Below are 142,140 nucleotides of genomic sequence, written 5' to 3'. Positions count from 1 at the left end.
AAGGGTACCAGTCTTGTCGGGGATTGGGAACCCTTCGCCAGAATGTCCAAAGTTTCAGCGGGATTTCCAAAATGTTGAAAGGAACTCGAAACATGTCAACCTCGGTTTTGAGAATCTCTCCCGAAGTTTGAGAGATTTGGACGTGAAAGGGTACCAGTCTTGTCGGGGATTGGGAACCCTTCGCCAGAATGTCCAAAGTTTCAGCGGGATTTCCAAAATGTTGAGAGGAACTCGAAACATGTCAACCTTGGTTTTGAGAATCTCTCCCGGAGTTTGAGAGATTTGGACGTGAAAGGGTACCAGTCTTGTCGGGGATTGGGAACCCTTCGCCAGAATGACCAAAGTTTCAGCGGGATTTCCAAAATGTTGAAAGGAACTCAAAACATGTCAACCTTGGTTTTGAGAATCTCTTTCGGAGTTTGAGAGATTTGGACGTGAAAGGGTACCAGTCTTGTCGGGGATTGGGAACCCTTCGCGAGAATGTCCAAAGTTTCAGCGGGATTTCCAAAATGTTGAAAGGAACTCGAAACATGTCAGCCTTGGTTTTGAGAATCTCTCCCGGAGTTTGAGAGATTTGGACGTGAAAGGGTACCAGTCTTGTCGGGGATTGGGAACCCTTCGCGAGAATGTCCAAGGTTTCAGCGGGATTTCCAAAATGTTGAGAGGAACTCGAAACATGTCAACCTTGGTTTTGAGAATCTCTCCCGGAGTTTGAGATATTTGGACGTGAAAGGGTACCAGTCTTGTCGGGGATTGGGAACCCTTCGCGAGAATGTCCAAAGTTACAGTGGGATTTCCAAAATGTTGAAAGGAAGTCGAAACATGTCAACCTTGGTTTTGAGAATCTCTCCCGGAGTTTGAGAGATTTGGATGTGAAAGGGTACCAGTCTTGTCGGGGATTGGGAACCCTTCGCGAGAATGTCCAAAGTTTCAGCGGGATTTCCAAAATGTTGAGAGGAACTCGAAACATGTCAACCTCGGTTTTGAGAATCTCTCCCGAAGTTTGATAGATTTGGACGTGAAAGGGTACCAGTCTTGTCGGGGATTGGGAACTCCTCGCGAGAATGACCAAAGTTTCAGCGGGATTTCCGAAATGTTGAGAGGGACTCGAAACATGTCAACCTTGGTTTTGAGAATCTCTCCCGGAGTTTGAGAGATTTGGACGTGAAAGGGTACCAGTCTTGTCGGGGATTGGCAACCCTTCTCCAGAATGTCCAAAGTTTCAGCGGGATTTCTAAAATGTTGAAAGGAACTCGAAACATGTCAACCTCGGTTTTGAGAATCTCTCCCGAAGTTTGAGAGATTTGGACGTGAAAGGGTACCAGTCTTGTCGGGGATTGGGAACCCTTCGCGAGAATGTCCAAAGTTTCAGCGGGATTTCCAAAATGTTGAGAGGAACTCGAAACATGTCAACCTCGGTTTTGAGAATCTCTCCCGGAGTTTGAGAGATTTGGACGTGAAAGGGTACCAGTCTTGTCGGGGATTGGGAACCCTTCGCGAGAATGTCCAAAGTTACAGCGGGATTTCCAAAATGTTGAGAGGAACTCGAAACATGTCAACCTCGGTTTTGAGAATCTCTCCCGGATTTTGAGAGATTTGGACGTGAAAGGGTACCAGTCTTGTCGGGGATTGGGAACCCTTCGCCAGAATGTCCAAAGTTTCAGCGGGATTTCCAAAATGTTGAGAGGAACTCGAAACATGTCAACCTTGGTTTTGAGAATCTCTCCCGGAGTTTGAGAGATTTGGACGTGAAAGGGTACCAGTCTTGTCAGGGATTGGGAACCCTTCGTGAGAATGTCCAAAGTTTCAGCGGGATTTCCAAAGTGTTGAAAGGAACTCGAAACATGTCAACCTTGGTTTTGAGAATCTCTCCCGGAGTTTGAGAGATTTGGACGTGAAAGGGTACCAGTCTTGTCGGGGATTTGGAACCCTTCACGAGAATGTCCAAAGTTTCAGCGGGATTTCCAAAATGTTGAGAGGAACTCGAAACATGTCAACCTTGGTTTTGAGCATCTCTCCCGGAGTTTGAGAGATTTGGACGTGAAAGGGTACCAGTCTTGTCGGGGATTGGCAACCCTTCGCCAGAATGTCCAAAGTTTCAGCGGGATTTCCAAAATGTTGAGAGGAACTTGAAACATGTCAACCTCGGTTTTGAGAATCTCTCCCGGAGTTTGAGAGATTTGGACGTGAAAGGGTACCAGTCTTGTCGGGGATTGGGAACCCTTCGCCAGAATGTCCAAAGTTTCAGCGGGATTTCCAAACTGTTGAGAGGAACTCGAAACATGTCAACCTCGGTTTTGAGAATCTCTCCCGGAGTTTGAGAGATTTGGACGTGAAAGGGTACCAGTCTTGTCGGGGATTGGGAACCCTTCGCCAGAATGTCCAAAGTTTCAGCGGGATTTCCAAAATGTTGAAAGGAACTCGAAACATGTCAACCTCGGTTTTGAGAATCTCTCCCGGAGTTTGAGAGATTTGGACGTGAAAGGGTACCAGTCTTGTCGGGGATTGGGAACCCTTCGCGAGAATGTCCAAAGTTTCAGCGGGATTTCCAAAGTGTTGAAAGGAACTCGAAACATGTCAACCTCGGTTTTGAGAATCTCTCCCGGAGTTTGAGAGATTTGGACGTGAAAGGGTACCAGTCTTGTCGGGGATTGGGAACCCTTCGCCAGAATGTCCAAAGTTTCAGCGGGATTTCCAAAATGTTGAAAGGAACTCGAAACATGTCAACCTCGGTTTTGAGAATCTCTCCCGAAGTTTGAGAGATTTGGACGTGAAAGGGTACCAGTCTTGTCGGGGATTGGGAACCCTTCGCCAGAATGTCCAAAGTTTCAGCGGGATTTCCAAAATGTTGAGAGGAACTTGAAACATGTCAACCTTGGTTTTGAGAATCTCTCCCGGAGTTTGAGATATTTGGACGTGAAAGGGTACCAGTCTTGTCGGGGATTGGGAACCCTTCGCGAGAATGTCCAAAGTTACAGTGGGATTTCCAAAATGTTGAAAGGAACTCGAAACATGTCAACCTTGGTTTTGAGAATCTCTCCCGGAGTTTGAGAGATTTGGATGTGAAAGGGTACCAGTCTTGTCGGGGATTGGGAACCCTTCGCGAGAATGTCCAAAGTTTCAGCGGGATTTCCAAAATGTTGAGAGGAACTCGAAACATGTCAACCTCGGTTTTGAGAATCTCTCCCGAAGTTTGAGAGATTTGGACGTGAAAGGGTACCAGTCTTGTCGGGGATTGGGAACTCCTCGCGAGAATGACCAAAGTTTCAGCGGGATTTCCGAAATGTTGAGAGGGACTCGAAACATGTCAACCTTGGTTTTGAGAATCTCTCCCGGAGTTTGAGAGATTTGGACGTGAAAGGGTACCAGTCTTGTCGGGGATTGGCAACCCTTCTCCAGAATGTCCAAAGTTTCAGCGGGATTTCTAAAATGTTGAAAGGAACTCGAAACATGTCAACCTCGGTTTTGAGAATCTCTCCCGAAGTTTGAGAGATTTGGACGTGAAAGGGTACCAGTCTTGTCGGGGATTGGGAACCCTTCGCGAGAATGTCCAAAGTTTCAGCGGGATTTCCAAAATGTTGAGAGGAACTCGAAACATGTCAACCTCGGTTTTGAGAATCTCTCCCGGAGTTTGAGAGATTTGGACGTGAAAGGGTACCAGTCTTGTCGGGGATTGGGAACCCTTCGCGAGAATGTCCAAAGTTACAGCGGGATTTCCAAAATGTTGAGAGGAACTCGAAACATGTCAACCTCGGTTTTGAGAATCTCTCCCGGAGTTTGAGAGATTTGGACGTGAAAGGGTACCAGTCTTGTCGGGGATTGGGAACCCTTCGCCAGAATGTCCAAAGTTTCAGCGGGATTTCCAAAATGTTGAAAGGAACTCGAAACATGTCAACCTCGGTTTTGAGAATCTCTCCCGGAGTTTGAGAGATTTGGACGTGAAAGGGTACCAGTCTTGTCGGGGATTGGGAACCCTTCGCGAGAATGTCCAAAGTTTCAGCGGGATTTCCAAACTGTTGAGAGGAACTCGAAACATGTCAACCTCGGTTTTGAGAATCTCTCCCGAAGTTTGATAGATTTGGACGTGAAAGGGTACCAGTTTTCTCGGGGATTGGGAACCCTTCGCGAGAATGTCCAAAGTTTCAGCGGGATTTCCAAAGTGTTGAAAGGAACTCGAAACATGTCAACCTTGGTTTTGAGAATCTCTCCCGGAGTTTGAGAGATTTGGACGTGAAAGGGTACCAGTCTTGTCGGGGATTGGGAACCCTTCGCCAGAATGTCCAAAGTTTCAGCGGGATTTCCAAAATGTTGAGAGGAACTTGAAACATGTCAACCTCGGTTTTGAGAATCTCTCCCGGAGTTTGAGAGATTTGGACGTGAAAGGGTACCAGTCTTGTCGGGGATTGGGAACCCTTCGCGAGAATGTCCAAAGTTTCAGCGGGATTTCCAAAATGTTGAGAGGAACTCGAAACATGTCAACCTCGGTTTTGAGAATCTCTCCCAGAGTTTGAGATATTTGGACGTGAAAGGGTACCAGTCTTGTCGGGGATTGGGAACCCTTCGCGAGAATGTCCAAAGTTACAGCGGGATTTCCAAAATGTTGAGAGGAACTCGAAACATGTCAACCTTGGTTTTGAGCATCTCTCCCGGAGTTTGAGAGATTTGGACGTGAAAGGGTACCAGTCTTGTCGGGGATTGGGAATCCTTCGCCAGAATGTCCAAAGTTTCAGCGGGATTTCCAAAATGTTGAAAGGAACTCGAAACATGTCAACCTCGGTTTTGAGAATCTCTCCCGGAGTTTGAGAGATTTGGACGTGAAAGGGTACCAGTCTTGTTGGGGATTGGGAACCCTTCGCGAGAATGTCCAAAGTTTCAGCGGGATTTCCAAACTGTTGAGAGGAACTCGAAACATGTCAACCTCGGTTTTGAGAATCTCTCCCGGAGTTTGAGAGATTTGGACGTGAAAGGGTACCAGTCTTGTCGGGGATTGGGAACCCTTCGCGAGAATGAACAAAGTTTCAGCGGGATTTCAAAAATGTTGAGAGGAACTCGAAGTATGTCAGCCTTGGTTTTGGGAATCTCTCCCGGAGTTTGAGAGATTTGGACGTGAAAGGGTACCAGTCTTGTCGGGGATTGGGAACCCTTCGCGAGAAGGTCCAAAGTTTCAGCGGGATTTCCAAAATGTTGAAAGGAACTCGAAACATGTCAACCTCGGTTTTGAAAATCTCTCCCGGAGTTTGAGAGATTTGGACGTGAAAGGGTACCAGTCTTGTCGGGGATTGGGAACCCTTCGCGAGAATGAACAAAGTTTCAGCGGGATTTCAAAAATGTTGAGAGGAACTCGAAGTATGTCAGCCTTGGTTTTGGGAATCTCTCCCGGAGTTTGAGAGATTTGGACGTGAAAGGGTACCAGTCTTGTCGGGGATTGGGAACCCTTCGCGAGAAGGTCCAAAGTTTCAGCGGGATTTCCAAAATGTTGAAAGGAACTCGAAACATGTCAACCTTGGTTTTGAGAATCTCTCCCGGAGTTTGAGAGATTTGGACGTGAAAGGGAACCAGTCTTGTCGGGGATTGGGAACCCTTCGCCAGAATGTCCAAAGTTTCAGCGGGATTTCCAAAATGCTGAGAGGAACTCGAAACATGTCAACCTTGGTTTTGAGAATCTCTCCCGGAGTTTGAGAGATTTGGACGTGAAAGGGTACCAGTCTTGTCGGGGATTGGGAACCCTTCGCCAGAATGTCCAAAGTTTCAGCGGGATTTCTAAAATGTTGAAAGGAACTCGAAACATGTCAACCTCGGTTTTGAGAATCTCTCCCGGAGTTTGAGAGATTTGGACGTGAAAGGGTACCAGTCTTGTCGGGGATTGGGAACCCTTCGCCAGAATGTCCAAAGTTTCAGCGGGATTTCCAAAATGTTGAAAGGAACTCGAAACATGTCAACCTCGGTTTTGAAAATCTCTCCCGGAGTTTGAGAGATTTGGACGTGAAAGGGTACCAGTCTTGTCGGGGATTGGGAACCCTTCGCCAGAATGTCCAAAGTTTCAGCGGGATTTCCAAAATATTAAGAGGAACTCGAAACATGTCAACCTTGGTTTTGAGAATCTCTCCCGGAGTTTGAGAGATTTGGACGTGAAAGGGTACCAGTCTTGTCGGGGATTGGGAACCCTTCGCGAGAATGAACAAAGTTTCAGCATGATTTCCAAAATGTTGAGAGGAACTCGAAACATGTCAACCTTGGTTTTGAGAATCTCTCCCGGAGTTTGAGAGATTTGGACGTGAAAGGGTACCAGTCTTGTCGGGGATTGGGAACCCTTTGCGAGAATGTCCAAAGTTTCAGAGGGATTTCCAAAATGTTGAAAGGAACTCGAAACATGTCAACCTCGGTTTTGAGAATCTCTCCCAGAGTTTGAGAGATTTGGACGTGAAAGGGTACCAGTCTTGTCGGGGATTGGGAACCCTTCGCGAGAATGAACAAAGTTTCAGCGGGATTTCAAAAATGTTGAGAGGAACTCGAAACATGTCAACCTCGGTTTTGAGAATCTCTCCCGGAGTTTGAGAGATTTGGACGTGAAAGGGTACCAGTCTTGTCAGGGATTGGGAACCCTTCGCGAGAATGTCCAAAGTTTCAGCGGGATTTCCAAAATGTTGAAAGGAACTCGAAACATGTCAACCTTGGTTTTGAGAATCTCTCCCGGAGTTTGAGAGATTTGGACGTGAAAGGGTACCAGTCTTGTCGGGGATTGGGAACCCTTCGCCAGAATGTCCAAAGTTTCAGCGGGATTTCCAAACTGTTGACAGAAACTCGAAACATGTCAACCTTGGTTTTGAGAATCTCTCCCGGAGTTTGAGAGATTTGGACGTGAAAGGGTACCAGTCTTGTCGGGGATTGGGAACCCTTCGCCAGAATGTCCAAAGTTTCAGCGGGATTTCCAAACTGTTGAGAGGAACTCGAAACATGTCAACCTTGGTTTTGAGAATCTCTCCCGGAGTTTGAGAGATTTGGACGTGAAAGGGTACCAGTCTTGTTGGGGATTGGGAACCCTTCGCGAGAATATCCAAAGTTTCAGCGGGATTTCCAAAATGTTGAAAGGAACTCGAAAAATATCAACCTCGGTTTTGAGAATCTCTCCCGGAGTTTGAGAGATTTGGACGTGAAAGGCTACCAGTCTTGTTGGGGATTGGGAACCCTTCGCAAGACTGACCAAAGTTTCAGCGGGATTTCCAAAATGTTGAAAGGAACACGAAACATGTCAACCTCGGTTTTGAGAATCTCTCCCGGAGTTTGAGAGATTTGGACGTGAAAGGGTACCAGTCTTGTCGGGGATTGGGAACCCTTCGCCAGAATGTCCAAAGTTTCAGCGGGATTTCCAAAATGTTGAGAGGAACTCGAAACATGTCAACCTCGGTTTTGAGAATCTCTCCCGGAGTTTGAGAGATTTGGACGTGAAAGGGTACCAGTCTTCTCGGGGATTGGGAACCCTTCGCGAGAATGTCCAAAGTTTCAGCGGGATTTCCAAAATGTTGAAAGGAACTCGAAACATGTCAACCTTGGTTTTGAGAATCTCTCCCGGAGTTTGAGAGATTTGGACGTGAAAGGGTACCAGTCTTGTCGGGGATTGGGAACCCTTCGCCAGAATGTCCAAAGTTTCAGCGGGATTTCCAAAATGTTGAAAGGAACTCGAAACATGTCAACCTCGGTTTTGAAAATCTCTCCCGGAGTTTGAGAGATTTGGACGTGAAAGGGTCCCAGTCTTGTCGGGGATTGGGAACCCTTCGCCAGAATGTCCAAAGTTTCAGCGGGATTTCCAAAATGTTGAGAGGAACTCGAAACATGTCAACCTTGGTTTTGAGAATCTCTCCCGGAGTTTGAGAGATTTGGACGTGAAAGGGTACCAGTCATGTCGGGGATTTGGAACCCTTCGCCAGAATGTCCAGAGTTTCAGCGGGATTTCCAAAATGTTGAGAGGAACTCGAAACATGTCAGCCTTGGTTTTGAGAATCTCTCCCGGAGTTTGAGAGATTTGGACGTGAAAGGGTACCAGTCTTGTCGGGGATTGGCAACCCTTCGCCAGAATGTCCAAAGTTTCAGCGGGATTTCCAAAATGTTGAAAGGAACTTGAAACATGTCAACCTCGGTTTTGAGAATCTCTCCCAGAGTTTGAGAGATTTGGACGTGAAAGGGTACCAGTCTTGTCGGGGATTGGGAACCCTTCGCGAGAATGAAAAAAGTTTCAGTGGGATTTCAAAAATGCTGAGAGGAACTCGAAACATGTCAACCTCGGTTTTGAGAATCTCTCCCGGAGTTTGAGAGATTTGGACGTGAAAGGGTACCAGTTTTGTCGGGGATTGGGAACCCTTCGCTAGAATGTCCAAAGTTTCAGCGGGATTTCCAAAATGTTGAAAGGAACTCGAAACATGTCAACCTCGGTTTTGAGAATCTCTCCCAGAGTCTGAGAGATTTGGACGTGAAAGGGTACCAGTCTTGTCGGGGATTGGGAACCCTTCGCCAGAATGTCCAAAGTTTCAGCAAGATTTCCAAACTGTTGACAGGAACTCGAAACATGTCAACTTTGCTTTTGAGAATCTCTCCCGGAGTTTGAGAGATTTGGACATGAAAGGGTACCAGTCTTGTCGGGGATCGGGAACCCTTCGCGAGAATGTCCAAAGTTTCAGCGGGATTTCCAAAATGTTGAGAGGAACTCGAAACATGTCAACCTTGGTTTTGAGAATCTCTCCCGGAGTTTGAGAGATTTGGACGTGAAAGGGTACCAGTCTTGTTGGGGATTGGGAACCCTTCGCGAGAATGTCCAAAGTTTCAGCGGGATTTCCAAAATGTTGAAAGGAACTCGAAACATATCAACCTCGGTTTTGAGAATCTCTCCCGGAGTTTGAGAGATTTGGACGTGAAAGGCTACCAGTCTTGTTGGGGATTGGGAACCCTTCGCGAGACTGACCAAAGTTTCAGCGGGATTTCCAAAATGTTGAAAGGAACTCGAAACATGTCAACCTCGGTTTTGAGAATCTCTCCCGGAGTTTGAGAGATTTGGACGTGAAAGGGTACCAGTCTTGTCGGGAATTGGCAACCCTTCGCCAGAATGTCCAAAGTTTCAGCGGGATTTCCAAAATGTTGAAAGTAACTCGAAACATGTCAACCTCGCTTTTGAGAATCTCTCCCGGAGTTTGAGAGATTTGGACGTGAAAGGCTACCAGTCTTGTCGGGGATTTGGAACGCTTCGCAATAATGTCCAAAGTTTCAGCGGGATTTCCAAAATGTTGAGAGGAACTCGAAACATGTCAACCTTGGTTTTGAGAATCTCTCCCGGAGTTTGAGAGATTTGGACGTGAAAGGGTACCAGTCTTGTCGGGGATTGGGAACCCTTCGCGAGAATGTCCAAAGTTTCAGTGCGATTTCCAAAATGTTGAGAGGAACTCGAAACATGTCAGCCTTGGTTTTGAGAATCTCTCCCGGAGTTTGAGAGATTTGGACGTGAAAGGGTACCAGTCTTGTCGGGGATTGGGAACCCTTCGCGAGAATGTCCAATGTTTCAGCGGGATTTCCAAAATGTTGAAAGGAACTCAAAACATGTCAACCTCGGTTTTGAGAATCTCTCAGAGTTTGAGAGATTTGGACGTGAAAGGGTACCAGTCTTGTCGGGGATTGGGAACCCTTCGCGAGAATGTCCAAAGTTTCAGCGGGATTTCCAAAATGTTGAGAGGAACTCGAAACATGTCAGCCTTGGTTTTGAGAATCTCTCCCGGAGTTTGAGAGATTTGGACGTGAAAGGGTACCAGTCTTGTCGGGGTTTGGGAACCCTTCGCCAGAATGTCCAAAGTTTCAGCGGGATTTCCAAAATGTTGAGAGGAACTCGAAACATGTCAACCTTGGTTTTGAGAATCTCTCCCGGAGTTTGAGAGATTTGGACGTGAAAGGGTACCAGTCTTGTCGGGGATTGGGAACCCTTCGCCAGAATGTCCAAAGTTTCAGCGGGATTTCCAAAATGTTGAGAGGAACTCGAATCATGTCAACCTTGGTTTTGAGAATCTCTCCCGGAGTTTGAGAGATTTGGACGTGAAAGGGTACCAGTCTTGTCGGGGATTGGGAACCCTTCGCGAGAATGTCCAAAGTTTCAGCGGGATTTCCAAAATGTTGAAAGGAACTCGAAACATATCAACCTCGGTTTTGAGAATCTCTCCCGGAGTTTGAGAGATTTGGACGTGAAAGGGTACCAGTCTTGTCGGGGATTGGGAACCCTTCGCCAGAATGTCCAAAGTTTCAGCGGGATTTCCAAAATGTTGAAAGGAACTCGAAACATGTCAACCTCGGTTTTGAGAATCTCTCCCGGAGTTTGAGAGATTTGGACGTGAAAGGGTACCAGTCTTGTCGGGGATTGGGAACCCTTCGCGAGAATGTCCAAAGTTTCAGCGGGATTTCCAAAATGTTGAAAGGAACTCGAAACATGTCAACCTTGGTTTTGAGAATCTCTCCCGGAGTTTGAGAGATTTCTACGTGAAAGGGTACCAGTCTTGTCGGGGATTGGGAACCCTTCACGAGAATGTCCAAAGTTTCAGCGGGATTTCCAAAATGTTGAGAGGAACTCGAAACATGTCAGCCTTGGTTTTGAGAATCTCTCCCGGAGTTTGAGAGATTTGGACGTGAAAGGGTACCAGTCTTGTCGGGGATTGGGAACCCTTCGCCAGAATGTCCAAAGTTTCAGCGGGATTTCCAAACTGTTGAGAGGAACTCGAAACATGTCAACCTTGGTTTTGAGAATCTCTCCCGGAGTTTGAGAGATTTGGACGTGAAAGGGAACCAGTCTTGTCGGGGATTGGCAACCCTTCGCGAGAATGTCCAAAGTTTCAGCGGGATTTCCAAAATGTTGAGAGGATCTCGAAACATGTCAATCTTGGTTTTGAGAATCTCTCCCGGAGTTTGAGAGATTTGGACGTGAAAGGGTACCAGTCTTGTCGGGGATTGGGAACCCTTCGCGAGAATGTCCAAAGTTTCAGCGGGATTTCCAAAATGTTGAAAGGAACTCGAAACATATCAACCTCGGTTTTGAGAATCTCTCCCAGAGTTTGAGAGATTTGGACGTGAAAGGGTACCAGTCTTGTCGGGGATTGGGAACCCTTCGCGAGAATGTCCAAAGTTTCAGCGGGATTTCCAAAATGTTGAAAGGAACTCGAAACATGTCAACCTTGGTTTTGAGAATCTCTCCCGGAGTTTGAGAGATTTGGACGTGAAAGGGTACCAGTCTTGTCGGGGATTGGGAACCCTTCACGAGAATGTCCAAAGTTTCAGCAGGATTTCCAAAATGTTGAAAGGAACTCGAAACATGTCAACCTTGGTTTTGAGAATCTCTCCCGGATTTTGAGAGATTTGGACGTGAAAGGGTACCAGTCTTGTCGGGGATTGGGAACCGTTCGCCAGAATGTCCAAAGTTTCAGCGGGATTTCCAAAATGTTGAAAGGAACTCGAAACATGTCAACCTTGGTTTTGAGAATCTCTCCCGGAGTTTGAGAGATTTGGACGTGAAAGGCTACCAGTCTTGTCGGGGATTGGGAACCCTTCGCGAGACTGACCAAAGTTTCAGCGGGATTTCCAAAATGTTGAAAGGAACTCGAAACATATCAACCTCGGTTTTGAGAATCTCTCCCGGAGTTTGAGAGATTTGGACGTGAAAGGGTACCAGTCTTGTCGGGGATTGGGAACCCTTCGCCAGAATGTCCAAAGTTTCAGCGGGATTTCCAAAATGCTGAAAGGAACTCGAAACATGTCAATCTCGGTTTTGAGAATCTCTCCCGGAGTTTGAGAGATTTGGACGTGAAAGGGTACCAGTCTTGTCGGGGATTGGGAACCCTTCGCGAGAATGTCCAAAGTTTCAGCGGGATTTCCAAAATGTTGAGAGGAACTCGAAACATGTCAACCTTGGTTTTGAGAATCTCTCCCGGAGTTTGAGAGATTTGGACGTGAAAGGGTACCAGTCTTGTCGGGGATTGGGAACCGTTCGCCAGAATGTCCAAAGTTTCAGCGGGATTTCCAAAATGTTGAAAGGAACTCGAAACATGTCAACCTCGGTTTTGAGAATCTCTCCCGGAGTTTGAGAGATTTGGACGTGAAAGGGTACCAGTCTTGTCGGGGATTGGGAACCCTTCGCGAGAATGTCCAAAGTTTCAGCGGGATTTCCAAAATGTTGAAAGGAACTCGAAACATATCAACCTCGGTTTTGAGAATCTCTCCCGGAGTTTGAGAGATTTGGACGTGAAAGGCTACCAGTCTTGTCGGGGATTGGGAACCCTTCACCAGAATGTCCAAAGTTTCAGCAGGATTTCCAAAATGTTGAGAGGAACTCGAAACATGTCAGCCTTGGTTTTGAGAATCTCTCCCGGAGTTTGAGAGATTTGGACGTGAAAGGGTACCAGTCTTGTCGGGGATTGGGAACCCTTCGCGAGAATGTCCAAAGTTTCAGCGGGATTTCCAAAATGTTGAAAGGAACTCGAAACATGTCAACCTTGGTTTTGAGAATCTCTCCCGGAGTTTGAGAGATTTGGACGTGAAAGGGTACCAGTCTTGTCGGGGATTGGGAACCCTTCGCGAGAATGTCCAAAGTTTCAGCGGGATTTCCAAAATGTTGAGAGGAACTCGAAACATGTCAACCTTGGTTTTGAGAATCTCTCCCGGAGTTTGAGAGATTTGGACGTGAAAGGGTACCAGTCTTGTCGGGGATTGGGAACCCTTCGCGAGAATGTCCAAAGTTTCAGTGGGATTTCCAAAATGTCGAAAGGAACTCGAAACATATCAACCTCGGTTTTGAGAATCTCTTCCGGAGTTTGAGAGATTTGGACGTGAAAGGCTACCAGTCTTGTCGGGGATTGGGAACCCTTCGCGATACTGACCAAATTTTCAGCGGGATTTCCAAAATGTTGAAAGGAACTCGAAACATGTCAACCTCGGTTTTGAGAATCTCTCCCGGAGTTTGAGAGATTTGGACGTGAAAGGGTACCAGTCTTGTCGGGGATTGGGAACCCTTCGCGAGAATGTCCAAAGTTTCAGCGGGATTTCCAAAATGTTGAAAGGAACTCGAAACATATCAACCTCGGTTTTGAGAATCTCTCCCAGAGTTTGAGAGATTTGGACGTGAAAGGGTACCAGTCTTGTCGGGGATTGGGAACCCTTCGCGAGAATGTCCAAAATTTCAGCGGGATTTCCAAAATGTTGAAAGGAACTCGAAACATGTCAACCTCGGTTTTGAGAATCTCTCCCGGAGTATGAGAGATTTGGACGTGAAAGGGTACCAGTCTTGTCGGGGATTGGGAACCCTTCGCGAGAATGTCCAAAGTTTCAGCGGGATTTCCAAAATTTTGAGAGGAACTCGAAACATGTCAACCTTGGTTTTGAGAATCTCTCCCGGAGTTTGAGAGATTTGGACGTGAAAGGGTACCAGTCTTGTCGGGGATTGGGAACCCTTCGCGAGAATGTCCAATGTTTCAGCGGGATTTCCAAAATGTTGAGAGGAACTCGAAACATGTCAACCATTATTTTGAGAATCTCTCCCGGAGTTTGAGAGATTTGGACGTGAAAGGGTAGCAGTCTTGTCGGGGATTGGGAACCCTTCGCGAGAATGTCCAAAGTTTCAGCGGGATTTCCAAAATGTTGAAAGGAACTCGAAACATGTCGAACCTCGGTTTTGAGAATCTCTCCCGGAGTTTGAGAGATTTGGACGTGAAAGGGTACCAGTCTTGTCGGGGATTGGGAACCCTTCGCGAGAATGTCCAAAGTTTCAGCAGGATTTCCAAAATGTCGAAAGGAACTTGAAACATGTCAACCTTGGTTTTGAGAATCTCTCCCGGAGTTTGAGAGATTTGGACGTGAAAGGGTACCAGTCTTGTCGGGGATTGGGAACCCTTCGCGAGAATGTCCAAAGTTTCAGCGGGATTTCCAAAATGTCGAAAGGAACTCGAAACATATCAACCTCGGTTTTGAGAATCTCTTCCGGAGTTTGAGAGATTTGGACGTGAAAGGCTACCAGTCTTGTCGGGGATTGGGAACCCTTCGCGATACTGACCAAATTTTCAGCGGGATTTCCAAAATGTTGAAAGGAACTCGAAACATGTCAACCTTGGTTTTGAGAATCTCTCCCGGAGTTTGAGAGATTTGGACGTGAAAGGGTACCAGTCTTGTCGGGGATTGGGAACCCTTCGCGAGAATGTCCAAAGTTTCAGCGGGATTTCCAAAATGTTGAAAGGAACTCGAAACATATCAACCTCGGTTTTGAGAATCTCTCTCGGAGTTTGAGAGATTTGGACGTGAAAGGGTACCAGTCTTGTCGGGGATTGGGAACCCTTCGCGAGAATGTCCAAAATTTCAGCGGGATTTCCAAAATGTTGAAAGGAACTCGAAACATGTCAACCTCGGTTTTGAGAATCTCTCCCGGAGTTTGAGAGATTTGGACGTGAAAGGGTACCGGTCTTGTCGGGGATTGGGAACCCTTCGCCAGAATGTCCAAAGTTTCAGCGGGATTTCCAAAATGTTGAAAGGAACTCGAAACATGTCAACCTTGGTTTTGAGAATCACTCCCGGATTTTGAGAGATTTGGACGTGAAAGGGTACCAGTCTTGTCGGGGATTGGGAACCCTTTGCGAGAATGTCCAAAGTTTCAGCGGGATTTCCAAAATGTTGAGAGGAACTCGAAACATGTCAACCTTGGTTTTGAGAATCTCTCCCGGAGTTTGAGAGATTTGGACGTGAAAGGGAACCAGTCTTGTCGGGGATTGGGAACCCTTCGCGAGAATGTCCAATGTTTCAGCGGGATTTCCAAAATGTTGAGAGGAACTCGAAACATGTCAACCATGGTTTTGAGAATCTCTCCCGGAGTTTGAGAGATTTGGACGTGAAAGGGTAGCAGTCTTGTCGGGGATTGGGAACCCTTCACGAGAATGTCCAAAGTTTCAGCGTGATTTCCAAAATGTTGAAAGGAACTCGAAACATGTCAACCTTGGTTTTGCGAATCTCTCCCGGAGTTTGAGAGATTTGGACGTGAAAGGGTACCAGTCTTGTCGGGGATTGGGAACCCTTCGCGAGAATGTCCAAAGTTTCAGCGGGATTTCCAAAATGTTGAGAGGAACTCGAAACATGTCAACCTCGGTTTTGAGAATCTCTCCCGGAGTTTGAGAGATTTGGACGTGAAAGGGTACCAGTCTTGTCGGGGATTGGGAACCCTTCGCGAGAATGTCCAAAGTTTCAGCGGGATTTCCAAAATGTTGAGAGGAACTCGAAACATGTCAACCTTGGTTTTGAGAATCTCTCCCGGAGTTTGAGAGATTTGGACGTGAAAGGGAACCAGTCTTGTCGGGGATTGGGAACCCTTCGCGAGAATGTCCAAAGTTTCAGCGGGATTTCCAAAATGTTGAGAGGAACTCGAAACATGTCAACCTCGGTTTTGAGAATCTCTCCCGGAGTTTGAGAGATTTGGACGTGAAAGGGTACCAGTCTTGTCGGGGATTGGGAACCCTTCGCGAGAATGTCCAAAGTTTCAGCGGGATTTCCAAAATGTTGAAAGGAACTCGAAACATGTAAACCTTGGTTTTGCGAATCTCTCCCGGAGTTTGAGAGATTTGGACGTGAAAGGGTACCAGTCTTGTCGGGGATTGGGAACCCTTCGCGAGAATGTCCAAAGTTTCAGCGGGATTTCCAAAATGTTGAGAGGAACTCGGAACATGTCAGCCTTGGTTTTGAGAATCTCTCCCGTAGTTTGAGAGATTTGGACGTGAAAGGGTACCAGTCTTGTCGGGGATTGGGAACCCTTCGCCAGAATGTCCAAATTTTCAGCGGGATTTCCAAAATGTTGAAAGGAACTCGAGACATGTCAACCTTGGTTTTGAGAATCTCTCCCGGAGTTTGAGAGATTTGGACGTGAAAGGGTACCAGTCTTGTCGGGGATTGGGAACCCTTCGCCAGAATGTCCAAAGTTTCAGCGGGATTTCCAAAATGTTGAAAGGAACTCGAAACATATCAACCTCGGTTTAGAGAATCTCTCCCGGAGTTTGAGAGATTTGGACGTGAAAGGGTACCAGTCTTGTCGGGGATTGGGAACCCTTCACGAGAATGTCCAAAGTTTCAGCGGGATTTCCAAAATGTTGAAAGGAACTCGAAACATGTCAACCTCGGTTTTGAGAATCTCTCCCGGAGTTTGAGAGATTTGGACGTGAAAGGGTACCAGTCTTGTCGGGGATTGGGAACCCTTCGCGAGAATGTCCAAAGTTTCAGCGTGATTTCCAAATTTTGAAAGGAACTCGAAAAATGTCAACCTCGGTTTTGAGAATCTCTCCCGGAGTTTGAGAGATTTGGACGTGAAAGGGTACCAGTCTTCTCGGGGATTGGGAACCCTTCGCGAGAATGTCCAAAGTTTCAGCGGGATTTCCAAAATGTTGAAAGGAACTCGAAACATGTCAACCTCGGTTTTGAGAATCTCTCCCGTAGTTTGAGAGATTTGGACGTGAAAGGGTACCAGTCTTGTCGGGGATTGGGAACCCTTCGCCAGAATGTCCAAAGTTTCAGCGGGATTTCCAAAATGTTGAAAGGAACTCGAAACATGTCAGCGTCGGTTTTGAGCATCTCTCCGGGAGTTTGAGAGATTTGGACGTGAAAGGGTACCAGTCTTGTCGGGGATTGGGAACCCTTCGCGAGAATGTCCAAAGTTTCAGCGGGATTTCCAAAATGTTGAGAGGAACTCGAAACATGTCAACCTTGGTTTTGAGAATCTCTCCCGGAGTTTGAGAGATTTGGACGTGAAAGGGTACCAGTCTTGTCGGGGATTGGGAACCCTTCGCCAGAATGTCCAGAGTTTCAGCGGGATTTCCAAAATGTTGAGAGGAACTCGAAACATGTCGAACCTCGGTTTTGAGAATCTCTCCCGGAGTTTGAGAGATTTGGACGTGAAAGGGTACCAGTCTTGTCGGGGATTGGGAACCCTTCGCGAGAATGACCAAAGTTTCAGCGGGATTTCCAAAATGTCGAAAGGAACTCGAAACATATCAACCTCGGTTTTGAGAATCTCTTCCGGAGTTTGAGAGATTTGGACGTGAAAGGCTACCAGTCTTGTCGGGGATTGGGAACCCTTCGCGATACTGACCAAATTTTCAGCGGGATTTCCAAAATGTTGAAAGGAACTCGAAACATGTCAACCTCGGTTTTGAGAATCTCTCCCGGAGTTTGAGAGATTTGGACGTGAAAGGGTACCAGTCTTGTCGGGGATTGGGAACCCTTCGCGAGAATGTCCAAAGTTTCAGCGGGATTTCCAAAATGTTGAAAGGAACTCGAAACATATCAACCTCAGTTTTGAGAATCTCTCCCAGAGTTTGAGAGATTTGGACGTGAAAGGGTACCAGTCTTGTCGGGGATTGGGAACCCTTCGCGAGAATGTCCAAAATTTCAGCGGGATTTCCAAAATGTTGAAAGGAACTCGAAACATGTCAACCTCGGTTTTGAGAATCTCTCCCGGAGTATGAGAGATTTGGACGTGAAAGGGTACCAGTCTTGTCGGGGATTGGGAACCCTTCGCCAGAATGTCCAAAGTTTCAGCGGGATTTCCAAAATGTTGAAAGGAACTCAAAACATGTCAACCTTGGTTTTGAGAATCACTCCCGGATTTTGAGAGATTTGGACGTGAAAGGGTACCAGTCTTGTCGGGGATTGGGAACCCTTCGCGAGAATGTCCAAAGTTTCAGCGGGATTTCCAAAATGTTGAGAGGAACTCGAAACATGTCAACCTTGGTTTTGAGAATCTCTCCCGGAGTTTGAGAGATTTGGACGTGAAAGGGTACCAGTCTTGTCGGGGATTGGGAACCCTTCGCGAGAATGTCCAATGTTTCAGCGGGATTTCCAAAATGTTGAGAGGAACTCGAAACATGTCAACCATGGTTTTGAGAATCTCTCCCGGAGTTTGAGAGATTTGGACGTGAAAGGGTACCAGTCTTGTCGGGGATTGGCAACCCTTCGCCAGAATGTCCAAAGTTTCAGCGGGATTTCCAAAATGTTGAGAGGAACTCGAAACATGTCGAACCTCGGTTTTGAGAATCTCTCCCGGAGTTTGAGAGATTTGGACGTGAAAGGGTACCAGTCTTGTCGGGGATTGGGAACCCTTCGCGAGAATGTCCAAAGTTTCAGCAGGATTTCCAAAATGTCGAAAGGAACTTGAAACATGTCAACCTTGGTTTTGAGAATCTCTCCCGGAGTTTGAGAGATTTGGACGTGAAAGGGTACCAGTCTTGTCGGGGATTGGGAACCCTTCGCCAGAATGTCCAAAGTTTCAGCGGGATTTCCAAAATGCTGAGAGGAACTCGAAACATGTCAACCTTGGTTTTGAGAATCTCTCCCGGAGTTTGAGAGATTTGGACGTGAAAGGGTACCAGTCTTGTCGGGGATTGGGAACCCTTCGCGAGAATGTCCAAAGTTTCAGCGTGATTTCCAAAATGTTGAAAGGAACTCGAAACATGTCAACCTTGGTTTTGAGAATCTGTCCCGGAGTTTGAGAGATTTGGACGTGAAAGGGTACCAGTCTTGTCGGGGATTGGGAACCCTTCGCCAGAATGTCCAAAGTTTCAGCGGGATTTCCAAAATGTTGAAAGGAACTCGAAACATGTCAACCTTGGTTTTGAGAATCTCTCCCGGAGTCTGAGAGATTTGGACGTGAAAGGGTACCAGTCTTGTCGGGGATTGGGAACCCTTCGCGAGAATGTCCAAAGTTTCAGCGGGATTTCCAAAATGTTGAAAGGAACTCGAAACATGTCAGCCTTGGTTTTGAGAATCTCTCCCGGAGTTTGAGAGATTTGGACGTGAAAGGGTACCAGTCTTGTCGGGGATTGGGAACCCTTCGCCAGAATGTCCAAAGTTTCAGCGGGATTTCCAAAATGTTGAGAGGAACTCGAAACATGTCAATCTTGGTTTTGAGAATCTCTCCCGGAGTTTGAGTGATTTGGACGTGAAAGGGTACCAGTCTTGTCGGGGATTGGGAACCCTTCGCCAGAATGTCCAAAGTTTCAGCGGGATTTCCAAAATGTTGAGAGGAACTCGAAACATGTCAACCTTGGTTTTGAGAATCTCTCCCGGAGTTTGAGAGATTTGGACGTGAAAGGGTACCAGTCTTGTCGGGGATTGGGAACCCTTCGCCAGAATGTCCAAAGTTTCAGCGGGATTTCCAAAATGTTGAGAGGAACTCGAAACATGTCAACCTTGGTTTTGAGAATCTCTCCCGGAGTTTGAGAGATTTGGACGTGAAAGGGTACCAGTCTTGTCGGGGATTGGGAACCCTTCGCCAGAATGTCCAAAGTTTCAGCGGGATTTCCAAAATGTTGAAAGGAACTCGAAACATGTCAACCTTGGTTTTGAGAATCTCTCCCGGAGTTTGAGAGATTTGGACGTGAAAGGGTACCAGTCTTGTCGGGGATTGGGAACCCTTCGCGAGAATGTCCAAAGTTTCAGCGGGATTTCCAAAATTTTGAAAGGAACTCGAAACATGTCAGCCTTGGTTTTGAGAATCTCTCCCGGAGTTTGAGAGATTTGGACGTGAAAGGGTACCAGTCTTGTCGGGGATTGGCAACCCTTCGCCAGAATGTCCAAAGTTTCAGCGGGATTTCCAAAATGTTGAGAGGAACTCGAAACATGTCAACCTCGGTTTTGAGAATCTCTCCCGGAGTTTGAGAGATTTGGACGTGAAAGGGTACCAGTCTTGTCGGGGATTGGCAACCCTTCGCCAGAATGTCCAAAGTTTCAGCGGGATTTCCAAAATGTTGAGAGGAACTCGAAACATGTCAGCCTTGGTTTTGAGAATCTCTCCCGGAGTTTGAGAGATTTGGACGTGAAAGGGTACCAGTCTTGTCGGGGATTGGGAACCCTTCGCGAGCATGTCCAAAGTTTCAGCGGGATTTCCAAAATGTTGAGAGGAACTCGAAACATGTCAATCTTGGTTTTGAGAATCTCTCCCGGAGTTTGAGTGATTTGGACGTGAAAGGGTACCAGTCTTGTCGGGGATTGGGAACCCTTCGCCAGAATGTCCAAAGTTTCAGCGGGATTTCCAAAATGTTGAGAGGAACTCGAAACATGTCAACCTTGGTTTTGAGAATCTCTCCCGGAGTTTGAGAGATTTGGACGTGAAAGGGTACCAGTCTTGTCGGGGATTGGGAACCCTTCGCGAGAATGTCCAAAGTTTCAGCGGGATTTCCAAAATGTTGAAAGGAACTCGAAACATGTCAACCTTGGTTTTGAGAATCTCTCCCGGAGTTTGAGAGATTTGGACGTGAAAGGGTACCAGTCTTGTCGGGGATTGGGAACCCTTCGCCAGAATGTCCAAAGTTTCAGCGGGATTTCCAAAATGTTGAGAGGAACTCGAAACATGTCAACCTTGGTTTTGAGAATCTCTCCCGGAGTTTGAGAGATTTGGACGTGAAAGGGTACCAGTCTTGTCGGGGATTGGGAACCCTTCGCGAGAATGTCCAAAGTTTCAGCGGGATTTCCAAAATGTTGAGAGGAACTCGAAACATGTCAACCTTGGTTTTGAGAATCTCTCCCGGAGTTTGAGAGATTTGGACGTGAAAGGGTACCAGTCTTGTCGGGGATTGGGAACCCTTCGCCAGAATGTCCAAAGTTTCAGCGGGATTTCCAAAATGTTGAGAGGAACTCGAAACATGTCAACCTTGGTTTTGAGAATCTCTCCCGGAGTTTGAGAGATTTGGACGTGAAAGGGTACCAGTCTTGTCGGGGATTGGGAACCCTTCGCGAGAATGTCCAAAGTTTCAGCGTGATTTCCAAAATGTTGAAAGGAACTCGAAACATGTCAACCTTGGTTTTGAGAATCTCTCCCGGAGTTTGAGAGATTTGGACGTGAAAGGGTACCAGTCTTGTCGGGGATTGGGAACCCTTCGCGAGAATGTCCAGAGTTTCAGCGGGATTTCCAAAATGTTGAGAGGAACTCGAAACATGTCAACCTTGGTTTTGAGAATCTCTCCCGGAGTTTGAGAGATTTGGACGTGAAAGGCAACCAGTCTTGTCGGGGATTGGGAACCCTTCGCGAGAATGTCCAAAGTTTCAGCGGGATTTCCAAAATGTTGAAAGGAACTCGAAACATGTCAACCTTGGTTTTGAGAATCTCTCCCGGAGTTTGAGAGATTTGGACGTGAAAGGGTACCAGTCTTGTCGGGGATTGGGAACCCTTCGCGAGAATGTCCAAAGTTTCAGCGGGATTTCCAAAATGTTGAGAGGAACTCGAAACATGTCAATCTTGGTTTTGAGAATCTCTCCCGGAGTTTGAGAGATTTGGACGTGAAAGTGTACCAGTCTTGTCGGGGATTGGGAACCCTTCGCGAGAATGTCCAGAGTTTCAGCGGGATTTCCAAAATGTTGAGAGGAACTCGAAACATGTCAACCTTGGTTTTGAGAATCTCTCCCGGAGTTTGAGAGATTTGGACGTGAAAGGGTACCAGTCTTGTCGGGGATTGGGAACCCTTCGCGAGAATGTCCAAAGTTTCAGCGGGATTTCCAAAATGTTGAGAGGAACTCGAAACATGTCAACCTCGGTTTTGAGAATCTCTCCCGGAGTTTGAGAGATTTGGACGTGAAAGAGTACCAGTCTTGTCAGGGATTGGGAACCCTTCGCGAGAATGTCCAAAGTTTCAGCAGGATTTCCAAAATGTCGAAAGGAACTTGAAACATGTCAACCTTGGTTTTGAGAATCTCTCCCGGAGTTTGAGAGATTTGGACGTGAAAGGGTACCAGTCTTGTCGGGGATTGGGAACCCTTCGCCAGAATGTCCAAAGTTTCAGCGGGATTTCCAAAATGTTGAGAGGAACTCGAAACATGTCAACCTTGGTTTTGAGAATCTCTCCCGGAGTTTGAGAGATTTGGACGTGAAAGGGTACCAGTCTTGTCGGGGATTGGGAACCCTTCGCGAGAATGTCCAAAGTTTCAGCGTGATTTCCAAAATGTTGAAAGGAACTCGAAACATGTCAACCTTGGTTTTGAGAATCTCTCCCGGAGTTTGAGAGATTTGGACGTGAAAGGGTACCAGTCTTGTCGGGGATTGGGAACCCTTCGCGAGAATGTCCAAAGTTTCAGCGGGATTTCCAAAATGTTGAAAGGAACTCGAAACATGTCAACCTCGGTTTTGAGAATCTCTCCCGGAGTTTGAGAGATTTGGACGTGAAAGGGTACCAGTCTTGTCGGGGATTGGGAACCCTTCACCAGAATGTCCAAAGTTTCAGCAGGATTTCCAAAATGTTGAAAGGAACTCGAAACATGTCAGCCTTGGTTTTGAGAATCTCTCCCGGAGTTTGAGAGATTTGGACGTGAAAGGGTACCAGTCTTGTCGGGGATTGGGAACCCTTCGCGAGAATGTCCAAAGTTTCAGCGGGATTTCCAAAATGTTGAAAGGAACTCGAAACATGTCAACCTTGGTTTTGAGAATCTCTCCCGGAGTTTGAGAGATTTGGACGTGAAAGGGTACCAGTCTTGTCGGGGATTGGGAACCCTTCGCCAGAATGTCCAAAGTTTCAGCGGGATTTCCAAAATGTTGAAAGGAACTCGAAACATGTCAACCTTGGTTTTGAGAATCTCTCCCGGAGTTTGAGAGATTTGGACGTGAAAGGGTACCAGTCTTGTCGGGGATTGGGAACCCTTCGCGAGAATGTCCAAAGTTTCAGCGGGATTTCCAAAATGTTGAAAGGAACTCGAAACATGTCAGCCTTGGTTTTGAGAATCTCTCCCGGAGTTTGAGAGATTTGGACGTGAAAGGGTACCAGTCTTGTCGGGGATTGGGAACCCTTCGCGAGAATGTCCAAAGTTTCAGCGGGATTTCCAAAATATTGAGAGGAACTCGAAACATGTCAACTTTGGTTTTGAGAATCTCTCCCGGAGTTTGAGTGATTTGGACGTGAAAGGGTACCAGTCTTGTCGGGGATTGGGAACCCTTCGCCAGAATGTCCAAAGTTTCAGCGGGATTTCCAAAATGTTGAGAGGAACTCGAAACATGTCAACCTTGGTTTTGAGAATCTCTCCCGGAGTTTGAGAGATTTGGACGTGAAAGGGTACCAGTCTTGTCGGGGATTGGGAACCCTTCGCCAGAATGTCCAAAGTTTCAGCGGGATTTCCAAAATGTTGAGAGGAACTCGAAACATGTCAACCTTGGTTTTGAGAATCTCTCCCGGAGTTTGAGAGATTTGGACGTGAAAGGGTACCAGTCTTGTCGGGGATTGGGAACCCTTCGCCAGAATGTCCAAAGTTTCAGCGGGATTTCCAAAATGTTGAAAGGAACTCGAAACATGTCAACCTTGGTTTTGAGAATCTCTCCCGGAGTTTGAGAGATTTGGACGTGAAAGGGTACCAGTCTTGTCGGGGATTGGGAACCCTTCGCGAGAATGTCCAAAGTTTCAGCGGGATTTCCAAAATGTTGAGAGGAACTCGAAACATGTCAACCTTGGTTTTGAGAATCTCTCCCGGAGTTTGAGAGATTTGGACGTGAAAGGGTACCAGTCTTGTCGGGGATTGGGAACCCTTCGCGAGAATGTCCAAAGTTTCAGCGGGATTTCCAAAATGTTGAAAGGAACTCGAAACATGTCAGCCTTGGTTTCGAGAATCTCTCCCGGAGTTTGAGAGATTTGGACGTGAAAGGGTACCAGTCTTGTCGGGGATTGGCAACCCTTCGCCAGAATGTCCAAAGTTTCAGCGGGATTTCCAAAATGTTGAGAGGAACTCGAAACATGTCAACCTCGGTTTTGAGAATCTCTCCCGGAGTTTGAGAGATTTGGACGTGAAAGGGTACCAGTCTTGTCGGGGATTGGCAACCCTTCGCCAGAATGTCCAAAGTTTCAGCGGGATTTCCAAAATGTTGAGAGGAACTCGAAACATGTCAGCCTTGGTTTTGAGAATCTCTCCCGGAGTTTGAGAGATTTGGATGTGAAAGGGTACCAGTCTTGTCGGGGATTGGGAACCCTTCGCGAGAATGTCCAAAGTTTCAGCGGGATTTCCAAAATGTTGAGAGGAACTCGAAACATGTCAATCTTGGTTTTGAGAATCTCTCCCGGAGTTTGAGTGATTTGGACGTGAAAGGGTACCAGTCTTGTCGGGGATTGGGAACCCTTCGCCAGAATGTCCAAAGTTTCAGCGGGATTTCCAAAATGTTGAGAGGAACTCGAAACATGTCAACCTTGGTTTTGAGAATCTCTCCCGGAGTTTGAGAGATTTGGACGTGAAAGGGTACCAGTCTTGTCGGGGATTGGGAACCCTTCGCCAGAATGTCCAAAGTTTCAGCGGGATTTCCAAAATGTTGAAAGGAACTCGAAACATGTCAACCTTGGTTTTGAGAATCTCTCCCGGAGTTTGAGAGATTTGGACGTGAAAGGGTACCAGTCTTGTCGGGGATTGGGAACCCTTCGCGAGAATGTCCAAAGTTTCAGCGGGATTTCCAAAATGTTGAGAGGAACTCGAAACATGTCAACCTTGGTTTTGAGAATCTCTCCCGGAGTTTGAGAGATTTGGACGTGAAAGGGTACCAGTCTTGTCGGGGATTGGGAACCCTTCGCGAGAATGTCCAAAGTTTCAGCGGGATTTCCAAAATGTTGAGAGGAACTCGAAACATGTCAACCTTGGTTTTGAGAATCTCTCCCGGAGTTTGAGAGATTTGGACGTGAAAGGGTACCAGTCTTGTCGGGGATTGGGAACCCTTCGCCAGAATGTCCAAAGTTTCAGCGGGATTTCCAAAATGTTGAGAGGAACTCGAAACATGTCAACCTTGGTTTTGAGAATCTCTCCCGGAGTTTGAGAGATTTGGACGTGAAAGGGTACCAGTCTTGTCGGGGATTGGGAACCCTTCGCGAGAATGTCCAAAGTTTCAGCGGGATTTCCAAAATGTTGAAAGGAACTCGAAACATGTCAACCTTGGTTTTGAGAATCTCTCCCGGAGTTTGAGAGATTTGGACGTGAAAGGGTACCAGTCTTGTCGGGGATTGGGAACCCTTCGCGAGAATGTCCAGAGTTTCAGCGGGATTTCCAAAATGTTGAGAGGAACTCGAAACATGTCAACCTTGGTTTTGAGAATCTCTCCCGGAGTTTGAGAGATTTGGACGTGAAAGGCAACCAGTCTTGTCGGGGATTGGGAACCCTTCGCGAGAATGTCCAAAGTTTCAGCGGGATTTCCAAAATGTTGAAAGGAACTCGAAACATGTCAAACTTGGTTTTGAGAATCTCTCCCGGAGTTTGAGAGATTTGGACGTGAAAGGGTACCAGTCTTGTCGGGGATTGGGAACCCTTCGCGAGAATGTCCAAAGTTTCAGCGGGATTTCCAAAATGTTGAGAGGAACTCGAAACATGTCAATCTTGGTTTTGAGAATCTCTCCCGGAGTTTGAGAGATTTGGACGTGAAAGGGTACCAGTCTTGTCGGGGATTGGGAACCCTTCGCGAGAATGTCCAGAGTTTCAGCGGGATTTCCAAAATGTTGAGAGGAACTCGAAACATGTCAACCTTGGTTTTGAGAATCTCTCCCGGAGTTTGAGAGATTTGGACGTGAAAGGGTACCAGTCTTGTCGGGGATTGGGAACCCTTCGCGAGAATGTCCAAAGTTTCAGCGGGATTTCCAAAATGTTGAGAGGAACTCGAAACATGTCAACCTCAGTTTTGAGAATCTCTCCCGGAGTTTGAGAGATTTGGACGTGAAAGAGTACCAGTCTTGTCAGGGATTGGGAACCCTTCGCGAGAATGTCCAAAGTTTCAGCAGGATTTCTAAAATGTTGAGAGGAACTCGAAACATGTCAACCTTGGTTTTGAGAATCTCTCCCGGAGTTTGAGAGATTTGGACGTGAAAGGGTACCAGTCTTGTCGGGGATTGGGAACCCTTCGCCAGAATGTTTAAAGTTTCAGCGGGATTTCCAAAATGTTGAGAGGAACTCGAAACATGTCAACCTCGGTTTTGAGAATCTCTCCCGGAGTTTGAGAGATTTGGACGTGAAAGGGTACCAGTCTTGTCGGGGATTGGGAACCCTTCGCCAGAATGTCCAAAGTTTCAGCGGGATTTCCAAAATGTTGAGAGGAACTCGAAACATGTCAACCTTGGTTTTGAGAATCTCTCCCGGAGTTTGAGAGATTTGGACATGAAAGGGTACCAGTCTTGTTGGGGATTGGGAACCCTTCGCCAGAATGTCCAAAGTTTCAGCGGGATTTCCAAAATGTTGAAAGGAACTCGAAACATGTCAACCTCGGTTTTGAGAATCTCTCCCGGAGTTTGAGAGATTTGGACGTGAAAGGGTACCAGTCTTGTCGGGGATTGGGAACCCTTGGCGAGAATGTCCAAAGTTTCAGCGGGATTTCCAAAATGTTTAGAGGAACTCAAAACATGTCAACCTCGGTTTTGAGAATCTCTCCCGGAGTTTGAGAGATTTGGACGTGAAAGGGTACCAGTCTTGTCGGGGATTGGGAACCCTTCGCGAGAATGAACAAAGTTTCAGCGGGATTTCCAAAATGTTGAGAGGAACTCGAAACATGTCAACCTTGGTTTTGAGAATCTCTCCCGGAGTTTGAGAGATTTGGACGTGAAAGGGTACCAGTCTTTTCGGGGATTGGGAACCCTTCGCGAGAATGTCCAAAGTTTCAGCGGGATTTCCAAAATTTTGAAAGGAACTCGAAACATGTCAACCTTGGTTTTGAGAATCTCTCCCGGAGTTTGAGAGATTTGGACGTGAAAGGGTACCAGTCTTGTCGGGGATTGGGAACCCTTCGCGAGAATGTCCAAAGTTTCAGCGGGATTTCCAAAATGTTGAGAGGAACTCGAAACATGTCAACCTTGGTTTTGAGAATCTCTCCCGGAGTTTGAGAGATTTGGACGTGAAAGGGTACCAGTCTTGTCGGGGATTGGGAACCCTTCGCGAGAATGTCCAAATTTCAGCGGGATTTCCAAAATGTTGAAAGGAACTCGAAACATGTCAACCTCGGTTTTGAGAATCTCTCCCGGAGTTTGAGAGATTTGGACGTGAAAGGGTACCAGTCTTGTCGGGGATTGGGAACCCTTCGCGAGAATGTCCAAAGTTTCAGCGGGATTTCCAAAATGTTGAGAGGAACTCGAAACATGTCATCCTCGGTTTTGAGAATCTCTCCCGGAGTTTGAGAGATTTGGACGTGAAAGGGTACCAGTCTTGTCGGGGATTGGGAACCCTTCGCGAGAATGTCCAAAGTTTCAGCGGGATTTCCAAAATGTTGAGAGGAACTCGAAACATGTCAACCTTGGTTTTGAGAATCTCTCCCGGAGTTTGAGAGATTTGGACGTGAAAGGGTACCAGTCTTGTCGGGGATTGGGAACCCTTCGCGAGAATGTCCAAAGTTTCAGCGGGATTTCCAAAATGTTGAAAGGAACTCGAAACATGTCAACCTCGGTTTTGAGAATCTCTCCCGGAGTTTGAGAGATTTGGACGTGAAAGGGTACCAGTCTTGTCGGGGATTGGGAACCCTTCACCAGAATGTCCAAAGTTTCAGCGGGATTTCTAAAATTTTGAGAGGAACTCGAAACATGTCAGCCTTGGTTTTGAGAATCTCTCCCGGAGTTTGAGAGATTTGGACGTGAAAGGGTACCAGTCTTGTCGGGGATAGGGAACCTTTCGCGAGAATGTCCAAAGTTTCAGCGGGATTTCCAAAATGTTGAAAGGAACTCGAAACATGTCAACCTTGGTTTTGAGAATCTCTCCCGGAGTTTGAGAGATTTGGACGTGAAAGGGTACCAGTCTTGTCGGGGATTGGGAACCCTTCGCGAGAATGTCCAAAGTTTCAGCGGGATTTCCAAAATGTTGAAAGGAACTCGAAACATGTCAACCTCGGTTTTGAGAATCTCTCCCGGAGTTTGAGAGATTTGGACGTGAAAGGGTACCAGTCTTGTCGGGGATTGGGAACCCTTCGCGAGAATGTCCAAAGTTTCAGCGGGATTTCCAAAATGTTGAAAGGAACTCGAAACATATCAACCTCGGTTTTGAGAATCTCTCCCGGAGTTTGAGAGATTTGGACGTGAAAGGGTACCAGTCTTGTCGGGGATTGGGAACCCTTCGCGAGAATGTCCAAAGTTTCAGCGGGATTTCCAAAATGTTGAAAGGAACTCGAAACATGTCAACCTCGGTTTTGAGAATCTCTCCCGGAGTTTGAGAGATTTGGACGTGAAAGGCAACCAGTCTTGTCGGGGATTGGGAACCCTTCGCGAGAATGTCCAAAGTTTCAGCGGGATTTCCAAAATGTTGAAAGGAACTCGAAACATGTCAACCTCGGTTTTGAGAATCTCTCCCGGAGTTTGAGAGATTTGGACGTGAAAGGGTACCAGTCTTGTCGGGGATTGGGAACCCTTCGCGAGAATGTCCAAATTTCAGCGGGATTTCCAAAATGTTGAAAGGAACTCGAAACATGTCAACCTCGGTTTTGAGAATCTCTCCCGGAGTTTGAGAGATTTGGACGTGAAAGGGTACCAGTCTTGTCGGGGATTGGGAACCCTTCGCGAGAATGTCCAAAGTTTCAGCGGGATTTCTAAAATGTTGAAAGGAACTCGAAACATGTCAACCTTGGTTTTGAGAATCTCTCCCGGAGTTTGAGAGATTTGGACGTGAAAGGGTACCAGTCTTGTCGGGGATTGGGAACCGTTCGCCAGAATGTCCAAAGTTTCAGCGGGATTTCCAAAATGTTGAGAGGAACTCGAAACATGTCAACCTTGGTTTTGAGAATCTCTCCCGGAGTTTGAGAGATTTGGACGTGAAAGGGTACCAGTCTTGTCGGGGATTGGGAACCCTTCACGAGAATGTCCAAAGTTTCAGCGGGATTTCCAAAATGTTGAGAGGAACTCGAAACATGTCAACCTTGGTTTTGAGAATCTCTCCCAGAGTTTGAGAGATTTGGACGTGAAAGGGTACCAGTCTTGTCGGGGATTGGGAACCCTTCGCCAGAATGTCCAAAGTTTCAGCGGGATTTCCAAAATGTTGAGAGGAACTCGAAACATGTCAACCTCGGTTTTGAGAATCTCTCCCGGAGTTTGAGAGATTTGGACGTGAAAGGGTACCAGTCTTGTCGGGGATTGGGAACCCTTCGCCAGAATGTCCAAAGTTTCAGCGGGATTTCCAAAATGTTGAAAGGAACTCGAAACATGTCAACCTCGGTTTTGAGAATCTCTCCCGGAGTTTGAGAGATTTGGACGTGAAAGGGTACCAGTCTTGTCGGGGATTGGGAAGCCTTTGCGAGAATGTCCAAAGTTTCAGCGGGATTTCCAAAATGTTGAAAGGAACTCGAAACATGTCAACCTCGGTTTTGAGAATCTCTCCCGGAGTTTGAGAGATTTGGACGTGAAAGGGTACCAGTCTTGTCGGGGATTGGGAACCCTTCGCGAGAATGTCCAAAGTTTCAGCGGGATTTCCAAAATGTTGAGAGGAAATCGAAACATGTCAACCTCGGTTTTGAGAATCTCTCCCGGAGTTTGAGAGATTTGGACGTGAAAGGGTACCAGTCTTGTCGGGGATTGGGAACCCTTCGCGAGAATGTCCAAAGTTTCAGCGGGATTTCCAAAATGTTGAAAGGAACTCGAAACATGTCAACCTCGGTTTTGAGAATCTCTCCCGGAGTTTGAGAGATTTGGACGTGAAAGGGTACCAGTCTTGTCGGGGATTGGGAACCCTTCGCCAGAATGTCCAAAGTTTCAGCGGGATTTCCAAAATGTTGAGAGGAACTCGAAACATGTCAACCTTGGTTTTGAGAATCTCTCCCGGAGTTTGAGAGATTTGGACGTGAAAGGGTACCAGTCTTGTCGGGGATTGGGAACCCTTCGCGAGAATGTCCAAAGTTTCAGCGGGATTTCCAAAATGTTGAAAGGAACTCGAAGCATGTCAACCTTGGTTTTGAGAATCTCTCCCGGAGTTTGAGAGATTTGGACGTGAAAGGGTACCAATATTTCGGGGATTGGGAACCCTTCGCCACAATGTCCAAAGTTTCAGCGGGATTTCCAAAATGTTGAGAGGAACTCGAAACATGTCAACCTTGGTTTTGAGAATCTCTCCCGGAGTTTGAGAGATTTGGACGTGAAAGGGTACCAGTCTTGTCGGGGATTGGGAACCCTTCGCGAGAATGTCCAAAGTTTCAGCGGGATTTCCAAAATGTTGAAAGGAACTCGAAACATATCAACCTCGGTTTTGAGAATCTCTCCCGGAGTTTGAGAGATTTGGACGTGAAAGGGTACCAGTCTTGTCGGGGATTGGGAAGCCTTTGCGAGAATGTCCAAAGTTTCAGCGGGATTTCCAAAATGTTCAAAGGAACTCGAAACATGTCAACCTCGGTTTTGAGAATCTCTCCCGGAGTTTGAGAGATTTGGACGTGAAAGGGTACCAGTCTTGTCGGGGATTGGGAACCCTTCGCCAGAATGTCCAAAGTTTCAGCGGGATTTCCAAAATGTTCAAAGGAACTCGAAACATGTCAACCTCGGTTTTGAGAATCTCTCCCGGAGTTTGAGAGATTTGGACGTGAAAGGGTACCAGTCTTGTCGGGGATTGGGAACCCTTCGCCAGAATGTCCAAAGTTTCAGCGGGATTTCCAAAATGTTCAAAGGAACTCGAAACATGTCAACCTCGGTTTTGAGAATCTCTCCCGGAGTTTGAGAGATTTGGACGTGAAAGGGTACCAGTCTTGTCGGGGATTGGGAACCCTTCGCCAGAATGTCCAAAGTTTCAGCGGGATTTCCAAAATGTTGAGAGGAACTCGAAACATGTCAACCTTGGTTTTGAGAATCTCTCCCGGAGTTTGAGAGATTTGGACGTGAAAGGGTACCAGTCTTGTCGGGGATTGGGAACCCTTCGCCAGAATGTCCAAAGTTTCAGCGGGATTTCCAAAATGTTGAAAGGAACTCGAAGCTTGTCAACCTTGGTTTTGAGAATCTCTCCCGGAGTTTGAGAGATTTGGACGTGAAAGGGTACCAATATTGTCGGGGATTGGGAACCCTTCGCCACAATGTCCAAAGTTTCAGCCGGATTTCCAAAATGTTGAGAGGAACTCGAAACATGTCAACCTTGGTTTTGAGAATCTCTCCCGGAGTTTGAGAGATTTGGACGTGAAAGGGTACCAGTCTTGTCGGGGATTGGGAACCCTTCGCCAGAATGTCCAAAGTTTCAGCGGGATTTCCAAAATGTTGAAAGGAACTCGAAACATATCAACCTCGGTTTTGAGAATCTCTCCCGGAGTTTGAGAGATTTGGACGTGAAAGGGTACCAGTCTTGTCGGGGATTGGGAACCCTTCGCGAGAATGACCAAAGTTTCAGCCGGATTTCCATAATGTTGAAAGGAACTCGTAACATGTCAACCATGGTTTTGAGAATCTCTCCCGGAGTTTGAGAGATTTGGACGTGAAAGGGTACCAGTCTTGTCGGGGATTGGGAACCCTTCGCGAGAATGTCCAAAGTTTCAGCGGGATTTCCAAAATGTTGAAAGGAACTCGAAACATGTCAACCTCGGTTTTGAGAATCTCTCCCGGAGTTTGAGAGATTTGGACGTGAAAGGGTACCAGTCTTGTCGGGGATTGGGAACCCTTCGCGAGAATGTCCAAAGTTTCAGCGGGATTTCCAAAATGTTGAAGGGAACTCGAAACATGTCAACCTTGGTTTTTAGAATCTCTCCCGGAGTTTGAGAGATTTGGACGTGAAAGGGTACCAGTCTTGTCGGGGATTGGGAACCCTTCGCCAGAATGTCCAAAGTTTCAGCGGGATTTCCAATATGTTGAAAGGAACTCGAAACATGTCAACCTTGGTTTTGAGAATCTCTCCCGGAGTTTGAGAGATTTGGACGTGAAAGGGTACCAGTCTTGTCGGGGATTGGGAACCCTTCGCCAGAATGTCCAAAGTTTCAGCGGGATTTCCAAAATGTTGAAAGGAACTCGAAACATGTCAACCTCGGTTTTGAGAATCTCTCCCGGAGTTTGAGAGATTTGGACGTGAAAGGCAACCAGTCTTGTCGGGGATTGGGAACCCTTCGCCAGAATGTCCAAAGTTTCAGCGGGATTTCCAAAATGTTGAGAGGAACTCGAAACATGTCAACCTTGGTTTTGAGAATCTCTCCCGGAGTTTGAGAGATTTGGACGTGAAAGGGTACCAGTCTTGTCGGGGATTGGGAACCCTTCGCCAGAATGTCCAAAGTTTCAGCGGGATTTCCAAAATGTTGAGAGGAACTCGAAACATGTCAACCTTGGTTTTGAGAATCTCTCCCGGAGTTTGAGAGATTTGGACGTGAAAGGGTACCAGTCTTGTCGGGGATTGGGAACCCTTCGCGAGAATGTCCAAAGTTTCAGCGGGATTTCCAAAATGTTGAGAGGAACTCGAAACATGTCAACCTTGGTTTTGAGAATCTCTCCCGGAGTTTGAGAGATTTGGACGTGAAAGGGTACCAGTCTTGTCGGGGATTGGGAACCCTTCGCCAGAATGTCCAAAGTTTCAGCGGGATTTCCAAAATGTTGAAAGGAACTCGAAACATGTCAACCTCGGTTTTGAGAATCTCTCCCGGAGTTTGAGAGATTTGGACGTGAAAGGGTCCCAGTCTTGTCGGGGATTGGGAACCCTTCGCCAGAATGTCCAAAGTTTCAGCGGGATTTCCAAAATGTTGAGAGGAACTCGAAACATGTCAACCTCGGTTTTGAGAATCTCTCCCGGAGTTTGAGAGATTTGGACGTGAAAGGGTACCAGTCTTGTCGGGGATTGGGAACCCTTCGCCAGAATGTCCAAAGTTTCAGCGGGATTTCCAAAATGTTGAGAGGAAATCGAAACATGTCAACCTCGGTTTTGAGAATCTCTCCCGGAGTTTGAGAGATTTGGACGTGAAAGGGTACCAGTCTTGTCGGGGATTGGGAACCCTTCGCGAGAATGTCCAAAGTTTCAGCGGGATTTCCAAAATGTTGAAAGGAACTCGAAACATGTCAACCTCGGTTTTGAGAATCTCTCCCGGAGTTTGAGAGATTTGGACATGAAAGGGTACCAGTCTTGTCGGGGATTGGGAACCCTTTGCGAGAATGTCCAAAGTTTCAGCGGGATTTCCAAAATGTTGAGAGGAACTCGAAACATGTCAACCTTGGTTTTGAGAATCTCTCCCGGAGTTTGAGAGATTTGGACGTGAAAGGGTACCAGTCTTGTCGGGGATTGGGAACCCTTCGCGAGAATGTCCAAAGTTTCAGCGGGATTTCCAAAATGTTGAAAGGAACTCGAAACATGTCAACCTTGGTTTTGAGAATCTCTCCCGGAGTTTGAGAGATTTGGACGTGAAAGGGTACCAATCTTGTCGGGGATTGGGAACCCTTCGCCAGAATGTCCAAAGTTTCAGCGGGATTTCCAAAATGTTGAGAGGAACTCGAAACATGTCAACCTTGGTTTTGAGAATCTCTCCCGGAGTTTGAGAGATTTGGACGTGAAAGGGTACCAGTCTTGTCGGGGATTGGGAACCCTTCGCCAGAATGTCCAAAGTTTCAGCGGGATTTCCAAAATGTTGAAAGGAACTCGAAACATATCACCCTCGGTTTTGAGAATCTCTCCCGGAGTTTGAGAGATTTGGACGTGAAAGGGTACCAGTCTTGTCGGGGATTGGGAACCCTTCGCCAGAATGTCCAAAGTTTCAGCGGGATTTCCAAAATGTTGAAGGGAACTCGAAACATGTCAACCTTGGTTTTGAGAATCTCTCCCGGAGTTTGAGAGATTTGGACGTGAAAGGGTACCAGTCTTGTCGGGGATTGGGAACCCTTCGCCAGAATGTCCAAAGTTTCAGCGGGATTTCCAAAATGTTGAGAGGAACTCGAAACATGTCAACCTTGGTTTTGAAGAATCTCTCCCGGAGTTTGAGAGATTTGGACGTGAAAGGGTACCAGTCTTGTCGGGGATTGGGAACCCTTCGCCAGAATGTCCAAAGTTTCAGCGGGATTTCCAAAATGTTGAGAGGAACTCGAAACATGTCAACCTCGGTTTTGAGAATCTCTCCCGGAGTTTGAGAGATTTGGACGTGAAAGGGTACCAGTCTTGTCGGGGATTGGGAACCCTTCGCCAGAATGTCCAAAGTTTCAGCGGGATTTCCAAAATGTTGAGAGGAACTCGAATCATGTCAACCTTGGTTTTGAGAATCTCTCCCGGAGTTTGAGAGATTTGGACGTGAAAGGGTACCAGTCTTGTCGGGGATTGGGAACCCTTCGCCAGAATGTCCAAATCTTCAGTGGGATTTCCAAAATGTTGAAAGGAACTCGAAACATGTCAACCTCGGTTTTGAGAATCTCTCCCGGAGTTTGAGAGATTTGGACGTGAAAGGGTCCCAGTCTTGTCGGGGATTGGGAACCCTTCGCCAGAATGTCCAAAGTTTCAGCGGGATTTCCAAAATGTTGAGAGGAACTCGAAACATGTCAACCTCGGTTTTGAGAATCTCTCCCGGAGTTTGAGAGATTTGGACGTGAAAGGGTACCAGTCTTGTCGGGGATTGGGAACCCTTCGCCAGAATGTCCAAAGTTTCAGCGGGATTTCCAAAATGTTGAGAGGAAATCGAAACATGTCAACCTCGGTTTTGAGAATCTCTCCCGGAGTTTGAGAGATTTGGACGTGAAAGGGTACCAGTCTTGTCGGGGATTGGGAACCCTTCGCGAGAATGTCCAAAGTTTCAGCGGGATTTCCAAAATGTTGAAAGGAACTCGAAACATGTCAACCTCGGTTTTGAGAATCTCTCCCGGAGTTTGAGAGATTTGGACATGAAAGGGTACCAGTCTTGTCGGGGATTGGGAACCCTTTGCGAGAATGTCCAAAGTTTCAGCGGGATTTCCAAAATGTTGAGAGGAACTCGAAACATGTCAACCTTGGTTTTGAGAATCTCTCCCGGAGTTTGAGAGATTTGGACGTGAAAGGGTACCAGTCTTGTCGGGGATTGGGAACCCTTCGCGAGAATGTCCAAAGTTTCAGCGGGATTTCCAAAATGTTGAAAGGAACTCGAAACATGTCAACCTTGGTTTTGAGAATCTCTCCCGGAGTTTGAGAGATTTGGACGTGAAAGGGTACCAATCTTGTCGGGGATTGGGAACCCTTCGCGAGAATGTCCAAAGTTTCAGCGGGATTTCCAAAATGTTGAGAGGAACTCGAAACATGTCAACCTTGGTTTTGAGAATCTCTCCCGGAGTTTGAGAGATTTGGACGTGAAAGGGTACCAGTCTTGTCGGGGATTGGGAACCCTTCGCCAGAATATCCAAAGTTTCAGCGGGATTTCCAAAATGTTGAAAGGAACTCGAAACATATCAACCTCGGTTTTGAGAATCTCTCCCGGAGTTTGAGAGATTTGGACGTGAAAGGGTACCAGTCTTGTCGGGGATTGGGAACCCTTCGCCAGAATGTCCAAAGTTTCAGCGGGATTTCCAAAATGTTGAAGGGAACTCGAAACATGTCAACCTTGGTTTTGAGAATCTCTCCCGGAGTTTGAGAGATTTGGACGTGAAAGGGTACCAGTCTTGTCGGGGATTGGGAACCCTTCGCCAGAATGTCCAAAGTTTCAGCGGGATTTCCAAAATGTTGAGAGGAACTCGAAACATGTCAACCTTGGTTTTGAAGAATCTCTCCCGGAGTTTGAGAGATTTGGACGTGAAAGGGTACCAGTCTTGTCGGGGATTGGGAACCCTTCGCCAGAATGTCCAAAGTTTCAGCGGGATTTCCAAAATGTTGAGAGGAACTCGAAACATGTCAACCTCGGTTTTGAGAATCTCTCCCGGAGTTTGAGAGATTTGGACGTGAAAGGGTACCAGTCTTGTCGGGGATTGGGAACCCTTCGCCAGAATGTCCAAAGTTTCAGCGGGATTTCCAAAATGTTGAAAGGAACTCGAAACATGTCAACCTTGGTTTTGAGAATCTCTCCCGGAGTTTGAGAGATTTGGACGTGAAAGGGTACCAGTCTTGTCGGGGATTGGGAACCCTTTGCGAGAATGTCCAAAGTTTCAGCGGGATTTCCAAAATGTTGAGAGGAACTCGAAACATGTCAACCTCGGTTTTGAGAATCTCTCCCGGAGTTTGAGAGATTTGGACGTGAAAGGGTACCAGTCTTTTCGGGGATTGGGAACCCTTCGCCAGAATGTCCAAAGTTTCAGCGGGATTTCCAAAATGTTGAGAGGAAATCGAAACATGTCAACCTCGGTTTTGAGAATCTCTCCCGGAGTTTGAGAGATTTGGACATGAAAGGGTTCCAGTCTTGTCGGGGATTGGGAACCCTTCGCGAGAATGTCCAAAGTTTCAGCGGGATTTCCATAATGTTGAGAGGAACTCGAAACATGTCAACCTTGGTTTTGAGAATCTCTCCCGGAGTTTGAGAGATTTGGACGTGAAAGGGTACCAGTCTTGTCGGGGATTGGGAACCCTTCGCGAGAATGTCCAAAGTTTCAGCGGGATTTCCAAAATGTTGAAAGGAACTCGAAACATGTCAACCTTGGTTTTGAGAATCTCTCCCGGAGTTTGAGAGATTTGGACGTGAAAGGGTACCAATCTTGTCGGGGATTGGGAACCCTTCGCCAGAATGTCCAAAGTTTCAGCGGGATTTCCAAAATGTTGAGAGGAACTCGAAACATGTCAACCTTGGTTTTGAGAATCTCTCCCGGAGTTTGAGAGATTTGGACGTGAAAGGGTACCAGTCTTGTCGGGGATTGGGAACCCTTCGCCAGAATGTCCAAAGTTTCAGCGGGATTTCCAAAATGTTGAAAGGAACTCGAAACATATCAACCTCGGTTTTGAGAATCTCTCCCGGAGTTTGAGAGATTTGGACGTGAAAGGGTACCAGTCTTGTCGGGGATTGGGAACCCTTCGCCAGAATGTCCAAAGTTTCAGCGGGATTTCCAAAATGTTGAAGGGAACTCGAAACATGTCAACCTTGGTTTTGAGAATCTCTCCCGGAGTTTGAGAGATTTGGACGTGAAAGGGTACCAGTCTTGTCGGGGATTGGGAACCCTTCGCCAGAATGTCCAAAGTTTCAGCGGGATTTCCAAAATGTTGAGAGGAACTCGAAACATGTCAACCTTGGTTTTGAAGAATCTCTCCCGGAGTTTGAGAGATTTGGACGTGAAAGGGTACCAGTCTTGTCGGGGATTGGGAACCCTTCGCGAGAATGTCCAAAGTTTCAGCGGGATTTCCAAAATGTTGAGAGGAACTCGAAACATGTCAACCTCGGTTTTGAGAATCTCTCCCGGAGTTTGAGAGATTTGGACGTGAAAGGGTACCAGTCTTGTCGGGGATTGGGAACCCTTCGCCAGAATGTCCAAAGTTTCAGCGGGATTTCCAAAATGTTGAAAGGAACTCGAAACATGTACACCTTGGTTTTGAGAATCTCTCCCGGAGTTTGAGAGATTTGGACGTGAAAGGGTACCAGTCTTGTCGGGGATTGGGAACCCTTTGCGAGAATGTCCAAAGTTTCAGCGGGATTTCCAAAATGTTGAGAGGAACTCGAAACATGTCAACCTCGGTTTTGAGAATCTCTCCCGGAGTTTGAGAGATTTGGACGTGAAAGGGTACCAGTCTTGTCGGGGATTGGGAACCCTTCGCCAGAATGTCCAAAGTTTCAGCGGGATTTCCAAAATGTTGAGAGGAAATCGAAACATGTCAACCTCGGTTTTGAGAATCTCTCCCGGAGTTTGAGAGATTTGGACGTGAAAGGGTACCAGTCTTGTCGGGGATTGGGAACCCTTCGCGAGAATGTCCAAAGTTTCAGCGGGATTTCCAAAATGTTGAGAGGAACTCGAAACATGTCAACCTCGGTTTTGAGAATCTCTCCCGGAGTTTGAGAGATTTGGACGTGAAAGGGTACCAGTCTTGTCGGGCATTGGGAACCCTTCGCGAGAATGTCCAAAGTTTCAGTAAGATTTCCAATATGTTGAAAGGAACTCGAAACATGTCAACCTCGGTTTTGAAGAATCTCTCCCGGAGTTTGAGAGATTTGGACGTGAAAGGGTACCAGTCTTGTCGGGGATTGGGAAGCCTTTGCGAGAATGTCCAAAGTTTCAGCGGGATTTCCAAAATGTTGAGAGGAAATCGAAACATGTCAACCTCGGTTTTGAGAATCTCTCCCGGAGTTTGAGAGATTTGGACGTGAAAGGGTACCAGTCTTGTCGGGGATTGGGAACCCTTCGCCAGAATGTCCAAAGTTTCAGCGGGATTTCCAAAATGTTGAAGGGAACTCGAAACATGTCAACCTTGGTTTTGAGAATCTCTCCCGGAGTTTGAGAGATTTGGACGTGAAAGGGTACCAGTCTTGTCGGGGATTGGGAACCCTTCGCCAGAATGTCCAAAGTTTCAGCGGGATTTCCAAAATGTTGAGAGGAACTTGAAACATGTCAACCTTGGTTTTGAAGAATCTCTCCCGGAGTTTGAGAGATTTGGACGTGAAAGGGTACCAGTCTTGTCGGGGATTGGGAACCCTTCGCCAGAATGTCCAAAGTTTCAGCGGGATTTCCAAAATGTTGAGAGGAACTCGAAACATGTCAACCTCGGTTTTGAGAATCTCTCCCGGAGTTTGAGAGATTTGGACGTGAAAGGGTACCAGTCTTGTCGGGGATTGGGAACCCTTCGCCAGAATGTCCAAAGTTTCAGCGGGATTTCCAAAATGTTGAAAGGAACTCGAAACATGTCAACCTTGGTTTTGAGAATCTCTCCCGGAGTTTGAGAGATTTGGACGTGAAAGGGTACCAGTCTTGTCGGGGATTGGGAACCCTTTGCGAGAATGTCCAAAGTTTCAGCGGGATTTCCAAAATGTTGAGAGGAACTCGAAACATGTCAACCTCGGTTTTGAGAATCTCTCCCGGAGTTTGAGAGATTTGGACGTGAAAGGGTACCAGTCTTGTCGGGGATTGGGAACCCTTCGCCAGAATGTCCAAAGTTTCAGCGGGATTTCCAAAATGTTGAAAGGAACTCGAAACATATCAACCTTGGTTTTGAGAATCTCTCCCGGAGTTTGAGAGATTTGGACGTGAAAGGGTACCAGTCTTGTCGGGGATTGGGAACCCTTCGCCAGAATGTCCAAAGTTTCAGCGGGATTTCCAAACTGTTGAAAGGAACTCGAAACATGTCAACCTTGGTTTTGAGAATCTCTCCCGGAGTTTGCAAGATTTGGACGTGAAAGGGTACCAGTCTTGTCGGGGATTGGGAACCCTTCGCCAGAATGTCCAAAGTTTCAGCGGGATTTCCAAAATGTTGAGAGGAACTCGAAACATGTCAACCTTGGTTTTGAAGAATCTCTCCCGGAGTTTGAGAGATTTGGACGTGAAAGGGTACCAGTCTTGTCGGGGATTGGGAACCCTTCGCGAGAATGTCCAAAGTTTCAGCGGGATTTCCAAAATGTTGAGAGGAACTCGAAACATGTCAACCTCGGTTTTGAGAATCTCTCCCGGAGTTTGAGAGATTCGGACGTGAAAGGGTACCAGTCTTGTCGGGGATTGGGAACCCTTCGCGAGAATGTCCAAAGTTTCAGCGGGATTTCCAAAATGTTGAGAGGAACTCGAAACATGTCAACCTTGGTTTTGAGAATCTCTCCCGGAGTTTGAGAGATTTGGACGTGAAAGGGTACCAGTCTTGTCGGGGATTGGGAACCCTTCGCCAGAATGTCCAAAGTTTCAGCGGGATTTCCAAAATGTTGAAAGGAACTCGAAACATGTCAACCTCGGTTTTGAGAATCTCTCCCGGAGTTTGAGAGATTTGGACGTGAAAGGGTCCCAGTCTTGTCGGGGATTGGGAACCCTTCGCCAGAATGTCCAAAGTTTCAGCGGGATTTCCAAAATGTTGAGAGGAACTCGAAACATGTCAACCTCGGTTTTGAGAATCTCTCCCGGAGTTTGAGAGATTTGGACGTGAAAGGGTACCAGTCTTGTCGGGGATTGGGAACCCTTCGCGAGAATGTCCAAAGTTTCAGCGGGATTTCCAAAATGTTGAGAGGAACTCGAAACATGTCAACCTCGGTTTTGAGAATCTCTCCCGGAGTTTGAGAGATTTGGACGTGAAAGGGTACCAGTCTTGTCGGGGATTGGGAACCCTTCGCCAGAATGTCCAAAGTTTCAGCGGGATTTCCAAAATGTTGAAAGGAACTCGAAACATATCAACCTCGGTTTTGAGAATCTCTCCCGGAGTTTGAGAGATTTGGACGTGAAAGGGTACCAGTCTTGTCGGGGATTGGGAACCCTTCGCCAGAATGTCCAAAGTTTCAGCGGGATTTCCAAAATGTTGAAGGGAACTCGAAACATGTCAACCTTGGTTTTGAGAATCTCTCCCGGAGTTTGAGAGATTTGGACGTGAAAGGGTACCAGTCTTGTCGGGGATTGGGAACCCTTCGCCAGAATGTCCAAAGTTTCAGCGGGATTTCCAAAATGTTGAGAGGAACTCGAAACATGTCAACCTTGGTTTTGAAGAATCTCTCCCGGAGTTTGAGAGATTTGGACGTGAAAGGGTACCAGTCTTGTCGGGGATTGGGAACCCTTCGCGAGAATGTCCAAAGTTTCAGCGGGATTTCCAAAATGTTGAGAGGAACTCGAAACATGTCAACCTCGGTTTTGAGAATCTCTCCCGGAGTTTGAGAGATTTGGACGTGAAAGGGTACCAGTCTTGTCGGGGATTGGGAACCCTTCGCCAGAATGTCCAAAGTTTCAGCGGGATTTCCAAAATGTTGAGAGGAACTCGAAACATGTCAACCTTGGTTTTGAGAATCTCTCCCGGAGTTTGAGAGATTTGGACGTGAAAGGGTACCAGTCTTGTCGGGGATTGGGAACCCTTCGCCAGAATGTCCAAAGTTTCAGCGGGATTTCCAAAATGTTGAAAGGAACTCGAAACATGTCAACCTCGGTTTTGAGAATCTCTCCCGGAGTTTGAGAGATTTGGACGTGAAAGGGTCCCAGTCTTGTCGGAGATTGGGAACCCTTCGCCAGAATGTCCAAAGTTTCAGCGGGATTTCCAAAATGTTGAGAGGAACTCGAAACATGTCAACCTCGGTTTTGAGAATCTCTCCCGGAGTTTGAGAGATTTGGACGTGAAAGGGTACCAGTCTTGTCGGGGATTGGGAACCCTTCGCCAGAATGTCCAAAGTTTCAGCGGGATTTCCAAAATGTTGAAAGGAACTCGAAACATGTCAACCTCGGTTTTGAGAATCTCTCCCGGAGTTTGAGAGATTTGGACGTGAAAGGGTCCCAGTCTTGTCGGGGATTGGGAACCCTTCGCCAGAATGTCCAAAGTTTCAGCGGGATTTCCAAAATGTTGAGAGGAACTCGAAACATGTCAACCTCGGTTTTGAGAATCTCTCCCGGAGTTTGAGAGATTTGGACGTGAAAGGGTACCAGTCTTGTCGGGGATTGGGAACCCTTTGCGAGAATGTCCAAAGTTTCAGCGGGATTTCCAAAATGTTGAGAGGAACTCGAAACATGTCAACCTCGGTTTTGAGAATCTCTCCCGGAGTTTGAGAGATTTGGACGTGAAAGGGTACCAGTCTTGTCGGGGATTGGGAACCCTTCGCCAGAATGTCCAAAGTTTCAGCGGGATTTCCAAAATGTTGAAAGGAACTCGAAACATATCAACCTCGGTTTTGAGAATCTCTCCCGGAGTTTGAGAGATTTGGACGTGAAAGGGTACCAGTCTTGTCGGGGATTGGGAACCCTTCGCCAGAATGTCCAAAGTTTCAGCGGGATTTCCAAAATGTTGAAGGGAACTCGAAACATGTCAACCTTGGTTTTGAGAATCTCTCCCGGAGTTTGAGAGATTTGGACGTGAAAGGGTACCAGTCTTGTCGGGGATTGGGAACCCTTCGCCAGAATGTCCAAAGTTTCAGCGGGATTTCCAAAATGTTGAGAGGAACTCGAAACATGTCAACCTTGGTTTTGAAGAATCTCTCCCGGAGTTTGAGAGATTTGGACGTGAAAGGGTACCAGTCTTGTCGGGGATTGGGAACCCTTCGCGAGAATGTCCAAAGTTTCAGCGGGATTTCCAAAATGTTGAGAGGAACTCGAAACATGTCAACCTCGGTTTTGAGAATCTCTCCCGGAGTTTGAGAGATTTGGACGTGAAAGGGTACCAGTCTTGTCGGGGATTGGGAACCCTTCGCCAGAATGTCCAAAGTTTCAGCGGGATTTCCAAAATGTTGAGAGGAACTCGAAACATGTCAACCTTGGTTTTGAGAATCTCTCCCGGAGTTTGAGAGATTTGGACGTGAAAGGGTACCAGTCTTGTCGGGGATTGGGAACCCTTCGCCAGAATGTCCAAAGTTTCAGCGGGATTTCCAAAATGTTGAAAGGAACTCGAAACATGTCAACCTCGGTTTTGAGAATCTCTCCCGGAGTTTGAGAGATTTGGACGTGAAAGGGTCCCAGTCTTGTCGGGGATTGGGAACCCTTCGCCAGAATGTCCAAAGTTTCAGCGGGATTTCCAAAATGTTGAGAGGAACTCGAAACATGTCAACCTCGGTTTTGAGAATCTCTCCCGGAGTTTGAGAGATTTGGACGTGAAAGGGTACCAGTCTTGTCGGGGATTGGGAACCCTTCGCCAGAATGTCCAAAGTTTCAGCGGGATTTCCAAAATGTTGAGAGGAAATCGAAACATGTCAACCTCGGTTTTGAGAATCTCTCCCGGAGTTTGAGAGATTTGGACGTGAAAGGGTACCAGTCTTGTCGGGGATTGGGAACCCTTCGCCAGAATGTCCAAAGTTTCAGCGGGATTTCCAAAATGTTGAAAGGAACTCGAAACATGTCAACCTCGGTTTTGAGAATCTCTCCCGGAGTTTGAGAGATTTGGACATGAAAGGGTACCAGTCTTGTCGGGGATTGGGAACCCTTTGCGAGAATGTCCAAAGTTTCAGCGGGATTTCCAAAATGTTGAGAGGAACTCGAAACATGTCAACCTTGGTTTTGAGAATCTCTCCCGGAGTTTGAGAGATTTGGACGTGAAAGGGTACCAGTCTTGTCGGGGATTGGGAACCCTTCGCGAGAATGTCCAAAGTTTCAGCGGGATTTCCAAAATGTTGAAAGGAACTCGAAACATGTCAACCTTGGTTTTGAGAATCTCTCCCGGAGTTTGAGAGATTTGGACGTGAAAGGGTACCAATCTTGTCGGGGATTGGGAACCCTTCGCCAGAATGTCCAAAGTTTCAGCGGGATTTCCAAAATGTTGAGAGGAACTCGAAACATGTCAACCTCGGTTTTGAGAATCTCTCCCGGAGTTTGAGAGATTTGGACGTGAAAGGGTACCAGTCTTGTCGGGGATTGGGAACCCTTCGCCAGAATGTCCAAAGTTTCAGCGGGATTTCCAAAATGTTGAAAGGAACTCGAAACATATCAACCTTGGTTTTGAGAATCTCTCCCGGAGTTTGAGAGATTTGGACGTGAAAGGGTACCAGTCTTGTCGGGGATTGGGAACCCTTCGCCAGAATGTCCAAAGTTTCAGCGGGATTTCCAAAATGTTGAAGGGAACTCGAAACATGTCAACCTTGGTTTTGAGAATCTCTCCCGGAGTTTGAGAGATTTGGACGTGAAAGGGTACCAGTCTTGTCGGGGATTGGGAACCCTTCGCCAGAATGTCCAAAGTTTCAGCGGGATTTCCAAAATGTTGAGAGGAACTCGAAACATGTCAACCTTGGTTTTGAAGAATCTCTCCCGGAGTTTGAGAGATTTGGACGTGAAAGGGTACCAGTCTTGTCGGGGATTGGGAACCCTTCGCGAGAATGTCCAAAGTTTCAGCGGGATTTCCAAAATGTTGAGAGGAACTCGAAACATGTCAACCTCGGTTTTGAGAATCTCTCCCGGAGTTTGAGAGATTTGGACGTGAAAGGGTACCAGTCTTGTCGGGGATTGGGAACCCTTCGCCAGAATGTCCAAAGTTTCAGCGGGATTTCCAAAATGTTGAAAGGAACTCGAAACATGTCAACCTTGGTTTTGAGAATCTCTCCCGGAGTTTGAGAGATTTGGACGTGAAAGGGTACCAGTCTTGTCGGGGATTGGGAACCCTTTGCGAGAATGTCCAAAGTTTCAGCGGGATTTCCAAAATGTTGAGAGGAACTCGAAACATGTCAACCTCGGTTTTGAGAATCTCTCCCGGAGTTTGAGAGATTTGGACGTGAAAGGGTACCAGTCTTGTCGGGGATTGGGAACCCTTCGCCAGAATGTCCAAAGTTTCAGCGGGATTTCCAAAATGTTGAGAGGAAATCGAAACATGTCAACCTCGGTTTTGAGAATCTCTCCCGGAGTTTGAGAGATTTGGACATGAAAGGGTACCAGTCTTGTCGGGGATTGGGAACCCTTTGCGAGAATGTCCAAAGTTTCAGCGGGATTTCCAAAATGTTGAGAGGAACTCGAAACATGTCAACCTTGGTTTTGAGAATCTCTCCCGGAGTTTGAGAGATTTGGACGTGAAAGGGTACCAGTCTTGTCGGGGATTGGGAACCCTTTGCGAGAATGTCCAAAGTTTCAGCGGGATTTCCAAAATGTTGAGAGGAACTCGAAACATGTCAACCTCGGTTTTGAGAATCTCTCCCGGAGTTTGAGAGATTTGGACGTGAAAGGGTACCAGTCTTGTCGGGGATTGGGAACCCTTCGCCAGAATGTCCAAAGTTTCAGCGGGATTTCCAAAATGTTGAAAGGAACTCGAAACATATCAACCTCGGTTTTGAGAATCTCTCCCGGAGTTTGAGAGATTTGGACGTGAAAGGGTACCAGTCTTGTCGGGGATTGGGAACCCTTCGCCAGAATGTCCAAAGTTTCAGCGGGATTTCCAAAATGTTGAAGGGAACTCGAAACATGTCAACCTTGGTTTTGAGAATCTCTCCCGGAGTTTGAGAGATTTGGACGTGAAAGGGTACCAGTCTTGTCGGGGATTGGGAACCCTTCGCCAGAATGTCCAAAGTTTCAGCGGGATTTCCAAAATGTTGAGAGGAACTCGAAACATGTCAACCTTGGTTTTGAAGAATCTCTCCCGGAGTTTGAGAGATTTGGACGTGAAAGGGTACCAGTCTTGTCGGGGATTGGGAACCCTTCGCGAGAATGTCCAAAGTTTCAGCGGGATTTCCAAAATGTTGAGAGGAACTCGAAACATGTCAACCTCGGTTTTGAGAATCTCTCCCGGAGTTTGAGAGATTTGGACGTGAAAGGGTACCAGTCTTGTCGGGGATTGGGAACCCTTCGCCAGAATGTCCAAAGTTTCAGCGGGATTTCCAAAATGTTGAGAGGAACTCGAAACATGTCAACCTTGGTTTTGAGAATCTCTCCCGGAGTTTGAGAGATTTGGACGTGAAAGGGTACCAGTCTTGTCGGGGATTGGGAACCCTTCGCCAGAATGTCCAAAGTTTCAGCGGGATTTCCAAAATGTTGAAAGGAACTCGAAACATGTCAACCTCGGTTTTGAGAATCTCTCCCGGAGTTTGAGAGATTTGGACGTGAAAGGGTCCCAGTCTTGTCGGGGATTGGGAACCCTTCGCCAGAATGTCCAAAGTTTCAGCGGGATTTCCAAAATGTTGAGAGGAACTCGAAACATGTCAACCTCGGTTTTGAGAATCTCTCCCGGAGTTTGAGAGATTTGGACGTGAAAGGGTACCAGTCTTGTCGGGGATTGGGAACCCTTCGCCAGAATGTCCAAAGTTTCAGCGGGATTTCCAAAATGTTGAGAGGAAATCGAAACATGTCAACCTCGGTTTTGAGAATCTCTCCCGGAGTTTGAGAGATTTGGACGTGAAAGGGTACCAGTCTTGTCGGGGATTGGGAACCCTTCGCGAGAATGTCCAAAGTTTCAGCGGGATTTCCAAAATGTTGAAAGGAACTCGAAACATGTCAACCTCGGTTTTGAGAATCTCTCCCGGAGTTTGAGAGATTTGGACATGAAAGGGTACCAGTCTTGTCGGGGATTGGGAACCCTTTGCGAGAATGTCCAAAGTTTCAGCGGGATTTCCAAAATGTTGAGAGGAACTCGAAACATGTCAACCTTGGTTTTGAGAATCTCTCCCGGAGTTTGAGAGATTTGGACGTGAAAGGGTACCAGTCTTGTCGGGGATTGGGAACCCTTCGCGAGAATGTCCAAAGTTTCAGCGGGATTTCCAAAATGTTGAAAGGAACTCGAAACATGTCAACCTTGGTTTTGAGAATCTCTCCCGGAGTTTGAGAGATTTGGACGTGAAAGGGTACCAATCTTGTCGGGGATTGGGAACCCTTCGCCAGAATGTCCAAAGTTTCAGCGGGATTTCCAAAATGTTGAGAGGAACTCGAAACATGTCAACCTTGGTTTTGAGAATCTCTCCCGGAGTTTGAGAGATTTGGACGTGAAAGGGTACCAGTCTTGTCGGGGATTGGGAACCCTTCGCCAGAATGTCCAAAGTTTCAGCGGGATTTCCAAAATGTTGAAAGGAACTCGAAACATATCAACCTCGGTTTTGAGAATCTCTCCCGGAGTTTGAGAGATTTGGACGTGAAAGGGTACCAGTCTTGTCGGGGATTGGGAACCCTTCGCCACAATGTCCAAAGTTTCAGCCGGATTTCCAAAATGTTGAAGGGAACTCGAAACATGTCAACCTTGGTTTTGAGAATCTCTCCCGGAGTTTGAGAGATTTGGACGTGAAAGGGTACCAGTCTTGTCGGGGATTGGGAACCCTTCGCCAGAATGTCCAAAGTTTCAGCGGGATTTCCAAAATGTTGAGAGGAACTCGAAACATGTCAACCTTGGTTTTGAAGAATCTCTCCCGGAGTTTGAGAGATTTGGACGTGAAAGGGTACCAGTCTTGTCGGGGATTGGGAACCCTTCGCGAGAATGTCCAAAGTTTCAGCGGGATTTCCAAAATGTTGAGAGGAACTCGAAACATGTCAACCTCGGTTTTGAGAATCTCTCCCGGAGTTTGAGAGATTTGGACGTGAAAGGGTACCAGTCTTGTCGGGGATTGGGAACCCTTCGCCAGAATGTCCAAAGTTTCAGCGGGATTTCCAAAATGTTGAAAGGAACTCGAAACATGTCAACCTTGGTTTTGAGAATCTCTCCCGGAGTTTGAGAGATTTGGACGTGAAAGGGTACCAGTCTTGTCGGGGATTGGGAACCCTTTGCGAGAATGTCCAAAGTTTCAGCGGGATTTCCAAAATGTTGAGAGGAACTCGAAACATGTCAACCTCGGTTTTGAGAATCTCTCCCGGAGTTTGAGAGATTTGGACGTGAAAGGGTACCAGTCTTGTCGGGGATTGGGAACCCTTCGCCAGAATGTCCAAAGTTTCAGCGGGATTTCCAAAATGTTGAGAGGAAATCGAAACATGTCAACCTCGGTTTTGAGAATCTCTCCCGGAGTTTGAGAGATTTGGACATGAAAGGGTACCAGTCTTGTCGGGGATTGGGAACCCTTTGCGAGAATGTCCAAAGTTTCAGCGGGATTTCCAAAATGTTGAGAGGAACTCGAAACATGTCAACCTTGGTTTTGAGAATCTCTCCCGGAGTTTGAGAGATTTGGACGTGAAAGGGTACCAGTCTTGTCGGGGATTGGGAACCCTTCGCCAGAATGTCCAAAGTTTCAGCGGGATTTGCAAAATGTTGAAAGGAACTCGAAACATGTCAACCTTGGTTTTGAGAATCTCTCCCGGAGTTTGAGAGATTTGGACGTGAAAGGGTACCAATCTTGTCGGGGATTGGGAACCCTTCACGAGAATGTCCAAAGTTTCAGCGGGATTTCCAAAATGTTGAGAGGAACTCGAAACATGTCAACCTTGGTTTTGAGAATCTCTCCCGGAGTTTGAGAGATTTGGACGTGAAAGGGTACCAGTCTTGTCGGGGATTGGGAACCCTTCGCCAGAATGTCCAAAGTTTCAGCGGGATTTCCAAAATGTTGAAAGGAACTCGAAACATATCAACCTCGGTTTTGAGAATCTCTCCCGGAGTTTGAGAGATTTGGACGTGAAAGGGTACCAGTCTTGTCGGGGATTGGGAACCCTTCGCCAGAATGTCCAAAGTTTCAGCGGGATTTCCAAAATGTTGAAGGGAACTCGAAACATGTCAACCTTGGTTTTGAGAATCTCTCCCGGAGTTTGAGAGATTTGGACGTGAAAGGGTACCAGTCTTGTCGGGGATTGGGAACCCTTCGCCAGAATGTCCAAAGTTTCAGCGGGATTTCCAAAATGTTGAGAGGAACTCGAAACATGTCAACCTTGGTTTTGAAGAATCTCTCCCGGAGTTTGAGAGATTTGGACGTGAAAGGGTACCAGTCTTGTCGGGGATTGGGAACCCTTCGCGAGAATGTCCAAAGTTTCAGCGGGATTTCCAAAATGTTGAGAGGAACTCGAAACATGTCAACCTCGGTTTTGAGAATCTCTCCCGGAGTTTGAGAGATTTGGACGTGAAAGGGTACCAGTCTTGTCGGGGATTGGGAACCCTTCGCCAGAATGTCCAAAGTTTCAGCGGGATTTCCAAAATGTTGAAAGGAACTCGAAACATGTCAACCTTGGTTTTGAGAATCTCTCCCGGAGTTTGAGAGATTTGGACGTGAAAGGGTACCAGTCTTGTCGGGGATTGGGAACCCTTTGCGAGAATGTCCAAAGTTTCAGCGGGATTTCCAAAATGTTGAGAGGAACTCGAAACATGTCAACCTCGGTTTTGAGAATCTCTCCCGGAGTTTGAGAGATTTGGACGTGAAAGGGTACCAGTCTTGTCGGGGATTGGGAACCCTTCGCCAGAATGTCCAAAGTTTCAGCGGGATTTCCAAAATGTTGAGAGGAAATCGAAACATGTCAACCTCGGTTTTGAGAATCTCTCCCGGAGTTTGAGAGATTTGGACGTGAAAGGGTACCAGTCTTGTCGGGGATTGGGAACCCTTCGCGAGAATGTCCAAAGTTTCAGCGGGATTTCCAAAATGTTGAGAGGAACTCGAAACATGTCAACCTCGGTTTTGAGAATCTCTCCCGGAGTTTGAGAGATTTGGACGTGAAAGGGTACCAGTCTTGTCGGGCATTGGGAACCCTTCGCGAGAATGTCCAAAGTTTCAGTAAGATTTCCAAAATGTTGAAAGGAACTCGAAACATGTCAACCTCGGTTTTGAAGAATCTCTCCCGGAGTTTGAGAGATTTGGACGTGAAAGGGTACCAGTCTTGTCGGGGATTGGGAACCCTTCGCGAGAATGTCCAAAGTTTCAGCGGGATTTCCAAAATGTTGAGAGGAAATCGAAACATGTCAACCTCGGTTTTGAGAATCTCTCCCGGAGTTTGAGAGATTTGGACGTGAAAGGGTACCAGTCTTGTCGGGGATTGGGAACCCTTCGTGAGAATGTCCAAAGTTTCAGCGGGATTTCCAAAATGTTGAAAGGAACTCGAAACATGTCAACCTCGGTTTTGAGAATCTCTCCCGGAGTTTGAGAGATTTGGACGTGAAAGGGTACCAGTCTTGTCGGGCATTGGGAACCCTTTGCGAGAATGTCCAAAGTTTCAGCGGGATTTCCAAAATGTTGAGAGGAACTCGAAACATGTCAACCTCGGTTTTGAGAATCTCTCCCGGAGTTTGAGAGATTTGGACGTGAAAGGGTACCAGTCTTGTCGGGGATTGGGAACCCTTCGCCAGAATGTCCAAAGTTTCAGCGGGATTTCCAAAATGTTGAGAGGAACTCGAAACATGTCAACCTCGGTTTTGAGAATCTCTCCCGGAGTTTGAGAGATTTGGACGTGAAAGGGTACCAGTCTTGTCGGGGATTGGGAACCCTTCGCCAGAATGTCCAAAGTTTCAGCGGGATTTCCAAAAAGTTGAGAGGAACTCGAAACATGTCAACCTTGGTTTTGAGAATCTCTCCCGGAGTTTGAGAGATTTGGACGTGAAAGGGTACCAGTCTTGTCGGGGATTGGGAACCCTTCGCCAGAATGTCCAAAGTTTCAGCGGGATTTCCAAAATGTTGAAAGGAACTCGAAACATGTCAACCTCGGTTTTGAGAATCTCTCCCGGAGTTTGAGAGATTTGGACGTGAAAGGGTCCCAGTCTTGTCGGGGATTGGGAACCCTTCGCCAGAATGTCCAAAGTTTCAGCGGGATTTCCAAAATGTTGAGAGGAACTCGAAACATGTCAACCTCGGTTTTGAGAATCTCTCCCGGAGTTTGAGAGATTTGGACGTGAAAGGGTACCAGTCTTGTCGGGGATTGGGAACCCTTCGCCAGAATGTCCAAAGTTTCAGCGGGATTTCCAAAATGTTGAGAGGAAATCGAAACATGTCAACCTCGGTTTTGAGAATCTCTCCCGGAGTTTGAGAGATTTGGACGTGAAAGGGTACCAGTCTTGTCGGGGATTGGGAACCCTTCGCGAGAATGTCCAAAGTTTCAGCAGGATTTCCAAAATGTTGAAAGGAACTCGAAACATGTCAACCTCGGTTTTGAGAATCTCTCCCGGAGTTTGAGAGATTTGGACATGAAAGGGTACCAGTCTTGTCGGGGATTGGGAACCCTTTGCGAGAATGTCCAAAGTTTCAGCGGGATTTCCAAAATGTTGAGAGGAACTCGAAACATGTCAACCTTGGTTTTGAGAATCTCTCCCGGAGTTTGAGAGATTTGGACGTGAAAGGGTACCAGTCTTGTCGGGGATTGGGAACCCTTCGCGAGAATGTCCAAAGTTTCAGCGGGATTTCCAAAATGTTGAAAGGAACTCGAAACATGTCAACCTTGGTTTTGAGAATCTCTCCCGGAGTTTGAGAGATTTGGACGTGAAAGGGTACCAATCTTGTCGGGGATTGGGAACCCTTCGCCAGAATGTCCAAAGTTTCAGCGGGATTTCCAAAATGTTGAGAGGAACTCGAAACATGTCAACCTTGGTTTTGAGAATCGCTCCCGGAGTTTGAGAGATTTGGACGTGAAAGGGTACCAGTCTTGTCGGGGATTGGGAACCCTTCGCCAGAATGTCCAAAGTTTCAGCGGGATTTCCAAAATGTTGAAAGGAACTCGAAACATATCAACCTCGGTTTTGAGAATCTCTCCCGGAGTTTGAGAGATTTGGACGTGAAAGGGTACCAGTCTTGTCGGGGATTGGGAACCCTTCGCCAGAATGTCCAAAGTTTCAGCGGGATTTCCAAAATGTTGAAGGGAACTCGAAACATGTCAACCTTGGTTTTGAGAATCTCTCCCGGAGTTTGAGAGATTTGGACGTGAAAGGGTACCAGTCTTGTCGGGGATTGGGAACCCTTCGCCAGAATGTCCAAAGTTTCAGCGGGATTTCCAAAATGTTGAGAGGAACTCGAAACATGTCAACCTTGGTTTTGAAGAATCTCTCCCGGAGTTTGAGAGATTTGGACGTGAAAGGGTACCAGTCTTGTCGGGGATTGGGAACCCTTCGCGAGAATGTCCAAAGTTTCAGCGGGATTTCCAAAATGTTGAGAGGAACTCGAAACATGTCAACCTCGGTTTTGAGAATCTCTCCCGGAGTTTGAGAGATTTGGACGTGAAAGGGTACCAGTCTTGTCGGGGATTGGGAACCCTTCGCCAGAATGTCCAAAGTTTCAGCGGGATTTCCAAAATGTTGAAAGGAACTCGAAACATGTCAACCTTGGTTTTGAGAATCTCTCCCGGAGTTTGAGAGATTTGGACGTGAAAGGGTACCAGTCTTGTCGGGGATTGGGAACCCTTTGCGAGAATGTCCAAAGTTTCAGCGGGATTTCCAAAATGTTGAGAGGAACTCGAAACATGTCAACCTCGGTTTTGAGAATCTCTCCCGGAGTTTGAGAGATTTGGACGTGAAAGGGTACCAGTCTTGTCGGGGATTGGGAACCCTTCGCCAGAATGTCCAAAGTTTCAGCGGGATTTCCAAAATGTTGAGAGGAAATCGAAACATGTCAACCTCGGTTTTGAGAATCTCTCCCGGAGTTTGAGAGATTTGGACATGAAAGGGTACCAGTCTTGTCGGGGATTGGGAACCCTTTGCGAGAATGTCCAAAGTTTCAGCGGGATTTCCAAAATGTTGAGAGGAACTCGAAACATGTCAACCTTGGTTTTGAGAATCTCTCCCGGAGTTTGAGAGATTTGGACGTGAAAGGGTACCAGTCTTGTCGGGGATTGGGAACCCTTTGCGAGAATGTCCAAAGTTTCAGCGGGATTTCCAAAATGTTGAGAGGAACTCGAAACATGTCAACCTCGGTTTTGAGAATCTCTCCCGGAGTTTGAGAGATTTGGACGTGAAAGGGTACCAGTCTTGTCGGGGATTGGGAACCCTTCGCCAGAATGTCCAAAGTTTCAGCGGGATTTCCAAAATGTTGAAAGGAACTCGAAACATATCAACCTCGGTTTTGAGAATCTCTCCCGGAGTTTGAGAGATTTGGACGTGAAAGGGTACCAGTCTTGTCGGGGATTGGGAACCCTTCGCCAGAATGTCCAAAGTTTCAGCGGGATTTCCAAAATGTTGAAGGGAACTCGAAACATGTCAACCTTGGTTTTGAGAATCTCTCCCGGAGTTTGAGAGATTTGGACGTGAAAGGGTACCAGTCTTGTCGGGGATTGGGAACCCTTCGCCAGAATGTCCAAAGTTTCAGCGGGATTTCCAAAATGTTGAGAGGAACTCGAAACATGTCAACCTTGGTTTTGAAGAATCTCTCCCGGAGTTTGAGAGATTTGGACGTGAAAGGGTACCAGTCTTGTCGGGGATTGGGAACCCTTCGCGAGAATGTCCAAAGTTTCAGCGGGATTTCCAAAATGTTGAGAGGAACTCGAAACATGTCAACCTCGGTTTTGAGAATCTCTCCCGGAGTTTGAGAGATTTGGACGTGAAAGGGTACCAGTCTTGTCGGGGATTGGGAACCCTTCGCCAGAATGTCCAAAGTTTCAGCGGGATTTCCAAAATGTTGAGAGGAACTCGAAACATGTCAACCTTGGTTTTGAGAATCTCTCCCGGAGTTTGAGAGATTTGGACGTGAAAGGGTACCAGTCTTGTCGGGGATTGGGAACCCTTCGCCAGAATGTCCAAAGTTTCAGCGGGATTTCCAAAATGTTGAAAGGAACTCGAAACATGTCAACCTCGGTTTTGAGAATCTCTCCCGGAGTTTGAGAGATTTGGACGTGAAAGGGTCCCAGTCTTGTCGGGGATTGGGAACCCTTCGCCAGAATGTCCAAAGTTTCAGCGGGATTTCCAAAATGTTGAGAGGAACTCGAAACATGTCAACCTCGGTTTTGAGAATCTCTCCCGGAGTTTGAGAGATTTGGACGTGAAAGGGTACCAGTCTTGTCGGGGATTGGGAACCCTTCGCCAGAATGTCCAAAGTTTCAGCGGGATTTCCAAAATGTTGAGAGGAAATCGAAACATGTCAACCTCGGTTTTGAGAATCTCTCCCGGAGTTTGAGAGATTTGGACGTGAAAGGGTACCAGTCTTGTCGGGGATTGGGAACCCTTCGCGAGAATGTCCAAAGTTTCAGCAGGATTTCCAAAATGTTGAAAGGAACTCGAAACATGTCAACCTCGGTTTTGAGAATCTCTCCCGGAGTTTGAGAGATTTGGACATGAAAGGGTACCAGTCTTGTCGGGGATTGGGAACCCTTTGCGAGAATGTCCAAAGTTTCAGCGGGATTTCCAAAATGTTGAGAGGAACTCGAAACATGTCAACCTTGGTTTTGAGAATCTCTCCCGGAGTTTGAGAGATTTGGACGTGAAAGGGTACCAGTCTTGTCGGGGATTGGGAACCCTTCGCGAGAATGTCCAAAGTTTCAGCGGGATTTCCAAAATGTTGAAAGGAACTCGAAACATGTCAACCTTGGTTTTGAGAATCTCTCCCGGAGTTTGAGAGATTTGGACGTGAAAGGGTACCAATCTTGTCGGGGATTGGGAACCCTTCGCCAGAATGTCCAAAGTTTCAGCGGGATTTCCAAAATGTTGAGAGGAACTCGAAACATGTCAACCTTGGTTTTGAGAATCGCTCCCGGAGTTTGAGAGATTTGGACGTGAAAGGGTACCAGTCTTGTCGGGGATTGGGAACCCTTCGCCAGAATGTCCAAAGTTTCAGCGGGATTTCCAAAATGTTGAAAGGAACTCGAAACATATCAACCTCGGTTTTGAGAATCTCTCCCGGAGTTTGAGAGATTTGGACGTGAAAGGGTACCAGTCTTGTCGGGGATTGGGAACCCTTCGCCAGAATGTCCAAAGTTTCAGCGGGATTTCCAAAATGTTGAAGGGAACTCGAAACATGTCAACCTTGGTTTTGAGAATCTCTCCCGGAGTTTGAGAGATTTGGACGTGAAAGGGTACCAGTCTTGTCGGGGATTGGGAACCCTTCGCCAGAATGTCCAAAGTTTCAGCGGGATTTCCAAAATGTTGAGAGGAACTCGAAACATGTCAACCTTGGTTTTGAAGAATCTCTCCCGGAGTTTGAGAGATTTGGACGTGAAAGGGTACCAGTCTTGTCGGGGATTGGGAACCCTTCGCGAGAATGTCCAAAGTTTCAGCGGGATTTCCAAAATGTTGAGAGGAACTCGAAACATGTCAACCTCGGTTTTGAGAATCTCTCCCGGAGTTTGAGAGATTTGGACGTGAAAGGGTACCAGTCTTGTCGGGGATTGGGAACCCTTCGCCAGAATGTCCAAAGTTTCAGCGGGATTTCCAAAATGTTGAAAGGAACTCGAAACATGTCAACCTTGGTTTTGAGAATCTCTCCCGGAGTTTGAGAGATTTGGACGTGAAAGGGTACCAGTCTTGTCGGGGATTGGGAACCCTTTGCGAGAATGTCCAAAGTTTCAGCGGGATTTCCAAAATGTTGAGAGGAACTCGAAACATGTCAACCTCGGTTTTGAGAATCTCTCCCGGAGTTTGAGAGATTTGGACGTGAAAGGGTACCAGTCTTGTCGGGGATTGGGAACCCTTCGCCAGAATGTCCAAAGTTTCAGCGGGATTTCCAAAATGTTGAGAGGAAATCGAAACATGTCAACCTCGGTTTTGAGAATCTCTCCCGGAGTTTGAGAGATTTGGACATGAAAGGGTACCAGTCTTGTCGGGGATTGGGAACCCTTTGCGAGAATGTCCAAAGTTTCAGCGGGATTTCCAAAATGTTGAGAGGAACTCGAAACATGTCAACCTTGGTTTTGAGAATCTCTCCCGGAGTTTGAGAGATTTGGACGTGAAAGGGTACCAGTCTTGTCGGGGATTGGGAACCCTTTGCGAGAATGTCCAAAGTTTCAGCGGGATTTCCAAAATGTTGAGAGGAACTCGAAACATGTCAACCTCGGTTTTGAGAATCTCTCCCGGAGTTTGAGAGATTTGGACGTGAAAGGGTACCAGTCTTGTCGGGGATTGGGAACCCTTCGCCAGAATGTCCAAAGTTTCAGCGGGATTTCCAAAATGTTGAAAGGAACTCGAAACATATCAACCTCGGTTTTGAGAATCTCTCCCGGAGTTTGAGAGATTTGGACGTGAAAGGGTACCAGTCTTGTCGGGGATTGGGAACCCTTCGCCAGAATGTCCAAAGTTTCAGCGGGATTTCCAAAATGTTGAGAGGAACTCGAAACATGTCAACCTTGGTTTTGAAGAATCTCTCCCGGAGTTTGAGAGATTTGGACGTGAAAGGGTACCAGTCTTGTCGGGGATTGGGAACCCTTCGCGAGAATGTCCAAAGTTTCAGCGGGATTTCCAAAATGTTGAGAGGAACTCGAAACATGTCAACCTCGGTTTTGAGAATCTCTCCCGGAGTTTGAGAGATTTGGACGTGAAAGGGTACCAGTCTTGTCGGGGATTGGGAACCCTTCGCCAGAATGTCCAAAGTTTCAGCGGGATTTCCAAAATGTTGAGAGGAACTCGAAACATGTCAACCTTGGTTTTGAGAATCTCTCCCGGAGTTTGAGAGATTTGGACGTGAAAGGGTACCAGTCTTGTCGGGGATTGGGAACCCTTCGCCAGAATGTCCAAAGTTTCAGCGGGATTTCCAAAATGTTGAAAGGAACTCGAAACATGTCAACCTCGGTTTTGAGAATCTCTCCCGGAGTTTGAGAGATTTGGACGTGAAAGGGTACCAGTCTTGTCGGGGATTGGGAACCCTTTGCGAGAATGTCCAAAGTTTCAGCGGGATTTCCAAAATGTTGAGAGGAACTCGAAACATGTCAACCTCGGTTTTGAGAATCTCTCCCGGAGTTTGAGAGATTTGGACGTGAAAGGGTACCAGTCTTGTCGGGGATTGGGAACCCTTCGCGAGAATGTCCAAAGTTTCAGCGGGATTTCCAAAATGTTGAGAGGAACTCGAAACATGTCAACCTCGGTTTTGAGAATCTCTCCCGGAGTTTGAGAGATTTGGACGTGAAAGGGTACCAGTCTTGTCGGGGATTGGGAACCCTTCGCCAGAATGTCCAAAGTTTCAGCGGGATTTCCAAAATGTTGAGAGGAACTCGAAACATGTCAACCTTGGTTTTGAGAATCTCTCCCGGAGTTTGAGAGATTTGGACGTGAAAGGGTACCAGTCTTGTCGGGGATTGGGAACCCTTCGCCAGAATGTCCAAAGTTTCAGCGGGATTTCCAAAATGTTGAAAGGAACTCGAAACATGTCAACCTCGGTTTTGAGAATCTCTCCCGGAGTTTGAGAGATTTGGACGTGAAAGGGTACCAGTCTTGTCGGGGATTGGGAACCCTTCGCCAGAATGTCCAAAGTTTCAGCGGGATTTCCAAAATGTTGAGAGGAACTCGAAACATGTCAACCTCGGTTTTGAGAATCTCTCCCGGAGTTTGAGAGATTTGGACGTGAAAGGGTACCAGTCTTGTCGGGGATTGGGAACCCTTCGCCAGAATGTCCAAAGTTTCAGCGGGATTTCCAAAATGTTGAGAGGAAATCGAAACATGTCAACCTCGGTTTTGAGAATCTCTCCCGGAGTTTGAGAGATTTGGACGTGAAAGGGTACCAGTCTTGTCGGGGATTGGGAACCCTTCGCGAGAATGTCCAAAGTTTCAGCGGGATTTCCAAAATGTTGAAAGGAACTCGAAACATGTCAACCTCGGTTTTGAGAATCTCTCCCGGAGTTTGAGAGATTTGGACATGAAAGGGTACCAGTCTTGTCGGGGATTGGGAACCCTTTGCGAGAATGTCCAAAGTTTCAGCGGGATTTCCAAAATGTTGAGAGGAACTCGAAACATGTCAACCTTGGTTTTGAGAATCTCTCCCGGAGTTTGAGAGATTTGGACGTGAAAGGGTACCAGTCTTGTCGGGGATTGGGAACCCTTCGCGAGAATGTCCAAAGTTTCAGCGGGATTTCCAAAATGTTGAAAGGAACTCGAAACATGTCAACCTTGGTTTTGAGAATCTCTCCCGGAGTTTGAGAGATTTGGACGTGAAAGGGTACCAATCTTGTCGGGGATTGGGAACCCTTCGCCAGAATGTCCAAAGTTTCAGCGGGATTTCCAAAATGTTGAGAGGAACTCGAAACATGTCAACCTTGGTTTTGAGAATCGCTCCCGGAGTTTGAGAGATTTGGACGTGAAAGGGTACCAGTCTTGTCGGGGATTGGGAACCCTTCGCCAGAATGTCCAAAGTTTCAGCGGGATTTCCAAAATGTTGAAAGGAACTCGAAACATATCAACCTCGGTTTTGAGAATCTCTCCCGGAGTTTGAGAGATTTGGACGTGAAAGGGTACCAGTCTTGTCGGGGATTGGGAACCCTTCGCCAGAATGTCCAAAGTTTCAGCGGGATTTCCAAAATGTTGAAGGGAACTCGAAACATGTCAACCTTGGTTTTGAGAATCTCTCCCGGAGTTTGAGAGATTTGGACGTGAAAGGGTACCAGTCTTGTCGGGGATTGGGAACCCTTCGCCAGAATGTCCAAAGTTTCAGCGGGATTTCCAAAATGTTGAGAGTAACTCGAAACATGTCAACCTTGGTTTTGAAGAATCTCTCCCGGAGTTTGAGAGATTTGGACGTGAAAGGGTACCAGTCTTGTCGGGGATTGGGAACCCTTCGCGAGAATGTCCAAAGTTTCAGCGGGATTTCCAAAATGTTGAGAGGAACTCGAAACATGTCAACCTCGGTTTTGAGAATCTCTCCCGGAGTTTGAGAGATTTGGACGTGAAAGGGTACCAGTCTTGTCGGGGATTGGGAACCCTTCGCCAGAATGTCCAAAGTTTCAGCGGGATTTCCAAAATGTTGAAAGGAACTCGAAACATGTCAACCTTGGTTTTGAGAATCTCTCCCGGAGTTTGAGAGATTTGGACGTGAAAGGGTACCAGTCTTGTCGGGGATTGGGAACCCTTTGCGAGAATGTCCAAAGTTTCAGCGGGATTTCCAAAATGTTGAGAGGAACTCGAAACATGTCAACCTCGGTTTTGAGAATCTCTCCCGGAGTTTGAGAGATTTGGACGTGAAAGGGTACCAGTCTTGTCGGGGATTGGGAACCCTTTGCGAGAATGTCCAAAGTTTCAGCGGGATTTCCAAAATGTTGAGAGGAACTCGAAACATGTCAACCTTGGTTTTGAGAATCTCTCCCGGAGTTTGAGAGATTTGGACGTGAAAGGGTACCAGTCTTGTCGGGGATTGGGAACCCTTTGCGAGAATGTCCAAAGTTTCAGCGGGATTTCCAAAATGTTGAGAGGAACTCGAAACATGTCAACCTCGGTTTTGAGAATCTCTCCCGGAGTTTGAGAGATTTGGACGTGAAAGGGTACCAGTCTTGTCGGGGATTGGGAACCCTTCGCCAGAATGTCCAAAGTTTCAGCGGGATTTCCAAAATGTTGAAAGGAACTCGAAACATATCAACCTCGGTTTTGAGAATCTCTCCCGGAGTTTGAGAGATTTGGACGTGAAAGGGTACCAGTCTTGTCGGGGATTGGGAACCCTTCGCCAGAATGTCCAAAGTTTCAGCGGGATTTCCAAAATGTTGAAGGGAACTCGAAACATGTCAACCTTGGTTTTGAGAATCTCTCCCGGAGTTTGAGAGATTTGGACGTGAAAGGGTACCAGTCTTGTCGGGGATTGGGAACCCTTCGCCAGAATGTCCAAAGTTTCAGCGGGATTTCCAAAATGTTGAGAGGAACTCGAAACATGTCAACCTTGGTTTTGAAGAATCTCTCCCGGAGTTTGAGAGATTTGGACGTGAAAGGGTACCAGTCTTGTCGGGGATTGGGAACCCTTCGCGAGAATGTCCAAAGTTTCAGCGGGATTTCCAAAATGTTGAGAGGAACTCGAAACATGTCAACCTCGGTTTTGAGAATCTCTCCCGGAGTTTGAGAGATTTGGACGTGAAAGGGTACCAGTCTTGTCGGGGATTGGGAACCCTTCGCCAGAATGTCCAAAGTTTCAGCGGGATTTCCAAAATGTTGAGAGGAACTCGAAACATGTCAACCTTGGTTTTGAGAATCTCTCCCGGAGTTTGAGAGATTTGGACGTGAAAGGGTACCAGTCTTGTCGGGGATTGGGAACCCTTCGCCAGAATGTCCAAAGTTTCAGCGGGATTTCCAAAATGTTGAAAGGAACTCGAAACATGTCAACCTCGGTTTTGAGAATCTCTCCCGGAGTTTGAGAGATTTGGACGTGAAAGGGTACCAGTCTTGTCGGGGATTGGGAACCCTTTGCGAGAATGTCCAAAGTTTCAGCGGGATTTCCAAAATGTTGAGAGGAACTCGAAACATGTCAACCTCGGTTTTGAGAATCTCTCCCGGAGTTTGAGAGATTTGGACGTGAAAGGGTACCAGTCTTGTCGGGGATTGGGAACCCTTCGCGAGAATGTCCAAAGTTTCAGCGGGATTTCCAAAATGTTGAGAGGAACTCGAAACATGTCAACCTCGGTTTTGAGAATCTCTCCCGGAGTTTGAGAGATTTGGACGTGAAAGGGTACCAGTCTTGTCGGGGATTGGGAACCCTTCGCGAGAATGTCCAAAGTTTCAGCGGGATTTCCAAAATGTTGAAAGGAACTCGAAACATGTCAACCTCGGTTTTGAGAATCTCTCCCGGAGTTTGAGAGATTTGGACATGAAAGGGTACCAGTCTTGTCGGGGATTGGGAACCCTTTGCGAGAATGTCCAAAGTTTCAGCGGGATTTCCAAAATGTTGAGAGGAACTCGAAACATGTCAACCTTGGTTTTGAGAATCTCTCCCGGAGTTTGAGAGATTTGGACGTGAAAGGGTACCAGTCTTGTCGGGGATTGGGAACCCTTCGCGAGAATGTCCAAAGTTTCAGCGGGATTTCCAAAATGTTGAAAGGAACTCGAAACATGTCAACCTTGGTTTTGAGAATCTCTCCCGGAGTTTGAGAGATTTGGACGTGAAAGGGTACCAATCTTGTCGGGGATTGGGAACCCTTCGCCAGAATGTCCAAAGTTTCAGCGGGATTTCCAAAATGTTGAGAGGAACTCGAAACATGTCAACCTTGGTTTTGAGAATCGCTCCCGGAGTTTGAGAGATTTGGACGTGAAAGGGTACCAGTCTTGTCGGGGATTGGGAACCCTTCGCCAGAATGTCCAAAGTTTCAGCGGGATTTCCAAAATGTTGAAAGGAACTCGAAACATATCAACCTCGGTTTTGAGAATCTCTCCCGGAGTTTGAGAGATTTGGACGTGAAAGGGTACCAGTCTTGTCGGGGATTGGGAACCCTTCGCCAGAATGTCCAAAGTTTCAGCGGGATTTCCAAAATGTTGAAGGGAACTCGAAACATGTCAACCTTGGTTTTGAGAATCTCTCCCGGAGTTTGAGAGATTTGGACGTGAAAGGGTACCAGTCTTGTCGGGGATTGGGAACCCTTCGCCAGAATGTCCAAAGTTTCAGCGGGATTTCCAAAATGTTGAGAGGAACTCGAAACATGTCAACCTTGGTTTTGAAGAATCTCTCCCGGAGTTTGAGAGATTTGGACGTGAAAGGGTACCAGTCTTGTCGGGGATTGGGAACCCTTCGCGAGAATGTCCAAAGTTTCAGCGGGATTTCCAAAATGTTGAGAGGAACTCGAAACATGTCAACCTCGGTTTTGAGAATCTCTCCCGGAGTTTGAGAGATTTGGACGTGAAAGGGTACCAGTCTTGTCGGGGATTGGGAACCCTTCACCAGAATGTCCAAAGTTTCAGCGGGATTTCCAAAATGTTGAAAGGAACTCGAAACATGTCAACCTTGGTTTTGAGAATCTCTCCCGGAGTTTGAGAGATTTGGACGTGAAAGGGTACCAGTCTTGTCGGGGATTGGGAACCCTTTGCGAGAATGTCCAAAGTTTCAGCGGGATTTCCAAAATGTTGAGAGGAACTCGAAACATGTCAACCTCGGTTTTGAGAATCTCTCCCGGAGTTTGAGAGATTTGGACGTGAAAGGGTACCAGTCTTGTCGGGGATTGGGAACCCTTCGCCAGAATGTCCAAAGTTTCAGCGGGATTTCCAAAATGTTGAGAGGAAATCGAAACATGTCAACCTCGGTTTTGAGAATCTCTCCCGGAGTTTGAGAGATTTGGACATGAAAGGGTACCAGTCTTGTCGGGGATTGGGAACCCTTTGCGAGAATGTCCAAAGTTTCAGCGGGATTTCCAAAATGTTGAGAGGAACTCGAAACATGTCAACCTTGGTTTTGAGAATCTCTCCCGGAGTTTGAGAGATTTGGACGTGAAAGGGTACCAGTCTTGTCGGGGATTGGGAACCCTTCGCGAGAATGTCCAAAGTTTCAGCGGGATTTCCAAAATGTTGAGAGGAACTCGAAACATGTCAACCTCGGTTTTGAGAATCTCTCCCGGAGTTTGAGAGATTTGGACGTGAAAGGGTACCAGTCTTGTCGGGGATTGGGAACCCTTCGCCAGAATGTCCAAAGTTTCAGCGGGATTTCCAAAATGTTGAAAGGAACTCGAAACATGTCAACCTCGGTTTTGAGAATCTCTCCCGGAGTTTGAGAGATTTGGACGTGAAAGGGTCCCAGTCTTGTCGGGGATTGGGAACCCTTCGCCAGAATGTCCAAAGTTTCAGCGGGATTTCCAAAATGTTGAGAGGAACTCGAAACATGTCAACCTCGGTTTTGAGAATCTCTCCCGGAGTTTGAGAGATTTGGACGTGAAAGGGTACCAGTCTTGTCGGGGATTGGGAACCCTTCGCCAGAATGTCCAAAGTTTCAGCGGGATTTCCAAAATGTTGAGAGGAAATCGAAACATGTCAACCTCGGTTTTGAGAATCTCTCCCGGAGTTTGAGAGATTTGGACGTGAAAGGGTACCAGTCTTGTCGGGGATTGGGAACCCTTCGCGAGAATGTCCAAAGTTTCAGCGGGATTTCCAAAATGTTGAAAGGAACTCGAAACATGTCAACCTCGGTTTTGAGAATCTCTCCCGGAGTTTGAGAGATTTGGACATGAAAGGGTACCAGTCTTGTCGGGGATTGGGAACCCTTTGCGAGAATGTCCAAAGTTTCAGCGGGATTTCCAAAATGTTGAGAGGAACTCGAAACATGTCAACCTTGGTTTTGAGAATCTCTCCCGGAGTTTGAGAGATTTGGACGTGAAAGGGTACCAGTCTTGTCGGGGATTGGGAACCCTTCGCGAGAATGTCCAAAGTTTCAGCGGGATTTCCAAAATGTTGAAAGGAACTCGAAACATATCAACCTCGGTTTTGAGAATCTCTCCCGGAGTTTGAGAGATTTGGACGTGAAAGGGTACCAGTCTTGTCGGGGATTGGGAACCCTTCGCCACAATGTCCAAAGTTTCAGCGGGATTTCCAAAATGTTGAGAGGAACTCGAAACATGTCAACCTTGGTTTTGAGAATCTCTCCCGGAGTTTGAGAGATTTGGACGTGAAAGGGTACCAGTCTTGTCGGGGATTGGGAACCCTTCGCCAGAATGTCCAAAGTTTCAGTGGGATTTCCAAAATGTTGAGAGGAACTCGAAACATGTCAACCTTGGTTTTGAAGAATCTCTCCCGGAGTTTGAGAGATTTGGACGTGAAAGGGTCCCAGTCTTGTCGGGGATTGGGAACCCTTCGCGAGAATGTCCAAAGTTTCAGCGGGATTTCCAAAATGTTGAGAGGAACTCGAAACATGTCAACCTCGGTTTTGAGAATCTCTCCCGGAGTTTGAGAGATTTGGACGTGAAAGGGTACCAGTCTTGTCGGGGATTGGGAACCCTTCGCCAGAATGTCCAAAGTTTCAGCGGGATTTCCAAAATGTTGAAAGGAACTCGAAACATGTCAACCTTGGTTTTGAGAATCGCTCCCGGAGTTTGAGAGATTTGGACGTGAAAGGGTACCAGTCTTGTCGGGGATTGGGAACCCTTCGCCAGAATGTCCAAAGTTTCAGCGGGATTTCCAAAATGTTGAAAGGAACTCGAAACATGTCAACCTCGGTTTTGAGAATCTCTCCCGGAGTTTGAGAGATTTGGACGTGAAAGGGTACCAGTCTTGTCGGGGATTGGGAACCCTTCGCCAGAATGTCCAAAGTTTCAGCGGGATTTCCAAAATGTTGAGAGGAACTCGAAACATGTCAACCTCGGTTTTGAGAATCTCTCCCGGAGTTTGAGAGATTTGGACATGAAAGGGTACCAGTCTTGTCGGGGATTGGGAACCCTTTGCGAGAATGTCCAAAGTTTCAGCGGGATTTCCAAAATGTTGAGAGGAACTCGAAACATGTCAACCTTGGTTTTGAGAATCTCTCCCGGAGTTTGAGAGATTTGGACGTGAAAGGGTACCAGTCTTGTCGGGGATTGGGAACCCTTCGCGAGAATGTCCAAAGTTTCAGCGGGATTTCCAAAATGTTGAAAGGAACTCGAAACATGTCAACCTTGGTTTTGAGAATCTCTCCCGGAGTTTGAGAGATTTGGACGTGAAAGGGTACCAGTCTTGTCGGGGATTGGGAACCCTTCGCCAGAATGTCCAAAGTTTCAGCGGGATTTCCAAAATGTTGAGAGGAACTCGAAACATGTCAACCTTGGTTTTGAGAATCTCTCCCGGAGTTTGAGAGATTTGGACGTGAAAGGGTACCAGTCTTGTCGGGGATTGGGAACCCTTCGCCAGAATGTCCAAAGTTTCAGCGGGATTTCCAAAATGTTGAAAGGAACTCGAAACATATCAACCTCGGTTTTGAGAATCTCTCCCGGAGTTTGAGAGATTTGGACGTGAAAGGGTACCAGTCTTGTCGGGGATTGGGAACCCTTCGCCAGAATGTCCAAAGTTTCAGCGGGATTTCCAAAATGTTGAAGGGAACTCGAAACATGTCAACCTTGGTTTTGAGAATCTCTCCCGGAGTTTGAGAGATTTGGACGTGAAAGGGTACCAGTCTTGTCGGGGATTGGGAACCCTTCGCCAGAATGTCCAAAGTTTCAGCGGGATTTCCAAAATGTTGAGAGGAACTCGAAACATGTCAACCTTGGTTTTGAAGAATCTCTCCCGGAGTTTGAGAGATTTGGACGTGAAAGGGTACCAGTCTTGTCGGGGATTGGGAACCCTTCGCGAGAATGTCCAAAGTTTCAGCGGGATTTCCAAAATGTTGAGAGGAACTCGAAACATGTCAACCTCGGTTTTGAGAATCTCTCCCGGAGTTTGAGAGATTTGGACGTGAAAGGGTACCAGTCTTGTCGGGGATTGGGAACCCTTCGCCAGAATGTCCAAAGTTTCAGCGGGATTTCCAAAATGTTGAAAGGAACTCGAAACATGTCAACCTTGGTTTTGAGAATCTCTCCCGGAGTTTGAGAGATTTGGACGTGAAAGGGTACCAGTCTTGTCGGGGATTGGGAACCCTTTGCGAGAATGTCCAAAGTTTCAGCGGGATTTCCAAAATGTTGAGAGGAACTCGAAACATGTCAACCTCGGTTTTGAGAATCTCTCCCGGAGTTTGAGAGATTTGGACGTGAAAGGGTACCAGTCTTGTCGGGGATTGGGAACCCTTCGCCAGAATGTCCAAAGTTTCAGCGGGATTTCCAAAATGTTGAGAGGAAATCGAAACATGTCAACCTCGGTTTTGAGAATCTCTCCCGGAGTTTGAGAGATTTGGACGTGAAAGGGTACCAGTCTTGTCGGGGATTGGGAACCCTTCGCGAGAATGTCCAAAGTTTCAGCGGGATTTCCAAAATGTTGAGAGGAACTCGAAACATGTCAACCTCGGTTTTGAGAATCTCTCCCGGAGTTTGAGAGATTTGGACGTGAAAGGGTACCAGTCTTGTCGGGCATTGGGAACCCTTCGCGAGAATGTCCAAAGTTTCAGTAAGATTTCCAAAATGTTGAAAGGAACTCGAAACATGTCAACCTCGGTTTTGAAGAATCTCTCCCGGAGTTTGAGAGATTTGGACGTGAAAGGGTACCAGTCTTGTCGGGGATTGGGAACCCTTCGCGAGAATGTCCAAAGTTTCAGCGGGATTTCCAAAATGTTGAGAGGAAATCGAAACATGTCAACCTCGGTTTTGAGAATCTCTCCCGGAGTTTGAGAGATTTGGACGTGAAAGGGTACCAGTCTTGTCGGGGATTGGGAACCCTTTGCGAGAATGTCCAAAGTTTCAGCGGGATTTCCAAAATGTTGAAGGGAACTCGAAACATGTCAACCTTGGTTTTGAGAATCTCTCCCGGAGTTTGAGAGATTTGGACGTGAAAGGGTACCAGTCTTGTCGGGCATTGGGAACCCTTCGCGAGAATGTCCAAAGTTTCAGCGGGATTTCCAAAATGTTGAATGGAACTCGAAACATGTCAACCTCGGTTTTGAAGAATCTCTCCCGGAGTTTGAGAGATTTGGACGTGAAAGGGTACCAGTCTTGTCGGGGATTGGGAACCCTTCGCGAGAATGACCAAAGTTTCAGTGGAATTTCCAAAATGTTGAGAGGAACTCGAAACATGTCAACCTCGGTTTTGAGAATCTCTCCCGGAGTTTGAGAGATTTGGACGTGAAAGGGTACCAGTCTTGTCGGGGATTGGGAACCCTTCGCGAGAATGTCCAAAGTTTCAGCGGGATTTCCAAAATGTTGAAAGGAACTCGAAACATATCAACCTCGGTTTTGAGAATCTCTCCCGGAGTTTGAGAGATTTGGACGTGAAAGGGTACCAGTCTTGTCGGGGATTGGGAACCCTTCGCGAGAATGTCCAAAGTTTCAGCGGGATTTCCAAAATGTTGAAAGGAACTCGAAACATGTCAACCTCAGTTTTGAGAATCTCTCCCGGAGTTTGAGAGATTTGGACGTGAAAGGGTACCAGTCTTGTCGGGGATTGGGAACCCTTCGCCAGAATGTCCAAAGTTTCAGCGGCATTTCCAAAATGTTGAGAGGAACTCGAAACATGTCAACCTTGGTTTTGAGAATCTCTCCCGGAGTTTGAGAGATTTGGACGTGAAAGGGAACCAGTCTTGTCGGGGATTGGGAACCCTTCGCGAGAAGGGCCAAAGTTTCAGCGGGATTTCCAAAATGTTGAAGGGAACTCGAAACATGTCAACCTTGGTTTTTAGAATCTCTCCCGGAGTTTGAGAGATTTGGACGTGAAAGGGTACCAGTCTTGTCGGGGATTGGGAACCCTTCGCGAGAATGTCCAAAGTTTCAGCGGGATTTCCAAAATGTTGAAAGGAACTCGAAACATATCAACCTCGGTTTTGAGAATCTCTCCCGGAGTTTGAGAGATTTGGACGTGAAAGGGTACCAGTCTTGTCGGGGATTGGGAACCCTTCGCCAGAATGTCCAAAGTTTCAGCGGGATTTCCAAAATGTTGAAAGGAACTCGAAACATGTCAACCTCGGTTTTGAGAATCTCTCCCGGAGTTTGAGAGATTTGGACGTGAAAGGCAACCAGTCTTGTCGGGGATTGGGAACCCTTCGCCAGAATGTCCAAAGTTTCAGCGGGATTTCCAAAATGTTGAGAGGAACTCGAAACATGTCAACCTTGATTTTGAGAATCTCTCCCGGAGTTTGAGAGATTTGGACGTGAAAGGGTACCAGTCTTGTCGGGGATTGGGAACCCTTCGCCAGAATGTCCAAAGTTTCAGCGGGATTTCCAAAATGTTGAGAGGAACTCGAAACATGTCAACCTCGGTTTTGAGAATCTCTCCCGGAGTTTGAGAGATTTGGACGTGAAAGGGTCCCAGTCTTGTCGGGGATTGGGAACCCTTCGCCAGAATGTCCAAAGTTTCAGCGGGATTTCCAAAATGTTGAGAGGAACTCGAAACATGTCAACCTCGGTTTTGAGAATCTCTCCCGGAGTTTGAGAGATTTGGACATGAAAGGGTACCAGTCTTGTCGGGGATTGGGAACCCTTTGCGAGAATGTCCAAAGTTTCAGCGGGATTTCCAAAATGTTGAGAGGAACTCGAAACATGTCAACCTTGGTTTTGAGAATCTCTCCCGGAGTTTGAGAGATTTGGACGTGAAAGGGTACCAGTCTTGTCTGGGATTGGGAACCCTTCGCGAGAATGTCCAAAGTTTCAGCGGGATTTCCAAAATGTTGAAAGGAACTCGAAACATGTCAACCTTGGTTTTGAGAATCTCTCCCGGAGTTTGAGAGATTTGGACGTGAAAGGGTACCAATCTTGTCGGGGATTGGGAACCCTTCGCCAGAATGTCCAAAGTTTCAGCGGGATTTCCAAAATGTTGAGAGGAACTCGAAACATGTCAACCTTGGTTTTGAAGAATCTCTCCCGGAGTTTGAGAGATTTGGACGTGAAAGGGTACCAGTCTTGTCTGGGATTGGGAACCCTTCGCGAGAATGTCCAAAGTTTCAGCGGGATTTCCAAAATGTTGAAAGGAACTCGAAACATGTCAACCTTGGTTTTGAGAATCTCTCCCGGAGTTTGAGAGATTTGGACGTGAAAGGGTACCAGTCTTGTCGGGGATTGGGAACCCTTCGCCAGAATGTCCAAAGTTTCAGCGGGATTTCCAAAATGTTGAGAGGAACTCGAAACATGTCAACCTTGGTTTTGAAGAATCTCTCCCGGAGTTTGAGAGATTTGGACGTGAAAGGGTACCAGTCTTGTCGGGGATTGGGAACCCTTCGCGAGAATGTCCAAAGTTTCAGCGGGATTTCCAAAATGTTGAGAGGAACTCGAAACATGTCAACCTCGGTTTTGAGAATCTCTCCCGGAGTTTGAGAGATTTGGACGTGAAAGGGTACCAGTCTTGTCGGGGATTGGGAACCCTTCGCCAGAATGTCCAAAGTTTCAGCGGGATTTCCAAAATGTTGAGAGGAACTCGAATCATGTCAACCTTGGTTTTGAGAATCTCTCCCGGAGTTTGAGAGATTTGGACGTGAAAGGGTACCAGTCTTGTCGGGGATTGGGAACCCTTCGCCAGAATGTCCAAAGTTTCAGCGGGATTTCCAAAATGTTGAAAGGAACTCGAAACATGTCAACCTCGGTTTTGAGAATCTCTCCCGGAGTTTGAGAGATTTGGACGTGAAAGGGTACCAGTCTTGTCGGGGATTGGGAACCCTTCGCCAGAATGTCCAAAGTTTCAGCGGGATTTCCAAAATGTTGAGAGGAAATCGAAACATGTCAACCTCGGTTTTGAGAATCTCTCCCGGAGTTTGAGAGATTTGGACGTGAAAGGGTACCAGTCTTGTCGGGGATTGGGAACCCTTCGCCAGAATGTCCAAAGTTTCAGCGGGATTTCCAAAATGTTGAGAGGAAATCGAAACATGTCAACCTCGGTTTTGAGAATCTCTCCCGGAGTTTGAGAGATTTGGACGTGAAAGGGTACCAGTCTTGTCGGGGATTGGGAACCCTTCGCCAGAATGTCCAAAGTTTCAGCGGGATTTCCAAAATGTTGAAAGGAACTCGAAACATGTCAACCTCGGTTTTGAGAATCTCTCCCGGAGTTTGAGAGATTTGGACATGAAAGGGTACCAGTCTTGTCGGGGATTGGGAACCCTTTGCGAGAATGTCCAAAGTTTCAGCGGGATTTCCAAAATGTTGAGAGGAACTCGAAACATGTCAACCTTGGTTTTGAGAATCTCTCCCGGAGTTTGAGAGATTTGGACGTGAAAGGGTACCAGTCTTGTCGGGGATTGGGAACCCTTCGCGAGAATGTCCAAAGTTTCAGCGGGATTTCCAAAATGTTGAAAGGAACTCGAAACATGTCAACCTTGGTTTTGAGAATCTCTCCCGGAGTTTGAGAGATTTGGACGTGAAAGGGTACCAATCTTGTCGGGGATTGGGAACCCTTCGCCAGAATGTCCAAAGTTTCAGCGGGATTTCCAAAATGTTGAGAGGAACTCGAAACATGTCAACCTTGGTTTTGAGAATCTCTCCCGGAGTTTGAGAGATTTGGACGTGAAAGGGTACCAGTCTTGTCGGGGATTGGGAACCCTTCGCCAGAATGTCCAAAGTTTAAGCGGGATTTCCAAAATGTTGAAAGGAACTCGAAACATATCAACCTCGGTTTTGAGAATCTCTCCCGGAGTTTGAGAGATTTGGACGTGAAAGGGTACCAGTCTTGTCGGGGATTGGGAACCCTTCGCCAGAATGTCCAAAGTTTCAGCGGGATTTCCAAAATGTTGAGAGGAACTCGAAACATGTCAACCTTGGTTTTGAGAATCTCTCCCGGAGTTTGAGAGATTTGGACGTGAAAGGGTACCAGTCTTGTCGGGGATTGGGAACCCTTCGCCAGAATGTCCAAAGTTTCAGCGGGATTTCCAAAATGTTGAGAGGAACTCGAAACATGTCAACCTTGGTTTTGAAGAATCTCTCCCGGAGTTTGAGATATTTGGACGTGAAAGGGTACCAGTCTTGTCGGGGATTGGGAACCCTTCGCCAGAATGTCCAAAGTTTCAGCGGGATTTCCAAAATGTTGAAGGGAACTCGAAACATGTCAACCTCGGTTTTGAGAATCTCTCCCGGAGTTTGAGAGATTTGGACGTGAAAGGGTACCAGTCTTGTCGGGGATTGGGAACCCTTCGCCAGAATGTCCAAAGTTTCAGCGGGATTTCCAAAATGTTGAGAGGAACTCGAATCATGTCAACCTTGGTTTTGAAGAATCTCTCCCGGAGTTTGAGAGATTTGGACGTGAAAGGGTACCAGTCTTGTCGGGGATTGGGAACCCTTTGCGAGAATGTCCAAAGTTTCAGCGGGATTTCCAAAATGTTGAGAGGAACTCGAAACATGTCAACCTCGGTTTTGAGAATCTCTCCCGGAGTTTGAGAGATTTGGACGTGAAAGGGTACCAGTCTTGTCGGGGATTGGGAACCCTTCGCCAGAATGTCCAAAGTTTCAGCGGGATTTCCAAAATGTTGAAAGGAACTCGAAACATGTCAACCTTGGTTTTGAGAATCTCTCCCGGAGTTTGAGAGATTTGGACGTGAAAGGGTACCAGTCTTGTCGGGGATTGGGAACCCTTTGCGAGAATGTCCAAAGTTTCAGCGGGATTTCCAAAATGTTGAGAGGAACTCGAAACATGTCAACCTCGGTTTTGAGAATCTCTCCCGGAGTTTGAGAGATTTGGACGTGAAAGGGTACCAGTCTTGTCGGGGATTGGGAACCCTTCGCCAGAATGTCCAAAGTTTCAGCGGGATTTCCAAAATGTTGAGAGGAAATCGAAACATGTCAACCTCGGTTTTGAGAATCTCTCCCGGAGTTTGAGAGATTTGGACATGAAAGGGTACCAGTCTTGTCGGGGATTGGGAACCCTTTGCGAGAATGTCCAAAGTTTCAGCGGGATTTCCAAAATGTTGAGAGGAACTCGAAACATGTCAACCTTGGTTTTGAGAATCTCTCCCGGAGTTTGAGAGATTTGGACGTGAAAGGGTACCAGTCTTGTCGGGGATTGGGAACCCTTCGCGAGAATGTCCAAAGTTTCAGCGGGATTTCCAAAATGTTGAAAGGAACTCGAAACATGTCAACCTTGGTTTTGAGAATCTCTCCCGGAGTTTGAGAGATTTGGACGTGAAAGGGTACCAATCTTGTCGGGGATTGGGAACCCTTCGCCAGAATGTCCAAAGTTTCAGCGGGATTTCCAAAATGTTGAGAGGAACTCGAAACATGTCAACCTTGGTTTTGAGAATCTCTCCCGGAGTTTGAGAGATTTGGACGTGAAAGGGTACCAGTCTTGTCGGGGATTGGGAACCCTTCGCCAGAATGTCCAAAGTTTCAGCGGGATTTCCAAAATGTTGAAAGGAACTCGAAACATATCAACCTCGGTTTTGAGAATCTCTCCCGGAGTTTGAGAGATTTGGACGTGAAAGGGTACCAGTCTTTTCGGGGATTGGGAACCCTTAGCGAGAATGTCCAAAGTTTCAGCGGGATTTCCAAAATGTTGAAGGGAACTCGAAACATGTCAACCTTGGTTTTGAGAATCTCTCCCGGAGTTTGAGAGATTTGGACGTGAAAGGGTACCAGTCTTGTCGGGGATTGGGAACCCTTCGCCAGAATGTCCAAAGTTTCAGCGGGATTTCCAAAATGTTGAGAGGAACTCGAAACATGTCAACCTTGGTTTTGAAGAATCTCTCCCGGAGTTTGAGAGATTTGGACGTGAAAGGGTACCAGTCTTGTCGGGGATTGGGAACCCTTCGCGAGAATGTCCAAAGTTTCAGCGGGATTTCCAAAATGTTGAGAGGAACTCGAAACATGTCAACCTCGGTTTTGAGAATCTCTCCCGGAGTTTGAGAGATTTGGACGTGAAAGGGTACCAGTCTTGTCGGGGATTGGGAACCCTTCGCCAGAATGTCCAAAGTTTCAGCGGGATTTCCAAAATGTTGAAAGGAACTCGAAACATGTCAACCTTGGTTTTGAGAATCTCTCCCGGAGTTTGAGAGATTTGGACGTGAAAGGGTACCAGTCTTGTCGGGGATTGGGAACCCTTTGCGAGAATGTCCAAAGTTTCAGCGGGATTTCCAAAATGTTGAGAGGAACTCGAAACATGTCAACCTCGGTTTTGAGAATCTCTCCCGGAGTTTGAGAGATTTGGACGTGAAAGGGTCCCAGTCTTGTCGGGGATTGGGAACCCTTCGCCAGAATGTCCAAAGTTTCAGCGGGATTTCCAAAATGTTGAGAGGAAATCGAGACATGTCAACCTCGGTTTTGAGAATCTCTCCCGGAGTTTGAGAGATTTGGACGTGAAAGGGTACCAGTCTTGTCGGGGATTGGGAACCCTTCGCGAGAATGTCCAAAGTTTCAGCGGGATTTCCAAAATGTTGAGAGGAACTCGAAACATGTCAACCTCGGTTTTGAGAATCTCTCCCGGAGTTTGAGAGATTTGGACGTGAAAGGGTACCAGTCTTGTCGGGCATTGGGAACCCTTCGCGAGAATGTCCAAAGTTTCAGTAAGATTTCCAAAATGTTGAAAGGAACTCGAAACATGTCAACCTCGGTTTTGAAGAATCTCTCCCGGAGTTTGAGAGATTTGGACGTGAAAGGGTACCAGTCTTGTCGGGGATTGGGAACCCTTCGCGAGAATGTCCAAAGTTTCAGCGGGATTTCCAAAATGTTGAGAGGAAATCGAAACATGTCAACCTCGGTTTTGAGAATCTCTCCCGGAGTTTGAGAGATTTGGACGTGAAAGGGTACCAGTCTTGTCGGGGATTGGGAACCCTTCGTGAGAATGTCCAAAGTTTCAGCGGGATTTCCAAAATGTTGAAAGGAACTCGAAACATGTCAACCTCGGTTTTGAGAATCTCTCCCGGAGTTTGAGAGATTTGGACGTGAAAGGGTACCAGTCTTGTCGGGGATTGGGAACCCTTTGCGAGAATGTCCAAAGTTTCAGCGGGATTTCCAAAATGTTGAGAGGAACTCGAAACATGTCAACCTTGGTTTTGAGAATCTCTCCCGGAGTTTGAGAGATTTGGACGTGAAAGGGTACCAGTCTTGTCGGGGACTGGGAACCCTTCGCCAGAATGTCCAAAGTTTCAGCGGGATTTCCAAAATGTTGAAAGGAACTCGAAACATGTCAACCTTGGTTTTGAGAATCTCTCCCGGAGTTTGAGAGATTTGGACGTGAAAGGGTACCAATCTTGTCGGGGATTGGGAACCCTTCACCACAATGTCCAAAGTTTCAGCGGGATTTCCAAAATGTTGAGAGGAACTCGAAACATGTCAACCTTGGTTTTGAGAATCTCTCCCGGAGTTTGAGAGATTTGGACGTGAAAGGGTACCAGTCTTGTCGGGGATTGGGAACCCTTCGCGAGAATGTCCAAAGTTTCAGCGGGATTTCCAAAATGTTGAAAGGAACTCGAAACATATCAACCTCGGTTTTGAGAATCTCTCCCGGAGTTTGAGAGATTTGGACGTGAAAGGGTACCAGTCTTGTCGGGGATTGGGAACCCTTCGCCAGAATGTCCAAAGTTTCAGCGGGATTTCCAAAATGTTGAAGGGAACTCGAAACATGTCAACCTTGGTTTTGAGAATCTCTCCCGGAGTTTGAGAGATTTGGACGTGAAAGGGTACCAGTCTTGTCGGGGATTGGGAACCCTTCGCCAGAATGTCCAAAGTTTCAGCGGGATTTCCAAAATGTTGAGAGGAACTCGAAACATGTCAACCTTGGTTTTGAAGAATCTCTCCCGGAGTTTGAGAGATTTGGACGTGAAAGGCAACCAGTCTTGTCGGGGATTGGGAACCCTTTGCGAGAATGTCCAAAGTTTCAGCGGGATTTCCAAAATGTTGAGAGGAACTCGAAACATGTCAACCTCGGTTTTGAGAATCTCTCCCGGAGTTTGAGAGATTTGGACGTGAAAGGGTACCAGTCTTGTCGGGGATTGGGAACCCTTCGCGAGAATGTCCAAAGTTTCAGCGGGATTTCCAAAATGTTGAAAGGAACTCGAAACATGTCAACCTTGGTTTTGAGAATCTCTCGCGGAGTTTGAGAGATTTGGACGTGAAAGGGTAGCAGTCCTGTCGGGGATTGGGAACCCTTTGCGAGAATGTCCAAAGTTTCAGCGGGATTTCCAAAATGTTGAGAGGAACTCGAAACATGTCAACCTCGGTTTTGAGAATCTCTCCCGGAGTTTGAGAGATTTGGACGTGAAAGGGTACCAGTCTTGTCGGGGATTGGGAACCCTTCGCCAGAATGTCCAAAGTTTCAGCGGGATTTCCAAAATGTTGAAAGGAACTCGAAACATATCAACCTCGGTTTTGAGAATCTCTCCCGGAGTTTGAGAGATTTGGACGTGAAAGGGTACCAGTCTTGTCGGGGATTGGGAACCCTTCGCCAGAATGTCCAAAGTTTCAGCGGGATTTCCAAAATGTTGAAGGGAACTCGAAACATGTCAACCTTGGTTTTGAGAATCTCTCCCGGAGTTTGAGAGATTTGGACGTGAAAGGGTACCAGTCTTGTCGGGGATTGGGAACCCTTCGCCAGAATGTCCAAAGTTTCAGCGGGATTTCCAAAATGTTGAGAGGAACTCGAAACATGTCAACCTTGGTTTTGAAGAATCTCTCCCGGAGTTTGAGAGATTTGGACGTGAAAGGGTACCAGTCTTGTCGGGGATTGGGAACCCTTCGCGAGAATGTCCAAAGTTTCAGCGGGATTTCCAAAATGTTGAGAGGAACTCGAAACATGTCAACCTCGGTTTTGAGAATCTCTCCCGGAGTTTGAGAGATTTGGACGTGAAAGGGTACCAGTCTTGTCGGGGATTGGGAACCCTTCGCCAGAATGTCCAAAGTTTCAGCGGGATTTCCAAAATGTTGAGAGGAACTCGAAACATGTCAACCTTGGTTTTGAGAATCTCTCCCGGAGTTTGAGAGATTTGGACGTGAAAGGGTACCAGTCTTGTCGGGGATTGGGAACCCTTCGCCAGAATGTCCAAAGTTTCAGCGGGATTTCCAAAATGTTGAAAGGAACTCGAAACATGTCAACCTCGGTTTTGAGAATCTCTCCCGGAGTTTGAGAGATTTGGACGTGAAAGGGTCCCAGTCTTGTCGGGGATTGGGAACCCTTCGCCAGAATGTCCAAAGTTTCAGCAGGATTTCCAAAATGTTGAGAGGAACTCGAAACATGTCAACCTCGGTTTTGAGAATCTCTCCCGGAGTTTGAGAGATTTGGACGTGAAAGGGTACCAGTCTTGTCGGGGATTGGGAACCCTTCGCCAGAATGTCCAAAGTTTCAGCGGGATTTCCAAAATGTTGAGAGGAAATCGAAACATGTCAACCTCGGTTTTGAGAATCTCTCCCGGAGTTTGAGAGATTTGGACGTGAAAGGGTACCAGTCTTGTCGGGGATTGGGAACCCTTCGCGAGAATGTCCAAAGTTTCAGCGGGATTTCCAAAATGTTGAAAGGAACTCGAAACATGTCAACCTCGGTTTTGAGAATCTCTCCCGGAGTTTGAGAGATTTGGACATGAAAGGGTACCAGTCTTGTCGGGGATTGGGAACCCTTTGCGAGAATGTCCAAAGTTTCAGCGGGATTTCCAAAATGTTGAGAGGAACTCGAAACATGTCAACCTTGGTTTTGAGAATCTCTCCCGGAGTTTGAGAGATTTGGACGTGAAAGGGTACCAGTCTTGTCGGGGATTGGGAACCCTTCGCGAGAATGTCCAAAGTTTCAGCGGGATTTCCAAAATGTTGAAAGGAACTCGAAACATGTCAACCTTGGTTTTGAGAATCTCTCCTGGAGTTTGAGAGATTTGGACGTGAAAGGGTACCAATCTTGTCGGGGATTGGGAACCCTTCGCCAGAATGTCCAAAGTTTCAGCGGGATTTCCAAAATGTTGAGAGGAACTCGAAACATGTCAACCTTGGTTTTGAGAATCTCTCCCGGAGTTTGAGAGATTTGGACGTGAAAGGGTACCAGTCTTGTCGGGGATTGGGAACCCTTCGCCAGAATGTCCAAAGTTTCAGCGGGATTTCCAAAATGTTGAGAGGAACTCGAAACATATCAACCTCGGTTTTGAGAATCTCTCCCGGAGTTTGAGAGATTTGGACGTGAAAGGGTACCAGTCTTGTCGGGGATTGGGAACCCTTAGCGAGAATGTCCAAAGTTTCAGCGGGATTTCCAAAATGTTGAAGGGAACTCGAAACATGTCAACCTTGGTTTTGAGAATCTCTCCCGGAGTTTGAGAGATTTGGACGTGAAAGGGTACCAGTCTTGTCGGGGATTGGGAACCCTTCGCCAGAATGTCCAAAGTTTCAGCGGGATTTCCAAAATGTTGAGAGGAACTCGAAACATGTCAACCTTGGTTTTGAAGAATCTCTCCCGGAGTTTGAGAGATTTGGACGTGAAAGGGTACCAGTCTTGTCGGGGATTGGGAACCCTTCGCGAGAATGTCCAAAGTTTCAGCGGGATTTCCAAAATGTTGAGAGGAACTCGAAAAATGTCAACCTCGGTTTTGAGAATCTCTCCCGGAGTTTGAGAGATTTGGACGTGAAAGGGTACCAGTCTTGTCGGGGATTGGGAACCCTTCGCCAGAATGTCCAAAGTTTCAGCGGGATTTCCAAAATGTTGAAAGGAACTCGAAACATGTCAACCTTGGTTTTGAGAATCTCTCCCGGAGTTTGAGAGATTTGGACGTGAAAGGGTACCAGTCTTGTCGGGGATTGGGAACCCTTTGCGAGAATGTCCAAAGTTTCAGCGGGATTTCCAAAATGTTGAGAGGAACTCGAAACATGTCAACCTCGGTTTTGAGAATCTCTCCCGGAGTTTGAGAGATTTGGACGTGAAAGGGTACCAGTCTTGTCGGGGATTGGGAACCCTTCGCCAGAATGTCCAAAGTTTCAGCGGGATTTCCAAAATGTTGAGAGGAAATCGAAACATGTCAACCTCGGTTTTGAGAATCTCTCCCGGAGTTTGAGAGATTTGGACATGAAAGGGTACCAGTCTTGTCGGGGATTGGGAACCCTTTGCGAGAATGTCCAAAGTTTCAGCGGGATTTCCAAAATGTTGAGAGGAACTCGAAACATGTCAACCTTGGTTTTGAGAATCTCTCCCGGAGTTTGAGAGATTTGGACGTGAAAGGGTACCAGTCTTGTCGGGGATTGGGAACCCTTCGCGAGAATGTCCAAAGTTTCAGCGGGATTTCCAAAATGTTGAAAGGAACTCGAAACATGTCAACCTTGGTTTTGAGAATCTCTCCCGGAGTTTGAGAGATTTGGACGTGAAAGGGTACCAATCTTGTCGGGGATTGGGAACCCTTCGCCAGAATGTCCAAAGTTTCAGCGGGATTTCCAAAATGTTGAGAGGAACTCGAAACATGTCAACCTTGGTTTTGAGAATCTCTCCCGGAGTTTGAGAGATTTGGACGTGAAAGGGTACCAGTCTTGTCGGGGATTGGGAACCCTTCGCCAGAATGTCCAAAGTTTCAGCGGGATTTCCAAAATGTTGAAAGGAACTCGAAACATATCAACCTCGGTTTTGAGAATCTCTCCCGGAGTTTGAGAGATTTGGACGTGAAAGGGTACCAGTCTTGTCGGGGATTGGGAATCCTTCGCCAGAATGTCCAAAGTTTCAGCGGGATTTCCAAAATGTTGAAGGGAACTCGAAACATGTCAACCTTGGTTTTGAGAATCTCTCCCGGAGTTTGAGAGATTTGGACGTGAAAGGGTACCAGTCTTGTCGGGGATTGGGAACCCTTCGCCAGAATGTCCAAAGTTTCAGCGGGATTTCCAAAATGTTGAGAGGAACTCGAAACATGTCAACCTTGGTTTTGAAGAATCTCTCCCGGAGTTTGAGAGATTTGGACGTGAAAGGGTACCAGTCTTGTCGGGGATTGGGAACCCTTCGCGAGAATGTCCAAAGTTTCAGCGGGATTTCCAAAATGTTGAGAGGAACTCGAAACATGTCAACCTCGGTTTTGAGAATCTCTCCCGGAGTTTGAGAGATTTGGACGTGAAAGGGTACCAGTCTTGTCGGGGATTGGGAACCCTTCGCCAGAATGTCCAAAGTTTCAGCGGGATTTCCAAAATGTTGAAAGGAACTCGAAACATGTCAACCTTGGTTTTGAGAATCTCTCCCGGAGTTTGAGAGATTTGGACGTGAAAGGGTACCAGTCTTGTCGGGGATTGGGAACCCTTTGCGAGAATGTCCAAAGTTTCAGCGGGATTTCCAAAATGTTGAGAGGAACTCGAAACATGTCAACCTCGGTTTTGAGAATCTCTCCCGGAGTTTGAGAGATTTGGACGTGAAAGGGTACCAGTCTTGTCGGGGATTGGGAACCCTTCGCCAGAATGTCCAAAGTTTCAGCGGGATTTCCAAAATGTTGAGAGGAACTCGAAACATGTCAACCTTGGTTTTGAGAATCTCTCCCGGAGTTTGAGAGATTTGGACCTGAAAGGGTACCAGTCTTGTCGGGGATTGGGAACCCGTCGCGAGAATGTCCAAAGTTTCAGCGGGATTTCCAAAATGTTGAGAGGAACTCGAAACATGTCAACCTCGGTTTTGAGAATCTCTCCGGGAGTTTGAGAGATTTGGACGTGAAAGGGTACCAGTCTTGTCGGGCATTGGGAACCCTTCGCGAGAATGTCCAAAGTTTCAGTAAGATTTTTAAAATGTTGAAAGGAACTCGAAACATGTCAACCTCGGTTTTGAAGAATCTCTCCCGGAGTTTGAGAGATTTGGACGTGAAAGGGTACCAGTCTTGTCGGGGATTGGGAACCCTTCACCAGAATGTCCAAAGTTTCAGCGGGATTTCCAAAATGTTGAGAGGAACTCGAAACATGTCAACCTTGGTTTTGAGCATCTCTCCCGGAGTTTGAGAGATTTGGACGTGAAAGGGTACCAGTCTTGTCGGGGATTGGGAACCCTTCGCGAGAATGTCCAAAGTTTCAGCGGGATTTCCAAAATGTTGAGAGGAAATGGAAACATGTCAACCTTGGTTTTGAGCATCTCTCCCGGAGTTTGAGAGATTTGGACGTGAAAGGGTACCAGTCTTGTCGGGGATTGGGAACCCTTCGCCAGAATGTCCAAAGTTTCAGCGGGATTTCCAAAATGTTGAAAGGAACTCGAAACATGTCAACCTCGGTTTTGAGAATCTCTCCCGGAGTTTGAGAGATTTGGACGTGAAAGGGTACCAGTCTTGTCGGGGATTGGGAACCCTTTGCGAGAATGTCCAAAGTTTCAGCGGGATTTCCAAAATGTTGAGAGGAACTCGAAACATGTCAACCTTGGTTTTGAGAATCTCTCCCGGAGTTTGAGAGATTGGGACGTGAAAGGGTACCAGTCTTGTCGGGGATTGGGAACCCTTCGCGAGAATGTCCAAAGTTTCAGCGGGATTTCCAAAATGTTGAAGGGAACTCGAAACATGTCAACCTTGGTTTTGAGAATCTCTCCCGGAGTTTGAGAGATTTGGACGTGAAAGGGTACCAGTCTTGTCGGGGATTGGGAACCCTTCGCCAGAATGTCCAAAGTTTCAGCGGGATTTCCAAAATGTTGAAGGGAACTCGAAACATGTCAACCTTGGTTTTGAGAATCTCTCCCGGAGTTTGAGAGATTTGGACGTGAAAGGGTACCAGTCTTGTCGGGGATTGGGAACCCTTTGCGAGAATGTCCAAAGTTTCAGCGGGATTTCCAAAATGTTGAGAGGAACTCGAAACATGTCAACCTTGGTTTTGAGAATCTCTCCCGGAGTTTGAGAGATTTGGACGTGAAAGGGTACCAGTCTTGTCGGGGACTGGGAACCCTTCGCGAGAATGTCCAAAGTTTCAGCGGGATTTCCAAAATGTTGAGAGGAAATCGAAACATGTCAACCTCGGTTTTGAGAATCTCTCCCGGAGTTTGAGAGATTTGGACGTGAAAGGGTACCAGTCTTGTCGGGGATTGGGAACCCTTCGTGAGAATGTCCAAAGTTTCAGCGGGATTTCCAAAATGTTGAAAGGAACTCGAAACATGTCAACCTCGGTTTTGAGAATCTCTCCCGGAGTTTGAGAGATTTGGACGTGAAAGGGTACCAGTCTTGTCGGGGATTGGGAACCCTTTGCGAGAATGTCCAAAGTTTCAGCGGGATTTCCAAAATGTTGAGAGGAACTCGAAACATGTCAACCTTGGTTTTGAGAATCTCTCCCGGAGTTTGAGAGATTTGGACGTGAAAGGGTACCAGTCTTGTCGGGGACTGGGAACCCTTCGCCAGAATGTCCAAAGTTTCAGCGGGATTTCCAAAATGTTGAGAGGAACTCGAAACATGTCAACCTTGGTTTTGAAGAATCTCTCCCGGAGTTTGAGAGATTTGGACGTGAAAGGGTACCAGTCTTGTCGGGGATTGGGAACCCTTCGCGAGAATGTCCAAAGTTTCAGCGGGATTTCCAAAATGTTGAGAGGAACTCGAAACATGTCAACCTCGGTTTTGAGAATCTCTCCCGGAGTTTGAGAGATTTGGACGTGAAAGGGTACCAGTCTTGTCGGGGATTGGGAACCCTTCGCCAGAATGTCCAAAGTTTCAGCGGGATTTCCAAAATGTTGAAAGGAACTCGAAACATGTCAACCTTGGTTTTGAGAATCTCTCCCGGAGTTTGAGAGATTTGGACGTGAAAGGGTACCAGTCTTGTCGGGGATTGGGAACCCTTTGCGAGAATGTCCAAAGTTTCAGCGGGATTTCCAAAATGTTGAGAGGAACTCGAAACATGTCAACCTCGGTTTTGAGAATCTCTCCCGGAGTTTGAGAGATTTGGACGTGAAAGGGTACCAGTCTTGTCGGGGATTGGGAACCCTTCGCCAGAATGTCCAAAGTTTCACCGGGATTTCCAAAATGTTGAGAGGAAATCGAAACATGTCAACCTCGGTTTTGAGAATCTCTCCCGGAGTTTGAGAGATTTGGACGTGAAAGGGTACCAGTCTTGTCGGGGATTGGGAACCCGTCGCCAGAATGTCCAAAGTTTCAGCGGGATTTCCAAAATGTTGAGAGGAACTCGAAACATGTCAACCTTGGTTTTGAGAATCTCTCGCGGAGTTTGAGAGATTTGGACGTGAAAGGGTACCAGTCTTGTCGGGCATTGGGAACCCTTCGCGAGAATGTCCAAAGTTTCAGCGGGATTTCCAAAATGTTGAAAGGAACTCGAAACATGTCAACCTCGGTTTTGAGAATCTCTCCCGGAGTTTGAGAGATTTGGACGTGAAAGGGTACCAGTCTTGTCGGGGATTGGGAACCCTTCGCGAGAATGTCCAAAGTTTCAGCGGGATTTCCAAAATGTTGAAAGGAACTCGAAACATGTCAACCTTGGTTTTGAGAATCTCTCCCGGAGTTTGAGAGATTTGGACGTGAAAGGGTACCAGTCTTGTCGGGGATTGGGAACCCTTCGCGAGAATGTCCAAAGTTTCAGCGGGATTTCCAAAATGTTGAGAGGAACTCGAAACATGTCAACCTTGGTTTTGAGAATCTCTCCCGGAGTTTGTGAGATTTGGACGTGAAAGGGTACCAGTCTTGTCGGGGATTGGGAACCCTTCGCGAGAATGTCCAAGGTTTCAGCGGGATTTCCAAAATGTTGAGAGGAACTCGAAACATGTCAACCTTGGTTTTGAGAATCTCTCCCGGAGTTTGAGAGATTTGGACGTGAAAGGGTACCAGTCTTGTCGGGCATTGGGAACCCTTCGCGAGAATGTCCAAAGTTTCAGCGGGATTTCCAAAATGTTGAGAGGAACTCGAAACATGTCAACCTTGGTTTTGAGAATCTCTCCCGGAGTTTGAGAGTTTTGGACGTGAAAGGGTACCAGTCTTGTCGGGGATTAGGAACCCTTCGCCAGAATATCCAAAGTTTCAGCGGGATTTCCAAAATGTTAAAAGGAACTCGAAACATGTCAACCTCGGTTTTGAGAATCTCTCCCGGAGTTTGAGAGATTTGGACGTGAAAGGGTACCAGTCTTGTCGGGGATTGGGAACCCTTCGCCAGAATGTCCAAAGTTTCAGCGGGATTTCCAGAATGTTGAAAGGAACTCGAAACATGTCAACCTTGGTTTTGAGAATCTCTCCCGGAGTTTGAGAGATTTGGACGTGAAAGGGTACCAGTCTTGTTGGGGATTGGGAACCCTTCGCGAGAATGTCCAAAGTTTTAGCGGGATTTCCAAAATGTTGAGAGGAACTCGAAACATGTCAACCTTGGTTTTGAGAATCTCTCCCGGAGTTTGAGAGTTTTGGACGTGAAAGGGTACCAGTCTTGTCGGGGATTGGGAACCCTTCGCCAGAATGTCCAAAGTTTCACTGGGATTTCTAAAATGTTGAGAGGAACTCGAAACATATCAACCTCGGTTTTGAGAATCTCTCCCGGAGTTTGAGAGATTTGGACGTGAAAGGGTACCAGTCTTGTCGGGGATTGGGAACCCTTCGCGAGAATGACCAAAGTTTCAGTGGAATTTCCAAAATGTTGAAAGGAACTCGAAACATGTCAACCTCGGTTTTGAGAATCTCTCCCGGAGTTTGAGAGATTTGGACGTGAAAGGGTACCAGTCTTGTCGGGGATTGGGAACCCTTCGCCAGAATGTCCAAAGTTTCACCGGGATTTCTAAAGTGTTGAAAGGAACTCGAAACATGTCAACCTTGGTTTTGAGAATCTCTCCCGGAGTTTGAGAGATTTGGACGTGAAAGGGTACCAGTCTTGTCGGGGATTGGGAACCCTTCGCGAGAATGTCCAAAGTTTCACCGGGATTTCTAAAATGTTGAAAGGAACTCGAAACATGTCAACCTTGGTTTTGAGAATCTCTCCCGGAGTTTGAGAGATTTGGACGTGAAAGGGTACCAGTCTTGTCGGGGATTGGGAACCCTTCGCGAGAATGTCCAAAGTTTCAGCGGGATTTCCAAAATGTTGAGAGGAACTCGAAACATGTCAACCTTGGTTTTGAGAATCTCTCCCGGAGTTTGAGAGATTTGGACGTGAAAGGGTACCAGTCTTGTCGGGGATTGGGAACCCGTCGCCAGAATGTCCAAAGTTTCAGCGGGATTTCCAAAATGTTGAAACGAACTCGAAACATGTCAACCTCGGTTTTGAGAATCTCTCCCGGAGTTTGAGAGATTTGGACGTGAAAGGGTACCAGTCTTGTCGGGGATTGGGAACCCTTCGCCAGAATGTCCAAAGTTTCAGCGGGATTTCCAAAATGTTGAAAGGAACTCGAAACATGTCAACCTTGGTTTTGAGAATCTCTCCCGGAGTTTGAGAGATTTGGACGTGAAAGGGTACCAGTCTTGTCGGGGATTGGGAACCCTTCGCGAGAATGTCCAAAGTTTCAGCGGGATTTCCAAAATGTTGAAAGGAACTCGAAACATGTCAGCCTTGGTTTTGAGAATCTCTCCCGGAGTTTGAGAGATTTGGACGTGAAAGGGTACCAGTCTTGTCGGGGATTGGGAACCCTTCGCGAGAATGTCCAAAGTTTCAGCCGGATTTCCAAAATGTTGAGAGGAACTCGAAACATGTCAACCTTGGTTTTGAGAATCTCTCCCGGAGTTTGAGAGATTTGGACTTGAAAGGGTACCAGTCTTGTCGGGGATTGGGAACCCTTCGCCAGAATGTCCAAAGTTTCACCGGGATTTCTAAAATGTTGAAAGGAACTCGAAACATGTCAGCCTTGGTTTTGAGAATCTCTCCCGGAGTTTGAGAGATTTGGACGTGAAAGGGTACCAGTCTTGTCGGGGATTGGGAACCCTTCGCGAGAATGTCCAAAGTTTCAGCGGGATTTCCAAAATGTTGAAAGGAACTCGAAACATGTCAGCCTTGGTTTTGAGAATCTCTCCCGGAGTTTGAGAGATTTGGACGTGAAAGGGTACCAGTCTTGTCGGGGATTGGGAACCCGTCGCCAGAATGTCCAAAGTTTCAGCGGGATTTCCAAAATGTTGAAAGGAACTCAAAACATGTCAACCTCGGTTTTGAGAATCTCTCCCGGAGTTTGAGAGATTTGGACGTGAAAGGGTACCAGTCTTGTCGGGGATTGGGAACCCTTCGCGAGAATGTCCAAAGTTTCAGCGGGATTTCTAAAATGTTGAAAGGAACTCGAAACATGTCAACCTTGGTTTTGAGAATCTCTCCCGGAGTTTGAGAGATTTGGACGTGAAAGGGTACCAGTCTTGTCGGGGATTGGGAACCCTTCGCGAGAATGTCCAAAGTTTCAGCGGGATTTCTAAAATGTTGAAAGGAACTCGAAACATGTCAACCTTGGTTTTGAGAATCTCTCCCGGAGTTTGAGAGATTTGGACGTGAAAGGGTACCAGTCTTGTCGGGGATTGGGAACCCTTCGCGAGAATGACCAAAGTTTCAGCAGGATTTCCAAAATGTTGAAAGGAACTCGAAACATGTCAACCTCGGTTTTGAGAATCTCTCCCGGAGTTTGAGAGATTTGGACGTGAAAGGGTACCAGTCTTGTCGGGGATTGGGAACCCTTCGCGAGAATGTCCAAGGTTTCAGCAAGATTTCCAAAATGTTGAGAGGAACTCGAAAAATGTCAACCTCGGTTTTGAGAATCTCTCCCGGAGTTTGAGAGATTTGGACGTGAAAGGGTACCAGTCTTGTCGGGGATTGGGAACCCTTCGCCAGAATGTCCAAAGTTTCAGCGGGATTTCCAAAATGTTGAGAGGAACTCGAAACATGTCAACCTTGGTTTTGAGAATCTCTCCCGGAGTTTGAGAGATTTGGACGTGAAAGGGTACCAGTCTTGTCGGGGATTGGGAACCCTTCGCGAGAATGTCCAAAGTTTCAGCGGGATTTCTAAAATGTTGAGAGGAACTCGAAAGATGTCAACCTCGGTTTTGAGAATCTCTCCCGGAGTTTGAGAGATTTGGACGTGAAAGGGTACCAGTCTTGTCGGGGATTGGGAACCCTTCGCCAGAATGACCAAAGTTTCAGCGGGATTTCCAAAATGTTGAAAGGAACTCGAAACATGTCAACCTTGGTTTTGAGAATCTCTCCCGGAGTTTGAGAGATTTGGACGTGAAAGGGTACCAGTCTTGTCGGGGATTGGGAACCCTTCGCCAGAATGTCCAAAGTTTCAGCGGGATTTCTAAAATGTTGAAAGGAACTCGAAACATGTCAACCGCGGTTTTGAGAATCTCTCCCAGAGTTTGAGAGATTTGGACGTGAAAGGGTACCAGTCTTGTCGGGGACTGGGAAGCCTTCGCGAGAATGTCCAAAGTTTCAGCGGGATTTCCAAAATGTTGAAAGGAACTCGAAACATGTCAGCCTCGGTTTTGAGAATCTCTCCCGGAGTTTGAGAGATTTGGACGTGAAAGGGTACCAGTCTTGTCGGGGATTGGGAACCCTTCGCGAGAATGTCCAAAGTTTCAGCGGGATTTCCAAAATGTTGAAAGGAACTCAAAACATGTCAACCTCGGTTTTGAGAATCTCTCCCGGAGTTTGAGAGATTTGGACGTGAAAGGGTACCAGTCTTGTCGGGGATTGGGAACCCGTCGCCAGAATGTCCAAAGTTTCAGCGGGATTTCCAAAATGTTGAAAGGAACTCGAAACATGTCAACCTCGGTTTTGAGAATCTCTCCCGGAGTTTGAGAGATTTGGACGTGAAAGGGTACCAGTCTTGTCGGGGATTGGGAACCCTTCGCCAGAATGTCCAAAGTTTCAGCGGGATTTCTAAAATGTTGAAAGGAACTCGAAACATGTCAACCTTGGTTTTGAGAATCTCTCCCGGAGTTTGAGAGATTTGGACGTGAAAGGGTACCAGTCTTGTCGGGGATTGGGAACCCTTCGCGAGAATGTCCAAAGTTTCAGCGGGATTTCCAAAATGTTGAGAGGAACTCGAAACATGTCAACCTTGGTTTTGAGAATCTCTCCCGGAGTTTGAGAGATTTGGACGTGAAAGGGTACCAGTCTTGTCGGGGATTGGGAACCCTTCGCGAGAATGTCCAAAGTTTCAGCGGGATTTCTAAAATGTTGAGAGGAACTCGAAACATGTCAACCTTGGTTTTGAGAATCTCTCCCGGAGTTTGAGAGATTTGGACGTGAAAGGGTACCAGTCTTGTCGGGGATTGGGAACCCTTCGCCAGAATGTCCAAAGTTTCAGCGGGATTTCCAAAATGTTCAAAGGAACTCGAAACATGTCAACCTTGGTTTTGAGAATCTCTCCCGGAGTTTGAGAGATTTGGACGTGAAAGGGTACCAGTCTTGTCGGGGATTGGGAACCCTTCGCGAGAATGTCCAAAGTTTCAGCGGGATTTCCAAAATGTTGAGAGGAACTCGAAACATGTCAACCTTGGTTTTGAGAATCTCTCCCGGAGTTTGAGAGATTTGGACGTGAAAGGGTACCACTCTTGTCGGGGATTGGGAACCCTTCGCCAGAATGTCCAAAGTTTCAGCGGGATTTCCAAAATGTTGAGAGGAACTCGAAACATGTCAACCTTGGTTTTGAGAATCTCTCCCGGAGTTTGAGAGATTTGGACGTGAAAGGGTACCAGTCTTTTCGGGGATTGGGAACCCTTCGCCAGAATGTCCAAAGTTTCAGCGGGATTTCCAAAATGTTGAAAGGAACTCGAAACATGTCAACCTCGGTTTTGAGAATCTCTCCCGGAGTTTGAGAGATTTGGACGTGAAAGGGTACCAGTCTTGTCGGGGATTGGGAACCCTTCGCCAGAATGTCCAAAGTTTCAGCGGGATTTCCAAAATGTTGAAAGGAACTCGAAACATGTCAGCCTCGGTTTTGAGAATCTCTCCCGGAGTTTGAGAGATTTGGACGTGAAAGGGTACCAGTCTTGACGGGGATTGGGAACCCTTCGCCAGAATGTCCAAAGTTTCAGCGGGATTTCCAAAATGTTGAAAGGAACTCGAAGCATGTCAACCTCGGTTTTGAGAATCTCTCCCGGAGTTTGAGAGATTTGGACGTGAAAGGGTACCAGTCTTGTCGGGAATGGGGAACCCGTCACCAGAATGTCCAAAGTTTCAGCGGGATTTCCAAAATGTTGAAAGGAACTCGAAACATGTCAACCTCGGTTTTGAGAATCTCTCCCGGAGTTTGAGAGATTTGGACGTGAAAGGGTACCAGTCTTGTCGGGGATTGGGAACCCTTCGCGAGAATGTCCAAAGTTTCAGCGGGATTTCCAAAATGTTGAGAGGAACTCGAAACATGTCAACCTCGGTTTTGAGAATCTATCCCGGAGTTTGAGAGATTTGGACGTGAAAGGGTACCAGTCTTGTCGGGGATTTGGAACCCTTCGCCAGAATGTCCAAAGTTTCAGCGGGATTTCTAAAATGTTGAGAGGAACTCGAAAGATGTCAACCTCGGTTTTGAGAATCTCTCCTGGAGTTTGAGAGATTTGGACGTGAAAGGGTACCAGTCTTGTCGGGGATTGGGAACCCTTCGCGAGAATGTCCAAAGTTTCAGCGGGATTTCCAAAATGTTGAAAGGAACTCGAAACATGTCAACCTTGGTTTTGAGAATCTCTCCCGGAGTTTGAGAGATTTGGACGTGAAAGGGTACCAGTCTTGTCGGGGATTGGGAACCCGTCGCCAGAATGTCCAAAGTTTCAGCGGGATTTCCAAAATGTTGAGAGGAACTCGAAACATGTCAACCTCGGTTTTGAGAATCTCTCCCGGAGTTTGAGAGATTTGGACGTGAAAGGGTACCAGTCTTTTCGGGGATTGGGAACCCTTCGCGAGAATGTCCAAAGTTTCAGCGGGATTTCCAAAATGTTGAGAGGAACTCGAAACATGTCAACCTTAGTTTTGAGAATCTCTCCCGGAGTTTGAGAGATTTGGACGTGAAAGGGTACCAGTCTTGTCGGGGATTGGGAACCCTTCGCGAGAATGACCAAAGTTTCAGCGGGATTTCCAAAATGTTGAAAGGAACTCGAAACATGTCAACCTTGGTTTTGAGAATCTCTCCCGAAGTTTGAGAGATTTGGACGTGAAAGGGTACCAGTCTTGTCGGGGATTGGGAACCCTTCGCGAGAATGTCCAAAGTTTCAGCGGGATTTCCAAAATGTTGAGAGGAACTCGAAACATGTCAACTTTGGTTTTGAAAATCTCTCCCGGAGTTTGAGAGATTTGGACGTGAAAGGGTACCAGTCTTGTCGGGGATTGGGAACCCTTCGCGAGAATGTCCAAAGTTTCAGCGGGATTTCCAAAATGTTGAGAGGAACTCGAAACATGTCAACCTCGGTTTTGAGAATCTCTCCCGGAGTTTGAGAGATTTGGACGTGAAAGGGTACCAGTCTTGTCGGGGATTGGGAACCCTTCGCGAGAATGTCCAAAGTTTCAGCGGGATTTCCAAAATGTTGAAAGGAACTCGTAACATGTCAACCTCGGTTTTGAGAATCTCTCCCGGAGTTTGAGAGATTTGGACGTGAAAGGGTACCAGTCTTTTCGGGGATTGGGAACCCTTCGCCAGAATGTCCAAAGTTTCAGCGGGATTTCCAAAATGTTGAGAGGAACTCGAAACATGTCAAAGTCAGTTTTGAGAATCTCTCCCGGAGTTTGAGAGATTTGGACGTGAAAGGTGACCAGTCTTGTCGGGGATTGGGAACCCTTCGCGAGAATGACCAAAGTTTCAGCGGGATTTCCAAAATGTTGAAAGGAACTCGAAACATGTCAACCTCGGTTTTGAGAATCTCTCCCGGAGTTTGAGAGATTTGGACGTGAAAGGGTACCAGTCTTGTCGGGGATTGGGAACCCTTCGCGAGAATGTCCAAAGTTTCAGCGGGATTTCCAAAATGTTGAGAGGAACTCGAAACATGTCAACCTTGGTTTTGAGAATCTCTCCCGGAGTTTGAGAGATTTGGACGTGAAAGGGTACCAGTCTTGCCGGGGATTGGGAACCCTTCGCGAGAATGTCCACAGTTTCAGCGGGATTTGCAAAATGTTGAGAGGAACTTGAAACATGTCAACCTTGGTTTTGAGAATCTCTCCCAGAGTTTGAGAGATTTGGACGTGAAAGGGTACCAGTCTTGTCGGGGATTGGGAACCCTTCGCGAGAATGTCCAAAGTTTCAGCGGGATTTCCAAAATGTTGAGAGGAACTCGAAACATGTCAGCCTTGGTTTTGAGAATCTCTCCCAGAGTTTGAGAGATTTGGACGTGAAAGGGTACCAGTCTTGTCGGGGACTGGGAACCCTTCGCGAGAATGACCAAAGTTTCAGCGGGATTTCCAAAATGTTGAGAGGAACTCGAAACATGTCAACCTTGGTTTTGAGAATCTCTCCCGGAGTTTGAGAGATTTGGACGTGAAAGGGTACCAGTCTTGTCGGGGATTGGGAACCCTTTGCGAGAATGTCCAAAGTTTCAGCGGGATTTCCAAAATGTTGAGAGGAACTCGAAACATGTCAACCTTGGTTTTGAGCATCTCTCCCGGAGTTTGAGAGATTTGGACGTGAAAGGGTACCAGTCTTGTCGGGGATTGGGAACCCTTCGCGAGAATGTCCAAAGTTTCAGCGGGATTTCCAAAATGTTGAGAGGAACTCGAAACATGTCAACCTTGGTTTTGAGAATCTCTCCCGGAGTTTGAGAGATTTGGACGTGAAAGGGTACCAGTCTTGTCGGGGATTGGGAACCCTTCGCGAGAATGTCCAAAGTTTCAGCGGGATTTCCAAAATGTTGAGAGGAACTCGAAACATGTCAACCTTGGTTTTGAGAATCTCTCCCGGAGTTTGAGAGATTTGGACGTGAAAGGGTACCAGTCTTGTCGGGGATTGGGAACCCTTCGCCAGAATGTCCAAAGTTTCAGGGGGATTTCCAAAATGTTGAGAGGAACTCGAAACATGTCAACCTTGGTTTTGAGCATCTCTCCCGGAGTTTGAGAGATTTGGACGTGAAAGGGTACCAGTCTTGTCGGGGATTGGGAACCCTTCGCGAGAATGTCCAAAGTTTCAGCGGGATTTCCATAATGTTTAAAGGAACTCGAAACATGTCAACCTTGGTTTTGAGAATCTCTCCCGGAGTTTGAGAGATTTGGACGTGAAAGGGTACCAGTCTTGTCGGGGATTGGGAACCCTTCGCCAGAATGTCCAAAGTTTCAGGGGGATTTCCAAAATGTTGAGAGGAACTCGAAACATGTCAACCTTGGTTTTGAGAATCTCTCCCGGAGTTTGAGAGATTTGGACGTGAAAGGGTACCAGTCTTGTCGGGGATTGGGAACCCTTCGCGAGAATGTCCAAAGTTTCAGCGGGATTTCCAAAATGTTGAGAGGAACTCGAAACATGTCAACCTTGGTTTTGAGAATCTCTCCCGGAGTTTGAGAGATTTGGACGTGAAAGGGTACCAGTCTTGTCGGGGATTGGGAACCCTTCGCCAGAATGTCCAAAGTTTCAGGGGGATTTCCAAAATGTTGAGAGGAACTCGAAACATGTCAACCTTGGTTTTGAGCATCTCTCCCGGAGTTTGAGAGATTTGGACGTGAAAGGGTACCAGTCTTGTCGGGGATTGGGAACCCTTCGCCAGAATGTCCAAAGTTTCAGCGGGATTTCCATAATGTTTAAAGGAACTCGAAACATGTCAACCTTGGTTTTGAGAATCTCTCCCGGAGTTTGAGAGATTTGGACGTGAAAGGGTACCAGTCTTGTCGGGGATTGGGAACCCTTCGCCAGAATGTCCAAAGTTTCAGGGGGATTTCCAAAATGTTGAGAGGAACTCGAAACATGTCAACCTTGGTTTTGAGAATCTCTCCCGGAGTTTGAGAGATTTGGACGTGAAAGGGTACCAGTCTTGTCGGGGATTGGGAACCCTTCACGAGAATGTCCAAATTTTCAGCGGGATTTCCAAAATGTTGAGAGGAACTCGAAACATGTCAACCTTGGTTTTGAAAATCTCTCCCGGAGTTTGAGAGATTTGGACGTGAAAGGGTACCAGTCTTGTCGGGGATTGGGAACCCTTCGCGAGAATGTCCAAAGTTTCAGGGGGATTTCCAAAATGTTGAGAGGAACTCGAAACATGTCAAACTTGGTTTTGAGCATCTCTCCCGGAGTTTGAGAGATTTGGACGTGAAAGGGTACCAGTCTTGTCGGGGATTGGGAACCCTTCGCCAGAATGTCCAAAGTTTCAGCGGGATTTCCAAAATGTTGAGAGGAACTCGAAACATGTCAACCTTGGTTTTGAGAATCTCTCCCGGAGTTTGAGAGATCTGGACGTGAAAGGGTACCAGTCTTGTCGGGGATTGGGAACCCTTCGCGAGAATGTCCAAAGTTTCAGCGGGATTTCCAAAATGTTGAAAGGAACTCGAAAGATGTCAATCTCGGTTTTGAGAATCTCTCCCAGAGTTTGAGAGATTTGGACGTGAAAGGGTACCAGTCTTGTCGGGGATTGGGAACCCTTCGCGAGAATGACCAAATTTTCAGCGGGATTTCCAAAATGTTGAGAGGAACTCGAAACATGTCAACCTTGGTTTTGAGAATCTCTCCCAGAGTTTGAGAGATTTGGACGTGAAAGGGTACCAGTCTTGTCGGGGATTGGTAACCCTTCGCGAGAATGTCCAAAGTTTCAGCAGGATTTCCAAAATGTTGAGAGGAACTCGAAACATGTCAACCTCGGTTTTGAGAATCTCTCCCGGAGTTTGAGAGATTTGGACGTGAAAGGGTACCAGTCTTGTCGGGGATTGGGAACCCTTCACGAGAATGTCCAAAGTTTCAGCGGGATTTCCAAAATGTTGAGAGGAACTCGAAACATGTCAACCTTGGTTTTGAGAATCTCTCCCGGAGTTTGAGAGATTTGGACGTGAAAGGGTACCAGTCTTGTCGGGGATTGGGAACCCTTCGCCAGAATGTCCAAAGTTTCAGTGGGATTTCCAAAATGTTGAGAGGAACTCGAAACATGTCAACCTTGGTTTTGAGCATCTCTCCCGGAGTTTGAGAGATTTGGACGTGAAAGGGTACCAGTCTTGTCGGGGATTGGGAACCCTTCGCGAGAATGTCCAAAGTTTCAGCGGGATTTCCATAATGTTTAAAGGAACTCGAAACATGTCAACCTTGGTTTTGAGAATCTCTCCCGGAGTTTGAGAGATTTGGACGTGAAAGGGTACCAGTCTTGTCGGGGATTGGGAACCCTTCGCCAGAATGTCCAAAGTTTCAGGGGGATTTCCAAAATGTTGAGAGGAACTCGAAACATGTCAACCTTGGTTTTGAGAATCTCTCCCGGAGTTTGAGAGATTTGGACGTGAAAGGGTACCAGTCTTGTCGGGGATTGGGAACCCTTCACGAGAATGTCCAAATTTTCAGCGGGATTTCCAAAATGTTGAGAGGAACTCGAAACATGTCAACCTTGGTTTTGAAAATCTCTCCCGGAGTTTGAGAGATTTGGACGTGAAAGGGTACCAGTCTTGTCGGGGATTGGGAACCCTTCGCGAGAATGTCCAAAGTTTCAGGGGGATTTCCAAAATGTTGAGAGGAACTCGAAACATGTCAACCTTGGTTTTGAGCATCTCTCCCGGAGTTTAAGAGATTTGGACGTGAAAGGGTACCAGTCTTGTCGGGGATTGGGAACCCTTCGCCAGAATGTCCAAAGTTTCAGCGGGATTTCCAAAATGTTGAGAGGAACTCGAAACATGTCAACCTTGGTTTTGAGAATCTCTCCCGGAGTTTGAGAGATTTGGACGTGAAAGGGTACCAGTCTTGTCGGGGATTGGGAACCCTTAGCGAGAATGTCCAAAGTTTCAGCGGGATTTCCAAAATGTTGAAAGGAACTCGAAAGATGTCAGCCTCGGTTTTGAGAATCTCTCCCAGAGTTTGAGAGATTTGGACGTGAAAGGGTACCAGTCTTGTCGGGGATTGGGAACCCTTCGCGAGAATGACCAAATTTTCAGCGGGATTTCCAAAATGTTGAGAGGAACTCGAAACATGTCAACCTTGGTTTTGAGAATCTCTCCCGGAGTTTGAGAGATTTGGACGTGAAAGGGTACCAGTCTTGTCGGGGATTGGGAACCCTTCGCCAGAATGTCCAAAGTTTCAGGGGGATTTCCAAAATGTTGAGAGGAACTCGAAAGATGTCAATCTCGGTTTTGAGAATCTCTCCCGGAGTTTGAGAGATTTGGACGTGAAAGGGTACCAGTCTTGTCGGGGATTGGGAACCCTTCGCGAGAATGTCCAAAGTTTCAGCGGGATTTCCAAAATGTTGAAAGGAACTTGAAACATGTCAGCCTCGGTTTTGAGAATCTCTCCCGGAGTTTGAGAGATTTGGACGTGAAAGGGTACCAGTCTTGTCGGGGATTGGGAACCCTTCGCGAGAATGTCCAAAGTTTCAGCGGGATTTCCAAAATGTTGAAAGGAACTCGAAACATGTCAGCCTCGGTTTTGAAAATCTCTCCCGGAGTTTGAGAGATTTGGACGTGAAAGGGTACCAGTCTTGTCGGGGATTGGGAACCCTTCACGAGAATGTCCAAAGTTTCAGCGGGATTTCCAAAATGTTGAGAGGAACTCGAAACATGTCAACCTTGGTTTTGAGAATCTCTCCCGGAGTTTGAGAGATTTGGACGTGAAAGGGTACCAGTCTTGTCGGGGATTGGGAACCCTTCGCGAGAATGTCCAAAGTTTCAGCGGGATTTCCAAAATGTTGAAAGGAACTCGAAACATGTCAACCTTGGTTTTGAGAATCTCTCCCGGAGTTTGAGAGATTTGGACGTGAAAGGGTACCAGTCTTGTCGGGGATTGGGAACCCTTCGCGAGAATGTCCAAAGTTTCAGCGGGATTTAGAAAATGTTGAAAGGAACTCGAAACATGTCAACCTCGGTTTTGAGAATCTCTCCCGGAGTTTGCGAGATTTGGACGTGAAAGGGTACCAGTCTTGTCGGGGATTGGGAACCCTTCGCCAGAATGTCCAAAGTTTCAGCGGGATTTCCAAAATGTTGAGAGGAACTCGAAACATGTCAACCTTGGTTTTGAGCATCTCTCCCGGAGTTTGAGAGATTTGGACGTGAAAGGGTACCAGTCTTGTCGGGGATTGGGAACCCTTCGCGAGAATGTCCAAAGTTTCAGCGGGATTTCCATAATGTTTAAAGGAACTCGAAACATGTCAACCTTGGTTTTGAGAATCTCTCCCGGAGTTTGAGAGATTTGGACGTGAAAGGGTACCAGTCTTGTCGGGGATTGGGAACCCTTCGCCAGAATGTCCAAAGTTTCAGGGGGATTTCCAAAATGTTGAGAGGAACTCGAAACATGTCAACCTTGGTTTTGAGAATCTCTCCCGGAGTTTGAGAGATTTGGACGTGAAAGGGTACCAGTCTTGTCGGGGATTGGGAACCCTTCACGAGAATGTCCAAATTTTCAGCGGGATTTCCAAAATGTTGAGAGGAACTCGAAACATGTCAACCTTGGTTTTGAAAATCTCTCCCGGAGTTTGAGAGATTTCGACGTGAAAGGGTACCAGTCTTGTCGGGGATTGGGAACCCTTCGCGAGAATGTCCAAAGTTTCAGCGGGATTTCCAAAATGTTGAGAGGAACTCGAAACATGTCAACCTTGGTTTTGAGCATCTCTCCCGGAGTTTGAGAGATTTGGACGTGAAAGGGTACCAGTCTTGTCGGGGATTGGGAACCCTTCGCCAGAATGTCCAAAGTTTCAGCGGGATTTCCAATATGTTTAAAGGAACTCGAAACATGTCAACCTTGGTTTTGAGAATCTCTCCCGGAGTTTGAGAGATTTGGACGTGAAAGGGTACCAGTCTTGTCGGGGATTGGGAACCCTTCGCGAGAATGTCCAAAGTTTCAGCGGGATTTCCAAAATGTTGAAAGGAACTCGAAAGATGTCAATCTCGGTTTTGAGAATCTCTCCCAGAGTTTGAGAGATTTGGACGTGAAAGGGTACCAGTCTTGTCGGGGATTGGGAACCCTTCGCGAGAATGACCAAATTTTCAGCGGGATTTCCAAAATGTTGAGAGGAACTCGAAACATGTCAACCTTGGTTTTGAGAATCTCTCCCGGAGTTTGAGAGATTTGGACGTGAAAGGGTACCAGTCTTGTCGGGGATTGGGAACCCTTCGCCAGAATGTCCAAAGTTTCAGCGGGATTTCCAAAATGTTGAGAGGAACTCGAAACATGTCAATCTCGGTTTTGAGAATCTCTCCCGGAGTTTGCGAGATTTGGACGTGAAAGGGTACCAGTCTTGTCGGGGATATGGAACCCTTCGCGAGAATGTCCAAAGTTTCAGCGGGATTTCCAAAATGTTGAAAGGAACTTGAAACATGTCAGCCTCGGTTTTGAGAATCTCTCCCGGAGTTTGAGAGATTTGGACGTGAAAGGGTACCAGTCTTGTCGGGGATTGGGAACCCTTCGCGAGAATGTCCAAAGTTTCAGCGGGATTTCCAAAATGTTGAAAGGAACTCGAAACATGTCAGCCTCGGTTTTGAAAATCTCTCCCGGAGTTTGAGAGATTTGGACGTGAAAGGGTACCAGTCTTGTCGGGGATTGGGAACCCTTCACGAGAATGTCCAAAGTTTCAGCGGGATTTCCAAAATGTTGAGAGGAACTCGAAACATGTCAACCTTGGTTTTGAGAATCTCTCCCGGAGTTTGAGAGATTTGGACGTGAAAGGGTACCAGTCTTGTCGGGGATTGGGAACCCTTCGCGAGAATGTCCAAAGTTTCAGCGGGATTTCCAAAATGTTGAAAGGAACTCGAAACATGTCAACCTTGGTTTTGAGAATCTCTCCCGGAGTTTGAGAGATTTGGACGTGAAAGGGTACCAGTCTTGTCGGGGATTGGGAACCCTTCACCAGAATGTCCAAAGTTTCAGCGGGATTTCCAAAATGTTGAAAGGAACTCGAAACATGTCAACCTCGGTTTTGAGAATCTCTCCCGGAGTTTGCGAGATTTGGACGTGAAAGGGTACCAGTCTTGTCGGGGATTGGGAACCCTTCGCGAGAATGACCAAATTTTCAGCGGGATTTCTAAAATGTTGAAAGGAACTCGAAACATGTCAACCTTGGTTTTGAGAATCTCTCCCGGAGTTTGAGAGATTTGGACGTGAAAGGGTACCAGTCTTGTCGGGGATTGGGAACCCTTTGCGAGAATGTCCAAAGTTTCAGCGGGATTTCCAAAATGTTGAGAGGAACTCGAAAAATGTCAACCTCGGTTTTGAGAATCTCTCCCGGAGTTTGAGAGATTTGGACGTGAATGGGTACTAGTCTTGTCAGGGATTGGGAACCCTTCGCGAGAATGGCCAAAGTTTCAGCAGGATTTCCAAAATGTTGAAAGGAACTCGAAACATGTCAACCTTGGTTTTGAGAATCTCTCCCGGAGTTTGAGAGATTTGGACGTGAAAGGATACCAGTCTTGTCGGGGATTGGGAACCCTTCGCGAGAATGTCCAAAGTTTCAGCAGGATTTCCAAAATGTTGAGAGGAACTCGAAACATGTCAACCTCGGTTTTGAGAATCTCTCCCGGAGTTTGAGAGATTTGGACGTGAAAGGGTACCAGTCTTGTCGGGGATTGGGAACCCTTCGCCAGAATGTCCAAAGTTTCAGCGGGATTTCCAAAATGTTGAGAGGAACTCGAAACATGTCAACCTCGGTTTTGAGAATCTCTCCCAGAGTTTGAGAGATTTGGACGTGAAAGGGTACCAGTCTTGTCGGGGATTGGGAACCCTTCGCGAGAATGTCCAAAGTTTCAGCGGGATTTCCAAAATGTTGAAAGGAACTCGAAACATGTCAACCTTGGTTTTGAGAATCTCTCCCGGAGTTTGAGAGATTTGGACGTGAAAGGGTACCAGTCTTGTCGGGGATTGGGAACCCTTCACGAGAATGTCCAAAGTTTCAGCGGGATTTCCAAAATGTTGAGAGGAACTCGAAACATGTCAGCCTTGGTTTTGAGAATCTCTCCCGGAGTTTGAGAGATTTGGACGTGAAAGGGTACCAGTCTTGTCGGGGATTGGGAACCCTTCGCCAGAATGTCCAAAGTTTCAGCGGGATTTCCAAAATGTTGAGAGGAACTCGAAACATGTCAACCTTGGTTTTGAGAATCTCTCCCGGAGTTTGAGAGATTTGGACGTGAAAGGGTACCAGTCTTGTCGGGGATTGGGAACCCTTCGCCAGAATGTCCAAAGTTTCAGCGGGATTTCCAAAATGTTGAAAGGAACTCGAAACATATCAACCTCGGTTTTGAGAATCTCTCCCGGAGTTTGAGAAATTTGGACGTGAAAGGGTACCAGTCTTGTCGGGGATTGGGAACCCTTCGCGAGAATGACCAAAGTTTCAGCGGGATTTCCAAAATGTTGAGAGGAACTCGAAACATGTCAACCTCAGTTTTGAGAATCTCTCCCGGAGTTTGAGAGATTTGGACGTGAAAGGGTACCAGTCTTGTCGGGGATTGGGAACCCTTCGCGAGAATGTCCAAAGTTTCAGCGGGATTTCCAAAATATTGAGAGGAACTCGAAACATGTCAACTTTGGTTTTGAGAATCTCTCCCGGAGTTTGAGAGATTTGGACGTGAAAGGGTACCAGTCTTGTCGGGGATTGGGAACCCTTCGCGAGAATGTCCAAAGTTTCAGCGGGATTTCCAAAATGTTGAGAGGAACTCGAAACATGTCAACCTTGGTTTTGAGAATCTCTCCCGGAGTTTGAGAGATTTGGACGTGAAAGGGTACCAGTCTTGTCGGGGATTGGGAACCCTTCGCGAGAATGTCCAATGTTTCAGCGGGATTTCCAAAATGTTGAGAGGAACTCGAAACATGTCAACCTTGGTTTTGAGAATCTCTCCCGGAGTTTGAGAGATTTGGACGTGAAAGGGTACCAGTCTTTTCGGGGATTGGGAACCCTTCGTGAGAATGTCCAAAGTTTCAGGGGGATTTCCAAAATGTTGAGAGGAACTCGAAACATGTCAACCTTGGTTTTGAGAATCTCTCCCGGAGTTTGAGAGATTTGGACGTGAAAGGGTACCAGTCTTGTCGGGGATTTGGAACCCTTCGCCAGAATGTCCAAAGTTTCAGCGGGATTTCCAAAATGTTGAGAGGAACTCGAAACATGTCAGCCTTGGTTTTGAGAATCTCTCCCGGAGTTTGAGAGATTTGGACGTGAAAGGGTACCAGTCTTGTCGGGGATTGGGAACCCTTCGCCAGAATGTCCAAAGTTTCAGCGGGATTTCCAATAGTTGAAAGGAACTCGAAACATGTCAACCTTGGTTTTGAGAATCTCTCCCGGAGTTTGAGAGATTTGGACGTGAAAGGGTACCAGTCTTGTCGGGGATTGGGAACCCTTCGCGAGAATGTCCAAAGTTTCAGCGGGTTTTCCATAATGTTGAGAGGAACTCGAAACATGTCAACCTTGGTTTTGAGAATCTCTCCCGGAGTTTGAGAGATTTGGACGTGAAAGGGTACCAGTCTTGTCGGGGGTTGGGAACCCTTCGCCAGAATGTCCAAAGTTTCAGCGGGATTTCCAAAATGTTGAAAGGAACTCGAAACATGTCAACCTCGGTTTTGAGAATCTCTCCTGGAGTTTGAGAGATTTGGACGTGAAAGGGTACCAGTCTTGTCGGGGATTGGGAACCCTTCGCGAGAATGTCCAAAGTTTCAGCGGGATTTCCAAAATGTTGAGAGGAACTCGAAACATGTCAACCTTGGTTTTGAGAATCTCTCCCGGAGTTTGAGAGATTTGGATGTTAAAGGGTACCAGTCTTGTCGGGGATTTGGAACCCTTCGCCAGAATGTCCAAAGTTTCAGCGGGATTTCCAAAATGTTGAGAGGAACTCGAAACATGTCAGCCTTGGTTTTGAGAATCTCTCCCGGAGTTTGAGAGATTTGGACGTGAAAGGGTACCAGTCTTGTCGGGCATTGGGAACCCTTCGCCAGAATGTCCAAAGTTTCAGCGGGATTTCCAAAATGTTGAGAGGAACTCGAAACATGTCAACCTTGGTTTTGAGAATCTCTCCCGGAGTTTGAGAGATTTGGACGTGAAAGGGTACCAGTCTTGTCGGGGATTGGGAACCCTTCGCCAGAATGTCCAAAGTTTCAGCAGGATTTCCAAAATGTTGAGAGGAACTCGAAACATGTCAACCTCAGTTTTGAGAATCTCTCCCGGAGTTTGAGAGATTTGGACGTGAAAGGGTACCAGTCTTGTTGGGGATTGGGAACCCTTCGCGAGAATGTCCAAAGTTTCAGCGGGATTTCCAAAATATTGAGAGGAACTCGAAACATGTCAACTTTGGTTTTGAGAATCTCTCCCGGAGTTTGAGAGATTTGGACGTGAAAGGGTACCAGTCTTGTCGGGGATTGGGAACCCTTCGCGAAAATGTCCAAAGTTTCAGCGGGATTTCCAAAATGTTGAGAGGAACTCGAAACATGTCAATCTTGGTTTTGAGAATCTCTCCCGGAGTTTGAGAGATTTGGACGTGAAAGGGTACCAGTCTTGTCGGGGATTGGGAACCCTTCGCGAGAATGTCCAATGTTTCAGCGGGATTTCCAAAATGTTGAGAGGAACTCGAAACATGTCAACCTTGGTTTTGAGAATCTCTCCCGGAGTTTGAGAGATTTGGACGTGAAAGGGTACCAGTCTTGTCGGGGATTGGGAACCCTTCGCGAGAATGTCCAAAGTTTCAGGGGGATTTCCAAAATGTTGAGAGGAACTCGAAACATGTCAACCTTGGTTTTGAGAATCTCTCCCGGAGTTTGAGAGATTTGGATGTTAAAGGGTACCAGTCTTGTCGGGGATTTGGAACCCTTCGCCAGAATGTCCAAAGTTTCAGCGGGATTTCCAAAATGTTGAGAGGAACTCGAAACATGTCAACCTTGGTTTTGAGAATCTCTCCCGGAGTTTGAGAGATTTGGACGTGAAAGGGTACCAGTCTTGTCGGGGATTGGGAACCCATCGCCAGAATGTCCAAAATTTCAGCGGGATTTCCAATAGTTGAAAGGAACTCGAAACTTGTCAACCTTGGTTTTGAGAATCTCTCCCGGAGTTTGAGAGATTTGGACGTGAAAGGGTACCAGTCTTGTCGGGGATTGGGAACCCTTCGCCAGAATGTCCACAGTTTCAGCGGGATTTCCATAATGTTGAGAGGAACTCGAAACATGTCAACTTTGGTTTTGAGAATCTCTCCCGGAGTTTGAGAGATTTGGACGTGAAAGGGTACCAGTCTTTTCGGGGATTGGGAACCCTTAGCGAGAATGTCCAAAGTTTCAGCGGGATTTCCAAAATGTTGAGAGGAACTCGAAACATGTCAACCTTGGTTTTGAGAATCTCTCCCGGAGTTTGAGAGATTTGGACGTGAAAGGGTACCAGTCTTGTCGGGGATTGGGAACCCTTCGCGAGAATGTCCAAAGTTTCAGGGGGATTTCCAAAATGTTGAGAGGAACTCGAAACATGTCAACCTTGGTTTTGAGAATCTCTCCCGGAGTTTGAGAGATTTGGATGTTAAAGGGTACCAGTCTTGTCGGGGATTTGGAACCCTTCGCCAGAATGTCCAAAGTTTCAGCGGGATTTCCAAAATGTTGAGAGGAACTCGAAACATGTCAGCCTTGGTTTTGAGAATCTCTCCCGGAGTTTGAGAGATTTGCACGTGAAAGGGTACCAGTCTTCTCGGGGATTGGGAACCCTTCGCCAGAATGTCCAAAGTTTCAGCGGGATTTCCAATAGTTGAAAGGAACTCGAAACATGTCAACCTTGGTTTTGAGAATCTCTCCCGAAGTTTGAGAGATTTGGACGTGAAAGGGTACCAGTCTTGTCGGGGATTGGGAACCCTTCGCGAGAATGTCCAAAGTTTCAGCGGGATTTCCATAATGTTGAGAGGAACTCGAAACATCTCAACCTTGGTTTTGAGAATCTCTCCCGGAGTTTGAGAGATTTGGACGTGAAAGGGTACCAGTCTTGTCGGGTATTGGGAACCCTTCGCGAGAATGTCCAAAGTTTCAGGGGGATTTCCAAAATGTTGAGAGGAACTCGAAACATGTCAACCTCGGTTTTGAGAATCTCTCCTGGAGTTTGAGAGATTTGGACGTGAAAGGGTACCAGTCTTGTCGGGGATTGGGAACCCTTCGCCAGAATGACCAAAGTTTCAGCGGGATTTCCAAAATGTTGAGAGGAACTCGAAACATGTCAACCTCAGTTTTGAGAATCTCTCCCGGAGTTTGAGAGATTTGGACGTGAAAGTGTACCAGTCTTGTCAGGGATTGGGAACCCTTCGCGAGAATGACCAAAGTTTCAGCGGGATTTCCAAAATGTTGAGAGGAACTCGAAACATGTCAACCTTGGTTTTGAGAATCTCTCCCGGAGTTTGAGAGATTTGGACGTGAAAGGGTACCAGTCTTGTCGGGGATTGGGAACCCTTCGCGAGAATGTCCAAAGTTTCAGCGGGATTTCCAAAATGTTGAGAGGAACTCGAAACATGTCAACCTCGGTTTTGAGAATCTCTCCCGGAGTTTGAGAGATTTGGACGTGAAAGGGTACCAGTCTTGTCGGGGATTGGGAACCCTTCGCCAGAATGTCCAAAGTTTCAGCGGGATTTCCAAAATGTTGAAAGGAACTCGAAACATGTCAACCTCGGTTTTGAGAATCTCTCCCGGAGTTTGAGAGATTTGGACGTGAAAGGGTACCAGTCTTGTCGGGGATTGGGAACCCTTCGCGAGAATGTCCAAAGTTTCAGCGGGATTTCCAAAATGTTGAAAGGAACTCGAAACATATCAACCTCGGTTTTGAGAATCTCTCCCGGAGTTTGAGAAATTTGGACGTGAAAGGGTACCAGTCTTGTCGGGGATTGGGAACCCTTCGCGAGAATGACCAAAGTTTCAGCGGGATTTCCAAAATGTTGAGAGGAACTCGAAACATGTCAACCTCAGTTTTGAGAATCTCTCCCGGAGTTTGAGAGATTTGGACGTGAAAGGGTACCAGTCTTGTCGGGTATTGGGAACCCATCGCGAGAATGTCCAAAGTTTCAGGGGGATTTCCAAAATGTTGAGAGGAACTCGAAACATGTCAACCTTGGTTTTGAGAATCTCTCCCGGAGTTTGAGAGATTTGGATGTTAAAGGGTACCAGTCTTGTCGGGGATTTGGAACCCTTCGCCAGAATGTCCAAAGTTTCAGCGGGATTTCCAAAATGTTGAGAGGAACTCGAAACATCTCAACCTTGGTTTTGAGAATCTCTCCCGGAGTTTGAGAGATTTGCACGTGAAAGGGTACCAGTCTTGTAGGGGATTGGGAACCCTTCGCCAGAATGTCCAAAGTTTCAGCGGGATTTCCAATAGTTGAAAGGAACTTGAAACATGTCAACCTTGGTTTTGAGAATCTCTCCCGGAGTTTGAGAGATTTGGACGTGAAAGGGTACCAGTCTTGTCGGGGATTGGGAACCCTTCGTGAGAATGTCCAAAGTTTCAGCGGGATTTCCATAATGTTGAGAGGAACTCGAAACATGTCAACCTTGGTTTTGAGAATCTCTCCCGGAGTTTGAGAGATTTGGACGTGAAAGGGTACCAGTCTTGTCGGGGGTTGGGAACCCTTCGCCAGAATGTCCAAAGTTTCAGCGGGATTTCCAAAATGTTGAAAGGAACTCGAAACATGTCAACCTCGGTTTTGAGAATCTCTCCCGGAGTTTGAGAGATTTGGACGTGAAAGGGTACCAGTCTTGTCGGGGATTGGGAACCCTTCGCGAGAATGTCCAAAGTTTCAGCGGGATTTCCAAAATGTTGAGAGGAACTCGAAACATGTCAACCTTGGTTTTGAGAATCTCTCCCGGAGTTTGAGAGATTTGGATGTTAAAGGGTACCAGTCTTGTCGGGGATTGGGAACCCTTCGCCAGAATGTCCAAAGTTTCAGCGGGATCTCCAAAATGTTGAGAGGAACTCGAAACATGTTAGCCTTGGTTTTGAGAATCTCTCCCAGAGTTTGAGAGATTTGGACGTGAAAGGGTACCAGTCTTGTCGGGGATTGGGAACCCTTCGCCAGAATGTCCAAAGTTTCAGCGGGATTTCCAAAATGTTGAGAGGAACTCGAAACATGTCAACCTTGGTTTTGAGAATCTCTCCCGGAGTTTGAGAGATTTGGACGTGAAAGGGTACCAGTCTTGTCGGGGATTGGGAACCCTTCGCCAGAATGACCAAAGTTTCAGCGGGATTTCCAAAATGTTGAGAGGAACTCGAAACATGTCAACCTCAGTTTTGAGAATCTCTCCCGGAGTTTGAGAGATTTGGACGTGAAAGGGTACCAGTCTTGTCGGGGATTGGGAACCCTTCGCGAGAATGTCCAAAGTTTCAGCGGGATTTCCAAAATATTGAGAGGAACTCGAAACATGTCAACTTTGGTTTTGAGAATCTCTCCCGGAGTTTGAGATATTTGGACGTGAAAGGGTACCAGTCTTGTCGGGGATTGGGAACCCTTCGCGAAAATGTCCAAAGTTTCAGCGGGATTTCCAAAATGTTGAGAGGAACTCGAAACATGTCAATCTTGGTTTTGAGAATCTCTCCCGGAGTTTGAGAGATTTGGACGTGAAAGGGTACCAGTCTTGTCGGGGATTGGGAACCCTTCGCGAGAATGTCCAATGTTTCAGCGGGATTTCCAAAATGTTGAGAGGAACTCGAAACATGTCAACCTTGGTTTTGAGAATCTCTCCCGGAGTTTGAGAGATTTGGACGTGAAAGGGTACCAGTCTTTTCGGGGATTGGGAACCCTTCGCGAGAATGTCCAAAGGTTCAGGGGGATTTCCAAAATGTTGAGAGGAACTCGAAACATGTCAACCTTGGTTTTGAGAATCTCTCCCGGAGTTTGAGAGATTTGGATGTTAAAGGGTACCAGTCTTGTCGGGGATTTGGAACCCTTCGCCAGAATGTCCAAAGTTTCAGCGGGATTTCCAAAATGTTGAGAGGAACTCGAAACATGTCAGCCTTGGTTTTGAGAATCTCTCCCGGAGTTTGAGAGATTTGGACGTGAAAGGGTACCAGTCTTGTCGGGGATTGGGAACCCTTCGCCAGAATGTCCAAAATTTCAGCGGGATTTCCAATAGTTGAAAGGAACTCGAAACTTGTCAACCTTGGTTTTGAGAATCTCTCCCGGAGTTTGAGAGATTTGGACGTGAAAGGGTACCAGTCTTGTCGGGGATTGGGAACCCTTCGCGAGAATGTCCACAGTTTCAGCGGGATTTCCATAATGTTGAGAGGAACTCGAAACATGTCAACTTTGGTTTTGAGAATCTCTCCCGGAGTTTGAGAGATTTGGACGTGAAAGGGTACCAGTCTTTTCGGGGATTGGGAACCCTTAGCGAGAATGTCCAAAGTTTCAGCGGGATTTCCAAAATGTTGAGAGGAACTCGAAACATGTCAACCTCAGTTTTGAGAATCTCTCCCGGAGTTTGAGAGATTTGGACGTGAAAGGGTACCAGTCTTGTCGGGGATTGGGAACCCTTCGCGAGAATGACCAAAGTTTCAGCGGGATTTCCAAAATGTTGAGAGGAACTTGAAACATGTCAACCTTGGTTTTGAGAATCTCTCCCGGAGTTTGAGAGATTTGGACGTGAAAGGGTACCAGTCTTGTCGGGGACTGGGAACCCTTCGCGAGAATGACCAAAGTTTCAGCGGGATTTCCAAAATGTTGAGAGGAACTCGAAACATGTCAACCTTGGTTTTGAGCATCTCTCCCGGAGTTTGAGAGATTTGGACGTGAAAGGGTACCAGTCTTGTCGGGGATTGGGAACCCTTCGCGAGAATGTCCAAAGTTTCAGCGGGATTTCCAAAATGGTAAGAGGAACTCGAAACATGTCAACCTTGGTTTTGAGCATCTCTCCCGGAGTTTGAGAGATTTGGACGTGAAAGGGTACCAGTCTTGTCGGGGATTGGGAACCCTTCGCGAGAATGTCCAAAGTTTCAGCGGGATTTCCAAAATGTTGAGAGGAACTCGAAACATGTCAACCTTGGTTTTGAGAATCTCTCCCGGAGTTTGAGAGATTTGGACGTGAAAGGGTACCAGTCTTGTCGGGGATTGGGAACCCTTCGCGAGAATGTCCAAAGTTTCAGCGGGATTTCCAAAATGTTGAAAGGAACTCGAAACATGTCAGCCTCGGTTTTGAGAATCTCTCCCGGAGTTTGAGAGATTTGGACGTGAAAGGATACCAGTCTTGTCGGGGATTGGGAACCCTTCACGAGAATGTCCAAAGTTTCAGCGGGATTTCCATAATGTTGAGAGGAACTCGAAACATGTCAACCTTGGTTTTGAGAATCTCTCCCTCAGTTTGAGAGATTTGGACGTGAAAGGGTACCAGTCTTGTCGGGGATTGGGAACCCTTCGCCAGAATGTCCAAAGTTTCAGCGGGATTTCCAAAATGTTGAGAGGAACTCGAAACATGTCAACCTTGGTTTTGAGAATCTCTCCCGGAGTTTGAGAGATTTGGACGTGAAAGGGTACCAGTCTTGTCGGGGATTGGGAACCCTTCGCGAGAATGTCCAAAGTTTCAGCGGGATTTCCAAAATGTTGAGAGGAACTCGAAACATGTCAACCTTGGTTTTGAGAATCTCTCCCGGAGTTTGAGAGATTTGGACGTGAAAGGGTACCAGTCTTGTCGGGGATTGGGAACCCTTCGCCAGAATGTCCAAAGTTTCAGGGGGATTTCCAAAATGTTGAGAGGAACTCGAAACATGTCAACCTTGGTTTTGAGCATCTCTCCCGGAGTTTGAGAGATTTGGACGTGAAAGGGTACCAGTCTTGTCGGGGATTGGGAACCCTTCGCCAGAATGTCCAAAGTTTCAGGGGGATTTCCAAAATGTTGAGAGGAACTCGAAACATGTCAACCTTGGTTTTGAGCATCTCTCCCGGAGTTTGAGAGATTTGGACGTGAAAGGGTACCAGTCTTGTCGGGGATTGGGAACCCTTCGCGAGAATGTCCAAAGTTTCAGCGGGATTTCCATAATGTTTAAAGGAACTCGAAACATGTCAACCTTGGTTTTGAGAATCTCTCCCGGAGTTTGAGAGATTTGGACGTGAAAGGGTACCAGTCTTGTCGGGGATTGGGAACCCTTCGCGAGAATGTCCAAAGTTTCAGGGGGATTTCCAAAATGTTGAGAGGAACTCGAAACATGTCAACCTTGGTTTTGAGAATCTCTCCCGGAGTTTGAGAGATTTGGACGTGAAAGGGTACCAGTCTTGTCGGGGATTGGGAACCCTTCACGAGAATGTCCAAAGTTTCAGCGGGATTTCCAAAATGTTGAGAGGAACTCGAAACATGTCAACCTTGGTTTTGAAAATCTCTCCCGGAGTTTGAGAGATTTGGACGTGAAAGGGTACCAGTCTTGTCGGGGATTGGGAACCCTTCGCGAGAATGTCCAAAGTTTCAGGGGGATTTCCAAAATGTTGAGAGGAACTCGAAACATGTCAACCTTGGTTTTGAGCATCTCTCCCGGAGTTTGAGAGATTTGGACGTGAAAAAGTACCAGTCTTCTCGGGGATTGGGAACCCTTCGCGAGAATGTCCAAAGTTTCAGCGGGATTTCCAATATGTTTAAAGGAACTCGAAACATGTCAACCTTGGTTTTGAGAATCTCTCCCGGAGTTTGAGAGATTTGGACGTGAAAGGGTACCAGTCTTGTCGGGGATTGGGAACCCTTCGCGAGAATGTCCAAAGTTTCAGCGGGATTTCCAATATGTTGAAAGGAACTTGAAACATGTCAGCCTCGGTTTTGAGAATCTCTCCCGGAGTTTGAGAGATTTGGACGTGAAAGGGTACCAGTCTTTTCGGGGATTGGGAACCCTTCGCGAGAATGTCCAAAGTTTCAGCGGGATTTCCAAAATGTTGAGAGGAACTCGAAACATGTCAACCTTGGTTTTGAGAATCTCTCCCGGAGTTTGAGAGATTTGGACGTGAAAGGGTACCAGTCTTGTCGGGGATTGGGAACCCTTCGCGAGAATGTCCAAAGTTTCAGCGGGATTTCCAAAATGTTGAAAGGAACTCGAAACATGTCAACCTTGGTTTTGAGAATCTCTCCCGGAGTTTGAGAGATTTGGACGTGAAAGGGTACCAGTCTTGTCGGGGATTGGGAACCCTTTGCGAGAATGTCCAAAGTTTCAGGGGGATTTCCAAAATGTTGAGAGGAACTCGAAACATGTCAACCTTGGTTTTGAGAATCTCTCCCGGAGTTTGAGAGATTTGGACGTGAAAGGGTACCAGTCTTGTCAGGGATTGGGAACCCTTCGCGAGAATGACCAAAGTTTCAGCGGGATTTCCAAAATGTTGAAAGGAACTCGAAACATGTCAACCTTGGTTTTGAGAATCTCTCCCTGAGTTTGAGAGATTTGGACGTGAAAGGGTACCAGTCTTGTCGGGGATTGGGAACCCTTCGCGAGAATGTCCAAAGTTTCAGCGGGATTTCCAAAATGTTGAAAGGAACTCGAAACATGTCAACCTTGGTTTTGAGAATCTCTCCCGGAGTTTGAGAGATTTGGACGTGAAAGTGTACCAGTCTTGTCGGGGATTGGGAACCCTTCGCGAGAATGTCCAAAGTTTCAGCGGGATTTCCAAAATGTTGGGAGGAACTCGAAACATGTCAGCCTTGGTTTTGAGAATCTCTCCCGGAGTTTGAGAGATTTGGACGTGAAAGGGTACCAGTCTTGTCGGGGATTGGGAACCCTTGCCAGAATGTCCAAACTTTCAGCGTGATTTCCAAAATGTTGAGAGGAACTCGAAACATGTCAGCCTTGGTTTTGAGAATCTCTCCCGGAGTTTGAGAGATTTGTACGTGAAAGGGTACCAGTCTTGTCGGGGATTGGGAACCCTTCGCCAGAATGTCCAAAGTTTCAGCGGGATTTCCAATAGTTGAAAGGAACTCGAAACATGTCAACCTTGGTTTTGAGAATCTCTCCCGGAGTTTGAGAGATTTGGACGTGAAAGGGTAGCAGTCTTGTCGGGGATTGGGAACCCTTCGCGAGAATGTCCAAAGTTTCAGCGGGATTTCCAAAATGTTGAAAGGAACTTGAAACATGTCAGCCTCGGTTTTGAGAATCTCTCCCGGAGTTTGAGAGATTTGGACGTGAAAGGGTACCAGTCTTGTCGGGGATTGGGAACCCTTCGCGAGAATGTCCAAAGTTTCAGCGGGATTTCCAAAATGTTGAGAGGAACTCGAAACATGTCAACCTTGGTTTTGAGAATCTCTCCCGGAGTTTGAGAGATTTGGACGTGAAAGGGTACCAGTCTTGTCGGGGATTGGGAACCCTTCGCCAGAATGTCCAAAGTTTCAGCGGGATTTCCAAAATGTTGAGAGGAACTCGAAACATGTCAACCTTGGTTTTGAGAATCTCTCCCGGAGTTAGAGAGATTTGGACGTGAAAGGGTACCAGTCTTGTCGGGGATTGGGAACCCTTCGCCAGAATGTCCAAAGTTTCAGCGGGATTTCCAAAATGTTGAGAGGAACTCGAAACATGTCAACCTTGGTTTTGAGAATCTCTCCCGGATTTTGAGAGATTTGGACGTGAAAGTGTACCAGTCTTGTCAGGGATTGGGAACCCTTCGCGAGAATGACCAAAGTTTCAGCGGGATTTCCAAAATGTTGAGAGGAACTCGAAACATGTCAACCTTGGTTTTGAGAATCTCTCCCGGAGTTTGAGAGATTTGGACGTGAAAGGGTACCAGTCTTGTCGGGGATTGGGAACCCTTCGCGAGAATGTCCAAAGTTTCAGCGGGATTTCCAAAATGTTGAGAGGAACTCGAAACATGTCAACCTTGGTTTTGAGAATCTCTCCCGGAGTTTGAGAGATTTGGACGTGAAAGGGTACTAGTCTTGTCAGGGATTGGGAACCCTTCGCGAGAATGTCCAAAGTTTCAGCAGGATTTCCAAAATGTTGAAAGGAACTCGAAACATGTCAACCTTGGTTTTGAGAATCTCTCCCGGAGTTTGAGAGATTTGGACGTGAAAGGGTACCAGTCTTGTCGGGGATTGGGAACCCTTCACGAGAATGTCCAAAGTTTCAGCAGGATTTCCAAAATGTTGAGAGGAACTCGAAACATGTCAACCTCGGTTTTGAGAATCTCTCCCGGAGTTTGAGAGATTTGGACGTGAAAGGGTACCAGTCTTGTCGGGGATTGGGAACCCTTCGCGAGAATGTCCAAAGTTTCAGCGGGATTTCCAAAATGTTGAAAGGAACTCGAAACATATCAACCTCGGTTTTGAGAATCTCTCCCGGAGTTTGAGAAATTTGGACGTGAAAGGGTACCAGTCTTGTCGGGGATTTGGAACCCTTCGCGAGAATGACCAAAGTTTCAGCGGGATTTCCAAAATGTTGAGAGGAACTCGAAACATGTCAACCTCAGTTTTGAGAATCTCTCCCGGAGTTTGAGAGATTTGGACGTGAAAGGGTACCAGTCTTGTCGGGTATTGGGAACCCTTCGCGAGAATGTCCAAAGTTTCAGCGGGATTTCCAAAATGTTGAGAGGAACTCGAAACATGTCAACCTTGGTTTTGAGAATCTCTCCCGGAGTTTGAGAGATTTGGATGTTAAAGGGTACCAGTCTTGTCGGGGATTTGGAACCCTTCGCCAGAATGTCCAAAGTTTCAGCGGGATTTCCAAAATGTTGAGAGGAACTCGAAACATGTCAGCCTTGGTTTTGAGAATCTCTCCCGGAGTTTGAGAGATTTGCACGTGAAAGGGTACCAGTCTTGTCGGGGATTGGGAACCCTTCGCCAGAATGTCCAAAGTTTCAGCGGGATTTCCAATAGTTGAAAGGAACTCGAAACATGTCAACCTTGGTTTTGAGAATCTCTCCCGGAGTTTGAGAGATTTGGACGTGAAAGGGTACCAGTCTTGTCGGGGATTGGGAACCCTTCGCGAGAATGTCCAAAGTTTCAGCGGGATTTCCATAATGTTGAGAGGAACTCGAAACATGTCAACCTTGGTTTTGAGAATCTCTCCCGGAGTTTGAGAGATTTGGACGTGAAAGGGTACCAGTCTTGTCGGGGGTTGGGAACCCTTCGCCAGAATGTCCAAAGTTTCAGCGGGATTTCCAAAATGTTGAAAGGAACTCGAAACATGTCAACCTCGGTTTTGAGAATCTCTCCTGGAGTTTGAGAGATTTGGACGTGAAAGGGTACCAGTCTTGTCGGGGATTGGGAACCCTTCGCCAGAATGTCCAAAGTTTCAGCGGGATTTCCAAAATGTTGAGAGGAACTCGAAACATGTCAACCTTGGTTTTGAGAATCTCTCCCGGAGTTTGAGAGATTTGGACGTGAAAGGGTACCAGTCTTGTCGGGGATTGGGAACCCTTCGCCAGAATGTCCAAAGTTTCAGCGGGATTTCCAAAATGTTGAGAGGAACTCGAAACATGTCAACCTTGGTTTTGAGAATCTCTCCCGGATTTTGAGAGATTTGGACGTGAAAGTGTACCAGTCTTGTCAGGGATTGGGAACCCTTCGCGAGAATGACCAAAGTTTCAGCGGGATTTCCAAAATGTTGAGAGGAACTCGAAACATGTCAACCTTGGTTTTGAGAATCTCTCCCGGAGTTTGAGAGATTTGGACGTGAAAGGGTACCAGTCTTGTCGGGGATTGGGAACCCTTCGCGAGAATGTCCAAAGTTTCAGCGGGATTTCCAAAATGTTGAGAGGAACTCGAAACATGTCAACCTTGGTTTTGAGAATCTCTCCCGGAGTTTGAGAGATTTGGACGTGAAAGGGTACTAGTCTTGTCAGGGATTGGGAACCCTTCGCGAGAATGTCCAAAGTTTCAGCAGGATTTCCAAAATGTTGAAAGGAACTCGAAACATGTCAACCTTGGTTTTGAGAATCTCTCCCGGAGTTTGAGAGATTTGGACGTGAAAGGGTACCAGTCTTGTCGGGGATTGGGAACCCTTCACGAGAATGTCCAAAGTTTCAGCAGGATTTCCAAAATGTTGAGAGGAACTCGAAACATGTCAACCTCGGTTTTGAGAATCTCTCCCGGAGTTTGAGAGATTTGGACGTGAAAGGGTACCAGTCTTGTCGGGGATTGGGAACCCTTCGCGAGAATGTCCAAAGTTTCAGCGGGATTTCCAAAATGTTGAAAGGAACTCGAAACATATCAACCTCGGTTTTGAGAATCTCTCCCGGAGTTTGAGAAATTTGGACGTGAAAGGGTACCAGTCTTGTCGGGGATTTGGAACCCTTCGCGAGAATGACCAAAGTTTCAGCGGGATTTCCAAAATGTTGAGAGGAACTCGAAACATGTCAACCTCAGTTTTGAGAATCTCTCCCGGAGTTTGAGAGATTTGGACGTGAAAGGGTACCAGTCTTGTCGGGTATTGGGAACCCTTCGCGAGAATGTCCAAAGTTTCAGCGGGATTTCCAAAATGTTGAGAGGAACTCGAAACATGTCAACCTTGGTTTTGAGAATCTCTCCCGGAGTTTGAGAGATTTGGATGTTAAAGGGTACCAGTCTTGTCGGGGATTTGGAACCCTTCGCCAGAATGTCCAAAGTTTCAGCGGGATTTCCAAAATGTTGAGAGGAACTCGAAACATGTCAGCCTTGGTTTTGAGAATCTCTCCCGGAGTTTGAGAGATTTGCACGTGAAAGGGTACCAGTCTTGTCGGGGATTGGGAACCCTTCGCCAGAATGTCCAAAGTTTCAGCGGGATTTCCAATAGTTGAAAGGAACTCGAAACATGTCAACCTTGGTTTTGAGAATCTCTCCCGGAGTTTGAGAGATTTGGACGTGAAAGGGTACCAGTCTTGTCGGGGATTGGGAACCCTTCGCGAGAATGTCCAAAGTTTCAGCGGGATTTCCATAATGTTGAGAGGAACTCGAAACATGTCAACCTTGGTTTTGAGAATCTCTCCCGGAGTTTGAGAGATTTGGACGTGAAAGGGTACCAGTCTTGTCGGGGGTTGGGAACCCTTCGCCAGAATGTCCAAAGTTTCAGCGGGATTTCCAAAATGTTGAAAGGAACTCGAAACATGTCAACCTCGGTTTTGAGAATCTCTCCTGGAGTTTGAGAGATTTGGACGTGAAAGGGTACCAGTCTTGTCGGGGATTTGGAACCCTTCGCCAGAATGTCCAAAGTTTCAGCGGGATCTCCAAAATGTTGAGAGGAACTCGAAACATGTCAGCCTTGGTTTTGAGAATCTCTCCCGGAGTTTGAGAGATTTGGACGTGAAAGGGTACCAGTCTTGTCGGGGATTGGGAACCCTTCGCCAGAATGTCCAAAGTTTCAGCGGGATTTCCAAAATGTTGAAAGGAACTCGAAACATGTCAACCTCGGTTTTGAGAATCTCTCCTGGAGTTTGAGAGATTTGGACGTGAAAGGGTACCAGTCTTGTCGGGGATTGGGAACCCTTCGCGAGAATGTCCAAAGTTTCAGCGGGATTTCCAAAATGTTGAGAGGAACTCGAAACATGTCAACCTTGGTTTTGAGAATCTCTCCCGGAGTTTGAGAGATTTGGATGTTAAAGGGTACCAGTCTTGTCGGGGATTTGGAACCCTTCGCCAGAATGTCCAAAGTTTCAGCGGGATCTCCAAAATGTTGAGAGGAACTCGAAACATGTCAGCCTTGGTTTTGAGAATCTCTCCCGGAGTTTGAGAGATTTGGACGTGAAAGGGTACCAGTCTTGTCGGGGATTGGGAACCCTTCGCCAGAATGTCCAAAGTTTCAGCGGGATTTCCAAAATGTTGAGAGGAACTCGAAACATGTCAACCTTGGTTTTGAGAATCTCTCCCGGAGTTTGAGAGATTTGGACGTGAAAGGGTACCAGTCTTGTCGGGGATTGGGAACCCTTCGCCAGAATGACCAAAGTTTCAGCGGGATTTCCAAAATGTTGAGAGGAACTCAAAACATGTCAACCTCAGTTTTGAGAATCTCTCCCGCAGTTTGAGAGATTTGGACGTGAAAGGGTACCAGTCTTGTCGGGGATTGGGAACCCTTCGCGAGAATGTCCAAAGTTTCAGCGGGATTTCCAAAATATTGAGAGGAACTCGAAACATGTCAACTTTGGTTTTGAGAATCTCTCCCGGAGTTTGAGAGATTTGGACGTGAAAGGGTACCAGTCTTGTCGGGGATTGGGAACCCTTCGCCAGAATGTCCAAAGTTTCAGGGGGATTTCCAAAATGTTGAGAGGAACTCGAAACATGTCAACCTTGGTTTTGAGAATCTCTCCCGGAGTTTGACAGATTTGGACGTGAAAGGGTACCAGTCTTGTCGGGGATTGGGAACCCTTCGCGAGAATGTCCAAAGTTTCAGGGGGATTTCCAAAATGTTGAGAGGAACTCGAAACATGTCAACCTTGGTTTTGAGAATCTCTCCCGGAGTTTGAGAGATTTGGATGTTAAAGGGTACCAGTCTTGTCGGGGATTTGGAACCCTTCGCCAGAATGTCCAAAGTTTCAGCGGGATTTCCAAAATGTTGAGAGGAACTCGAAACATGTCAGCCTTGGTTTTGAGAATCTCTCCCGGAGTTAGAGAGATTTGGACGTGAAAGGGTACCAGTCTTGTCGGGGATTGGGAACCCTTCGCCAGAATGTCCAAAGTTTCAGCGGGATTTCCAAAATATTGAGAGGAACTCGAAACATGTCAACTTTGGTTTTGAGAATCTCTCCCGGAGTTTGAGAGATTTGGACGTGAAAGGGTACTAGTCTTGTCAGGGATTGGGAACCCTTCGCGAGAATGTCCAAAGTTTCAGCAAGATTTCCAAAATGTTGAAAGGAACTCGAAACATGTCAGCTTTGGTTTTGAGAATCTCTCCCGGAGTTTGAGAGATTTGGACGTGAAAGGGTACCAGTCTTGTCGGGGATTGGGAACCCTTCGCGAGAATGTCCAAAGTTTCAGCGGGATTTCCAAAATGTTGAGAGGAACTCGAAACATGTCAACCTTGGTTTTGAGAATCTCTCCCGGAGTTTGAGAGATTTGGACGTGAAAGGGTACCAGTCTTGTCGGGGATTGGGAACCCTTCGCCAGAATGACCAAAGTTTCAGCGGGATTTCCAAAATGTTGAGAGGAACTCGAAACATGTCAACCTCGGTTTTGAGAATCTCTCCCGGAGTTTGAGAGATTTGGACGTGAAAGGGTACCAGTCTTGTCGGGGATTGGGAACCCTTGGCGAGAATGTCCAAAGTTTCAGGGGGATTTCCAAAATATTGAGAGGAACTCGAAACATGTCAACTTTGGTTTTGAGAATCTCTCCCGGAGTTTGAGAGATTTGGACGTGAAAGGGTACCAGTCTTGTCGGGGATTGGGAACCCTTCGCCAGAATGTCCAAAGTTTCAGCGGGATTTCCAAAATGTTGAGAGGAACTCGAAACATGTCAACCTTGGTTTTGAGAATCTCTCCCGGAGTTTGAGAGATTTGGACGTGAAAGGATACCAGTCTTGTCGGGGATTGGGAACCCTTCGCGAGAATGTCCAATGTTTCATCGGGATTTCCAAAATGTTGAGAGGAACTCGAAACATGTCAACCTTGGTTTTGAGAATCTCTCCCGGAGTTTGAGAGATTTGGACGTGAAAGGGTACCAGTCTTGTCGGGGATTGGGAACCCTTCGCGAGAATGTCCAAAGTTTCAGCGGGATTTCCAAAATGTTGAGAGGAACTCGAAACATGTCAACCTTGGTTTTGAGAATCTCTCCCGGAGTTTGAGAGATTTGGATGTTAAAGGGTACCAGTCTTGTCGGGGATTTGGAACCCTTCGCCAGAATGTCCAAAGTTTCAGCGGGATTTCCAAAATGTTGAGAGGAACTCGAAACATGTCAGCCTTGGTTTTGAGAATCTCTCCCGGAGTTTGAGAGATTTGGACGTGAAAGGGTACCAGTCTTGTCGGGGATTGGGAACCCTTCGCCAGAATGTCCAAAGTTTCAGCGGGATTTCCAATAGTTGAAAGGAACTCGAAACATGTCAACCTTGGTTTTGAGAATCTCTCCCGGAGTTTGAGAGATTTGGACGTGAAAGGGTAGCAGTCTTTTCGGGGATTGGGAACCCTTCGCGAGAATGTCCAAAGTTTCAGCGGGTTTTCCATAATGTTGAGAGGAACTCGAAACATGTCAACCTTGGTTTTGAGAATCTCTCCCGGAGTTTGAGAGATTTGGACGTGAAAGGGTACCAGTCTTGTCGGGGGTTGGGAACCCTTCGCCAGAATGTCCAAAGTTTCAGCGGGATTTCCAAAATGTTGAAAGGAACTCGAAACATGTCAACCTCGGTTTTGAGAATCTCTCCCAGAGTTTGAGAGATTTGGACGTGAAAGGGTACCAGTCTTGTCGGGGATTGGGAACCCTTCGCGAGAATGTCCAAAGTTTCAGCGGGATTTCCAAAATGTTGAGAGGAACTCGAAACATGTCAACCTTGGTTTTGAGAATCTGTCCCGGAGTTTGAGAGATTTGGATGTTAAAGGGTACCAGTCTTGTCGGGGATTTGGAACCCTTCGCCAGAATGTCCAAAGTTTCAGCGGGATTTCCAAAATGTTGAGAGGAACTCGAAACATGTCAGCCTTGGTTTTGAGAATCTCTCCCGGAGTTTGAGAGATTTGGACGTGAAAGGGTACCAGTCTTTTCGGGGATTGGGAACCCTTCGCCAGAATGTCCAAAGTTTCAGCGGGATTTCCAAAATGTTCAAAGGAACTCGAAACATGTCAACCTCGGTTTTGAGAATCTCTCCCGGAGTTTGAGAGATTTGGACGTGAAAGGGTACCAGTCTTGTCGGGGATTGGGAACCCTTCGCGAGAATGTCCAAAGTTTCAGCGGGATTTCCAAAATGTTGAAAGGAACTCGAAACATATCAACCTCGGTTTTGTGAATCTCTCCCGGAGTTTGAAAAATTTGGACGTGAAAGGGTACCACTCTTGTCGGGGATTGGGAACCCTTCGCGAGAATGACCAAAGTTTCAGCAAGATTTCCAAAATGTTGAGAGGAACTCGAAACATGTCAACCTCAGTTTTGAGAATCTCTCCCTGAGTTTGAGAGAATTGGACGTGAAAGGGTACCAGTCTTGTCGGGGATTGGGAACCCTTCGCCAGAATGTCCAAAGTTTCAGCGGGATTTCCAAAATGTTGAGAGGAACTCAAAACATGTCAACCTCAGTTTTGAGAATCTCTCCCGCAGTTTGAGAGATTTGGACGTGAAAGGGTACCAGTCTTGTCGGGGATTGGGAACCCTTCGCGAGAATGTCCAAAGTTTCAGCGGGATTTCCAAAATATTGAGAGGAACTCGAAACATGTCAACTTTGGTTTTGAGAATCTCTCCCGGAGTTTGAGAGATTTGGACGTGAAAGGGTACCAGTCTTGTCGGGGATTGGGAACCCTTCGCCAGAATGTCCAAAGTTTCAGGGGGATTTCCAAAATGTTGAGAGGAACTCGAAACATGTCAACCTTGGTTTTGAGAATCTCTCCCGGAGTTTGACAGATTTGGACGTGAAAGGGTACCAGTCTTGTCGGGGATTGGGAACCCTTCGCGAGAATGTCCAAAGTTTCAGCGGGATTTCCAAAATATTGAGAGGAACTCGAAACATGTCAACTTTGGTTTTGAGAATCTCTCCCGGAGTTTGAGAGATTTGGACGTGAAAGGGTACCAGTCTTGTCGGGGATTGGGAACCCTTCGCCAGAATGTCCAAAGTTTCAGGGGGATTTCCAAAATGTTGAGAGGAACTCGAAACATGTCAACCTTGGTTTTGAGAATCTCTCCCGGAGTTTGACAGATTTGGACGTGAAAGGGTACCAGTCTTGTCGGGGATTGGGAACCCTTCGCGAGAATGTCCAAAGTTTCAGGGGGATTTCCAAAATGTTGAGAGGAACTCGAAACATGTCAACCTTGGTTTTGAGAATCTCTCCCGGAGTTTGAGAGATTTGGATGTTAAAGGGTACCAGTCTTGTCGGGGATTTGGAACCCTTCGCCAGAATGTCCAAAGTTTCAGCGGGATTTCCAAAATGTTGAGAGGAACTCGAAACATGTCAGCCTTGGTTTTGAGAATCTCTCCCGGAGTTAGAGAGATTTGGACGTGAAAGGGTACCAGTCTTGTCGGGGATTGGGAACCCTTCGCCAGAATGTCCAAAGTTTCAGCGGGATTTCCAAAATATTGAGAGGAACTCGAAACATGTCAACTTTGGTTTTGAGAATCTCTCCCGGAGTTTGAGAGATTTGGACGTGAAAGGGTACTAGTCTTTTCAGGGATTGGGAACCCTTCGCGAGAATGTCCAAAGTTTCAGCAGGATTTCCAAAATGTTGAGAGGAACTCGAAACATGTCAACCTTGGTTTTGAGAATCTCTCCCGGAGTTTGAGAGATTTGGACGTGAAAGGATACCAGTCTTGTCGGGGATTGGGAACCCTTCGCGAGAATGTCCAAAGTTTCAGCAAGATTTCCAAAATGTTGAAAGGAACTCGAAACATGTCAGCTTTGGTTTTGAGAATCTCTCCCGGAGTTTGAGAGATTTGGACGTGAAAGGGTACCAGTCTTGTCGGGGGTTGGGAACCCTTCGCCAGAATGTCCAAAGTTTCAGCGGGATTTCCAAAATGTTGAGAGGAACTCGAAACATGTCAACCTTGGTTTTGAGAATCTCTCCCGGAGTTTGAGAGATTTGGACGTGAAAGGGTACCAGTCTTGTCGGGGATTGGGAACCCTTCGCGAGAATGTCCAATGTTTCATCGGGATTTCCAAAATGTTGAGAGGAACTCGAAACATGTCAACCTTGGTTTTGAGAATCTCTCCCGGAGTTTGAGAGATTTGGACGTGAAAGGGTACCAGTCTTGTCGGGGATTGGGAACCCTTCGCGAGAATGTCCAAAGTTTCAGCGGGATTTCCAAAATGTTGAGAGGAACTCGAAACATGTCAACCTTGGTTTTGAGAATCTCTCCCGGAGTTTGAGAGATTTGGATGTTAAAGGGTACCAGTCTTGTCGGGGATTTGGAACCCTTCGCCAGAATGTCCAAAGTTTCAGCGGGATTTCCAAAATGTTGAGAGGAACTCGAAACATGTCAGCCTTGGTTTTGAGAATCTCTCCCGGAGTTTGAGAGATTTGGACGTGAAAGGGTACCAGTCTTGTCGGGGATTGGGAACCCTTCGCCAGAATGTCCAAAGTTTCAGCGGGATTTCCAATAGTTGAAAGGAACTCGAAACATGTCAACCTTGGTTTTGAGAATCTCTCCCGGAGTTTGAGAGATTTGGACGTGAAAGGGTAGCAGTCTTTTCGGGGATTGGGAACCCTTCGCGAGAATGTCCAAAGTTTCAGCGGGTTTTCCATAATGTTGAGAGGAACTCGAAACATGTCAACCTTGGTTTTGAGAATCTCTCCCGGAGTTTGAGAGATTTGGACGTGAAAGGGTACCAGTCTTGTCGGGGGTTGGGAACCCTTCGCCAGAATGTCCAAAGTTTCAGCGGGATTTCCAAAATGTTGAAAGGAACTCGAAACATGTCAACCTCGGTTTTGAGAATCTCTCCCAGAGTTTGAGAGATTTGGACGTGAAAGGGTACCAGTCTTGTCGGGGATTGGGAACCCTTCGCGAGAATGTCCAAAGTTTCAGCGGGATTTCCAAAATGTTGAGAGGAACTCGAAACATGTCAACCTTGGTTTTGAGAATCTGTCCCGGAGTTTGAGAGATTTGGATGTTAAAGGGTACCAGTCTTGTCGGGGATTTGGAACCCTTCGCCAGAATGTCCAAAGTTTCAGCGGGATTTCCAAAATGTTGAGAGGAACTCGAAACATGTCAGCCTTGGTTTTGAGAATCTCTCCCGGAGTTTGAGAGATTTGGACGTGAAAGGGTACCAGTCTTGTCGGGGATTGGGAACCCTTCGCCAGAATGTCCAAAGTTTCAGCGGGATTTCCAAAATGTTCAAAGGAACTCGAAACATGTCAACCTCGGTTTTGAGAATCTCTCCCGGAGTTTGAGAGATTTGGACGTGAAAGGGTACCAGTCTTGTCGGGGATTGGGAACCCTTCGCGAGAATGTCCAAAGTTTCAGCGGGATTTCCAAAATGTTGAAAGGAACTCGAAACATATCAACCTCGGTTTTGTGAATCTCTCCCGGAGTTTGAATAATTTGGACGTGAAAGGGTACCACTCTTGTCGGGGATTGGGAACCCTTCGCGAGAATGACCAAAGTTTCAGCAAGATTTCCAAAATGTTGAGAGGAACTCGAAACATGTCAACCTCAGTTTTGAGAATCTCTCCCTGAGTTTGAGAGAATTGGACGTGAAAGGGTACCAGTCTTGTCGGGGATTGGGAACCCTTCGCCAGAATGTCCAAAGTTTCAGCGGGATTTCCAAAATGTTGAGAGGAACTCGAAACATGTCAGCCTTGGTTTTGAGAATCTCTCCCGGAGTTAGAGAGATTTGGACGTGAAAGGGTACCAGTCTTGTCGGGGATTGGGAACCCTTCGCCAGAATGTCCAAAGTTTCAGCGGGATTTCCAAAATATTGAGAGGAACTCGAAACATGTCAACTTTGGTTTTGAGAATCTCTCCCGGAGTTTGAGAGATTTGGACGTGAAAGGGTACTAGTCTTGTCAGGGATTGGGAACCCTTCGCGAGAATGTCCAAAGTTTCAGCAGGATTTCCAAAATGTTGAGAGGAACTCGAAACATGTCAACCTTGGTTTTGAGAATCTCTCCCGGAGTTTGAGAGATTTGGACGTGAAAGGATACCAGTCTTGTCGGGGATTGGGAACCCTTCGCGAGAATGTCCAAAGTTTCAGCAAGATTTCCAAAATGTTGAAAGGAACTCGAAACATGTCAGCTTTGGTTTTGAGAATCTCTCCCGGAGTTTGAGAGATTTGGACGTGAAAGGGTACCAGTCTTGTCGGGGATTGGGAACCCTTCGCCAGAATGTCCAAAGTTTCAGCGGGATTTCCAAAATGTTGAGAGGAACTCGAAACATGTCAACCTTGGTTTTGAGAATCTCTCCCGGAGTTTGCGAGATTTGGACGTGAAAGGGTACCAGTCTTGTCGGGGATTGGGAACCCTTCGCCAGAATGACCAAAGTTTCAGCGGGATTTCCAAAATGTTGAGAGGAACTCGAAACATGTCAACCTCGGTTTTGAGAATCTCTCCCGGAGTTTGAGAGATTTGGACGTGAAAGGGTACCAGTCTTGTCGGGGATTGGGAACCCTTCGCGAGAATGTCCAAAGTTTCAGGGGGATTTCCAAAATATTGAGAGGAACTCGAAACATGTCAACTTTGGTTTTGAGAATCTCTCCCGGAGTTTGAGAGATTTGGACGTGAAAGGGTACCAGTCTTGTCGGGGATTGGGAACCCTTCGCGAGAATGTCCAAAGTTTCAGCGGGATTTCCAAAATGTTGAGAGGAACTCGAAACATGTCAACCTTGGTTTTGAGAATCTCTCCCGGAGTTTGAGAGATTTGGACGTGAAAGGATACCAGTCTTGTCGGGGATTGGGAACCCTTCGCGAGAATGTCCAATGTTTCATCGGGATTTCCAAAATGTTGAGAGGAACTCGAAACATGTCAACCTTGGTTTTGAGAATCTCTCCCGGAGTTTGAGAGATTTGGACGTGAAAGGGTACCAGTCTTGTCGGGGATTGGGAACCCTTCGCGAGAATGTCCAAAGTTTCAGGGGGATTTCCAAAATGTTGAGAGGAACTCGAAACATGTCAACCTTGGTTTTGAGAATCTCTCCCGGAGTTTGAGAGATTTGGATGTTAAAGGGTACCAGTCTTGTCGGGGATTTGGAACCCTTCGCCAGAATGTCCAAAGTTTCAGCAGGATTTCCAAAATGTTGAGAGGAACTCGAAACATGTCAGCCTTGGTTTTGAGAATCTCTCCCGGAGTTTGAGAGATTTGGACGTGAAAGGGTACCAGTCTTGTCGGGGATTGGGAACCCTTCGCCAGAATGTCCAAAGTTTCAGCGGGATTTCCAATAGTTGAAAGGAACTCGAAACATGTCAACCTTGGTTTTGAGAATCTCTCCCGGAGTTTGAGAGATTTGGACGTGAAAGGGTAGCAGTCTTTTCGGGGATTGGGAACCCTTCGCGAGAATGTCCAAAGTTTCAGCGGGTTTTCCATAATGTTGAGAGGAACTCGAAACATGTCAACCTTGGTTTTGAGAATCTCTCCCGGAGTTTGAGAGATTTGGACGTGAAAGGGTACCAGTCTTGTCGGGGGTTGGGAACCCTTCGCCAGAATGTCCAAAGTTTCAGCGGGATTTCCAAAATGTTGAAAGGAACTCGAAACATGTCAACCTCGGTTTTGAGAATCTCTCCCGGAGTTTGAGAGATTTGGACGTGAAAGGGTACCAGTCTTGTCGGGGATTGGGAACCCTTCGCGAGAATGTCCAAAGTTTCAGCGGGATTTCCAAAATGTTGAGAGGAACTCGAAACATGTCAACCTTGGTTTTGAGAATCTGTCCCGGAGTTTGAGAGATTTGGATGTTAAAGGGTACCAGTCTTGTCGGGGATTTGGAACCCTTCGCCAGAATGTCCAAAGTTTCAGCGGGATTTCCAAAATGTTGAGAGGAACTCGAAACATGTCAGCCTTGGTTTTGAGAATCTCTCCCAGAGTTTGAGAGATTTGGACGTGAAAGGGTACCAGTCTTTTCGGGGATTGGGAACCCTTCGCCAGAATGTCCAAAGTTTCAGCGGGATTTCCAAAATGTTCAAAGGAACTCGAAACATGTCAACCTCGGTTTTGAGAATCTCTCCCGGAGTTTGAGAGATTTGGACGTGAAAGGGTACCAGTCTTGTCGGGGATTGGGAACCCTTCGCGAGAATGTCCAAAGTTTCAGCGGGATTTCCAAAATGTTGAAAGGAACTCGAAACATATCAACCTCGGTTTTGTGAATCTCTCCCGGAGTTTGAAAAATTTGGACGTGAAAGGGTACCACTCTTGTCGGGGATTGGGAACCCTTCGCGAGAATGACCAAAGTTTCAGCAAGATTTCCAAAATGTTGAGAGGAACTCGAAACATGTCAACCTCAGTTTTGAGAATCTCTCCCTGAGTTTGAGAGAATTGGACGTGAAAGGGTACCAGTCTTGTCGGGGATTGGGAACCCTTCGCCAGAATGTCCAAAGTTTCAGGGGGATTTCCAAAATATTGAGAGGAACTCGAAACATGTCAACTTTGGTTTTGAGAATCTCTCCCGGAGTTTGAGAGATTTGGACGTGAAAGGGTACCAGTCTTGTCGGTGATTGGGAACCCTTCGCGAGAATGTCCAAAGTTTCAGCGGGATTTCCAAAATGTTGAGAGGAACTCGAAACATGTCAACCTCAGTTTTGAGAATCTCTCCCTGAGTTTGAGAGAATTGGACGTGAAAGGGTACCAGTCTTGTCGGGGATTGGGAACCCTTCGCGAGAATGTCCAAAGTTTCAGGGGGATTTCCAAAATATTGAGAGGAACTCGAAACATGTCAACTTTGGTTTTGAGAATCTCTCCCGGAGTTTGAGAGATTTGGACGTGAAAGGGTACCAGTCTTGTCGGTGATTGGGAACCCTTCGCGAGAATGTCCAAAGTTTCAGCGGGATTTCCAAAATGTTGAGAGGAACTCGAAACATGTCAACCTTGGTTTTGAGAATCTCTCCCGGAGTTTGAGAGATTTGGATGTTAAAGGGTACCAGTCTTGTCGGGGATTTGGAACCCTTCGCCAGAATGTCCAAAGTTTCAGCGGGATTTCCAAAATGTTGAGAGGAACTCGAAACATGTCAGCCTTGGTTTTGAGAATCTCTCCCGGAGTTTGAGAGATTTGGACGTGAAAGGGTACCAGTCTTTTCGGGGATTGGGAACCCTTCGCCAGAATGTCCAAAGTTTCAGCGGGATTTCCAAAATGTTCAAAGGAACTCGAAACATGTCAACCTCGGTTTTGAGAATCTCTCCCGGAGTTTGAGAGATTTGGACGTGAAAGGATACCAGTCTTGTCGGGGATTGGGAACCCTTCGCAAGAATGTCCAAAGTTTCAGCAAGATTTCCAAAATGTTGAGAGGAACTCGAAACATGTCAACCTCGGTTTTGAGAATCTCTCCCGGAGTTTGAGAGATTTGGACGTGAAAGGGTACCAGTCTTGTCGGGGATTGGGAACCCTTCACCAGAATGTCCAAAGTTTCAGCGGGATTTCCAAAATGTTGAAAGGAACTCGAAACATATCAACCTCGGTTTTGAGAATCTCTCCCGGAGTTTGAGAGATTTGGACGTGAAAGGGTACCAGTCTTTTCGGGGATTGGGAACCCTTCGCGAGAATGTCCAAAGTTTCAGGGGGATTTCCAAAATGTTGAGAGGAACTCGAAACATGTCAACCTTGGTTTTGAGAATCTCTCCCGGAGTTTGAGAGATTTGGATGTTAAAGGGTACCAGTCTTGTCGGGCATTGGGAACCCTTCGCCAGAATGTCCAAAGTTTCAGCGGGATTTCCAAAATGTTGAGAGGAACTCGAAACATGTCAGCCTTGGTTTTGAGAATCTCTCCCGGAGTTTGAGAGATTTGGACGTGAAAGGGTACCAGTCTTGTCGGGGATTGGGAACCCTTCGCGAGAATAACCAAAGTTTCAGCGGGATTTCCAAAATGTTGAGAGGAACTCGAAACATGTCAACCTCAGTTTTGAGAATCTCTCCCGGAGTTTGAGAGATTTGGACGTGAAAGGGTACCAGTCTTGTCGGGGATTGGGAACCCTTCGCGAGAATGTCCAAAGTTTCAGGGGGATTTCCAAAATATTGAGAGGAACTCGAAACATGTCAACTTTGGTTTTGAGAATCTCTCCCGGAGTTTGAGAGATTTGGACGTGAAAGGGTACCAGTCTTGTCGGGGATTGGGAACCCTTCGCGAGAATGTCCAAAGTTTCAGCGGGATTTCCAAAATGTTGAGAGGAACTCGAAACATGTCAACCTTGGTTTTGAGAATCTCTCCCGGAGTTTGAGAGATTTGGACGTGAAAGGGTACCAGTCTTGTCGGGGATTGGGAACCCTTCGCGAGAATGTCCAAAGTTTCAGCGGGTTTTCCATAATGTTGAGAGGAACTCGAAACATGTCAACCTTGGTTTTGAGAATCTCTCCCGGAGTTTGAGAGATTTGGACGTGAAAGGGTACCAGTCTTGTCGGGGGTTGGGAACCCTTCGCCAGAATGTCCAAAGTTTCAGCGGGATTTCCAAAATGTTGAAAGGAACTCGAAACATGTCAACCTCGCTTTTGAGAATCTCTCCCAGAGTTTGAGAGATTTGGACGTGAAAGGGTACCAGTCTTGTCGGGGATTGGGAACCCTTCGCGAGAATGTCCAAAGTTTCAGCGGGATTTCCAAAATGTTGAGAGGAACTCGAAACATGTCAACCTTGGTTTTGAGAATCTCTCCCGGAGTTTGAGAGATTTGGATGTTAAAGGGTACCAGTCTTGTCGGGGATTTGGAACCCTTCGCCAGAATGTCCAAAGTTTCAGCGGGATTTCCAAAATGTTGAGAGGAACTCGAAACATGTCAGCCTTGGTTTTGAGAATCTCTCCCGGAGTTTGAGAGATTTGGACGTGAAAGGGTACCAGTCTTTTCGGGGATTGGGAACCCTTCGCCAGAATGTCCAAAGTTTCAGCGGGATTTCCAAAATGTTCAAAGGAACTCGAAACATGTCAACCTCGGTTTTGAGAATCTCTCCCGGAGTTTGAGAGATTTGGACGTGAAAGGGTACCAGTCTTGTCGGGGATTGGGAACCCTTCGCGAGAATGTCCAAAGTTTCAGCGGGATTTCCAAAATGTAGAAAGGAACTCGAAACATATCAACCTCGGTTTTGTGAATCTCTCCCGGAGTTTGAGAAATTTGGACGTGAAAGGGTACCAGTCTTGTCGGGGATTGGGAACCCTTCGCGAGAATGACCAAAGTTTCAGCGGGATTTCCAAAATGTTGAGAGGAACTCGAAACATGTCAACCTCAGTTTTGAGAATCTCTCCCGGAGTTTGAGAGATTTGGACGTGAAAGGGTACCAGTCTTGTCGGGGATTGGGAACCCTTCGCGAGAATGTCCAAAGTTTCAGGGGGATTTCCAAAATATTGAGAGGAACTCGAAACATGTCAACTTTGGTTTTGAGAATCTCTCCCGGAGTTTGAGAGATTTGGACGTGAAAGGGTACCAGTCTTGTCGGGGATTGGGAACCCTTCGCCAGAATGTCCAAAGTTTCAGCGGGATTTCCAAAATGTTGAGAGGAACTCGAAACATGTCAACCTTGGTTTTGAGAATCTCTCCCGGAGTTTGAGAGATTTGGACGTGAGAGGGTACCAGTCTTGTCGGGGATTGGGAACCCTTCGCCAGAATGTCCAATGTTTCAGCGGGATTTCCAAAATGGTGAGAGGAACTCGAAACATGTCAACCTTGGTTTTGAGAATCTCTCCCGGAGTTTGAGAGATTTGGACGTGAAAGGGTACCAGTCTTTTCGGGGATTGGGAACCCTTCGCGAGAATGTCCAAAGTTTCAGCGGGATTTCCAAAATGTTGAGAGGAACTCGAAACATGTCAACCTTGGTTTTGAGAATCTCTCCCGGAGTTTGAGAGATTTGGATGTTAAAGGGTACCAGTCTTGTCGGGGATTTGGAACCCTTCGCCAGAATGTCCAAAGTTTCAGCGGGATTTCCAAAATGTTGAGAGGAACTCGAAACATGTCACCCTTGGTTTTGAGAATCTCTCCCGGAGTTTGAGAGATTTGGACGTGAAAGGGTACCAGTCTTTTCGGGAATTGGGAACCCTTCGCCAGAATGTCCAAAGTTTCAGCGGGATTTCCAAAATGTTCAAAGGAACTCGAAACATGTCAACCTCGGTTTTGAGAATCTCTCCCGGAGTTTGAGAGATTTGGACGTGAAAGGGTACCAGTCTTGTCGGGGATTGGGAACCCTTCGCGAGAATGTCCAAAGTTTCAGCGGGATTTCCAAAATGTTGAAAGGAACTCGAAACATATCAACCTCGGTTTTGTGAATCTCTCCCGGAGTTTGAGAAATTTGGACGTGAAAGGGTTACACTCTTGTCGGGGATTGGGAACCCTTCGCGAGAATGTCCAAAGTTTCAGCGGGATTTCCAAAATGTTGAAAGGAACTCGAAACATGTCAACCTCAGTTTTGAGAATCTCTCCCGGAGTTTGAGAGATTTGGACGTGAAAGGGTACCAGTCTTGTCGGGGATTGGGAACCCTTCGCGAGACTGTCCAAAGTTTCAGGGGGATTTCCAAAATATTGAGAGGAACTCGAAACATGTCAACTTTGGTTTTGAGAATCTCTCCCGGAGTTTGAGAGATTTGGACGTGAAAGGGTACCAGTCTTGTCGGTGATTGGGAACCCTTCGCGAGAATGTCCAAAGTTTCAGCGGGATTTCCAAAATGTTGAGAGGAACTCGAAAGATGTCAACCTTGGTTTTGAGAATCTCTCCCGGAGTTTGCGAGATTTGGACGTGAAAGGGTACCAGTCTTGTCGGGGATTGGGAACCCTTCGCCAGAATGTTCAATGTTTCAGCGGGATTTCCAAAATGTTGAGAGGAACTCGAAACATGTCAACCTTGGTTTTGAGAATCTCTCCCGGAGTTTGAGAGATTTGGACGTGAAAGGGTACCAGTCTTTTTGGGGATTGGGAACCCTTCGCGAGAATGTCCAAAGTTTCAGGGGGATTTCCAAAATGTTGAGAGGAACTCGAAACATGTCAACCTTGGTTTTGAGAATCTCTCCCGGAGTTTGAGAGATTTGGATGTTAAAGGGTACCAGTCTTGTCGGGGATTTGGAACCCTTCGCCAGAATGTCCAAAGTTTCAGCGGGATTTCCAAAATGTTGAGAGGAACTCGAAACATGTCAGCCTTGGTTTTGAGAATCTCTCCCGGAGTTTGAGAGATTTGGACGTGAAAGGGTACCAGTCTTGTTGGGGATTGGGAACCCTTCGCCAGAATGTCCAAAGTTTCAGCGGGATTTCCAATAGTTGAAAGGAACTCGAAACATGTCAACCTTGGTTTTGAGAATCTCTCCCGGAGTTTGAGAGATTTGGACGTGAAAGGGTACCAGTCTTGTCGGGGATTGGGAACCCTTCGCGAGAATGTCCAAAGTTTCAGCGGGATTTCCATAATGTTGAGAGGAACTCGAAACATGTCAACCTTGGTTTTGAGAATCTCTCCCGGAGTTTGAGAGATTTGGATGTTAAAGGGTACCAGTCTTGTGGGGGTTGGGAACCCTTCGCCAGAATGTCCAAAGTTTCAGCGGGATTTCCAAAATGTTCAAAGGAACTCGAAACATGTCAACCTCAGTTTTGAGAATCTCTCCCGGAGTTTGAGAGATTTGGACGTGAAAGGGTACCAGTCTTGTCGGGGATTGGGAACCCTTCGCCAGAATGTCCAAAGTTTCAGCGGGATTTCCAAAATGTTGAGAGGTACTCGAAACATGTCAACCTTGGTTTTGAGAATCTCTCCCGGAGTTTGAGAGATTTGGATGTTAAAGGGTACCAGTCTTGTCGGGGATTTGGAACCCTTCGCCAGAATGTCCAAAGTTTCAGCGAAATTTCCAAAATGTTGAAAGGAACTCGAAACATGTCAGCCTTGGTTTTGAGAATCTCTCCCGGAGTTTGAGAGATTTGGACGTGAAAGGGTACCAGTCTTGTCGGGGATTGGGAACCCTTCGCCAGAATGTCCAAAGTTTCAGCGGGATTTCCAAAATGTTCAAAGGAACTCGAAACATGTCAACCTCAGTTTTGAGAATCTCTCCCGGAGTTTGAGAGATTTGGACGTGAAAGGGTACCAGTCTTGTCGGGGATTGGGAACCCTTCGCCAGAATGTCCAAAGTTTCAGCGGGATTTCCAAAATGTTGAAAGGAACTCGAAAAATGTCAACCTCGGTTTTGAGAATCTCTCACGGAGTTTGAGAAATTTGGACGTGAAAGGGTACCAGTCTTGTCGGGGATTGGGAACCCTTCGCGAGAATGACCAAAGTTTCAGCGGGATTTCCAAAATTTTGAAAGGAACTCGAAACATGTAACCTTGGTTTTGAGAATCTCTCCCGGAGTTTGAGAGATTTGGACGTGAAAGGGTACCAGTCTTGTCGGGGATTGGGAACCCTTCGCGAGAATGTCCAAAGTTTCAGCGGGATTTCCATAATGTTGAGAGGAACTCGAAACATGTCAACCTTGGTTTTGAGAATCTCTCCCGGAGTTTGAGAGATTTGGACGTGAAAGGGTACCAGTCTTGTCGGGGGTTGGGAACCCTTCGCCAGAATGTCCAAAGTTTCAGCGGGATTTCCAAAATGTTGAAAGGAACTCGAAACATGTCAACCTCGGTTTTGAGAATCTCTCCCAGAGTTTGAGAGATTTGGACGTGAAAGGGTACCAGTCTTGTCGGGGATTGGGAACCCTTCGCGAGAATGTCCAAAGTTTCAGCGGGATTTCCAAAATGTTGAGAGGAACTCGAAACATGTCAACCTTGGTTTTGAGAATCTCTCCCGGAGTTTGAGAGATTTGGACGTGAAAGGGTACCAGTCTTGTCGGGGATTTGGAACCCTTTGCCAGAATGTCCAAAGTTTCAGCGGGATTTCCAAAATGTTGAGAGGAACTCGAAACATGTCAACCTTGGTTTTGAGAATCTCTCCCGGAGTTTGAGAGATTTGGATGTTAAAGGGTACCAGTCTTGTCGGGGATTTGGAACCCTTCGCCAGAATGTCCAAAGTTTCAGCGGGATTTCCAAAATGTTGAGAGGAACTCGAAACATGTCAGCCTTGGTTTTGAGAATCTCTCCCGGAGTTTGAGAGATTTGGACGTGAAAGGGTAGCAGTCTTGTCGGGGATTGGGAACCCTTCGCGAGAATGTCCAAAGTTTCAGCGGGATTTCCATAATGTTGAGAGGAACTCGAAACATGTCAACCTTGGTTTTGAGAATCTCTCCCGGAGTTTGAGAGATTTGGACGTGAAAGGGTACCAGTCTTGTCGGGGGTTGGGAACCCTTCGCCAGAATGTCCAAAGTTTCAGCGGGATTTCCAAAATGTTGAAAGGAACTCGAAACATGTCAACCTCGGTTTTGAGAATCTCTCCCAGAGTTTGAGAGATTTGGACGTGAAAGGGTACCAGTCTTGTCGGGGATTGGGAACCCTTCGCGAGAATGTCCAAAGTTTCAGCGGGATTTCCAAAATGTTGAGAGGAACTCGAAACATGTCAACCTTGGTTTTGAGAATCTCTCCCGGAGTCTGAGAGATTTGGATGTTAAAGGGTACCAGTCTTGTCGGGGATTTGGAACCCTTTGCCAGAATGTCCAAAGTTTCAGCGGGATTTCCAAAATGTTGAAAGGAACTCGAAACATGTCAGCCTTGGTTTTGAGAATCTCTCCCGGAGTTTGAGAGATTTGGACGTGAAAGGGTACCAGTTTTGTCGGGGATTGGGAACCCTTCGCGAGAATGTCCAAAGTTTCAGCGGGATTTCCAAAATGTTGAAAGGAACTCGAAACATGTCAACCTTGGTTTTGAGAATCTCTCCCGGAGTTTGAGAAATTTGGACGTGAAAGGGTACCAGTCTTGTCGGGGATTGGGAACCCTTCGCGAGAATGACCAAAGTTTCAGCGGGATTTCCAAAATGTTGAGAGGAACTCGAAACATGTCAACTTTGGTTTTGAGAATCTCTCCCGGAGTTTGAGAGATTTGGACGTGAAAGGGTACCAGTCTTGTCGGGGATTGGGAACCCTTCGCGAGAATGTCCAAAGTTTCAGCGGGATTTCCAAAATGTTGAGAGGAACTCGAAACATGTCAACCTTGGTTTTGAGAATCTCTCCCGGAGTTTGAGAGATTTGGACGTGAAAGGGTACCAGTCTTGTCGGGGATTGGGAACCCTTCGCCAGAATGTCCAATGTTTCAGCGGGATTTCCAAAATGTTGAGAGGAACTCGAAACATGTCAACCTTGGTTTTGAGAATCTCTCCCGGAGTTTGAGAGATTTGGATGTGAAAGGGTACCAGTCTTTTCGGGGATTGGGAACCCTTCGCGAGAATGTCCAAAGTTTCAGGGGGATTTCCAAAATGTTGAGAGGAACTCGAAACATGTCAACCTTGGTTTTGAGAATCTCTCCCGGAGTTTGAGAGATTTGGATGTTAAAGGGTACCAGTCTTGTCTGGGATTTGGAACCCTTCGCCAGAATGTCCAAAGTTTCAGCGGGATTTCCAAAATGTTGAGAGGAACTCGAAACATGTCAACCTTGGTTTTGAGAATCTCTCCCGGAGTTTGAGAGATTTGGACGTGAAAGGGTACCAGTCTTGTCGGGGATTGGGAACCCTTCGCCAGAATGTCCAAAGTTTCAGCGGGATTTCCAATAGTTGAAAGGAACTCGAAACATGTCAACCTTGGTTTTGAGAATCTCTCCCGGAGTTTGAGAGATTTGGACGTGAAAGGGTAGCAGTCTTGTCGGGGATTGGGAACCCTTCGCGAGAATGTCCAAAGTTTCAGCGGGATTTCCATAATGTTGAGAGGAACTCGAAACATGTCAACCTTGGTTTTGAGAATCTCTCCCGGAGTTTGAGAGATTTGGACGTGAAAGGGTACCAGTCTTGTCGGGGATTGGGAACCCTTCGCCAGAATGTCCAAAGTTTCAGCGGGATTTCCAAAATGTTGAAAGGAACTCGAAACATGTCAACCTCGGTTTTGAGAATCTCTCCCGGAGTTTGAGAGATTTGGACGTGAAAGGGTACCAGTCTTGTCGGGGATTGGGAACCCTTCGCGAGAATGTCCAAAGTTTCAGCGGGATTTCCAAAATGTTGAGAGGAACTCGAAACATGTCAACCTTGGTTTTGAGAATCTCTCCCGGAGTTTGAGAGATTTGGATGTTAAAGGGTACCAGTCTTGTCGGGGATTTGGAACCCTTCGCCAGAATGTCCAAAGTTTCAGCGAAATTACCAAAATGTTGAAAGGAACTCGAAACATGTCAGCCTTGGTTTTGAGAATCTCTCCCGGAGTTTGAGAGATTTGGACGTGAAAGGGTACCAGTCTTGTCGGGGATTGGGAACCCTTCGCCAGAATGTCCAAACTTTCAGCGGGATTTCCAAAATGTTGAAAGGAACTCGAAACATGTCAACCTCGGTTTTGAGAATCTCTCCCGGAGTTTGAGAGATTTGGACGTGAAAGTGTACCAGTCTTGTCGGGGATTGGGAACCCTTCGCGAGAATGTCCAAAGTTTCAGCGGGATTTCCAAAATGTTGAAAGGAACTCGAAACATGTCAACCTCGGTTTTGAGAATCTCTCCCGGAGTTTGAGAAATTTGGACGTGAAAGGGTACCAGTCTTGTCGGGGATTGGGAACCCTTCGCGAGAATGACCAAAGTTTCAGCGGGATTTCCAAAATTTTGAAAGGAACTCGAAACATGTCAACCTCGGTTTTGAGAATCTCTCCCGGAGTTTGAGAGATTTGGACGTGAAAGGGTAGCAGTCTTGTCGGGGATTGGGAACCCTTCGCGAGAATGTCCAAAGTTTCAGCGGGATTTCCAAAATGTTGAAAGGAACTCGAAAGATGTCAACCTTGGTTTTGAGAATCTCTCCCGGAGTTTGCGAGATTTGGACGTGAAAGGGTACCAGTCTTGTCGGGGATTGGGAATCCTTCGCGAGAATGTCCAAAGTTTCAGCGGCATTTCCAAAGTATTGAGAGGAACTCGAAACATGTCAACCTTGGTTTTGAGAATCTCTCCCGGAGTTTGAGAGATTTGGACGTGAAAGGGTACCAGTCTTGTCGGGGATTGGGAACCCTTCGCGAGAATGTCCAAAGTTTCAGCGGGATTTCCAAAATGTTGAGACGAACTCAAAAAATGTCAACCTCGGTTTTGAGAATCTCTCCCGGAGTTTGAGAGATTTGGACGTGAAAGGGTACCAGTCTTGTCGGGGATTGGGAACCCTTCGCCAGAATGTCCAAAGTTTCAGGGGGATTTCCAAAATGTTGAGAGGAACTCGAAACATGTCAACCTTGGTTTTGAGAATCTCTCCCGGAGTTTGAGAGATTTGGACGTGAAAGGGTACCACTCTTGAAGGGGATTTGGAACCCTTCGCCAGAATGTCCAAAGTTTCAGCGGGATTTCCAAAATGTTGAAAGGAACTCAAAACATGTCAACCTCGGTTTTGAGAATCTCTCACGGAGTTTGAGAAATTTGGACGTGAAAGGGTACCAGTCTTGTCGGGGATTGGGAACCCTTCGCGAGAATGTCCAAAGTTTCAGCGGGATTTCCAAAATGTTGAGAGGAACTCGAAACATGTCAACCTTGGTTTTGAGAATCTCTCCCGGAGTTTGAGAGATTTGGACGTGAAAGGGTACCAGTCTTGTCGGGGATTGGGAACTCTTCGCGAGAATGTCCAAAGTTTCAGCGGGATTTCCAAAATGTTGAGAGGAACTCGAAACATGTCAACCTTGGTTTTGAGAATCTCTCCCGGAGTTTGAGAGATTTGGACGTGAAAGAGTACCAGTCTTGTCGGGGATTGGGACCCTTCGCGAGAATGTCCAAAGTTTCAGCGGGATTTCCATAATGTTGAGAGGAACTCGAAACATGTCAACCTTGGTTTTGAGAATCTCTCCCGGAGTTTGAGAGATTTGGACGTGAAAGGGTACCAGTCTTTTCGGGGATTGGGAACCCTTCGCGAGAATGTCCAAAGTTTCAGCGGGATTTCCAAAATGTTGAGAGGAACTCGAAACATGTCAACCTTGGTTTTGAGAATCTCTCCCGGAGTTTGAGAGATTTGGACGTGAAAGGGTACCAGTCTTGTCGGGGATTGGGAACCCTTCGCGAGAATGTCCAAAGTTTCAGCGGGATTTCCAAAATGTTGAAAGGAACTCGAAACATGTCAACCTTGGTTTTGAGAATCTCTCCCGGAGTTTGAGAGATTTGGACGTGAAAGGGTACCAGTCTTGTCGGGGATTGGGAACCCTTCGCGAGAATGTCCAAAGTTTCAGCGGGATTTCCAAAATGTTGAAAGGAACTCGAAATATGTCAACCTCGGTTTTGAGAATCTCTCCCGGAGTTTGCGAGATTTGGACGTGAAAGGGTACCAGTCTTGTCGGGGATTGGGAACCCTTAGCGAGAATGACAAAATTTTCAGCTGGATTTCTAAAATGTTGAGAGGAACTCGAAACATGTCAACCTTGGTTTTGAGAATCTCTCCCGGAGTTTGAGAGATTGGGACGTGAAAGGGTACCACTCTTGTCGGGGAATGGGAACCCTTCGCGAGAATGTCCAAAGTTTCAGCGGGATTTCCAAAATGTTGAAAGGAACTCGAAACATGTCAACGTTGGTTTTGAGAATCTCTCCCGGAGTTTGAGAGATTTGGACGTGAAAGGGTACCAGTCTTGTCGGGGATTGGGAACCCTTCGCCAGAATGTCCAAAGTTTCAGCGGCATTTCCAAAGTATTGAGAGGAACTCGAAACATGTCAACCTTGGTTTTGAGAATCTCTCCCGGAGTTTGAGAGATTTGGACGTGAAAGGGTACCAGTCTTGTCAGGGATTGGGAACCCTTCGCCAGAATGTCCAAAGTTTCAGCGGGATTTCCAAAATGTTCAAAGGAACTCGAAACATGTCAACCTCGGTTTTGAGAATCTCTCCCGGAGTTTGAGAGATTTGGACGTGAAAGGGTACCAGTCTTGTCGGGGATTGGGAACCCTTCGCGAGAATGTCCAAAGTTTCAGCGGGATTTCCAAAATGTTGAAAGGAACTCGAAACATGTCAACGTTGGTTTTGAGAATCTCTCCCGGAGTTTGAGAGATTTGGACGTGAAAGGGTACCAGTCTTGTCGGGGATTGGGAACCCTTCGCGAGAATGTCCAAAGTTTCAGCGGGATTTCCAAAATTTTGAAAGGAACTCGAAACATGTCAACCTTGGTTTTGAGAATCTCTCCCGGAGTTTGCGAGATTTGGACGTGAAAGGGTACCAGTGTTGTCGGGGATTGGGAACCCTTCTCGAGAATGACAAAATTTTCAGCTGGATTTCTAAAATGTTGAGAGGAACTCGAAACATGTCAACCTTGGTTTTGAGAATCTCTCCCGGAGTTTGAGAGATTTGGACGTGAAAGGGTACCAGTCTTGTCGGGGATTGGGAACCCTTCGCGAGAATGTCCAAAGTTTCAGCGGGATTTCCAAAATGTTGAAAGGAACTCAAAAAATGTCAACCTCGGTTTTGAGAATCTCTCCCGGAGTTTGAGAGATTTGGACGTGAAAGGGTACCAGTCTTGTCGGGGATTGGGAACCCTTCGCCAGAATGTCCAAAGTTTCAGCAAGATTTCCAAAATGTTCAAAGGAACTCGAAACATGTCAACCTTGGTTTTGAAAATCTCTCCCGGAGTTTGAGAGATTTGGACGTGAAAGGGTACCAGTCTTGTCGGGGATTGGGAACCCTTCGCGAGAATGTCCAAAGTTTCAGCGGGATTTCCAAAATGTTGAAAGGAACTCGAAACATGTCAACCTCGGTTTTGAGAATCTCTCCCGGAGTTTGAGAAATTTGGACGTGAAAGGGTACCAGTCTTGTCGGGGATTGGGAACCCTTTGCGAGAATGACCAAAGTTTCAGCGGGATTTCCAAAATGTTGAGAGGAACTCGAAACATGTCAACCTCAGTTTTGAGAATCTCTCCCGGAGTTTGAGAGATTTGGACGTGAAAGGGTACCAGTCTTGTCGGGGATTGGGAACCCTTCGCGAGAATGTCCAAAGTTTCAGCGGGATTTCCAAAATGTTGAGAGGAACTCGAAACATGTCAACCTCGGTTTTGAGAATCTCTCCCGGAGTTTGAGAGATTTGGACGTGAAAGGGTACCAGTCTTGTCGGGGATTGGGAACCCTTCGCGAGAATGTCCAAAGTTTCAGCGGGATTTCCAAAATGTTCAAAGGAACTCGAAACATGTCAACCTTGGTTTTGAGAATCTCTCCCTTAGTTTGAGAGATTTGGATGTGAAAGGGTACCAGTCTTGTCGGGGATTGGGAACTCTTCGCGAGAATGTCCAAAGTTTCAGCGGGATTTCCAAAATGTTGAGAGGAACTCGAAACATGTCAACCTTGGTTTTGAGAATCTCTCCCGGAGTTTGAGAGATTTGGACGTGAAAGGGTACCAGTCTTGTCGGGGATTGGGAACCCTTCGCGAGAATGTCCAAAGTTTCAGCGGGATTTCCAATAGTTGAAAGGAACTCGAAACATGTCAACCTTGGTTTTGAGAATCTCTCCCGGAGTTTGAGAGATTTGGATGTTAAAGGGTACCAGTCTTGTCGGGGATTGGGAACCCTTCGCGAGAATGACAAAATTTTCAGCTGGATTTCTAAAATGTTGAGAGGAACTCGAAACATGTCAACCACGGTTTTGAGAATCTCTCCCGGAGTTTGAGAGATTTGGACGTGAAAGGGTACCAGTCTTGTCGGGGATTGGGAACCCTTCGCGAGAATGTCCAAAGTTTCAGCGGGATTTCCAAAATGTTGAGAGGAACTCAAAAAATGTCAACCTCGGTTTTGAGAATCTCTCCCGGAGTTTGAGAGATTTGGACGTGAAAGGGTACCAGTCTTGTCGGGGATTGGGAACCCTTCACGAGAATGGCCAAAGTTTCAGCGGGATTTCCAAAATGTTGAGAGGAACTCGAAACATGTCAACCTCGGTTTTGAGAATCTCTCCCGGAGTTTGAGAGATTTGGATGTGAAAGGGTACCAGTCTTGTCGGGGATTGGGAACCCTTCGCGAGAATGTCCAAAGTTTCAGGGGGATTTCCAAAATGTTGAGAGGAACTCGAAACATGTCAACCTTGGTTTTGAGAATCTCTCCCGGAGTTTGAGAGATTGGGACGTGAAAGGGTACCACTCTTGTCGGGGAATGGGAACCCTTCGCGAGAATGTCCAAAGTTTCAGCGGGATTTCCAAAATGTTGAGAGGAACTCGAAACATGTCAACCTTGGTTTTGAGAATCTCTCCCGGAGTTTGAGAGATTGGGACGTGAAAGGGTACCACTCTTGTCGGGGAATGGGAACCCTTCGCGAGAATGTCCAAAGTTTCAGCGGGATTTCCAAAATGTTGAGAGGAACTCAAAACATGTCAACCTTGGTTTTGAGAATCTCTCCCGGAGTTTGAGAGATTTGGACGTGAAAGGGTACCAGTCTTGTCGGGGATTGGGAACCCTTCGCGAGAATGTCCAAAGTTTCAGCGGCATTTCCAAAGTATTGAGAGGAACTCGAAACATGTCAACCTTGGTTTTGAGAATCTCTCCCGGAGTTTGAGAGATTTGGACGTGAAAGGGTACCAGTCTTGTCGGGGATTGGGAACCCTTCGCCAGAATGTCCAAAGTTTCAGCGGGATTTCCAAAATGTTCAAAGGAACTCGAAACATGTCAACCTCGGTTTTGAGAATCTCTCCCGGAGTTTGAGAGATTTGGACATGAAAGGGTACCAGTCTTGTCGGGGATTGGGAACCCTTCGCGAGAATGTCCAAAGTTTCAGCGGGATTTCCAAAATGTTGAAAGGAACTCAAAAAATGTCAACCTCGGTTTTGAGAATCTCTCCCGGAGTTTGAGAGATTTGGACGTGAAAGGGTACCAGTCTTGTCGGGGATTGGGAACCCTTCGCCAGAATGTCCAAAGTTTCAGCAAGATTTCCAAAATGTTCAAAGGAACTCGAAACATGTCAACCTTGGTTTTGAAAATCTCTCCCGGAGTTTGAGAGATTTGGACGTGAAAGGGTACCAGTCTTGTCGGGGATTGGGAACCCTTCGCGAGAATGTCCAAAGTTTCAGCGGGATTTCCAAAATGTTGAAAGGAACTCGAAACATGTCAACCTCGGTTTTGAGAATCTCTCCCGGAGTTTGAGAAATTTGGACGTGAAAGGGTACCAGTCTTGTCGGGGATTGGGAACCCTTTGCGAGAATGACCAAAGTTTCAGCGGGATTTCCAAAATGTTGAGAGGAACTCGAAACATGTCAACCTCAGTTTTGAGAATCTCTCCCGGAGTTTGAGAGATTTGGACGTGAAAGGGTACCAGTCTTGTCGGGGATTGGGAACCCTTCGCGAGAATGTCCAAAGTTTCAGCGGGATTTCCAAAATGTTGAGAGGAACTCGAAACATGTCAACCTCGGTTTTGAGAATCTCTCCCGGAGTTTGAGAGATTTGGACGTGAAAGGGTACCAGTCTTGTCGGGGATTGGGAACCCTTCGCGAGAATGTCCAAAGTTTCAGCGGGATTTCCAAAATGTTCAAAGGAACTCGAAACATGTCAACCTTGGTTTTGAGAATCTCTCCCTTAGTTTGAGAGATTTGGATGTGAAAGGGTACCAGTCTTGTCGGGGATTGGGAACTCTTCGCGAGAATGTCCAAAGTTTCAGCGGGATTTCCAAAATGTTGAGAGGAACTCGAAACATGTCAACCTTGGTTTTGAGAATCTCTCCCGGAGTTTGAGAGATTTGGACGTGAAAGGGTACCAGTCTTGTCGGGGATTGGGAACCCTTCGCGAGAATGTCCAAAGTTTCAGCGGGATTTCCAATAGTTGAAAGGAACTCGAAACATGTCAACCTTGGTTTTGAGAATCTCTCCCGGAGTTTGAGAGATTTGGATGTTAAAGGGTACCAGTCTTGTCGGGGATTGGGAACCCTTCGCGAGAATGACAAAATTTTCAGCTGGATTTCTAAAATGTTGAGAGGAACTCGAAACATGTCAACCACGGTTTTGAGAATCTCTCCCGGAGTTTGAGAGATTTGGACGTGAAAGGGTACCAGTCTTGTCGGGGATTGGGAACCCTTCGCGAGAATGTCCAAAGTTTCAGCGGGATTTCCAAAATGTTGAGAGGAACTCAAAAAATGTCAACCTCGGTTTTGAGAATCTCTCCCGGAGTTTGAGAGATTTGGACGTGAAAGGGTACCAGTCTTGTCGGGGATTGGGAACCCTTCGCGAGAATGGCCAAAGTTTCAGCGGGATTTCCAAAATGTTGAGAGGAACTCGAAACATGTCAACCTCGGTTTTGAGAATCTCTCCCGGAGTTTGAGAGATTTGGATGTGAAAGGGTACCAGTCTTGTCGGGGATTGGGAACCCTTCGCGAGAATGTCCAAAGTTTCAGGGGGATTTCCAAAATGTTGAGAGGAACTCGAAACATGTCAACCTTGGTTTTGAGAATCTCTCCCGGAGTTTGAGAGATTGGGACGTGAAAGGGTACCACTCTTGTCGGGGAATGGGAACCCTTCGCGAGAATGTCCAAAGTTTCAGCGGGATTTCCAAAATGTTGAGAGGAACTCGAAACATGTCAACCTTGGTTTTGAGAATCTCTCCCGGAGTTTGAGAGATTGGGACGTGAAAGGGTACCACTCTTGTCGGGGAATGGGAACCCTTCGCGAGAATGTCCAAAGTTTCAGCGGGATTTCCAAAATGTTGAGAGGAACTCAAAACATGTCAACCTTGGTTTTGAGAATCTCTCCCGGAGTTTGAGAGATTTGGACGTGAAAGGGTACCAGTCTTGTCGGGGATTGGGAACCCTTCGCGAGAATGTCCAAAGTTTCAGCGGCATTTCCAAAGTATTGAGAGGAACTCGAAACATGTCAACCTTGGTTTTGAGAATCTCTCCCGGAGTTTGAGAGATTTGGACGTGAAAGGGTACCAGTCTTGTCGGGGATTGGGAACCCTTCGCCAGAATGTCCAAAGTTTCAGCGGGATTTCCAAAATGTTCAAAGGAACTCGAAACATGTCAACCTCGGTTTTGAGAATCTCTCCCGGAGTTTGAGAGATTTGGACATGAAAGGGTACCAGTCTTGTCGGGGATTGGGAACCCTTCGCGAGAATGTCCAAAGTTTCAGCGGGATTTCCAAAATGTTGAAAGGAACTCGAAACATGTCAACCTCGGTTTTGAGAATCTCTCCCAGAGTTTGAGAGATTTGGACGTGAAAGGGTACCAGTCTTGTCGGGGATTGGGAACCCTTCGCCAGAATGTCCAAAGTTTCAGCGGGATTTCCAAAATGTTGAAAGGAACTCGAAACATGTCAACCTCGGTTTTGAGAATCTCTCCCAGAGTTTGAGAGATTTGGACGTGAAAGGGTACCAGTCTTGTCGGGGATTGGGAACCCTTCGCGAGAATGTCCAAAGTTTCAGCGGGATTTCCAAAATGTTGAAAGGAACTCAAAAAATGTCAACCTCGGTTTTGAGAATCTCTCCCGGAGTTTGAGAGATTTGGACGTGAAAGGGTACCAGTCTTGTCGGGGATTGGGAACCCTTCGCCAGAATGTCCAAAGTTTCAGCAAGATTTCCAAAATGTTCAAAGGAACTCGAAACATGTCAACCTTGGTTTTGAAAATCTCTCCCGGAGTTTGAGAGATTTGGACGTGAAAGGGTACCAGTCTTGTCGGGGATTGGGAACCCTTCGCGAGAATGTCCAAAGTTTCAGCGGGATTTCCAAAATGTTGAAAGGAACTCGAAACATGTCAACCTCGGTTTTGAGAATCTCTCCCGGAGTTTGAGAAATTTGGACGTGAAAGGGTACCAGTCTTGTCGGGGATTGGGAACCCTTTGCGAGAATGACCAAAGTTTCAGCGGGATTTCCAAAATGTTGAGAGGAACTCGAAACATGTCAACCTCAGTTTTGAGAATCTCTCCCGGAGTTTGAGAGATTTGGACGTGAAAGGGTACCAGTCTTGTCGGGGATTGGGAACCCTTCGCGAGAATGTCCAAAGTTTCAGCGGGATTTCCAAAATGTTGAGAGGAACTCGAAACATGTCAACCTCGGTTTTGAGAATCTCTCCCGGAGTTTGAGAGATTTGGACGTGAAAGGGTACCAGTCTTGTCGGGGATTGGGAACCCTTCGCGAGAATGTCCAAAGTTTCAGCGGGATTTCCAAAATGTTCAAAGGAACTCGAAACATGTCAACCTTGGTTTTGAGAATCTCTCCCTTAGTTTGAGAGATTTGGATGTGAAAGGGTACCAGTCTTGTCGGGGATTGGGAACTCTTCGCGAGAATGTCCAAAGTTTCAGCGGGATTTCCAAAATGTTGAGAGGAACTCGAAACATGTCAACCTTGGTTTTGAGAATCTCTCCCGGAGTTTGAGAGATTTGGACGTGAAAGGGTACCAGTCTTGTCGGGGATTGGGAACCCTTCGCGAGAATGTCCAAAGTTTCAGCGGGATTTCCAATAGTTGAAAGGAACTCGAAACATGTCAACCTTGGTTTTGAGAATCTCTCCCGGAGTTTGAGAGATTTGGATGTTAAAGGGTACCAGTCTTGTCGGGGATTGGGAACCCTTCGCGAGAATGACAAAATTTTCAGCTGGATTTCTAAAATGTTGAGAGGAACTCGAAACATGTCAACCACGGTTTTGAGAATCTCTCCCGGAGTTTGAGAGATTTGGACGTGAAAGGGTACCAGTCTTGTCGGGGATTGGGAACCCTTCGCGAGAATGTCCAAAGTTTCAGCGGGATTTCCAAAATGTTGAGAGGAACTCAAAAAATGTCAACCTCGGTTTTGAGAATCTCTCCCGGAGTTTGAGAGATTTGGACGTGAAAGGGTACCAGTCTTGTCGGGGATTGGGAACCCTTCGCGAGAATGGCCAAAGTTTCAGCGGGATTTCCAAAATGTTGAGAGGAACTCGAAACATGTCAACCTCGGTTTTGAGAATCTCTCCCGGAGTTTGAGAGATTTGGATGTGAAAGGGTACCAGTCTTGTCGGGGATTGGGAACCCTTCGCGAGAATGTCCAAAGTTTCAGGGGGATTTCCAAAATGTTGAGAGGAACTCGAAACATGTCAACCTTGGTTTTGAGAATCTCTCCCGGAGTTTGAGAGATTGGGACGTGAAAGGGTACCACTCTTGTCGGGGAATGGGAACCCTTCGCGAGAATGTCCAAAGTTTCAGCGGGATTTCCAAAATGTTGAGAGGAACTCGAAACATGTGAACCTTGGTTTTGAGAATCTCTCCCGGAGTTTGAGAGATTGGGACGTGAAAGGGTACCACTCTTGTCGGGGAATGGGAACCCTTCGCGAGAATGTCCAAAGTTTCAGCGGGATTTCCAAAATGTTGAGAGGAACTCAAAACATGTCAACCTTGGTTTTGAGAATCTCTCCCGGAGTTTGAGAGATTTGGACGTGAAAGGGTACCAGTCTTGTCGGGGATTGGGAACCCTTCGCGAGAATGTCCAAAGTTTCAGCGGCATTTCCAAAGTATTGAGAGGAACTCGAAACATGTCAACCTTGGTTTTGAGAATCTCTCCCGGAGTTTGAGAGATTTGGACGTGAAAGGGTACCAGTCTTGTCGGGGATTGGGAACCCTTCGCCAGAATGTCCAAAGTTTCAGCGGGATTTCCAAAATGTTCAAAGGAACTCGAAACATGTCAACCTCGGTTTTGAGAATCTCTCCCGGAGTTTGAGAGATTTGGACATGAAAGGGTACCAGTCTTGTCGGGGATTGGGAACCCTTCGCGAGAATGTCCAAAGTTTCAGCGGGATTTCCAAAATGTTGAAAGGAACTCAAAAAATGTCAACCTCGGTTTTGAGAATCTCTCCCGGAGTTTGAGAGATTTGGACGTGAAAGGGTACCAGTCTTGTCGGGGATTGGGAACCCTTCGCCAGAATGTCCAAAGTTTCAGCAAGATTTCCAAAATGTTCAAAGGAACTCGAAACATGTCAACCTTGGTTTTGAAAATCTCTCCCGGAGTTTGAGAGATTTGGACGTGAAAGGGTACCAGTCTTGTCGGGGATTGGGAACCCTTCGCGAGAATGTCCAAAGTTTCAGCGGGATTTCCAAAATGTTGAAAGGAACTCGAAACATGTCAACCTCGGTTTTGAGAATCTCTCCCGGAGTTTGAGAAATTTGGACGTGAAAGGGTACCAGTCTTGTCGGGGATTGGGAACCCTTTGCGAGAATGACCAAAGTTTCAGCGGGATTTCCAAAATGTTGAGAGGAACTCGAAACATGTCAACCTCAGTTTTGAGAATCTCTCCCGGAGTTTGAGAGATTTGGACGTGAAAGGGTACCAGTCTTGTCGGGGATTGGGAACCCTTCGCGAGAATGTCCAAAGTTTCAGCGGGATTTCCAAAATGTTGAGAGGAACTCGAAACATGTCAACCTCGGTTTTGAGAATCTCTCCCGGAGTTTGAGAGATTTGGACGTGAAAGGGTACCAGTCTTGTCGGGGATTGGGAACCCTTCGCGAGAATGTCCAAAGTTTCAGCGGGATTTCCAAAATGTTCAAAGGAACTCGAAACATGTCAACCTTGGTTTTGAGAATCTCTCCCTTAGTTTGAGAGATTTGGATGTGAAAGGGTACCAGTCTTGTCGGGGATTGGGAACTCTTCGCGAGAATGTCCAAAGTTTCAGCGGGATTTCCAAAATGTTGAGAGGAACTCGAAACATGTCAACCTTGGTTTTGAGAATCTCTCCCGGAGTTTGAGAGATTTGGACGTGAAAGGGTACCAGTCTTGTCGGGGATTGGGAACCCTTCGCGAGAATGTCCAAAGTTTCAGCGGGATTTCCAATAGTTGAAAGGAACTCGAAACATGTCAACCTTGGTTTTGAGAATCTCTCCCGGAGTTTGAGAGATTTGGATGTTAAAGGGTACCAGTCTTGTCGGGGATTGGGAACCCTTCGCGAGAATGACAAAATTTTCAGCTGGATTTCTAAAATGTTGAGAGGAACTCGAAACATGTCAACCACGGTTTTGAGAATCTCTCCCGGAGTTTGAGAGATTTGGACGTGAAAGGGTACCAGTCTTGTCGGGGATTGGGAACCCTTCGCGAGAATGTCCAAAGTTTCAGCGGGATTTCCAAAATGTTGAGAGGAACTCAAAAAATGTCAACCTCGGTTTTGAGAATCTCTCCCGGAGTTTGAGAGATTTGGACGTGAAAGGGTACCAGTCTTGTCGGGGATTGGGAACCCTTCGCGAGAATGGCCAAAGTTTCAGCGGGATTTCCAA

This window comes from Streptopelia decaocto (assembly GCF_964273445.1).
Source record: "Streptopelia decaocto genome assembly, chromosome: 19".
NCBI lineage: Eukaryota > Metazoa > Chordata > Aves > Columbiformes > Columbidae > Streptopelia > Streptopelia decaocto.
Note: the sequence above shows the minus strand (reverse complement) of the source record.